Source organism: Vigna umbellata, chromosome 8 (assembly GCF_029865625.1).
Source record: "Vigna umbellata cultivar VRB3 chromosome 8, Vumbellata_1.0, whole genome shotgun sequence".
Classification (NCBI taxonomy): Eukaryota; Viridiplantae; Streptophyta; class Magnoliopsida; order Fabales; family Fabaceae; genus Vigna; species Vigna umbellata.
In genome coordinates, this window is record NC_142172.1 from 42,480,238 (window position 1) to 42,624,416 (window position 144,179).

At 31.1% G+C, this 144,179-nt stretch overlaps 11 protein-coding genes across 23 annotated transcripts; 4 read left to right on the plus strand and 7 right to left on the minus strand.

Annotated features, from left to right (window-relative positions):
• Positions 1-976: 976 nt before the first annotated feature.
• On the minus strand, positions 977-6,281 carry LOC124837494 (large ribosomal subunit protein uL3m-like). 3 transcript variants are annotated; one of them, XM_047312867.2, is made up of 7 exons: positions 6,088-6,281; positions 5,762-5,775; positions 3,543-3,843; positions 2,693-2,902; positions 2,324-2,428; positions 1,658-1,771; positions 977-1,356 (listed from the first exon to the last, which is right to left on the minus strand). In XM_047312867.2, exons 3-7 carry the CDS (start codon positions 3,834-3,836, stop codon positions 1,183-1,185), a joined length of 897 nt encoding a protein of 298 aa, XP_047168823.2. In that variant the 5' UTR covers positions 3,837-3,843; positions 5,762-5,775; positions 6,088-6,281; the 3' UTR covers positions 977-1,182. The 3 variants fall into 3 exon arrangements, with proteins under 3 accessions (XP_047168823.2, XP_087953603.1, XP_047168825.2); XM_088097477.1 differs by having other exon boundaries at positions 5,708-5,775; XM_047312869.2 differs by lacking the exon at positions 5,762-5,775.
• Positions 6,282-8,507: 2,226 nt separating this feature from the next.
• Positions 8,508-12,570, minus strand: SPPL1 (SIGNAL PEPTIDE PEPTIDASE-LIKE 1). Of its 2 annotated transcripts, none has more exons than XM_047312847.2 (4): positions 12,414-12,570; positions 10,968-11,893; positions 10,133-10,333; positions 8,508-8,722 (listed from the first exon to the last, which is right to left on the minus strand). In XM_047312847.2, exons 2-4 carry the CDS (start codon positions 11,763-11,765, stop codon positions 8,606-8,608), a joined length of 1,116 nt encoding a protein of 371 aa, XP_047168803.1. In that variant the 5' UTR covers positions 11,766-11,893; positions 12,414-12,570; the 3' UTR covers positions 8,508-8,605. The 2 variants fall into 2 exon arrangements, with proteins under 2 accessions (XP_047168803.1, XP_087953987.1); XM_088097861.1 differs by lacking the exon at positions 12,414-12,570 and adding an exon at positions 12,114-12,380.
• Positions 12,571-20,252: 7,682 nt separating this feature from the next.
• LOC124837473 (Pectinacetylesterase family protein) lies at positions 20,253-41,790 on the plus strand. 2 transcript variants are annotated; one of them, XM_047312840.2, is made up of 14 exons: positions 20,256-20,663; positions 20,745-20,871; positions 20,966-21,048; positions 25,688-25,817; positions 38,595-38,674; positions 39,147-39,233; positions 39,360-39,484; positions 39,576-39,636; positions 40,275-40,331; positions 40,410-40,487; positions 40,581-40,686; positions 40,871-41,019; positions 41,311-41,426; positions 41,519-41,790. In XM_047312840.2, the coding sequence occupies exons 2-14, from the start codon at positions 20,745-20,747 to the stop codon at positions 41,520-41,522; spliced, it is 1,203 nt and encodes a 400-aa protein (XP_047168796.1). In that variant the 5' UTR covers positions 20,256-20,663; the 3' UTR covers positions 41,523-41,790. The 2 variants fall into 2 exon arrangements, with proteins under 2 accessions (XP_087952253.1, XP_047168796.1); XM_088096127.1 differs by lacking the exon at positions 41,519-41,790 and having other exon boundaries at positions 20,253-20,663; positions 41,311-41,430.
• Positions 41,791-44,141: 2,351 nt separating this feature from the next.
• On the plus strand, positions 44,142-65,649 carry LOC124837489 (tripeptidyl-peptidase 2-like). 8 transcript variants are annotated; one of them, XM_088096018.1, is made up of 36 exons: positions 44,142-44,908; positions 45,380-45,592; positions 45,993-46,153; positions 46,652-46,730; positions 46,817-46,890; positions 47,343-47,452; positions 47,561-47,641; positions 48,191-48,277; positions 50,810-50,952; positions 52,213-52,363; positions 52,442-52,564; positions 52,717-52,800; positions 52,900-53,087; positions 53,206-53,380; positions 53,475-53,596; positions 53,693-53,772; positions 54,740-54,798; positions 55,289-55,443; positions 57,850-58,028; positions 58,164-58,276; positions 58,347-58,517; positions 59,634-59,762; positions 59,870-59,970; positions 60,052-60,169; positions 60,827-60,906; positions 61,363-61,435; positions 61,987-62,072; positions 62,159-62,210; positions 62,291-62,425; positions 62,601-62,672; positions 63,408-63,500; positions 63,626-63,721; positions 63,881-63,979; positions 64,329-64,421; positions 64,897-65,055; positions 65,245-65,649. In XM_088096018.1, exons 2-36 carry the CDS (start codon positions 45,546-45,548, stop codon positions 65,401-65,403), a joined length of 3,927 nt encoding a protein of 1,308 aa, XP_087952144.1. In that variant the 5' UTR covers positions 44,142-44,908; positions 45,380-45,545; the 3' UTR covers positions 65,404-65,649. The 8 variants fall into 8 exon arrangements, with proteins under 8 accessions (XP_087952144.1, XP_087952145.1, XP_087952146.1 ...); XM_088096019.1 differs by having other exon boundaries at positions 45,385-45,592; XM_088096016.1 differs by lacking the exons at positions 44,142-44,908; positions 45,380-45,592 and having other exon boundaries at positions 45,632-46,153; positions 64,900-65,055.
• Positions 65,650-72,306: 6,657 nt separating this feature from the next.
• Positions 72,307-75,137, minus strand: LOC124837468 (cytokinin hydroxylase-like). Its single transcript, XM_047312834.2, has 4 exons — positions 74,775-75,137; positions 74,454-74,683; positions 73,581-74,195; positions 72,307-73,105 (listed from the first exon to the last, which is right to left on the minus strand). Exons 1-4 carry the CDS (start codon positions 75,055-75,057, stop codon positions 72,680-72,682), a joined length of 1,554 nt encoding a protein of 517 aa, XP_047168790.1. The 5' UTR covers positions 75,058-75,137; the 3' UTR covers positions 72,307-72,679.
• Positions 75,138-87,407: 12,270 nt separating this feature from the next.
• Positions 87,408-89,686, minus strand: LOC124837469 (cytokinin hydroxylase-like). The gene is made up of 4 exons (XM_047312836.2): positions 89,366-89,686; positions 89,027-89,256; positions 88,189-88,803; positions 87,408-88,076 (listed from the first exon to the last, which is right to left on the minus strand). Exons 1-4 carry the CDS (start codon positions 89,646-89,648, stop codon positions 87,651-87,653), a joined length of 1,554 nt encoding a protein of 517 aa, XP_047168792.1. The 5' UTR covers positions 89,649-89,686; the 3' UTR covers positions 87,408-87,650.
• A 7,651-nt stretch (positions 89,687-97,337) lies between these two features.
• Positions 97,338-104,786, minus strand: LOC124837482 (RNA polymerase III subunit RPC82 family protein). Of its 2 annotated transcripts, none has more exons than XM_088095815.1 (14): positions 104,562-104,786; positions 104,336-104,489; positions 103,989-104,107; positions 103,826-103,907; positions 103,160-103,308; positions 102,570-102,726; positions 102,398-102,462; positions 101,477-101,588; positions 100,645-100,785; positions 100,457-100,494; positions 100,262-100,354; positions 98,928-99,011; positions 98,683-98,832; positions 97,338-97,573 (listed from the first exon to the last, which is right to left on the minus strand). In XM_088095815.1, exons 1-14 carry the CDS (start codon positions 104,628-104,630, stop codon positions 97,412-97,414), a joined length of 1,575 nt encoding a protein of 524 aa, XP_087951941.1. In that variant the 5' UTR covers positions 104,631-104,786; the 3' UTR covers positions 97,338-97,411. The 2 variants fall into 2 exon arrangements, with proteins under 2 accessions (XP_087951941.1, XP_047168805.1); XM_047312849.2 differs by having other exon boundaries at positions 97,338-97,552; positions 104,562-104,783.
• Positions 104,787-122,184: 17,398 nt separating this feature from the next.
• LOC124837485 (PAR1 protein) lies at positions 122,185-123,258 on the plus strand. Its single transcript, XM_047312853.2, has 3 exons — positions 122,185-122,335; positions 122,422-122,748; positions 122,846-123,258. Exons 1-3 carry the CDS (start codon positions 122,260-122,262, stop codon positions 122,995-122,997), a joined length of 555 nt encoding a protein of 184 aa, XP_047168809.1. The 5' UTR covers positions 122,185-122,259; the 3' UTR covers positions 122,998-123,258.
• A 3,677-nt stretch (positions 123,259-126,935) lies between these two features.
• On the plus strand, positions 126,936-129,635 carry LOC124837499 (oxalate--CoA ligase-like). The gene is made up of 4 exons (XM_047312873.2): positions 126,936-127,221; positions 127,330-128,380; positions 128,936-129,039; positions 129,304-129,635. The coding sequence occupies exons 1-4, from the start codon at positions 127,018-127,020 to the stop codon at positions 129,490-129,492; spliced, it is 1,548 nt and encodes a 515-aa protein (XP_047168829.1). The 5' UTR covers positions 126,936-127,017; the 3' UTR covers positions 129,493-129,635.
• Positions 129,636-131,916: 2,281 nt separating this feature from the next.
• Positions 131,917-138,373, minus strand: LOC124837479 (pescadillo-like protein). Its single transcript, XM_047312845.2, has 13 exons — positions 138,245-138,373; positions 137,565-137,650; positions 137,061-137,309; positions 136,851-136,976; positions 136,566-136,650; positions 136,381-136,491; positions 136,021-136,114; positions 135,656-135,942; positions 134,391-134,498; positions 134,171-134,292; positions 132,812-133,034; positions 132,492-132,692; positions 131,917-132,291 (listed from the first exon to the last, which is right to left on the minus strand). The coding sequence occupies exons 1-13, from the start codon at positions 138,266-138,268 to the stop codon at positions 132,214-132,216; spliced, it is 1,794 nt and encodes a 597-aa protein (XP_047168801.2). The 5' UTR covers positions 138,269-138,373; the 3' UTR covers positions 131,917-132,213.
• Positions 138,374-140,857: 2,484 nt separating this feature from the next.
• Positions 140,858-143,181, minus strand: TUB8 (tubulin beta 8). Its single transcript, XM_047312830.2, has 3 exons — positions 142,682-143,181; positions 141,908-142,177; positions 140,858-141,790 (listed from the first exon to the last, which is right to left on the minus strand). The coding sequence occupies exons 1-3, from the start codon at positions 143,073-143,075 to the stop codon at positions 141,105-141,107; spliced, it is 1,350 nt and encodes a 449-aa protein (XP_047168786.1). The 5' UTR covers positions 143,076-143,181; the 3' UTR covers positions 140,858-141,104.
• Positions 143,182-144,179: the final 998 nt, after the last annotated feature.

Genomic DNA, 144,179 nt, shown 5'->3' on the forward strand with positions numbered 1-144,179 from the left:
CAAAATATATGAGATGCAGAAGGGACAAAAGCAATAGGTTCTAAGTAGAGTTTAACTCAATTTTTTATTCAACACATTAAGTATTTGGTTGGAAGAAAATAAAAGTATTTGTTTCCTCTTCACTAAAAGAATTATTCTTAGCCCACTGATTTTATTTAATCCTTTAGGTACATATAGCAGTAGGTTCATTTTTTCTTTCACCCTTTTTTGCTTGTAACGAAAAAAGTTTACCTCTCCGGTTTCTGTTAACATATTCTCTCTTTTAACTAGAGTGATAGGCCCTGACCGGGACTCCTGCACTTCCTAATTATTTTTTTTTATTCCAAAAATACTCTACATCTTTCCATTATTTTCTTCTATTCTAAAAATACCCTACACCTTCCCACTATATTCAACAATCTTTATCTATCTTTCCACTATTTTCTTTTATTCTAAAAATACCCTACACCTTCCCACTATATTCAACAATCTTTATCTTTCTCTCTCAACATTAATCGAGCATTCACATGACTCAGATTTAAACTTGTGATATATTGTAAAATTTTATTTACACTTTTCTTTAAATAAGTTTGATTCAATTTTATTTTCACTGTTGAATATATTTTTTTTCTTCAAATTACTTAATAAATGGTAAAATTTTGTTTTAAATTTCTAGAAAAATGTTTATATATATGTGTGCTTTTTTTTATATTTAATATCTATAATTTTTAACATTATATTATGTTTTAACTTATCGATTTGACCCAAGAAAATCTTAAATGTGTGGGATGATTTCATAATTCTCCAAATTCTAACTAGGCCCATGATATAAATTTTATACAATAGATTGTACAAAGTGTATTCTATGATCACCTATAAACTCTGGGCTCTTTTCATCGAATGTATTGATCATGGACCTAGGAGAAAATGAGTAGGGAATTTACCATCAAGTAGACTACATTTAAATCTAGAAAAACGGGTTAGAAGTTGTGTTCGCTGCATGAATAATGTCAATTATATTACCTAAAAAAGGAAACGATTCAATTAGAATAAATCCTATGATACATTAATTCCAAAACTCCACACTTATTTGTAGCATTGCCGTAAAAGACAGGTAAAAAGGTTCCTCAAAAATCTCATTTTACCATCTATACTCAGAAAACATGAATGCAGAAGTGAACGTATCATGAAAACCAGCTCTTTTTAATCAGTAACGATAAACGGATCCACATCCCCTAGCTCCGCAACCAATGGTTTCAAATCATCAGTATCTTCGTCTTCTGGGGCAAAGTAAGTTGGGAAAGGAAGCAGGGATATGTCAGGTTTTTTGTATACAGCATCTTTTATAAAAACAAAGTTCCCTGTAGCTCCTGGGACCTGTTGTGCACATCATACAAAGAGAAATAAGTCATCGCTAATGAAGCCAAAATCCAATTTTTTTAGTGACTTAATAGACAACTGTGAACCATAAAGCTGCAAACCACCACAAACTTTGCGTAAGTAATTTAGCTTAAACATCAAATTAAAATTTCTGTAGCAGTATTACTATGTGAATTGATTCTGATTTGAATTTTCAGGAAAAAATTTAGACATCAACGCTATGTCTGATGTTACGAGCAGATATTTTTTACCCTTAGGCTCCAATCTGAATGTCATAAAAATAGAAAAAAGAATTTACCTGGCCTTTCACCCACATCAAATTCCTTGCTGGATCAATTTTATAGACCCATACACTTTTAACAGTTCTTTGTTCTCCACCCATTCGCCCAGCCATCTTTTTACCTTTAAAAACCTGAAGGGTAATATAAAGCGTGTTTAAATCAATCATCGAGCAAAAATTATTGTAACCGAATTACTAACTTAAGATTAAAAACAAAGAAATATATTTTCAAGGGCTTTAAGAGACTCCTCTCATAATCTTATTTATAATGAAAAACTGATTCAATAGTACATGAAAGATTAACAGACTGTATTAGATACTTAGGTACAGAACTAGGTACGGCTATAAGTACAATTAAAAACTAGGTTTAAAAACCTGAAGGATAATATAAAGCATGTTTTAATCAATCTTCGAGCAAAAATTATTGTAACCGAATTACTAACTTAAAATTAAAAACAGAGAAATATATTTTCAAGGGCTTTAAGAGACTCCTCTCGTAATCTTCTATTTATAATGAAAAACTGAGTCAATAGTACATAGAAGATTAAATTAGGTACTGCTATAAGTACAATTGATAGATTGTCTAACACACTACACCCTACTTAGGCTTAATGATGATAATTATTCTAACAAATTTATTCAAGGAACTAAACAAACATATCGATCTAAAAGAGCACAACTTACCCTTCCCGGACCAGTTATATGACCAACAGAACCAGCGCTTCGATGGGACAATGAAGCACCATGGGATGCTGGACCTCCCTTAAATCCATGCCGCTTCATCACACCCTGGAAACAAAAATGATATTTAAAATTGACACTTACGATTTGAAGAGATCCACAAAACTGGAGGACCATTTTAGTGCCTTTTTTACTCACATTGAAGGATTCTCCGCAAGTACACAGAAAATATAAATAAAAGGAAAACAACATGATAATACACAGAAACAAAGCGCAGATACATCTATAAACTTCCATACATGCACAAAGTAATATACTTCTAAAGAAAAAAAGATAAAAACAATATTTAACATGAAGGAAAGGGAAAAACACCTGAAAACCTTTTCCTTTGGTTATTCCAGTGACATCAACATACTGGCCGGGAACAAAATGGCGAACATTAAGTGATGCTCCAACAGGAAGAAGTGCATCCTCTGTCACTGGAAACTCCTTAAGCTTTCTCTTCATTGGAACTCCTTGCGCCCTAAAATGACCAACTTCAGGCTTGGTCAAATGTTTTTCCTTCTTATGTCCACAACCAATCTAACTAGAAACAAAACAGCAAAAAAAGTCTATAATTAGATACACTCAAACGCTTAAAAACATCACTGTAAAAACCAAGGCATAGCTAAATGGACCACACCACAAAATATTCAAACTGCTTAAACAGTTTAATAACCCAAACCCGTTTTCTTAAACAAGTTCATTAAATTGAGCCAGCTTTCAATCCAATTTGTTTATTTGGTTCTAAGCTGCAAACAGACCCAAAACAATCTAACGATCTTTAATGAACAGTAGTACAACTGTCAGTAATGACTGCACCAACTTGAATATTGGCTTATTTTAATTATTATTTCTGTCCATCCTAGTGCATTAAACTGCAGTTGTTCATGTACATCTATTCATAGAACTCCACCAAGAATGTACACTATCTAAAAAATTGAGACTTAGACTGGCTATTAATTTTCCTATCATTTCTTTGAGATTATAAGGCACCACAAGTCCATAAAGTTGTTGCTAATGCAAATCCGGGGAAAAGTGAACCACAGACATATGGTTGTTACCATTCTGTACAAACTTAATGTTACTCAGGTGAACCTTAAATTCCAAATACAGACAACAAATACACTAGAAGAAAAAAACAGGTTTTAGAATGAGTAACTAGAAGGGAAGAGAGGTGTACCTGGAGAGAACAAAAACCTTCTTTCTCTGGGGTCTTAACCTGAGACACAATGTTATCATCCACCCAAAGCACAGTGATTGGGATTCTAGCACCCCATTTATCCCAAAGCGCACTCATTCCACATTTTACCGCTATAAGCCCAGTTCGCTTGGAATCAGGGGTCATCAAACCAGGTTTTGGATCAATAATCCGAGTCTGAATCTCTGCATCAGAACTAAGAAATCGGAGCGATGAGGGTGAATTGACGGCAAAGCGCTGCAAACGGGAAACAAAGCCTCTCGAAAATGCAAGCATGGCAGAGCTACAAAAACAGAAAGAGAAACAGATCTGCGTAAAACAAAGTGAATCAACATGCTAAGAACACATGTTATTAATCGTGTCACAACCACTTGTTGATGTATAGAAATTTCAATTATCGCAAACATATCCATGTATAGAAATTACACTGAGGAAAACAGATGTAAAAGGAGATAATTTACTCTCTTTACCCTTGCACTGTTTAACATTACTGTATCACGTCTGCGTGTAGTAAAGAAAATATTTGGTCAAGGAAACTGTATATGACATTATACAACTCAAAATTCCAGGGGGTGTAGGAAAGGACTCTGACCAGATACACCAAAAACTGAAGTCTAAATAGGACACTACTTTCCTTTTCAAAGTTACCAAACCACTCCCAACTTACAACATAGTGTTATCTTACATATTCGATGAACAAACAGTCAAGTAGAAGGTCAGGTGTTCACTTATGCACATATAAACCCCAAAGAAAGATGCAGCAATTCTCAGCTTATTGGAAACTTCATAAGGTGGGACTGTATTGGGTGGTTTATTGTCCAAGTCCTAGAAAAGCTCCACCCTATTTAACTTCTCGTTTGAATTCAATTTCTGATTTTTACCCCATTCTGATCAAAATTATAATATCTCAAGCACTTATGGACGAAGCTCCGAGAAGAGGACCGAACGAAAAACACAGTAAAATCACGTTCCATTATTAAACTACATATGAACAAAAAGGCCAGGACATCATGCGCATGACCTCATAATCCAACTAAGCTTCCACTCCTAGAAAAAGAAATATAATTCAACTAAGCACTAATTGCTAGAGCTAACAAATGCATAGGGACAAAGTCAAAAGGGAGTGAGAGAAAAAGGTTTTAAAAAGTGAAGCTCATGAAATATAAGAAAACAAAGATTTTTCATTTTTCTAAATCAGTACTTTCTAAATATATTTCTATAAATCACTTTGCTAAATGCATGTGTTTGTGCATGTACAGGACAAAATATATTTCTAACATAAGAGTTTCAATGCTATATTCGTAACAGAGAAACAATGCTATATATGAATAAATCTATTCCATATAGAATAAAATCCCAAAGGAGTTTAATAGCTTGAAAAGTTAGAATTGGAGTGAAATTATTTGTTTAATATATAAAGTTTTTGTACTTGGTTTTTAACATACTGTGTTGCCTATCATATTAGCATTGATGATTATCTGCTGCATTTTTCTAGTACCTTTCTTTGTTTTTAAAATTAGTTTAATTTCTGCATAGGCAAAGGGAATGAAAACTTCACTGTTTCATATCCATGGGAAACTTATAAGCTTTATATAAAAGTAACTGTTGCCTTATGACTAATCACTGAAATCATGGTTTAAAACTATACCAAAATAGTAAGAACAACAAATAAAAAGTAAACATCACAAAATAACAGGTATATAAAAACATTTTATTTAGTAACAACTACTCCACACCAGCAGTCCTAAACACATCATTAATATGCCAATTTTTGTATGATACGTTGCTATCCTATTTCTCCTATAATGTAGGATATTATACAGAGAAAACATGTAAAAGGGATTGAAAGTGGCACAAATATAACAAGAGCCTACATCAGTCAGTAAGCCTATATCATGCTAGATAATTGACCCTCCTAAACCGAGAATAAGAATATCTACAATATTCCTATGTTGAAGAAAAAACCGTTACAACTACAAAAAAACACTGTTAAATCTATTTTCAATTCATGTCAAAACTGCTGATAAATTTTTACTTGTTATATACATCAAATAGCAATTTCTGTGTCAGCGACAGATATAGAATAAGCTGAAAGATTGATGTTGACATGAAAAAGGGTTTCAAAATTAAGAGGAAGAAGGCCAAACAGAGCACTGGCAGTGAAAATTGAAGAGAAATATCTGTTTTCATGGACTAGGCACCTTGATCTTCAGTCCTGAAATTTATAACATTATAAAATTTATAAGCAAGGTTGAGTCAGCGCAGCATCTTAAAGTAAAAAAGCAGCCTTTTACATTTCACAAACATTTCAGCTTTTACCCTCTTATGCCTCACATAACCCTTAACTTTTCACGGGTTAAGGGTTCATATATAGAGATGTCTTTTGTCCAAAAAATTATATCATTATCACCATTTCCCACCCTTTGAATCCTTTTTGTCAAACAGTACATAAACCACACAGGAAAACTGAAAACTGGGTCACAACAATCCTTAGAAAAAACACGGAAAGTATTTGAAAGAAGCTAACCTTGATTCTTCTTCGCTGCCTGTACCACCGCCGTCAAGCCGTTGAATCCACTTTATGCTGTCGTCCACCGTGCGCCGCCGTCTGTCGTCAACTCTGTGTTGCCGTCTGCCGTTGCTGTTCAGCGCTTAAGCAAATGTTTCTTCATCGATGAGAATAGTTCAGATGATGTTGTGGGACTACGGGGCTAACCCGACCCTAATTCAATCAGATCCCATTCATTGGGGTTTTTGGGCTAGAGGCTTTAGAAAAGCCCCATCAGGATGGGTCAAAGAAAATGGGTCTACCTATAGAAAAGGTCATGGCTGGCCTTAGGACTAAAAGAAGCATCTACACCTCTAACATCTCATCCCAATCTTCTAAAAATTTTATTTTTAATTTTTTAACCTCTCATTTTACACCTTCAACTTTTTCTAAAATTTCATTTTTAATTTTAATAAATATATTTTTATTTTATTCTTTTATTAAAATCACTTTAATAAATATCTTTCTATTTACTTCTCTTTCTTATTGAAAATATTCTACACCACGTTAATAATAATCTAATTTAATTTAAAATTTAAATATTAATTAATATAATTTTATATTTTAATAATTATTAAAATATGATATATATTATAATAATAATTATATTCAAAAATAAAAATAAATTATTTAAATAAAAATAATAAAAAAATAACAATAATAATAATATAAAATTTCATTTAATATATTCAAATATATTAAATTATATTAAAATATTAAAATAAATTAAATAATTATTAAATTTTAAATAAATAAAAAAATTTAAAAGACTTGTTTTTTGGATATCTAGAAAATATGCTAACAGTTTTGTTTTTATTTAAAATTTAATAAATATTTAATTTAATTGAAAAATATAATATTATTTATTATACTTTTATAATTTAATAATTATTAAAATATAATTTATATTTTTATAATAGTTTTATTAATAAAACTAAAAATAATAATATGAGTAAAATAAATGTAATAACAATAAAAATAAAAGTAATGTTTGAAATTACATTTAATATATTTAAATATATTACATTATATTAAAATATTAAATCAAATTAAATAATTATTAAAACTTAAACAAAAAACAAAATCGGATTTTGTTAATCAAGAAATCCGATAATTCATGATACTGATATGATATCCCATTAACAAATCTTTCTAAAATTTATATTTTATTTAAATTTTAATAATTATATAATTTAATTTAATATTTTAATATAGTGTAATATATTTAAATATATTAAATGTGATTTTAAATATTATTTTTATTTTAGTTATTTTTACTTTTATTTTTTTAATAAAATTATTATAAAAATATAAAATATATTTTAATAATTATTAAAATATAAAAAATAATATTATAATTTTTAATTAAATTAAATATTTATTAAATTTTAAATATAAACAAAACTGTTAGTATATTTTATTTTTATATCTGATTAATAAGCTTTTTAAAAATTTTGTTTTTATTTAAAATTTAATAACTGTTTAGTTTATTTTAATATTTTAATATAATTTAATATATTTGAATATAGTAAATCAAATTTTATATTATTATTATTATTATTTTATTTTTATTTTTTTTATTATTTTTTTTATTTTAATTTTTTTAATATAAATCATATTTTAATAATTATTAAAATATAAATTTATATTAAATAATATTTAAATTTTAAATTAAATTATTATTAAGGTGGTGCAAAATCTTTAATAAGAGAGAAAAAAAAGATAATTATTAAATTGTTTTTAATAAAAATGAGAAGAAAAAGAAAAAAGTATTTATTAAAGTTAAAAATAAAATTTTTAAAGAAATTAAGGATTCATAAAATGTTAAAAGATTAAAATTGAAATTTTTGGATGAAAGTGTGGGATGAGAAAAAATAAAAGTTGGCGGCTCTACTTTTAAATAAACAGTACACACACTATAAAATACACATAATTATGGGAATAAGGAGAATGTTTTTCATTGATGATGGCCACTGCTCATCTTTCAAAAATTGAAGAGACAATTATGTCCCTCCTTTAGAGAGTGATTGGAAAAGAAAATTACAACAAGAATTTGAAATTATTGCAAAACAAACCCAGCAGTTATATCAGTTACCAATATATCAACCTTTCTCTAGCTAAGACACCAGACAATCCACAATGTCTTAATGACAATAAAAACATTACAAACAGTTTTTTATTTTATTTATGCTAATAATAAAATCACTAACATTATTGTTGTACTTTTATTATTAGAAAATGCATCTTTTGGTATTATCATTATCCCTGAGTACTAGAGATTTAAGGCAAGTCTTACATTAAGTCTTATGCTTGTTTGTTTAGCATAGAGGAGTTCTTATGAACTTGTTTCGCTCAATTTATGTATGGTGTATCAATAGAAACATCAAGACATAGCAAGATGAAGATTATAAATTTTGCTGACGAGTCTGACGATTAAAGGTTCTCAGTAAATTTACAACTTTGTGTTTAGCTATTATAATCCAGCGGGGTTACTAGACTAAACTTCTATTTCGCGATCCTTATCATTGAAATTCGGCATGTTTCCTTCCCACAGCTCAAGTAATTCTCTTTTCATCCAAGAGATCACAATCACAGGTCCCAAAGTAGAAGGCACCTACACAAACCAACAAAAGGAACATTATAAGAGGAACCAAACACATCATAAAATCACCAAAACATGAAATCAGCAGCCCCAAGGTTAACGCAATTACTGTAAAATTTAACATTAATATGTAAAAGCTCAAGATTATCCTAGATTAAGCTTACTTTTCATTTTCGGTATGTATCAGACCAAAGGATCTCCTTCTATATTATGGTGAGAGGATATTAATGTTTATTCCATATTATGATCACAGGAAACAAGAATGAAAATGAGACAGGTTCCTGTTTAAATATTATTCATTTATATAATTCCAACAGATATGAGTTTGTATGCTCTTAAGAATGGAGCACCATTGACAACCATGAGAATAAGAACTATGGATCAGGAATGGCATTGTTTCAAATTCTACCAAGCAAATTAACTTCGAAAAAATAATAGACATGATCGAATGTGCAGTGCAACTTATGCACTGGGCCAATAGAAAGTAGTCATTATGACACTTAGACTTTGATCCTAGAAAACAGATGACAAAGTGACAAACAAATAGCACGCTACTAACATTGCAATTTACAAACTCACTATATACATCGTGAAAAAAATGTTCAACAATTTCAGTTTACAGCTGCGGTACAAATCTAGCAACCGTAACTTCTATTGATAAGTCCACCGAGGAACATAGAACCAACTTTTATAAGGGAAGTAAGGGTTACACAATGGAAACTGTAGCTTCTACTGTTAGTGCACCTGGGAGGAACATAGAACCCACTTTTACAAGAGAAGCTAGGGATATACCCAATGGCTACTGTAACCTCTATTGTTAAGTGCACCTAGGAGGAACATAGAACCAACTTTTACATATGCTGATAACAGAAGAGATGGGGAAATTAAGGAGTCAACTTTTGTGATCCATCATAAGGCCAATAATTGCATCACATAGATAATGGATTGATGAACAATCTCCTGTTTTGATCTATTTAGTTTAACCCCAAAAAATCTGGCAAAATCATCTTCAGATTGAATTTCAAGATGGCAATTCTTCAAGTTGGTATGCCATACTAATAGACTGGATAGAGAAATAACAAAGCTAAAATGAGTAATAACTGTGACAACTTTCTTTTATTAGTCATACAACCTAAAACCTCCCAATATATAAATAGATAAAGGAATTCCAGTTGTGTACCCATGACCACAAAAAACTTTTATTATATCAAAAAGGCAAAAGTCATTCTATGCCAGCGATCTACGTAACTTAAAGTGTTTTAATAAGTTGAATTCAATGTCTTCCCTGCTTATGAGCACACAAACAGAAAAATCTATATAGAAAATATGATAACAACAAAAGTTCTAGAATAAATGATGTAAAAAGTAAAGGTAGCTATGAAATCAGTATAATGACAAGAATAAAAAGAAAAACAGAAATACCAGATAAAGAAGTGCAGGTTGAGGTGAGTGAGTCAAGACACCAGCAGCCAAAGCAGTAATCAAACCAATGGCATACCCAGGTAGTGCATACCATATGTACTTGTGCCCCTTTGAGGAATGTAACTCAAAGAGATTTACAATGTCCCTGCTCTTGCGATAATCAAAGCAGAGGACTAAAGCCAGGAGCATTCCTGGGATAGCCTATAAAAAGAAGAGCAAAATCTATAAGACATGGTCAACATGCGTTGATATTGTAAACAAATAATTGATAGTTTAACAATACAAACACCGGAGCACAAAGAAAGCATAAGCATTTAACTTATCACATTCAATGCAATCTTACAACATAAATTTCAATGAAATCAAACCACCTTGTAGCATGAGAAATTAAAAACCCTTTCAAATTTCAGTCCAATATAAAATGGTTCAGGGGAAGGAGGTTACAGCAACATGTACAATATAACAAAGTGAACTTTAACCATTTTGTTTTTCAATTTTAGTGCTCTTGCTCTTGCATATTATGACATAATATTTCCCCAAAAAGGGGTTCAAAATCATAATGATAATAAATGTTAATCCACATAACATACATAAAACCTAGCGAGGCATGATCCATGAAGAAAACATGAGAAAGAAGTGAACGGCATATAAACTTGGCACAACCGATTTAAATCAAACAACATGAAGCTTTCTATAGTTCAATATTTTGCGCAGTAAATCCAAAACAACACAGTCCTTCATATGACAGTAAACAATTGAAAAGACAGTCTAAAACTCAGAAACAGTTGCGAAAAAATCCACATAACGTCAGAGATAGAGGGTAAGAATGTCATACCATGTCTCCTAAACCAAGCATCATGAAGTCTGTCGCATTCTCTCCAGGAACAACACCGCCCAGCAAATTTCTTGGAAAAACAATCTTTACAGGCAACTCTAACTTCTTAGTTATTAGTTGCAACCCAGGAAGGCTTAAACTATTAGCAACTGTGTGCACGGGATTTGATGCTTGCTGCGTTGCTACTGATACCATGACATTTGCACCAAAAAATCTTTCGGAGAAGAAAACCCAAAAAATGTCATATACGAATAGACAAAGAAGGAGCATTGCACAAATCTTGATGTTTGGGAGACGCACATGGCTTACAAATGCAATGCATATAGATATGCCCAATAAATTATTCAGTATCCAATGACCAGAAACAAGCCAAGACGCGACTATGAAAGAGCAAACTACCAACAGTATAGCTTGGAGTCGTGTAAAAGATTTTGAGCAACAACGTGAAACAAATGGATCAGCTAAACCAAACTGTGTCTTTAGATAGGCAACATAAGGAGACAAACAGAAGAAAAGGGAAGAAGCGGACGCAACGGCAGTGAATGCAGTGAGAAGCTGCGAGACAGATGAGAACAAGTAGAACATCAAAAGCAAGCTAAAAGAGCTCATGACAGGGATCATCAGGGCTTGTGACCTATCCAATGTAATGGATGCTTCGGATAAGTCACGATTACGCTCCATTTCCTTGCCATAATTTAGAGCTCGAAACGCAGATCCGAATGTCACAGCCACTGCTGTAGTGATAAGTGTCACAGGTGCAGGCTCGAGCAAATACAAGAGTTTCCAAAGGGATTCCATCTTACAAGAGGCACAATTATCTCAAGCCCACTTTCATGCATACACAACTCAACACCTGTAACTTTACAACCAAAGTTGCACAGTTTTAATTTTGAAGACAAAATCCTAAGTAGTTAAGACCGTGCAACCTGCATAAAGCAAATGAACCATGTAACCCATGTAAGTATTTCATTGAAAAACAAATGTGCAACAAAAACACTTTCAGAATCAGAAGCTATATTTCCATTTATACTACATACACACACAAAAAAAAAGGTCTCCTCTAAGGTCTACCCACTACAACAACAGTGTCATCCCTCTAAAGCAAACATACACATCAGGATATGTTCACATTATGTTTTTATTTACCCCAAATCGAAGTTCGACAGATTTCTTTATTGATTTCAACCAAGCAATTAAATTGAGTAATGCCCCAAAATTCTCATCATCCCTTTATTCTTCTTTCTCACGATCACATCTATTAACCACAAAAAAGCACACTACGACCGACCCGCATCGCAAAAGTTGAAGATTTTGAATCGGAGATTACAAACTTAGCACATCCGCGATTATCAAAACCCACCGGGGATATTGAAGCGCAGTGTGTTATGAAAAATGGAAGAAAAGGAAATTGGGGAATTAGAATTAGGGTTTAGGGGAAAGACTGACCTTGGACTTTTGCAGAGGTTAGAGAGACCCTTTGCTTTCTTGCGCTAATCAAAACCCATTTCTCCCAAAGTGATGTGAATGTCAACCTATCCATATTTTCATTTTTAACCCACCACTCTCACTTATTTCCCACTTTTTCCCCCTACTTTTTTTTTTTTATAGGATCAATAACATTTTTCAAACAAATTAGTAAATTGATTATAATTTAGTTTTTGAAAAAAATAGGGATTTAATATAAAAGGTATGATGACTAAGCTTTACGATATGGTGTTGTTACTTGTCAGAACCCATTTAAAACCCGCTAAAAATCCTGCATAGTGGATTACAAGTGTGAAAGAATGGATGTCTGAAAATCAGATAGTGGAAGACAGGTGTGCAATGCAGATTGGACGTTCGGTTTTGACGGTAGAAGTAAAACTCAAAGTTTCAAAATTTACACCACTCTCTGCATGCAACCATCTTCTTCCACCTCCTGAAAACCATTTTCTCCTCCTTCTCTCTACATCTCCTTCATCTTCTCTCTAAGAAATTCTCACATTTTTTCCTCTGATCACCATTCAGACACCGTTTCTACTCCTCCGGTGTCAAGGGCTTCCGTTTGAGCTGATCGGTTTTGGGTTCTGACTTGGTAAGTTCTCTCTTCCCTCAGTCGTGTGGTTTTTCTTGAACATGCAAACCAAGTTTATGGGTGCATGGGTTTCTTTTCACACTCTGTTTTGGTATTTGGGTAGTTTCTTAAATCGTGAACCGTAGTCTTCAAAGGAATCTGGTGGTGAGCCTTTATCTGCAGAACTGTGAGCGTTCTGCTAGCTTAGAGGTAAGGGAAGCTTATATAATTTGATTTAGATTCTTGCTTTGTATGGATGCATGTTCGTTGATTTTTGAATGAATATGAAAAATGGTTGTTACTGCATTGTTTACTGTATGAGGAACTGGAATGATATTGTGTTTGACGATTTGGTTGATGATGAAATATGGTATGTCGTTTAAAAGTATTGATGATTAATGAAAGCCATGAAATGGGTAGGGATGTTGTCGAGAGTCAGTATTGATCATTCAATTATACCAACGTTCGTTCTCAGTAGCGTTCGTTCTTAATAAGTGTTTGGTATTAGACCATGTTGTCGAGAGTCAGTATTGACCATTCAATTATACAGGCTTTCATTCTCAGTAGCGTTCGTTCTTAATAAGTGTTTGGTATTAGACCCTGTTGTCGAGAGTCAGTATTGACCATTCAATTATACAAGCGTTCGTTCTCAGTAGCGTTCGTTCTTAATAAGTGTTTGGTATTAGACCATGTTGTCGAGAGTCAGTATTGATCATTCAATTATACCAACGTTCGTTCTCAGTAGCGTTCGTTCTTAATAAGTGTTTGGTATTAGACCAGCGCTCATTCGATATAGTGTTCGGTTTTCTTGTGGACTCGGTTGGAATTGAATTCTTTCATTTAGAGAGAATTCTAGTTGAAGACTAGCATCTTCGTTTCGTTTTGTAATATTTGTACTTAAGCATTCAACCAAGGATGTTCGTTCCTTGGTATTTGATTATAAACTTCAGTATATCTATATGTATTTGTATATTTCGTTCATTCTTGAACATTAGTTAAATAATATCTTATATTTATCAAGCCTTTATTCTATAAGTTAAGTAGTGTTCGGTCTTACACAAAGCGCTCGTACTAAGTAAGTGTTCGGTCTTACACCAGGCGCTAGTTCTAATTTTCGTAATCTATCTTTATAATAAGAGTGTTCGTCCAAACTCAATAGCGTTCGCTCTCTACAATGTCCGGTCTTCGACTGACATTCGATTTCCTTGATGTTTAACTCATTAAGAAGCTAAGTATTTATTGGCGTTCGGTTTCTTCATATGATTCCATCAAGTGCTATTATTTGATGTCTTACAATATCTGTCTTAATTGGTTTCGGCCTGGAGTCTTAGTACTCGGCCTAGGCTTTACGGTGTTCGGTTTGAAATCTCAAGAGTCATTTCATTAAATTGGCTCACTTGGAAAATAACGTTCGATTCTATTGGTCTCTGAGAAGTATTATTGTATTCGGTCTCTTTCACAACAAGTGAGTAACTCTTTCGATTTGATTAGTTTTGAGTTGGAGACATCTTGGTTTCACTCCAAGTTTCCAGTTTCGTTTTGGGTTAAAAACTAACGTTCGATATTTGCTATCCTACGGGATCTTTATTCAAATTGGTTAAGTTGAAGTTTTAATGATGAAAGATGATGGAATATGATATAGATGAAATGACTTTGATTATGAAAGAGTATTCCGGGGAGGAATATCTCATGAATGGATATTGGAATTGGTAAAGCATGAATGTGGGCACGCTAAGTTGGCGGATCATCCTGATATTCCGTGATTACTCGTTCTCGCGTAGAGAAGGGTAAGTCATGTGTGGGAATGACAGGAGGTCCTAGTCCTTATGGTTAATTTGGACAGATAGGACTAACCTCGGGTGACACCTGTTGAGGGTATCCCAGTTACTACATCACCCGGGTGCACGAATATCGTAGCTACACATTCATAAAGTCCAGATAGTCAGAGTCTAGTATTAGGCTTTGCATGAAAGAGTTAATGATTTATCTTGTTTAGTTGATTTGTGAAATATATGTTGATACTTCAATTAAATTACATAAGCTTACCCTATTTCCTGTCTTTTCATGTATTCCCGTTCTTTCGTCCTTGTCATTGCGATGATCACCCTATGGGTGGGAGCAGAAGGAGAAGAGTTGTTGGAAGAAGCATTGGAAGAGACAGACGTGATGGTCGAACCTTAGGACGCCCGGTCAGTTGTTGGCCTACTCTTTTGTAAGAATGTTCGGTCATGCGTGTACTTTATCTTTTGATTTGACCGTTCAACATATGAAGGATTATAAGTCGTTCGTCCTATATTTGTAGCCATTTGTGCAGTTTTAACTCTCTGCTATTTTTGTAAGACCGTTCGGCCATAACCGTACGTCCTATCTTTTGTAAAAATTGAGCTGTAATATTATTATATGTGATCTTCCTATTATATGGTTTTACACTGTATTTTTGGATGTTACAATATATTTAAAGATAAATTTGACATTAGGTTTTATCATTGAAGGATAATTTAATATTTAACTGTAAAAAGTTATGTATTTAATTATTATTTTTAGATTTATGTTTTGTCAAAAATATTAAGTTGGTCATTTATTTTTACTTTTTGTTTTAATTTGATATTGATTTTTTTAAAAGTTACTAAATGAAATGTTTTTAAATTAACTTTAAAATTTATATATAAATATATTTAAAATCATGTTAATTGAAATTTGGTTAAGTATGAATTTTTTTCCTTAATTTCAAAATTCGAGTAAATATCAATGTTTTAGTTTATTAAATTTTGAAAGTTGGTGTGAATTTTTCTTATCGAATTCTAAAAATCGATTAAGTACAAATTTTTATGTTTACAAAATTTTGAAATCTGATTATATGTGTTTTTTTTTCATCAAATTTTCAAAATTTAAACTGGTGTCGATTTCTTTTTTACCGATTTTCAAAATCTTTTTAAGTATTAATTTATTTTGTTTACCTGATTTTTACATTCGATTAATGTCACAATTTTTGTTTATTTTATTTATCAAATTTTAAAATTTGGTTATATAAAAAAATTTCCGTCAGCTACATTCGATTTCAGAACCTTGGGTTTCATCCACCTCATAAAACACATATAATAATAATTTATTGATTTAATAAATATTTTGTAGGGGTAAAATGAGAACTGAAGCAAGTGGGTGCGGGAAGAAAACAATGGATTACGGGAAGAAATCCCGATCATCTATTCTCAGAACGTAATTCTTTCAGGGGTGTTTCATCTGTATCTCCAAGAGTCTCATCTGCACCTAAGTTTCATATTTGTCCTCGTGATTAATGAAGTTTTGTGAAAACTAAATGCTTTGAATAAAGTTATTGACCAAATTATATAATGAGTTGAGCGTGTGGAAATTTATATACTTCATTCTCTTCCGGTTCCTTTCATTTCTCTGTTATCTTCCACTCCTTTCCTTTTCTCCTTTCTTGTATGTGGTCCTTCAAAGAGTTTTGTGAAAGATTTAAGAGAGATTTTTCATTGGATAAATATGGTGGAGGTATTGAGTTACTGTAATGGTGTGGTTAACATTGGAGTCAAAGAAGTGATTTTTTTAAGTTTTTCACGTATATTACAAAGCTCTCAGGTCTTAATATCAAAATCTAATAAATATTCACTTAAATATCGAAATCCAGATAAAAATCATATATCTGATATGAAAATTTTAAATTTAAAAACCTGTATATCAAATGTTGAAATCCGAATTTTCCTTTATCAGATTATAACATTTGATGTACAAGTTTTCGGACTTCCGTATCCGATATACATTAATGCTGAAATCTAACGGTATTAAAGCAAGCAGAAATCCTACGGTATTAAAACTCAAGAAAGATTTAAGAGAGTTTGATTTATAATAAATTGCATCTATATCAACTTAATTTTTATAGTTATTTAACTTTTTGATATAAAAAATGCATTTTAAATGTTTAATTTTTATAATATAAAAAATGCATTTTTATAATTATTTAATTTTTTTAAAATTTATTAGATTATTTATAACTGTTTAATTTATTCTATTAGTTAATGATTTTATAATTTAATTATAAATGTTTAATTTAGGTTGTTAGTTTTTTATTTTATTAGATTTTTTTTGTATAAAATAAATTGTATGATTTTTTTAATTTATTAAAAAACATTCGTATTTAAAATTCATATAAAAAATTTTAAATAATTTTTTAAGTAGTTTTAAGTATTATTATTTTGGTGATTATTTTAACTTTATTAGATTATTTAAAATGTTTAATTTATTTCATTAGTTTATGATTTTATAATTTAATTATAAATTTTTAATTTATTGTATTAGTTTTTTAATTTATTTTTTGTATGATGTAAAAAAATTAAAAATATTTCCTTTTAAAGTTGATTAGATTATTTAAATAATGTTATATGTTTTTAGATGATTACAAATGAATTTTGAAGGAAGAGAAAACTGTTAAAAGAAGAAAGTTGTTAAAAGAGTCTGATTAAAATTCTTCTTGTTTCATTGAAAATTAATAATGTTTTAATTGGTTTTAATGGAGACATTACCGTGATTTAAAAAAAATGGGAGGTACAGGATGAAACTTGAAGGTGAAACACATTTTTTTTTTGAAAAGTTCAGTCCAAAAATAAATTGGACTAAAATCTATGGTATAGGATTGAGATTACCAGACCGGTCCATATAACCTTTATATTTTATAATATCCTACAATCTCATTTCTTTTCTTCAATGGATGTCGATATTTATTGAAGAAAAAATTCTTCAATGAATGTGTTACATCCGTTGAATTTTTTTTTAGTTTTTAGTTTATTAATTTATTGTATTTTAAATTGATATATAAATATTATTTATTTGTTTTAAAATTTATTACGTAATTATATATAAATTAATTTTATTTTTATTTAATAAAATAATTATTATTAATTTAATTTATGTATTATTATTTAAATAATTATTTAAATATTTTTTATAAATCTATTTAAACAGATGAGGCGACATCCGTTTAGTTTTTTTTTTAGTTTTTAGTTTATTAATTTATTATATTTTAAATTAATATATAAATATTATTTACTCTTTTTTTAAATTTCTTACTTAATTATATATAAATTAATTTTTTTATTTAATAAAATAATTATTATTAATTTAATTTATGTATTATTATTTAATAAATTATTTAAATATTTTTTATAAAATTACTTAAATGAATGTGCTACATCTGTTAAGTTTTTTTTTCCAAATAAAAACAACAAACTAAAATATAAAATATGTAAACGGATGTCAAGATCCTTAAAGATGAAACGGAGGTTGATATCCATTTTATAACAAGGACAAATTAAATATGTAGTAATACATAGAGCATTTAGTGACCATGAAGGGAGCAACACTCATGATTGTTTCATGAGTCAAGTGGCTATCTCTCTCTACAACTCCGGGGTAAATATATTAGAGTTTATCCTTTTTTCTTAAATCTGGAAACAATTTTGAAACAATAAAAACCACGCCCAATTTCTAAAAAAAAAGTGAAAGTGTGTAAATTCTGAAGGATAAGTGATTGTTTTAATTTTTAAACGATAATGCAATGTTAGTTTACTCTGCAAAAGGATGTAATAATTATTTTATTTCTTGAATGTTTGAAGAATTTTTTAATTACGTTAAGTTTTGTATCATTATTTTGATATTAAAACATATTTCGAAAGATAAATGTAACTGTAAATCAGATATTATTATGTTATGAAGTTGTAATACAATGATCAGTTTGAAATTTTTATATAATACTAAATCGAAATTCGGCAATACCTTAACATGCATAAATCAAATTAGTATTCTTTACAAATTCTAAACGTTTCTGATAAAAAAAAAATTCGTAAACATTGATCCAGACATATTTTTTCTTTCTTAAACCACACGAATTGTATGTTCTGACTTTTCTCTTCTGAGGTTTTTACTGTTCCTAAACTACTGTTTGTCCATTATTCTCTGCTTGAAGAACCCGGTTCAGACTTCAGCCACAAAGAGTAACATGCCCAAAAAAATGCAAACAAAACTGGATCTCGCAGAAAGATGCTCTTTTACAATTTCAGATATTTGTCAGGAAGGCATTGAAAAAACTCGTTTGATTAATAGATTAACATTAAATAATTTGTATGCACTTGCTGCTGTCGGATTTAGAAGATAAAAGGATAAACAATAATGTTTGTATGGATAGAGGATAAAAAAAAATCATTTTTCATGTAAATAATGTTGATATGGCATGTTCTCCTTAACGCGTTCATGTTGACAACTTTTTATATAGATGAAGTTGGTGGATTGAGTTTTTGGTTATGCATGTGTCTTAATTAAGAACTTTAAATATCAGGATCAGTATAGATGACGTGCATAAGATGCAGATTATAATTTTATTATTAGTATATATATATAAACACATATTGATAGAATTACATTATTATAAGCATCGAGAAAAAAATTTAAATAACTAATAAAAAAGAAAAAAAAAATCATAAACTATACAAACATTATAATGTGTGCTCTTAGTCTGAACCGAGGTGAGTTATAGCACAAGTTGGCGAACAAAATGGACCTACCACGTTTACTTCCCACACTACACAACTCTATAGCTCCTTTCTTTTTCCATCAATCACAACCTAGCTGTACAACTCTACACTTAAAACAAACTCCCATTAAACCCAAATCAACATTCATATATGTCCAAAATTCATTACACATGTCATGTGATCATGTGATAATAACCTGTTTAAGAGATTATCTACACTCATCATGTGATAGGTTTAATCTAAAAGTATATGTTATATAATTTTTTCAACTCTAATTGATATTAATTCAACATAATTGTAATTAAAATATAAAACACTTATTTTGTGTCAATTGATAAAATAAACTCTCCCAACTTGTACGACTCATTTAAAAGTATATTGAAAATAGAAGAATTAAGTATTTTGGTTTTTGGTTTTTCAAAGGAACATTTAACAACTCTATGAACAAATGGAGATAGTGTTAATGAATTGGAATGAAGTTGTGTGTGGTGTAGAAAAAGATGAGTGGGGGAAGGAAAGCAACAAAAAGTGAACTATAGCTTGAAGACTCAATTACACCAAATACTAAACCCCACGGCAGCAACAAAAACAAACATAGTTTGGTTGCCATATTGGTTCATTTCTGTTATTGGTGGGTCCATATTGCGCACAATTTCAACCTCAAGCCTTCCGTCCATTCCCTTCCTTCTCATCCATTTTCCAATACTAATTCCCTTCATCTCCACCCCACCTTCTCCTTCTCTCTTTCCACCACTCAACAACAACACTCACCAAAACGACGCCGTTTCCCAAAGCGTCCAAAAACCGCAACTTCTAACTCCACAGACACACATTCTCCACCTTCTAATCTTTTCCTTTATGGTTATCTTTTCTCCTCGCATGCGCCATGTTGTTATTATTATTATTATTGTAACGCTTCGATGGCGACGCGAGTTTTAATCTATATCCGTTTCGTTTAAGCAATTAATGAGGCGTCAATTTCACCTACGTGGATTTCCAATCCCGCTTCGTTCCTCACACTGCATCGTGAAAACCCTATTAATCTCAACGAATGTTGATTATTGTTAATTTTCCTTCAATTCCAGACAAAGAGCAAAGGTACGCACTGTTTTTTAGATCCTGCTTTCTCACCTATCGTTTTCCCAGGTAAACAACGCCATTCCTTTCTACTCTATCTAGATGAATATCCTCGTGGCGCTCGCATTCTTGTGCCTGGCAACATTGGCGCCATGGCGCGTTCGCTCGCAACAACAGAGGCTTCTCGTGAACATGACGCTCGTTACCAAGGCCAAAGCTAGCGGCGCTCGTAAGTTCGTTTTAATTTTCATTTTCGTAGATTCACTATTAATTAATTTTGCATTGTTATTCGTTGAAATTTGGAGGGAAAAAAATGTTTGTAGTGTGTTTGGACGGAAGTTTACCGGCGTATCACTTGGACAGAGGATTCGGTGCTGGTGAAAACAACTGGCTTCTTCAATTTGAGGTACTGTGCACTCAACTTTCTCTAAATTATTTAAGACATGCGCACTTGTATGGTAAAGATGTAGTGATATATACTGCTATCTTTTTTATGCTTACGAGTTGTTTGAGTCTCGCGAGTTTTATCTATTTTCTTGAAAAATGGGAAGAGTATGCTGGTTTTGTGGTTTGAAAAAGTGGCGGTGGTGTCTTTGTTGTTTTGGGGAGGTGAAGGGGTCGATGATTGCGTGATTCATTGGTTGGTTTCAAAATGCGACATGACGATGGCTTTTTTTGTCGTGCACCTAGAATTTTGCGCGCGCAGCTTTAGGGAACTGGAATTCACTGTTTTACCACTCAAAGCAAATTCCAAAATGAGCCCATCCACGAGATTTTTTATCGAAACCATCCCCTCGCCGGAGTATTTACATTACGAGTTCAATTCAGCGGCTCAGCCGAATTCTAAATGTGATTCATGGTGACGGAGATGGGGATGGAGACTGTGGCTGGTCAAGAGATCAAAATTCGGCTCTGATATCTGACCTGTTTTTTGTTTTTTTTTTTTCAAACCGTTTTTTAGAAATATTAAAATATTTTTAAAAGTATAAATATAAATTACTACGTAAATTAATTAATATTATTTAAAAAACTGCATTTAATTTAAAATTATATTATTTTTATCAGCTGAAATAAAAAGTCAATTCAAATGACGTTATCAAAATTAATAAATTTATACATTAATATTAGTTTTTTATTTTAATAACTTATATGACTAATTAATGATTTACTGTTAATGTCGGATAATAAATAATAAATGAATGATTAATTGTATAAATATAAAATAAATAATAAATGAATGACTTAAAAGTATAAATATAAATTACTAACGTAAATTAATTAATATTATTTTAAAAACTGCATTTAATTTAAAGTTAAATTATTTTTATCCACTTAAATAAACTTTAAAAGTTAATCCAAATGACCTTACACAAATTAATAAATTTATGCATTAATATTATTTTTTGATTTAATAACTTATATGACTAACATTAATGATTTACTGTTAATGTCAGATTATAAATAATAAATGAATGATTTAATTGATATTCATTGAAATGAGTGTGTTGACTATTATTATTAGTTTATATTTAATAAATTTAGTATTATTGAATGTCTTTATCTATTATATATAAATAAAATCAATATATAATACAAAAGTATAAATTTTTGTTATTAATTTAAATTAACTACTATTAATATTTCTGCAAAATAATTTATCTTACAGATTATATTTATGATTCTTAATTTGAACTTTTTTTATTAATAATGATTAATTATATTTTTTATATCCTTTTTAAAAGATTTTTTCATTTAAGTTATATTAAATTAATTGATTAAAAAATGAGTATTTAATGTATAGGTAACTTTTTTCTCCTTACCTTTGATATTTTAAATTTATGCGCCAAAAAAGTTAGTATTCAATAAACTTTCAGATTCATTGATCTTTTAACACAATATGATAAGAAAAATAAATAATGGAGAAGGTAAAAAGGTTATAAAATTAGAACATTGTATTTATTCGAAATTTCAAACTCGTCTGAATATCTCTTAAAATAAAGATGGATGACGTTTTAATAAATTTGAAAATAAATATATTAATATATTTTCAAAATGGTTCATTTGAGTGTAAAGAATTCACTTCTCTCCAGCTTGAATGGGTGGCCTGGCCACCCTCAACCCGTTATAAAGAAAAAACATACAGGGCGAATTGAATATATAAATCAGTTAACCTGCATAGAGTTTGGATTGTACTACTTACATATATATTTTTTAAATTATATTGTCATATAGAATTATTTATATATTGAAAGTAATTAAATATTTTATTCATCATTTCCTTAATTACGTTCTATTTTATATTCTTCTGTATTATATTTATTTATTTATAAGAAATAACAATTTGAGATATTTAAATCTAAAACTAAAAAGATTTCTATAGTTGATTTTATTCTAATCTTTTGAAAGTTATATGAGATTCTCATTATCTCAAATCCGCCTATTTTATTAATGAGATCTTAGGTTAAAGTAATAATAACAAAATTATTAATTTTATTTATTATAAAAGGTTATTTAAATATTTTACATTTTACTTTTTTACAGTGATTTATTTTCATTGAAGTTTCTTAATTAATTGTCCTGAATATTTTCTATAACATTTAAAAATTTCTTATTATCTAGAATGGTATCTCCTTAATTACTAATACTCCAAATTACTAGTATTTCGTTTCAAATTATGATTTAAATTTCAGAGAGAAAAAACATTAATTAATTTTCTCAATGAAATTTAAGTGCTCTATTTTATGCAGACACATATTGCAATAACTCAAATTCACATATTTTTTATAGATGACAAAAAATTATAGGAAACAAAGTAGAAAAAAAAATCATAATTATTCTGAAAAATAAAAATGATCAAAAAAAAGGATTCTTAACATTTTTTTTATTAATTCGTATAAAATATTTTACTAACTGTTGATTAAACATGATATCTTTTTTAATTTTTTTTTCTTGTTAGCAACGTTTAAATCCAATTTTATCCTTACATTTAGTCCTACTTTAATTTGCAATATTAAATGAAGTCATAATAAAAACCATAACATAATTGTTTAATTAAATGATATATTTCATAATGACATATTTAGTAATATTTGTTTGTTAAATTTCTTTATCTATTTTTAAGCATAAATATAAAGATGGGCAATTAAGTTGTTTTAGTAGGTAGTATGTTGAATTTGTCTATGTTTATGATATAATTTCTTTAATGATTAAGTATAAATATGAATAAAATTTCTAGAATAATTAAGTTTAAATATGAGTAAAATTTTTATAATGATTAAATATAGGCATGAATAATATTTAAATTATTAATTGAATATGAATACAGAAATCAATATTTGTATGTTTATATATATTAATTTTGTAACTTTTTTTTCTTTTGCACTTTTTTTTATTTGTATGTTTAATAATTTTTATAATTATATTTTTTTAACCTGAAATTTTATTATTTACAATAATATAAAAAAATCAATGTCATTATCATTAAATTATAAAATCAAAATATTTATTTTTAAATTTAAATTATTATTAATTTATATTTGTATATGTAATTTAATTTAAATAACATGTTATAATATTTATTAATGTATAAAAAAAATCATTATAATATAGAAAAATAATAAAGGTAGGCATTTGAAGTATTTATTTTTAAACTTTAATATCTGTTCTTTTCATAATTTTTAAAAATATTTATAGCTTTATAAATTTTGTTTCATTAACCTTTTAAAATCAATGATTGTTTTGGTTGTTACAAGTATATGCAAGTTAATAATATTTTATATAAATTATTTACTTTTATTTAATTATTATTTGATTTTTTATTTAAATTTTATAAAACTATCTTTTTTTAAAAATATTTGACATTAAATATCTTATTTTGATATTAAATATTTGATAATATTATATTTATTTTTTTATAAAATTAATTAATTAATATTAAAACAATAAAATAAATAAATATAAAAATGTATATCCATGATTCAGCTGTTGCCAACTTGTCATCCTTACATAAGTATTAGTTTATTTTGTATACATGATTTGATCATTATCTAGTATTTATGTGGGTTTTAATAAATATTTAAATCATTGATGATTTTTTAATTTTATTTATATTAAAAAGTTCTTTTATATTTTAACCTTTTAATTTTCGTATCAACATTAATTATTTTTAAAATTACTTTGTATTTCAAATCTTCAATTTTTGTATTTTCTTAAAATATTTTTCTGATTTAAAATTTACTATTTATTCTACTTATATTTTCAATTACGTTAACATGAGTTTAAAAATAGTTTCCAGTTCAAAGATATATCTTATCATGAAATATATATAAAAAAAAAAACTATGGTTTTTATGTTATAAATTTGATTCATCAATTTGAAGCTTTTTCTTTATTAACGTGTGTGTGTGTGTGTGTGTATATATATATATATATATATATATGAATAAAATCTTAAAACATTTTTTAAAGTTAGTTAAATTATCTATAATAGTTTTATGTTTTTTGGTATTAAATTATGTTCAAATTGTAGTATTAAAAATTCTTATATTTTCATATAATATATTCTTTACTTAAACTTGTATTATTAATATTTTTCTTTAACTTCTGTACAATGTCTTTCGTGTGTATATAGGTTAGATGATGAAAGTTTCAAAATTAGATAAAAGTTTATCAGAATAACAGTGTATTTTATTAATCTTAATAACTTATTTTACTTTTAATTCTTTATTCATTAATATAAAATATTGGGTAGCATTTTGAAAAAAGAAAAAATAGAAAGAAAAAGACAATGGACATTCCCCGGTAACACTTTTATAACCAGTGTCGGAAGTGTGGAGTTATTGTCGGAATAAAGTTTTGTATATACAAACTTTGAATCTAAGCAAAAGCAATGAAAACATGAAATGATTGAATGAAATGACAAAGTATTACGTACAGTTAGTTTGGTGGAGCCTAAATTAAATTCCAGTTAAAGAAACCCCTTTTGATCTACCTTCATAAATCATCAATGATGATCATTATCTATTTATTAATTATGGTTCCTTACAGGGAGGTGGATGGTGCAATGACTTAAAATCATGCTTCGAGAGAGCCAAAACTCGGAGGGGTTCATCAAATTATATGGTCAAATTGGAGGTGTTTTCTGGTATTTTAAGCAACAATGCCACCCTTAATCCTGGTAACTTAACTAACTTTTTCTCTGTTTTATTTTAGTTGAGAAATATCAAAATTTAACTAAATATATTTTTAAGATACTCAATACAAATCAAATTTATTTTGATTATAATGTTTACTGTGAGAGAAAATTGTTCTTATCAAATTTCTAAATTTATTTGTGTTTGATGACATCTAAACAAATAAAGAGAAAACATATATTTCCTTTGATAGACACTGTTGATGGTAAATAATAATAATAGTTTGGGTCATAACTTTTGAATCCACATCTTGCTGGGTTCTGCTATACCAAGTAAGGGAGGTTCCGTGATGTGCAACTATTGGTGCATTAGAAGCCGGTAACAACTGCATTTATATGAAATAATGCAGAGCAATTAAGTCAGATTAGGTGAATATAACTGTGTTTGGTACGTGATAGAGAAGTTGTTTTTTACATGTTAGGTTGGGTCTGGGAGCACAGTTTTAAGCTTTTCCACATTTTTACATAAATCTGACATCTAAATGAATATCCAAACACATAATATGACAAAATTCTTAAAGGTCAAGTACACAATGAACGCGGTGTGCCTCAAGGCAGTGTTGAGGGTACTTAAAACCAGCATTATCATGGATTTTAATTTTTTTTATATATATATATATTGAAATATTTATTCTTTTGTCCTATTTTTGTTGTAATTTATTTTTAATTTCTATTCTCTCTCATTTTTAATCATTTCATATTTTACAAATTGCTGTGAAAAAAAATAATCATTGTCTCGATTTAATAGTTTATAAAAAAAGTCATTATTTAATATAATTTTTTAATCTGTAAATTTTTCTTAGACTTGAATAAATACAACATATATTCGTAATATGAATTTTATCATTAATCGTATTGCTTTAACTGTTTTATAATTTACTTAATACTAATAAAGATTTTGTGCATTGTAGAAATGTTTTTGGTATTAAATAAATTTTAGAAATATAATAAAAATAGTCTATGAAGCCAAAATAAAAGCAAAAACGCGTAATGAAATTATCTAGAATACTGGAAATGTGTGGTAGAAGAGAAAAAATGTTTAGGATTATAAAATGCTTAATCAATAATGAATCATTTTAGAAATATAGTATTCTTATGCAAGTCATTTTAAAATGCATTCAATACATTATAATTTAATATATAAACATAGATGGTTGTTGATGAGCATTCATATATTTTTATTTTTTAATCTATTTCAATTGTTTAACAGTACACAACACTTGATTGTTCTAGAGAAAAACGCACCACATACTTCATTTAAAAAAATTGAAATCCACACAATGATAAACGATTAATTGTTATAATATCATCAAAGAAAGTTGTCACAAATGTTTTTTTGCCAACATATTTTTGTGAGAAGTGTTCCTACTCTTTTCATCACTTGCTTTTAAAATAAGAGTATATGAGAGCCAATTTAAATTTTGGTGACTGTTACACTGATGTCAGTTTTTTATACTCTAAAATTTCTATTTAGAAATTTAAAGTAAATATTTACTTTATAGCATACTAGCTACCTTCAACTTTCCTTGAACTTTAAAAAACATTTTATTTGTATATTATATTGCATCATATGTAACCTTCTCACTCTTATTCCTATGCTATATCCCTTTTTAATTACATCCAGATCCATTATTTTTCTCGTAGTTCTTTTGGTTTATTACATAAAATAATATAATGATTGGTGATTAATATAAAGTAGTTACTATTATTATAATTGTCAATATCATATTTTTATGATCTCTTTTAATATACCAGTATTGACACCGTGCAATGTAAGGACTACTAGCAGTTTTGTAATTGGTAACATCTTAATATAGGTATTGAATTTGGGGATATCAATTTAGTTCATCCTTCACTTTACACCTTTTGTGTCCGAGTGGTCCTTAAAACACAGCTGTCATCTGAGTTTAAAAACGATAGTCATACAAATAGGCAATCCAGTTGTGTATACTGTAGACTGTAAACTATAGCTCCTGGGTCATGATTCCCTTTCACGGACTCCTGTCTCCTATCGTGTCGTTTGACCTTCCATTTTTACTTCGGAGTGTTTATTATGAAATATATTCACTATTTTTTTTAAAGAATTCTTTTAATAAATTATACATTAACTATATAAATATATCAAAGCCATTATAAAGAAGATTCTAGAAGTCAAATAGGATTGGTGGAAAGAGCTTATGACAAAATAATAAATATGAAGTTTTATGTACATGCATTTTAATTTTAATACATGTTTTTTAAATATTAAAACTATTTTATTTTATTTTATAATAATAAATAAAAATTCTCTATATGATTTTAATGTAAATATAATAAAAAGATTTTCATTTAGGATAACACAACCAACAATTATGTTACACCCTTTCCAGACAAATACCAAGACACTTTACCTTTCTCTCAGAACCGGTGAAGGTTGGCTTCATCCTCTGGTATTATAACTTAGAGTGGGTGTTGTTCCATCGGTCCGTTTCACATTACTTTAATTAACTCATTTTCTAGTAAGTTTCAATTCAATTTCCCCCTCGTATTTGCAACCATATATTACTAGACTACTTAGTTGGCCTTCGGAGGAGGAGGGTATAGTCTTCTCCAGAAGTTCCTTGATAGACTTAACCAACCGATGGAAGTGTTGGTACGCAAAGATGAAAATGCAGAATGTGTTCTGTCTCTTGTTAAAAATAAAATAAACTTGACTACTTTATAGCCTTACATACTAGAAACAAAAAAAAAAAACTGCTGCGCGCATAAAGCGAATAACTCCTATATTTACGTTTGACTTATTTAAAAGTAACTGAACTTTTTAAAACACTAACAAATCCTCTCTTAAACTGAATACTAGCAATCAGTTTATATCAGATTCAGCACATTCTCCTAGTGAATTTCGTAATGTACATAAAGTATAATTTGAGTGCTTTAGTCATAATATCAGCAACTTGTTCTTGTGTTACACAATGTATTATCTTGATAGTTCATGTCTTTGTAAGATTATGAAGGAAATGGAAGCGGACATCAATATGTTTATAACGACCATGCATTACCGGATTCTTTGTCAGCTATTGCCAAATGTCTTGACAAACACATGATATTGCACCTATAAATCTAATTGGTTATTTCTTTGTATTAGAAAGTGGATTTAAGCCTAACTCAATCCCACAAAACCGGCTTGTAAGGTGAGGTTTGCACCTCACTTATATATTATATTTTGGCCTTATCTCTAGTCGATGTGAAACTTCCAACACTTTGATGACCAAGAAAAAATAGCTGAACAATTGTTCCTTTTAAATATCTCAACACCCTTTTAGCTGCCAATAAATGTAGCTTAGTAAGATTCTCCATGTATATGTTAATTAAGCTTATCACAAACATCATATTAGGTTGACTGGAGGTTAAATACACAAGACTTCCCACAATTTATTTGTAATAAGTCTTGTCCACCTTTACACCAGTATCTTCCTTTGTGAGTTTAGTACTTGGAACAATTGGGTTTTGAGCTGAATTGCTTTTATCCATTCCAAACCGTTGTAGTATTGCTAATGCATATTTCTTTTGACTTAAGAAAATGCCATTTGTTCGTTGCATAACTTCAAGACCCAAAAAAATCTCATTTTACCAAGGTTTGTCATAACAAGTTCATGTTTCATGGAGTTTTTGAAATTTGCAAACATCAACTCATCATTGCTAGTAAAGATAAGGCCATCAACATACAAACTAACAATTAATATTGTACCTTTTTTTCTCAAAACCATCCTTCAAGAAATATGCTTCTATGCGACTATACTAAGCACGTGGTGCTTGCTTAAGTCCATAAATAACTTTCTTCAATTTGTACACCAACTTTCCTGGCACCATCAAGTAATTCCACCAATTCCCATGTGTCATTTCTGTTTATTGCTTCCATCTCCACATCCATGACTTTCCTCCATTTTGGAATCTGTTCGGAAACAACAAAGTGTATGGGATCATTGTCACCTGCTGCAGATAGAGCCATATTTGCTTCTGGACTATCTTCAAAAAATTCTGCACCAGTTTCGTAGTCTGTCATCTAGAGAGGTTGATAGGTTTCCGAAAGAGAAACCTAATCAAGAACCTCCAACACCACACGTAACAGGCACACAATAGAGACAAAGGAATTAAACTGAGTATTATTCATAAAAGAATGGTCTGTGCAACTACATATACAAAGGGCTTAACCCCCTTCACATGACAAAGCCTGTCAACAATCTAACTGCCAAAAGTCCCCTCTCCACCAAACTCAGCCCCTATTTATACAATACTATCCTAAATGTCTTGACAACAGTTAGGCTAACTAACTTCTAATGTTTCCTCCTCCTCTCATATACAATTAGCCTCCTATCATTACCCCCTTCTCCTTCAACAACCTTGTCCCCAAGGTTGAATTCAGGATATTGCTCCTACATAGTTGCCACATCTTCCCAAGTGGCCCCATCTCTACCACCCTCCTGCCACTCTACTAACACTTGTGGAACTCTCTCTTCCCCCTGCTACTTGTGCCTCCTTTCTAGAATTTGCATTGGCAAATATGTGGGCCCTTCGGCCTGCAACTCAGCTAGCAGGTCTCCCTCGATTCTCTTCTTCCCCATCGCCTTCTTTAATTGGGATACGTGAAAAACTGGACGTATCCTGGATGTTTCTGGCAATTGTAATCTATAAGCAACCCTTCCCACCTATTGTACCACCTGAAATGGCTCGAAATAATGAGCCGATAATTTGGAATGCAGACGCACAGGCATTGAAGCTTGCCGATGGGGTCTAATCTTCAAATATACCCATTCTACCACCTTGATCTCCACTTCTCTCCTCTTTTTGTTAGCTTGTTGAACCATTAAGTCCTGGGCACGACTTAAATGAAATTTTAATTGCTTCAGCGCCTCATCCCTCGTCATCAGATCTTGTGCCACCATTTCCACCGCAGTTTCCCCAGGTACAAATCTACTCAGTGAAAGTGGAGCTCAGCCATAAATAATTTTGAAGGGAGAACACCTTGCCGCCCCTTGATAACTAATATTGTACCAGTATTCGGCCCATGACAACATCATCTTCCAGCTGTTGGGTTGCTCAGAGCAGAAACATCTCAAGTACTCCTCCACCACTCGATTCAGAACTTCTGTATGGCCATCGATTTCAGGGTGGTAGGCCGTGGTCATCCTGAGCTGCGTTCCCTGCATCCTAAAGAGCTCTTTCCAAAAGAGACTAAGAAACAGAGGATCTCTATCGCTCACAGTTGACATAAGAATACCATGCAACCGTACAATTTCCCTGGTGAAGACCTCCGCCACGGTTCTCGCTGAATAGGGGTGCTTTAACACTATAAAGTGAGCATATTTACTTAGTCTATCGACCACGACTAATATCGTGTCGTAGCCTTGGGACTTGGGTAATTTCACAATGAAATTCATGCTCACCTCCTCCCAAACAGCTTGGGGAATAGGCAGGAGCTGTAGTAAGCCTTGGGGCGACGCGACCATATACTTATGCTGCTGACAGATCACACACCCCGCCACAAACTCCGTGATCGTTCTCTTCATGCCTATCCAGTAGAAGGATTGACCTATCCTTCTGTAAGTGCGGAACACCCCTGAATGCCCTCATGTACTGGTCATATGAAATTCCGGTAATAACTTTGGAATCCAAATCGATTTTGCCGCTAGCACCATCCGCCCCTTGTAATGGAGTTTGTCGTTCTCCAGAGTGTATGCGACATGGCTGTTTGGGTCCCTCTTGATATCATAAATGACCTTCCTCAGCGATTCATCCTCCTCCATCTCTTTCAGCGCTTCCTGAAAATCGTGCCAATAAGGTCGGGAAATTGCCTGTAGTTCCACGTCCTCCACGCCCCTTTCTCTCTTTCTTGATAGCGCGTCTGCCAACTTATTCGAGCTTCCAGTTTTGTACACAATATCGAAATCATAGCCCATGAGTTTGACTATACAGTTTTGCTGGCTGTAAGTCGTGATCCTCTGTTCTAGCAGATACTTCAGACTGCGTTGATCCGTGTACACGACAAACCGTCTCCCCAACAGATATGGTCTCCAATGCTGGATGGCCATCACCAGAGCCATCATCTCCTTTTGTAAATCGATTTGATTAAGGAGCCCTCCGACAGGGCCTTGCTGTAAAAGGCGATGAGCCACCTGTTTTGCATTAGCACCGCTCCCACACCGCCTCCCAACGCATCACATTCCACGTGGAATTCCTGGTTGAAGTCGGGTAGGGCCAAGACTGGTGCGGATGTAATGGCTGTCTTGAGCACTACCATAGCCTTTCCCGCTGCTTCCGTCCACACAAACCTCCCCTTTTTAAGCAGCTCAGTTAAAGGCTTAGCCAATTTCCCGTATCCCTTCACAAACCGCCTGTAGTATCCTGTTAACCCCAAGAACCCCCTTAAAGCTTTCACACTCTTCGGTTCATCCCAGTCCAACACTGCTTGGGTTTTATCTGTATCCATCTCAACACGCCTTGCTGAAATTATGTGGCCCATATAGCGGATCTGCTGCTTCCCAAACTCGCACTTGCTACGGTTGGCCACCCAGCTTTGTTGCTCCAACAATCGCAATACAATTTTTAGCTGTGCCATATGAGCGTCCCACGTAGGGATATAGACTAAAATGTCATAAAAAAAACAAGCACACATTTGCTGAGGTAGGGCTGCATCAAGTTATTCATAGCACTTTGAGAGGTGGCCGGCGCATTGGTGAGGCCAAAGGGCATCACCAAAAATTCAAAGTGGCCCTGATGCGTTCTGAATGTCGTCTTAGGGATATTGTCTTCACCCATCTTTATCTAGTGATATTCCGTCTTTAAATCAATTTTCGAGAAGTATTTAGCTCCACTCAGTTCGTCCAATAGTTCCTCTATCACGAGTATGGGATACTTGTCCGGGATGGTTGCCTTGTTCAAAGCCCGATAATCAACATAGAAGTGCCAGCTGCCATCCTTCTTCTTCACCAAAATCACCAGACTGGAGTAGGGGATTTTACTTGGCCGGATGATCCCCGCTTTTAACATGTCTGATACTTGTTTTTCAATTTCCCCCTTCAAAAGATGGGGGTACCTATAAGGCCAGACGTTTATAGGATTCACTCCTTCCTTCAGCACAATGTGATGCTCCATATCTCGAGGTGGAGGTAAGTTTTCTCTCTCCCGGAATACAAGATGGTGCGCCTGCAACACTGAACCCAATTCAGATTTCTGCTCCGCTGTCAAATCACCCATCCACTCACCGTTTCCCTCCTGCTCCACTCGGCCCAAGTCCCAAACAAGCACCCATGACTCAGCGTCCACCAACTTCAGCAGCACCTTGGGTTCCACCAGCTGTTTGGACAATGCCGGATCCCCTTGCACGCGGACCTTCTTACCCCCCAACACGTAAGCCATGGACATTTCCCTCCAATTTATTACCACTTCGCCTAGTGTCGCCAGGCATGCAATCCCCAATATAATATTCACTCCTCCCAGCTCGAAAACGTACAAATCTTTCTCCACCGTAGCTTCCCCCAAGCTTATTCGCACCTTCTCGCAACGTCCCCTCGACATTCTCCTGTACCCATCGCCAAGGCTCACCGCGTACGATTGTGTATCGGTTATCGGCAACTGCAATTCATCCGCCACCCTTCGACTAACAAAGTTATGACTGACCCCACTATCTATAAGAACCACCACTCTTCGATCTCCAATCCGCCTAGTCAGTTTCATGGTTTTGGGAGAGGTCAACCCCTCCGCCCAACAAGCCGATAGCTCCATGGGCTTCTCCTCCTGGTTCACGCCTTCAGTCGTTTCGTCCTCCTCGTCTTCCGCCAGGAGCAATACCCTCAAACTATTCTCCGAACACCTGTGACCGGAAAGCAAAAGGGCCTCCGCACCGAAAGCACCACCCTTCTTCTCGCCTTTTAAGAAATTCGGGATAAGGCAAATTCCTTACCATTCTCCCTCGATTGTCGCCTCCTCCGCCGACTCCTCCTTGTATGCTGTTCGTCGACAATAGAACTTCTCTTCGGTTTGACCCGCTCGCCTCCGCCCTGCCTCCCAAACGGTTTGCGGGCTGTCATTCCATCTCTCCCCGAACTACTGTGGTCGAGGCTCGCGAACCCCCTGAGTTCCACTTTATGTCGTTCCAACCTCCTCCCGGCGCTCTGGATATAGCATCTTCTATGTCCCGCGCTATCCTTATGGTAACCTCCAATTCTTTTGGGTCCTGGATGCGGACTTGCCCTTTGATTTCTTCCCTTAACCCAGCCAAGAAAAATCCCAGTGCCAGTTCTTCCGACAAGCCCTGCGTTGGTCCCAATAACATCTCGAAGTTCCAGGTAAACTCCTCCACCGACCCCTCTTGTCGCAGCGTCGCTAACTGCTCGTACACCGTCCCCCGAAATCCCCCTCCAAAACGGTTTATCAGCGCCGCTTTTAATCCTGACCAAGAACGATTCTTGGTTTTATCTTTCCAAATCTTGAACCAATAGCTCGCACTACCTTCCATACTCATGTAAGCGAGCTCTATCTTATCTTCCTCCGCTACCTTCTGTATGTCGAAGAAGCGCTCCGCCCTGTTAATCCAAATGTGTGGTTCTTGGCCTTCAAACTCGGGTAAGTCAACGCTTTTCCTCCAGTTCTGTTGTATTCCCCCATTATCGTGTCTCTCATGGTTATCATTCACTGAGCTATTACCCCATTCGGAGCCTTCCTCTTGATTATTTGTGCCTCTGCCCATCGACCTCATCATTTGCTGCAGGTCGCGTCTTATCGTTGTCGTCTCCTCCTTAATTCCCTCTACCATGATCTCCAGATTATCTATTCTCCCCTCCGTGTTGCTCTCCGTCGCCGATTATCTCCCCTCTTGATCCGACAGGTCGGATCAATTGATAGGTTTCCGAAAGAGAAACCTAATCAAGAACCTCCAACACCACAAGTAACAGGCACACAATAGAGACAAAGGAATTAAACTGAGTATTATTCATAAAAGAATGGTCTGTGCAACTACAGATACAAAGGGCTTAACCCCCTCCACAGGACAAAGCCGGTCAACAATCTAATTGCCAAAAGTCCCCTCTCCACCATACTCAGCCCCTATTTATACAATACTATCCTAACTGTCTTGACAACAGTTAGGCTAACTAACTTCTAACGTTTCCTCCTCCTCTCATATACAATTAGCCTCCTATCAGAGGTGGTCTTCGAGATCGTTGCAGAAATGGACTATGTTCTGTTGTCAAAGGATCATAGGAAATATTATGTTCATCTTCTCCTATATCAAGATCATGACATACCTATTGTTGCTCTATATCTGTTGTTGTGTTTCATTTGGCGTTGTGTTTTCAACCTCATGTTCTTCATCTTTAATAGCATCTTATTTATCTCCCCATTCTAAATCACACGCGATGGTTGCAACATGTTGCTTATCCCAATCCCAACTTTTATTTTCATCAAAGACAACGTCTCTACTGATGATAAGTTTTTAAAATTGGATGATACAGTTTATAAGCTTTTGAGACTTCACTGACTCCCCAAAAAAACACAATTTTGACTTTTATCATCTAACTCGGTTCGCATAGCATCTCACACATGAAAATGTGAAAGGCAACCAAAAATGCGAAAATACTTAACTGAAGGTTTGACTCCACTCCAAGCTTCTTCGGGAGTTTGATTTTTCACGACTAATGTGGGACTTCGATTTAAAATATGCACTAACCAAGTGGCAGCTTTAACCCAAAAGGTTTTGGGCATCTTCTTCTCTAAGAGCATGCTTCGAACATAATGGTCTGATTCTTGCGTTCTGCAATCCCATTTTGTTGTGGAATATATGCGGTTGTCAGTTGTCTACGAATACCATTGTCAGAACAAAATCTGGTGAAGTCTTGAGAGGTAAATTCTCCCCCACAATCAGTGTGCAGTCCTTTGATAGAGGACTCAACTTCTTTTTCAACATGAACTTTAAAATTCTTGAAGACAGAAAAAGCTTCTGACTTTTCAGTCAAGTATATCCAAGTTTTCCTGGTAAAGTCATCAATAAAAGTGAGCAAATACCTCTTTTTATTATTGAAGATAGGTGTAATTGGTTCGCAAATATCTGTGTAAATTAGTTGTAGAATTTATGTAGCCCGCCAAGAAAATGCTTTTGGAAATGAATAATGTGACTGCTTCCCAATTAAACAGTGCTTGCATAGTTTGGTAGAGGTCTTGATGAATGGTATATGTTGGGTGCAAAGAGTGGGTACAAACAAAGTCCCACATCGGATAAAATAACACATAAGATATCTCCATTGGTAAGAGGCCTTTTGGAGTGGTACCAAAAGCAAATTCGTGAGGGCTTGACCCAAAGCGGACAATATTTTTGGCCCAAACCATGCCAAAGATGCATGTTGTCCTCTACAAGCAAGTGGTTTTGGTAGGTGAAGAAATGACATGCAATAGGAACATTCGATTGGAAGACATGTGGGTTTCCATGAGTAAACCATTTTGTGGATGATACACTTTGCACTTGCAATGTTGGAAGAGAATACTAAGGCCCTTTTCTTGTATTTGCCCGATACTATGTAGGTTGTTTCTTAAGTTTGGCACGAAAAAGACGCCAATAACTAAATAGGTGTTGCCATGCCTGTGAAGTCGAATGCTGCCTTTTCCTTGACAGCCATATTGGAGTTATTGCCCAGTTTTACTGTGTCTTTGTAATGTTCATCAAGATCTGAGAAGTACTCTTTCCTCTCGCACATGTGATTGCTACATCCAGAATTAAGGAACCACACAATATCTTCATTTGTCTTGGTTATCTCTGTGTGAGCCATCAACAACATTTCTTCATCATTCTTAACATAGTTAGCTTCTCTTTGTTGGGATGGACATTCCGAGCTGAAATATCCAAGGTGATGACAGGTGTAACATTCCACAGAGATTTGTCAAAACTTTGTCGACCTCGTCCACGGCCGCGTCCTCTTCCGCGCCATCCAAAGTTTCCCCTACGCCTTCCATGTCCTCGGCCGTGGGCTGTGTTGTAACCTACATGGGAAACTTGCAGGGCTTGTTCTTGTTCCACATGAGATGACAATCGAAGCTCATGTTAAAGGAGACTACTTCGTAGTTTATCAACCGTCAGTGTCTCGATATCCTTAGGCTCCTCAATGGAACACACAATATAATCAAATTTTGGAGTCATGGATCTTAGAATTTTTTCAACAACCGCAACATCACATTTGTTTTCGCCATTAGCTTTCATCTTGTTGGCGATGGTGAGTGTCCAAGCAAAATAATCATTAACGAATTCCCCCTGCTTCATGTGGATAATTTCAAATTCTCTTCGGAGAGTTTGTAATTGTGCTCGCTTAACCTTTGAAGTGCCGTGGTACTTTTCCTTAAACGGATGTTGACATCCGTTGAAGGATGTCACCTCCGTTTAAAGGTTACGTTTTTTATTTTAGGGTTTTATTTCAAGGTTTATTTGAATACGCACATGGAGGAAGCACGACAAGCACAATACGACTCCACGCACTGCACCACGAGAGGGAGACTGCTTGATAATTCTTTCCACCACCACCAACATTTTGCAACTTCTAGTATTTCACAACGACGAAAGAAAGAGAGAAAGAAATATAATGTTAAAATGAAAGAAAAGTATTTTACTCATGTACGAGACTAGAATAAGTTATTAGTGAAATAGGTTGTGAAAGAGTAAAATTAAAAAATAATAATTTTAAAAATAAAATTTTAGTGAAAGGCAAAATAGTAAAAGGAAGATGAAGGAAGAAAGGTGTGGTGATGGAGAGAGCAACACCCAAATGCAGAATGTGATATGTCTCTTATTAAAAATGAAATAAACTTGACTACTTTATAGCCTTACATACCAAAAACAATAAAACTAATGTGAGGCATAAGATGCATAACTCCTATATTTACGTTTGACTTATTCAAAAGTAACTGAAAGTTTTAAAACACTTCCGTACTCTTCAATTGGGGTTCTCATAGAACATATTTTTATTTACGATTTCATTTTCTTTCATCCTGCATCACCATTTTCTAATCACCATCTCCAGCTGAGCCGTCGGTGGACATACTAATCTAAATTATTTGGGATGATGTGTATGAGCATCATGTGTTACGCTTAGATCCGCTACACCCACCTGTTAATTTCTTTTCATTTCTTGCATGAAAAAGAAAAATGTATTTCCCTTTCTGTATGATGAAAAGGAACATCATTTTTGTTAAAAGTTGATTGTCTTAAATTGAAGAATAAAAATAAGGTCAATTATCCAACTCAAAGTTAATAACTTAAAGTAAAAATAGTTTTATCCTTTATTCATAAAAATTAATATTTTTTTATAAATGAAACAGTCAAAATCGTAACAATAAAAAAATATTTCACCTATAAAATATAATAATAATAAAATATTATTTTTTTCTTTACAATAATATTTTTAATAAAATCTTAACTGGTCACAATATCAATTTAGACTTAATTTCGGATTCATAAACGTTGACCGGTAAATAAACAAATAGGTTAATTATGTTTATACAAGTTATTTAATTTAATACTAGCATTTTAGTAGTATATAATTGGTTAAATTTTATTAAACTAATTTAGTTTCGAAATCGCTGTTGCGATAGTAAAATCTAACTAACTATAATAACTTTTTTTGTCGAATTATGTACTAAAGGAAGTATTTTTTTTTTAAATCTTTTTTTTACCTCTTAGACTTTGTCTATGAATGTTTACAAATTATTAAATCATTGCGTTTGTCCATGAATGTACTGTATCAGATTTTTACAACTGGAACCGTGTAAAGCTGAGATACTGTGATGGAGCCTCGTTTACAGGAGACGCTGTGTTCTCTAACAAGGTAAGCGACTCCTCGTTTACGCGAGTCTTGCATTCATTCCTCTATCATAAATAATATCTTTCACATTGGCTAAACCATTTCTCTAACCCAAAATTACTGTAAAACAGTGAAGGTAGTTCACCGGTTCAGGCTAAATCAGAAAGAAAGCCGAATATAAAAAGGGAAAACAAGAGCAATGTTTCTTTTGAATTTTTAATAACTGATATTACATTTAACACTGTACCTAATTATTATTTTTATTCATTTACTCTTTATTTTACACACTAAACTTGTATCTTGAAAATACCCTTCTACTGTTAGAAGGTCTAACTTTAAGTCATTTAAAAAACAGTTTCCAAGGAAAGTTACACTAGATCAGGAGGATATTGGGTCAATTAACTTTACGGGCATTAAGTTTCATCAGCATATGTAACATGTCTAAACCAATTTTGTTGCATTGAGTAACTCTTGGTGTTTGTGAGATGAATATCAGACAACAACTCTTCATTTCAAAGGGCAAAAGATTTGGGAAGCCATTATTGACGACCTTCTACCACAAGGTTTGGGAAAGGCACGGAAGGTATACTTCAATTCTGTAGAGTTCGCTTTTGTTCATTCTCGCAACTCTGAACTGAACATGAGTGTAAGTCAACAAATTTTGTTATAAGATGAACGGAATTTATAATACACACTATCTTGTGTGTAGGCTTTGCTTTCAGGTTGCTCAGCAGGAGGTTTAGCAACCTTTCACCATTGTGACGACTTCGCCAAGCGTTTGCCAACGGATGCTAGTGTTAAATGCTTGAGTGATGCCGGTTTTTTTCTTGACGAGTATGTTTAGTCTATCTTGAGCCATTCCAACATAATTTTCGCCTGTATTTGTTCAAAATCTAAGTATTGCAGTTACTTTCCCCCTTTACAGAAGAGACATCAGTTTGAACCACACCATGAGGTTTCTCGTTAAAAGTCTAGTTCGGTTACAGGTAACATTCCATAAATGCGACACATGTACGGTACTTGTCTTTTATAAATAATATCAAAAGAGAATTGAAGGCCCAAGTGGTTTGTGGGTATGTGCAGTTGGTTTATATGTTATACGATTTTCATCTTCTTAGCTGAAAGAGATTTTTAGACAGTACAACTGCTATATTGCTTCACTTTTAGACAGCACTGCAATTTCTATATTACTTCATTTCGTTCTCCATTTGTTCATTTTTCATATATTGAAGTTGAAACTTAACAAACCGCTTTTAGGATTTCTACACATTGCTGAATGGTTCAATTTCGTAGTAGATATCACATGGCATAACACGCTTTGGTTACTTTTGTCATTAAAATTGAGCTTAGGTAGAGGGAATTGTTTATATCCCGTATTTTATAGGCAGGATAGCGGAGCAATCGGTCATGTAAATAAGTCTTAATGAAAAGAAAATTTTAGTGCTCAAGCATACCAAAGAAGACGAAGATATTTCTTATTCATTGCTTGTAATCCATCACAGCAATATCTTACAAAATAGACAAAAGAGCCCGCATGTTTTTACTCTCTACATTCAGTTTTGAAATTGCATAACAGGAAGCATAGCATTCAACAGTTATAACATGCCAAAGTCTTGTGCAACAGGGGATAGAGCAGAACCTGAATAGAAATTGCACCAGAGAACAGTACTTTCCAGCCTTGGTATGATTTCCCATGAACTTGCATCGTTAGCTCAGGCAAATTATATACAATTTTGACGTTTTTCGTGTTTATATGCAGTGCTTCTTTCCACAATATGCGTTGAAATACATATCAACACCATATTTTATTTTGAACTCTGCCTATGATGTATTCCAAGTAATATTTTTTTATGACATATTTTGTTTTTTTAACATCCTATATGGCACAATTGTCCAATTATGAGATAATTACAACTTAAAATGTCAACAGTTCCATCATATATTGGCGCCACCCTCTGCGGATTTGCACGGACACTGGAACAAGTGCAGGCTGAACCCGGCTGCATGTACAGCAGACCAAATTGCTATATTGCAAGGTTCCTATTTCAAACTTTTATTGCTCAGCAGTTTATGAAATTCTATGTATTGAGAAGTCTCCAGTGTTTACAATACAAAAATGTTTTTATTTTGTGAATGATTATATATATAGTTCGCACTTGTTGAAAACTCTCCCATCATGATGTAAATAGAACTAATTTTCCTTAATCCACGTCTATTCAGGTTTTAGGCTCGACATGCTTGGAGCTTTGAAACCATTCTATATGAATTCAAGAAGAGGGGGGGTGTTCATAAATTCATGTTTTGCTCATTGCCAAAGTGAACAACAGGATACATGGTTTAGAGATGATTCTCCAAGAATAAACAACAAGGTATGGATCTTACTCATTGACAGTGATATGATGATAATAAACCTCTATATAGTGTGTGGAATTTCAAGTTTGTCCGGAGAAAATTTATATTGCATGAAAATAATTAACTGACTTTTATTCATCAATTATATCTAACGTATATGGAGAAGTTTGCTAAATAAAAGATAACAATATAAGATCTTTGAACTGTGTCACTATTGTAGTATTTCGTTATTTGATGTTTCCTCCTTCGAACTTTTGGCACTACGAATTTTAGTCTGCGATATGGTTAAGGTAAACTATCTTTTACAGACTATTGCAGAAGCGGTTGGTGATTGGTATTTTAGTAGAAACATAAGCAAGGAAATAGACTGTCCATATCCATGCGATGGAACTTGTCATAATACTATACCCGAACCTAAGCTCAGGTAAATGACTTGCATAATATTATGTATTTGTTCTCTTGCGTATCTGGGTGGCTTTTAAGTTCCATTGTCTGACTCGATTTGAAATGTTGCAGGTGAGATGGAAGATTAAACTGAACATTTTTCCTCAAGATTCTCTATTTTTCACATACAAGCCCCGATGGTCCACTAAAACAGAATTAAAAGGCAGTTTTTGTAGAAGAGTAGAAAACCATACACATATAGTGAATGCTAGGCAGATAGAAAATTCCTTGATAGGAAGTGATAAAGAAACCAATAAAGAAAATGTCGTTTGAATGATTTCAGTTATTTTCCATTCATTATAAAATATTTTTACTCAATAAAATTAATTTGAAGTTTTATTTTCTTTTTTTTCTTACGTCTCATCATATCATATGCACTTGAAACAGTGAATAATTTGTAACTATAAGAACATAATGTCCCGGTGATTGAATCAAACAGATAAAAGGCGACTATATATAACACCAGGAACTTCATGATTCTTCGGTAGCAACCGATAGAACAAGAAGCTTCATATCAGTAGCTAAGAGTTCCCGGGAGATAGCATAAGAAAATACAGAGGAAAATTGAATACCACAAGCCTATCTTTTCATTGTTCTTACTCCTTCAATTTGATGCTTCTCTCTCATATCCAACTTTTCAACATTTTTCGTGTCGCATTTTGATTTAATTCTTCTCCCTCTAAGGTTCTTTCTTGACAGCATGTTACAATACCCTTATATAAAAAAGTCACCTAGTCTTCTAGGTTGAAATGAGGGTAAGAGTTGGGAATATCCTCCTAGTCTTCCCAGATGGCTTCTTAATGACAATATGCCATTGCATGAGAACCTGTGGTACATTACAGATAATAGTACAAGTTAAAGTATTAAATTGCTGAACAATGGGAACCAACTCTTGTAGTAAGAGGCAATGGACCTTAAGGCTGAGAGGGAGTTCTTTTAATCTTCTTCAGCAAATAAATATGAAATACAGATGAATCCTGACATTATCAGGTAGCTGAAGCTTATGCTACTATCCCAGCGCCTGCCAAGACTGGAACAGGACCACCAAAAATATTCTCAATTTAGGACTTTCGAACCTTAAGTAAATTAGCTTACAAGTGTTGTAACAACTTATTTCTTGTATGCAAATTTTCTTGGACAACAAGATCCCTATATTGAACTTCACAGCGTACCAAAACTACACAAAGAAGAATTGTAGTAAAACTGAATCCAGGAAACACAGAATGCCAAGCTTCCAATTATCATAAACAAAACAATGAGGTTCATTTCAATTGTCTTATTCAATGTTTTAGTTCATCTATTCCATGCTTTTAAACTATGAAGCACTTGGGTTACGTATAATATTTTAGTTATTAATAAAGTATCAAATAGTGATATTTTTATAATGATAATAATTTAACATTTTTTTATATTGACAACTTTAATATATATTAACTTTAATATATATTATTTATTATATTATTATAATTTAAATTCACACTATAATAATCATATATTTATTATGTTTTTAAGAATTATTATATATATATATTTTTTAATATATATATATATATATATATCACGTATAATATTTTATTATTTTTAAAATAAATATATTGTTAGATAAAATAAATATATTGTATTCGTGCATCATAACAAGAGGTGTTGGAAAAAAAATTAGAAAAATGTACTTTATTTGTAAAACTCATTGGTTAGATATTTTGCCCTCTATCTCAGGAGTATTAAAATATGTTAAGATGTTCAAAGAGTTAAAGAATAATATCATAATCTTATACAAAAATAAATAAATTTTAAAGAATTTTTTTAGAGAAATAAAGATTTTAATAAAATGAAACTTATTTTAATATAACTCTATAACTTAATTTTTTAATAATAAAATATTTGAGTATCATTTAAAAAATTTCTTTATACTCTTAAATATTTTCTAAATTTCAACTTAAGTTGTATGTTGTGAATTTCCATTATGAGTTCAAGAATCCTTTGGTTGGAATGTTATATTTGTTTAATTTTAGAAGATTCAAGAACATGAATGCTTTATTGTGTACATGTTTGAAAAAACATTATTTTGTTGGAAAATTTGTGAAAGCTATATTTAATGAATGTGAGAAATCACATTTTAAATGCTCTGAGTAAAGACACTAACCAATCCACCTTAAAGCAACCGAGTAATGTTCACCTAAATACTATGTAATTTTAAAAGAGACTGATGTGAAAAAAAAATAAAATTAAAACACAATCTTGTTTGGAGTTGAAAAGCTCATTTACCCTTTTTTAAAAACAGTTTATTTTGTATAATTTTTTTAAAAAATATCATTTTTATTAATTATATTTAATTTTTTTTTAAAAACCAATTTATTTTTTATAATTTTTAAAATATATTTTAATTATATTTTGAATAAAACAATAATAAGCAAGATGAGTCATAGAAATAAAAAATTTAAAAAATTCAATTATATGGTTCATAATTTGTTTAATTTAAATTTTAGTAATAAATAGCCTTTATAGTTTAAATTATTTAGTTATTATAATTAATGTACTTTAAATGATCTAGTTAAATATACTCTTAATTCTGTTAAAGGAGGAAAATGATAGTGTAAAATTAATGCTAAGATAATCTGTAACCGCCCTAGGAATGGATATAAATATAACACTCCACCCTAAGCTATTTCTCCATTCTCACAACACAAGTGATTATTTCTGTCCACATATTCTTCTACGAAACACTGACTTTCTTGTCAAGAAAAATGGGCAATGGTTTCATTCAGTTAACTTTGTAATAACGGTATTTTTTATATTAGAATTTTAGAAAGTCTTAGTCTTTTGGGGATGTTTTCAAAGACACGTTCATTCTTTGATTGACTGTAGGCTTCTCTGATCATGCTTACCTCAATGTGCAAGTTAAATTTTTATTCTTTCTGGTGCCCTATAAGTTCTAAAGACAAGAAAGATTGTAGAAAGGTCCAAGAAGGAGCAGGGGAGTGAAGAAAGAAAATCAAAAAGCAGTTAGGGTTTGTTAAAGTGGTTAATGCACTGTGACGTTCTTGATTTAATGTGTGTTTTGACAGTTTTGGAAAGGTTAAAGCTTTCTACACAGTGCTTGTGGCTCTGTGTTCTTGACCTTGTCAGAAAGATGCTGAATTACATATATTGATGCTGATATCGAGTTATGTTTTTGTATTTGTAGTTAATTGTATTCTTTATAAGACTTTTCTGGTATCTGAACTTTAAGAAGTAAGAGATCTGTTTGCATATTTTCTTTCAGCCAAGCATGGACTGTCTTTAATTGGAAAATTATTCATACCCAGCAAAAGATGACACAAATTTTTACAGTAAGAAAGAAAGGCAGATAGAGAGAAACAGAGGAGAAAGATAAATAAATTAATGACATGTTTGTCATACAAAGAAGACTATAATATTGTCGTTGGAATAACTCTGAGCAAGAACTGGGTGAAAAGAAATCAGGTAAAGGTTTTCTACACCCTAACTCTAACTAGTCTCCTTGAAAAATGTGGCTAAAAGCCTACTCATCATGATCCATTTGATTCAACCAATTTAACACGTAAAGCACTAAAGAAGTGACTAGATAACAGGAGCCTTACCATTAACTGCAGTAGTAATAATTCAAAGAAAATTATGGAATGATAATATCATGTTCGATAACACTTGATAAAGAAACAGAAGTATAGGTAGAAAGATAAAATGAAGTATGATGAGTGTTAAAACTTAGGACAGTGTTTATCATATTTTGATATCATATATGAATACTTAAAACTTTAATATCATTTTCAAAAGAATTTAATATTATTCTCAAATTAAAATTGAAATTTTGCTATAATAATTATGATGATATCCAATGTAAATGTTGTGAAATTATAAATTTAATTGAAAATAACAGAAAAGTTATTGAAATCTTGTCCTAATTATACCATGTAGCGAAGTTATGCAAGGAGTTGATTGTTACTGTGACAAAGGTTTGGAATGTTATGCTTTTTTCACTGGTGGATTTGTCGAACAGAAGAGTCATGCAATGCCCCATGTAGCTGCTGCTGCGGTTTCATTGAGGATTTTTGCATCGAGTTGCACTTAGTATGGATATAAAATGTGCTTGGCTCAACAAAAACATAGTACTCAGCTAAGGGAGTTAAGGTATTTCTTATGCCATTTGTGAATTGTAAAACAGTAGTTATAAACATTAATCAAGAGACAAAGCTATGTAATTTTCCAAAAACATATAAAATGGTACCAATCAAACACATCTACCAATCCTATCTAAGATGAGTCCGTAAATACCACAGCCCCAACGTCATCACCATTCAATTCATTCACTGCCACCCTTTCTCCACTATCACGTTATGCATAACCAACACACACTCTTACTCAGACTCCCCTCGTTGCCCTCTCACTCTCTCACCACCACTCATCACCCCACAACAAACACAAAGGTAAGCAGAACGATAAGGAAACGCAATCGCAGTTCCTCCTTCAGAAGAAGCAATTGGGTTGTCCCCAATGCATTGACAATGCATTGTACTTCTCGCTCTGGCAGCGATGATAACAACAACCACAACGGTGCCACTTTCCGCAACGCCAAGCTGAACGAGTCAACCTTCCTGGCTTCTCTCATGCCCAAGACGGAGATTGGCGCTGATCGTTTCCTTCATGCTCACCCACATTACGACGGGCGCGGTGCTCTCATTGCTATCTTCGGTGGGTACCCATTTTTCAAAAAGGTCCTCCTTTTTTGTTCATGTTGTGGGTTTTGGACATGAGTTGATGTTGGTGTTCTAATTTGAGTACTGGGTGTCTATGTATTTGGTTGAAGAACGTTTTAGAACTTTGAGGGGACAGTTTTGTTGGGAGACAGAGATACGAGTTTTAGGCATTATTTTCAGGCTGAATTGAGAGGAGTCACAATGCGTCTCTTTGATGACTAAATTATTTATAAAATTTGGTGTGGTATATCGGGTCCGGAGGGGAAGTATTGCAGTTCTTTAGGGTCTTCAATAGAATCGACCTTGCATGATTATAATTTTTCATAGATGCAATTTTCACCACGTAGTACTGTCACTGGCATAGTGCTGATCTAATTTTTTTCTTTTATAAAATTTGATCGACTAATATCTATTATGTTTGTATTTTGATGATCAAATGATGTACTTGTTTATATGATAAATTAGTTTAATCATAATAACTGCTTGTTTGCAGATTCTGGTGTAGACCCGGCTGCAGCTGGATTACAGGTGACCTCAGATGGGAAACCAAAAATCGTCGATATTCTTGATTGGTAGGAATTAGCTAATAGATATTGAAGTTTTATCTGCTTTGTATTACTTTACCAATAAGCAATGATATACTTATTTCCCCCTCCAGCACTGGGAGCGGAGACGTTGATACCTCAAAGGTGGTCAAGGCTGATGCGGATGGTTGTATTTTGGGGGCTTCTGGTTAGTGCTAGCTAAGGAAAAATATGAGAAAATTCTTCTATATATTGTTCTATTTCAACTGTCTAGTGCCTTCATTTTTACATGAATCGCTTGTGATAGCTGCTTATCAGTTTTAAATTCTATTGAATTTGAAGTGACAACCGTGAGTTTTTCACACTTCTCATTTTTAATGACTAATATAAAATTGAAGTAGTTGATTGAAGTCAAATCATAAATACATGTGCACAGTGAGCGACTACTTGATTTCTAATACTTAAATGAAGTGGCGAAGTTACGAGTTTAATCCTACTTCAACTATTCTGTTTTATTTTTTAGCTTTGTTTTGTGCTCCGTTACTAAGAAAGTATCTATAATATTTAATCATTCTTTCCTGTTTCTTTCTTCCTGGTCAACGAATATGAACCACATTAAGTTCTTGTCTGTGTTTAAACCTTCATGCAAAATCTGTACAGGGGCATCTTTGGTCATCAATACTGCCTGGAAAAATCCCTCTGGTGACTGGCATGTGGGTTATAAATTGGTTTATGAGCTTTTTACAGAAAATTTGACTTCTCGTTTGAAGGTAGCATTGGACATTTTCAGAATATTATTATAGTTGCAATTTGTACTTAATACCTATGGCTAATTGATTTGATTTTCCCATTTCTTCTCCTAATTTAATAATTGGCAGAAAGAAAGAAAGAAAAAATGGGATGAGAAAAACCAGGAGGAAATTGCAAAGGCTATAAAGCAGCTTACTGATTTTGATCAGGTTTTTGTAAAATTTGCTTCATTCGTCTTATATATGCCATTATTTTTGTTCTACATATGATCTACTCATATCAGTTGAACATTTTATTTAGTAGGCACTAGCCTTAAATATTTCAGAAGCAAGCTGCTGCAAGCGCTGAGTTAATTTTTTAACGTGCATTTATTTTTTTCTTGTTTCTCTTTTATATGCATGCATATAACATGAATAAGGTTTCTGGAAAGACAAAGGGTACTCTCCTTCCTTTTAGTGACAGATGTACATTTTCTATTATATTTCAGTTTGTTACATTTTTTCTAGTTTCTTCTCTCTATGATTGATAGAGAAATTGCTTCATAGCCTTAAAAGGAGAAGTGAATAAAAGGTGGAAAGAAATTATTGCATTTATATTAGCATTGTAGGAAGCGTGATTATTTCTATGATTATCACTTTATATTTCTAATAACGTTGCGAATAGATAAAAGCATTCTCTTGTTATAATATTCCTCTTTGCATTCCATTATATATTTCTATTCCATGTAACTCAAAATCTGATGTATCTTTTTTTTCTAGGAAAACGTGAAGGTGGAGGAAGCTAATCTTAAAAGGGTTCGTGAAGACATTCAGAATAAACTTGATCTTCTGAGGAAGCAGTCTGAGGTCGGCTGAACTTGTTATTAACTTCTGTTGTTCTGTATATTGCTGCCTTTTCGACTCCTTGAAAGCAGTATTTTATTCCAATATCCATTTAATTATATGACATTCTGAATTTCTGTATTGCTGAACATACTTTTGATGTGGGAAATATGGTGTCATTTTCGTGGTGAATGATGTATTATTGTACCCTGAACTTTTGATTGGATGCAGTTGTTTTGTTTCCTTTACTTTGGGCATTGGTCTATATCTTCTTCATGAGGGCATCTATAACGGTTATGGAAAGGAATTGAGGAGTTGTGAAGAAGTTTATATGAGATTCTGTGTTATGCTGTGAACAGTGATATCTTTTTATAGTGAGATTATAACCAAGTAAATTATAAAGTAATACATTATTAACATGGACTCTAAATTTAACAGAACTAATGTTTTCTTTTTTTTTCTCTTCGATTTGATGATTTTGGGTTGTTTAAGAGAAATATCATCTGCTCCTCCTATTTCTACATTTGATACTTTTGTCACAATGATTTTGAAGTCTGTGTAGTCACACTGTCGGGTTCTGCAATGCTAGTCACGTAGTTGGGATGCAAATATCTGGGGGTTTTATTGTTAAATACTGCTTTAACAAAAAGAAAATGGGGTTTTTATAGTGGAATACTCTTTCCTTCATAGAATGAACTTGAATAACTCAATTCCAAAAACAACATAAATCAATACGAACACATAAAGGAACTAGAAACAACTAGAAATTGTAATAAGAACACATGACTGAATGTATTAGAAGAGATGGCGTGATAGGAATAAGAACTGGAGCTAGAACATGAATATAAGGTCAAAATAAAAAATATAAAGGTGGAGAAGACTTAGATGGTGGAAATAAGGTCTCTCCACTTGCAAATATGCCACATCTTTATCTCCAACATAAGTATTTGAGAAAGAATCACCACTTCTCCTAGGAAATCAAGGATAAGATTCAAAGAAGATCACTTTCACAAGTGCTTTAAACTGTCTAAAATTTTCATATATGTCAAAAGTGATTTATAATGAGAAGGAATGACTATATATAGCCATTCAAGTTTTCTTTGGTTGAACCATGTTGCAAAAAAAAAAAAGGAGGTAAATTCAAAAATCGAAAATTAAATTTCCTAGTTCTAGATCAATGACCAAGATTTACCACATGCTTTCCATGTTTATGTCACACCTTCCATGCTTATGTCACACATGTCATGCTTTTCCTACTTGGTCAAACTTGAAGCTCTTCATTTGGGCTTCATTGAATTTCCAATAAATCCCAATTATTACCTAAATTACAATTACTACTTGTACCTAAAATTACTGAGAAATTAAAGGAAATAAATCCTACAATTTAGAAGTCCAAGAAATAGAAATTAAAGAACTATTTTTTTGAGCAAACATATTTTTACTTTATGTATTGCTCTTTTTCATTCACGCACTTGTCAATACTGCTTCCAATAAACCGAGGATGGAAATTGCTATGATGGTTGTGATAGTACTAATGGTCTTGCCTGTGATATTTGTAGTGTGAATTGGTGATTTTGTATAAACATTAGTGATTATGCCAGGGGGTAAGGTTGTTATGTGGTTACTTAGTAAGGACTATGGTTCATTTAGGTTTCGATATTGTATGCCAAATGTTGACCTCACCCACATATTTGTATTTACTGCAGTAGGTGTGCAAAGATACCCCTAATAAATGCAATTCTTAATCAAATTAGAAAGATATTAACATATGCTAAAACAAATATTCACATGAGCTGCATGTGCTATATTTAAAAGGCTCTTTCAAGTTTACATCCTCGGGGAACCATGAACCACTGTATCCTTTGTAAGAACCATAAATTTATGATGGTTTATAGGGGTGAAGGTTTCTAACACATGGTTTGTAAAGTGAGGACTGTCCAAGCCATATAAGAACTGGAGTACATTGTTCATACTTCTAGTTGTTTATGAGACTAAAAGCGCTCCCCGAGTTGCAATTAAGGTAGCCCTCAAAGGTGTTGCATTAAAGATGGTTGGCGGAGATTGCAATTAAGGTTTTCCAGCACACTCCCTTGTGTTTAGAGCTATGGGCCTAACACATGGCATCTTACATTTGGACTTTGGACTTGGCTTTACTCCACAAAATGGCTTTGAAGGTGAGGATTTCTCAAGCCTTATCAGGATTACATTGATCATATTTTAGTCAATGTGAGACTACTCTCCCACTCTCTCGAGGCTGCAACCATGGTGGATCAATGAGACCATAGTTAAGATGACTTTTCAATAGTAGCTCTACTGCTGTTAGTGATGCTCATAACTAGCTAGTAGCAATGATAATATTTTTATAAAGCATTTGTTCTTATGTTAGACAATGTTGAAAGAGCTGCATTCTTCACATATTTCTGCTTCTTCTCTATCTTTTGTAAAAAAATTCTTCTATACTTGTGTTTTTTGTGCTTTTACTTACCTTCTGATCTCATTCATGTTTTAGTCAGTTTAGTTTTCTTACCAAAATGGCAATGCTGTTATGTGTTTTAGAGTTATGATGATAAAGGGCCTGCCATAGATGCTGTTGTTTGGTATGATGGAGAGGTTTGGAGGGTTGCAATTGACACACAGAGTCTTGAGGAAGATCCAGACTGTGGGAAACTTGCTAATTTTGTACCCTTAACTAATTATAGGTACATTTGGTTGCTTATGTTATTTACCTAAAGTTTTAATCTCAGTTGATTGTTTTCGTGGAAATTGGTAGATACTCATTTTTGGCTGAATGAATTTATTGCTTAAGGCCCCATGCCCTATATAATTACACATTACAAGTTAATTAAATCTCGTTCTGTTTGTCACGAACTCATGATGTGACTCTTTGTTCCCCTGCCCCCTTTCTACTCTTTTTCTTTACATTGAAAATAAAGTGTGTTGTCCTTTGAATTATTTATGAATTTTGTTTTCTTGTCTTGTTGCTTTGGCTTCAAAACAACTTTTCAGGATTTAAAGGGTATATGTGTTGCATAATGATGTATATGTTTTAAAAGGAAAATGTAAGATGATTGTCATGTCATCCATTGATTTATAGTTTTTAAAGGACTAAAAGCATCTTCTGAAGCTCAATACATGTTGAGCACGACTTGCATGCTATACATGGAATTCTTATGTTATTTTCAAATCATATCTTGCTTTTAAGACAATTGAACCTTTTTTTTTTAATGTGAACATTACATAATATTTTGAACTGTTTTTAATGATATTCTGGCACATCAGCTCTGTTTATTTATTTATTTTTTAAATGGATTCTAAGGTGTCTTGCAAATTTATGTATCAGTGAAGAAAAATTTAACAAGAATAACAACCACGCCATGATATACTATACAACTACTTGAACAATGTGCTATTGGTCTCTATCAAAAATAATTTTTAACTTAGTTTTATTATTTTTTTGGTAACTTTTTCTAGAATGGTTTATTAATACTTTCTCCTAATGTTGTATGAGATCTTCCTTTAGTCTCATATATACTCTCAATTTTATTAATATTTCTGAGTTTTCTCACTGGAGCAGAGCTATTGGTCTTCTCACATTACTAAACCTATTCAATCCCGAATTTCTTATTTCCATCAATTGCCTCTTCAATAGGCGCTGTTCCAAAGCACCTCACACTTTCATCTCTACATCACAAATAATTCTGGGAAAATTTAAAGAAAGGAAATATTATTTTCCAGAAATAAGTAACATGACAGTTAAAAAGGAAAAATGCAGTGGTTTCTCCCATCTTTAATGTAGTAGTTAATACTTGATAGATGTTTCTGAAGTAGGTAGTCAATTGTCACTGTACAAAGGAATGCAGTTTAGCTATTCGAGCAATCAACATTTTAGTTCTAATCAGCGTGGTGGGTATTAAAAGTTAAAATGATTTGAATAATAACTGTTACTGCCTACTTTTCAGGACTGAGAAGAAGTATGGTATCTTCAGCAAATTAGATGCTTGTACATATGTTGTGAATGTCTATAATGATGGAAATGTCTTAAGCATGGTAACAGATAGCTCGCCTCATGGCACCCATGTTGCTGGTATAGCTGCTGCATTCCACCCAGAGGTACGGATATAGTTTTATCCATATATTGCAATTCCTATGGAAAGTATTATACATTATGATATAAAGTATTGTTGGCAGGAACCTTTATTGAATGGAGTTGCACCTGGAGCACAATTAATATCTTGTAAAATTGGGGACTCTCGCTTAGGTTCAATGGAAACTGGAACTGGTCTGACTAGGGCTCTGATAGCTGCTGTTGAGGTGGTTCAATTATTTTTTTTCTTCATTGCATAACTAGCATTCAGATTTCAATAATTGAGTGTTTTATAAAACTAATTTTGTTTTATAATTTTTCAATGCTTGACATGGATTATTACGTTGTAGTGATGTGCCTTGTCTCATTTATGTTGTAGCATAAATGTGATCTTATCAATATGAGTTATGGTGAGCCTACTTCACTGCCAGACTATGGACGGTTCGTTGACCTTGTGAATGAAGTATCTTCTAAGACTTCCTTTTTAACTGGGCCAGTTATATCTTTCCTTTGTTATTTACTGTTCTCTAAGCTATGGGTATCGTGTATCATTTATATCTAGGCAGTAAACAAGCATCGACTGATATTTGTGAGCAGTGCTGGTAATAGTGGGCCGGCATTGAGCACTGTTGGAGCACCTGGTGGTACATCTTCAAATATTATAGGTGTTGGAGCTTATGTTTCTCCTGCAATGGCAGCTGGTGCTCATTCTGTTGTTGCACCTCCTTCCGATGGGCTTGAATACACATGGTATATTTTATTCTATGTGAATTTAAAATTGGATTGCTTCTTATATCCTTTTAACTTTTACTTGGTTCTTTTGGATTTGCATGAGTTTTCATTTCATGATTTATGGAAATATTTACAGGTCTAGCCGTGGACCAACAACTGATGGAGATCTTGGTGTCTCTGTAAGTGCTCCTGGTTGTGCAGTTGCACCTGTTCCTACATGGACTCTTCAAAGGCGTATGCTCATGAATGGGACATCAATGGCATCACCATCAGCCTGTGGTGGAATTGCATTGCTCATAAGTGCAATGAAGGTTCTTGGACATTATTCTTATTTAGACTGTATGTTTCAGTTGGTTTTATTATGCAGTTTTATCGGTAATCTGTGATGTGAATTTCCACATGCAGGCTGAGGGGATTCCTGTGAGTCCATATAGTGTGAGGAAGGCCCTTGAAAATACATCTCTTCCCATAGGTGGTTCACCTGAGGATAAGTTGTCCACTGGGCAAGGGCTTATGCAAGTTGACAAGTATGATATTTTTAGAAGTCTTTGCTTTCATGGAAGTTTTAGTAAATAGTATTTATTAAGATTTGTTTTTGACTTAAATCAAATAATCGATGACAGGTGTTATGAATATATAAAGCAGTCTCAAAATATTCCAAATGTTCGGTATCAAATAATGGTCAAGAATTCTGGAAAAACAAGTGAGTTTTACATTGTCGTGGACTTTCCATTATGCGTTTAGTCATGTACAACTATGATGGTTGCTAACATTCTGATATTTTTTATTGCTGTAACGTGTGTAAAATATGAAGCATGTGCAGTATTTGTAAGTTCTGAAACTTTTTTCGTTTCAATGGGGCACATGGGGAAAAATATTGGAAAGTATCTTACTGTGCTAAAAGGGCTGTTAATATAGTAGGAGATCATCTTCCTACACCTCTTACTATCGTCATCACACCCATAAAGTTAAATTTGTTTGGGTGCAGTGGGGACATTGCTGTCCATATACTGGTGTGATTGGTGTCACTGCAAGCTTTATCTTAAGAATAATTTCTCATAATAAAAAGACCCAACTATTGTTTTAATTTATGGATATTTCATAAAACAATATAGATGTAAATATATTGATTATATGATGGCTCATATGTCTATTTCAGCTTTTGGGCATGTGTACATTATCCACTTGACTGTTTGGTTGATTAGTTTCTTTAATCCCCTACTTATTTGATGCATGATCAAAACTTTTTCTTAATCCATATATTACCTGCAATTCTTTATAGATCACAGTAAGGTCTAGTTTGCTTCTATATTGCTAACAAATTAAAATTCATATTATAACTCAGGGGCAGAACTCATGTCAATCTAACTTATAATTCAGAGGAATAGAATAATAGGCCAAAAAGAAACTGGTGTAACCAAGCACCCTCAATAAATGCTACATGGCTACATATTTCTTGCAGTGACTTGTAAATAGAACAGGACGTCTTTCACCTTTTTGCAAGTGCTGTATTAATCATGCTTTAGTAATCCAATAAAACTGATAAGTTACAGTGTCAGTAGTGCTTAATTACTGTTGGAGTGAGAAAAGTAAAGTGAAGATGATTTACTCGGAAGAGCATATACTTTAAATGTCCAAATTATATCCCTTTATATGATTGCTGATGGCAGATGCTTGGTCACGGGGCATCTACTTGAGGGAGGCTAATGATTGCAGACAACCTATGGAGGTAAGATCATTCTTACATTTAGTGTGCATTGATAATTGTAGCATGTTTCAAGTCTTGTAAAATGGAATAAAGATAGGATTGTGATAAAACAAATAATGAATGACTGATAGTTGGATGTACCTAATTTTTATGCTGCTGAAGAACTATAAGAATTTGTTGATTTGATAAACACTATTTACCTTGCTTTATATAGAGTACAATAAAAGTAAAAAAGTAGTGTTTGCTGATATTTTGTTAAGAAATTGTTGGAGGAGTGTTACAAAAGTGATGAGTCTTGAATTTTTTTCTTATGCTGGTAATTGTGCTTTGATATTTCTGCTTACATATTTCGTGTTTATCAAATCTGTGTATCTGAATCTCCTCATCAAGTGGGGTAAGACTTTTTCTGTTGTTGCATTTGTTATCAATTAACGGAAAAGTTATTTATAATATAGTTCTTTTGTGCTTTGAAGGGGTAGTTTTTTCTATAATGTGTTGCACTTATTGACAGTGGACGGTGCAAGTTGATCCAAAATTTCATGAAGATGCCAAGAAGCTTGAGGAATTGGCTATGTTTGAGGAGTTCATTGAATTGCGCTCATCAGATCAGACAGTTGTGAAAGCCCCCGAGTATCTTCTTCTCACTCATAATGGCCGTACCTTCAAGTTAGTAAGCTATCTTTTATCATATCCTTTCATTCTGAGTGTACGTTTAGTTTTTTAATTAGGTCATAATGTTATATTTATCGAACATTTCTGATTTATGGATAGAAATACATTAATGTTTGACTGATAGATATCTGAAGAATGAATAAACAATTGAATTTTTAAGACACATCCATTATTAGGCCATTTCTTTCGTCACCTCCATGCTTTTCATGTGCACCCCACCATCTGGGTGATTAAAAGACCAAACTGCCCCCGTACTGCAGTCACCCTTTGCCACCACCACCTCTTTGTCGTCGCTGTTGTGCCCCCTTGCCATTGCTGCCCTTGCTTCACTGTACCCTGGTCTATGTGTGGTGTCATAGATGGACTTAAGGAAGAAAGTGTTTTGGATTACATAATCTGGAAGTCATTTTTCACAAAAGCTTCCAGATTGTGTAATGGAAGCTTTTCTTATGAAAAAATGACTTTCGGATTGTGCAATTTGGAGGTTTTCTTCATGGGAAAGGTGACTTTTGGATTGCACAATTCAAAAGTAAAAAAAAAAAAAAAACTTCTAGATTACATAATCCAAAAGTAAAAAATGACTTATGAATTATGCAATTTGGAAGTTGTTTTTCATTCAGAAAATGAATTCTGAATTGTGCAATCTAGAATTTTGGATTGCACAATTGGAAAATAAAAAATAACTTAGATTACACAATCCGAAAGTTTTTTCTTATGTAAAAAAATGATTTCTGGATTATACAATCTCTAAGTCATTTTTTAAGGACAAAGTGGGGATTTTTGTGCTGTGGAAGGACATTATGGCAGTACAAAATGAAATCACCGTATTTGTATCTTCCCAGATAGCAAGGCTCAATGACCTAGTTATCAGGACCAATTAACACATGTGAACTAAGACTAATTAACTAACAACTGTAAACGAAATTTTAGTTATGTATTTATAACTTAGTCATATTGTTTGTAGGAATTATCTTAGATCTCTAGAGTCAAATTAACCTAAGTTATGATAAAAAAGTAGAAAATTTGGGAATATAGTTGGATAATTTGGAATCAGTTACATATACATATTGTGTATGTGTAATATACACTCTTCTCTATGGAAATTGAGAGGAAGTAAACCAAAAGGAGAAGATAGGATAAAATACCAAATTTCCATTGTTTGTTTGAGAGAAGTAAGGAGGGAATATTTTATGGGATCCACATGAAGAAACTCAACCCAAATGTGGACCTGAAAAGAAGAGGAAATGGGTTAATGGACACCATTCTTTACCCAAAACCTTAAGGCAATGGGTTAATGGGTCTTTCATATTTATATACTGCTCTACTTTCTCATTTCTATCCAATGTGGGACTTAGACTCACACTTGGATTCCCAACATTTGGATGGTCGAAATTTGTTTTTTACATTCTAATGCATATGTTTTAAGTAATTTAAAAGTGAATTCTTCCTTTGCTACCACATTTTTTAATAAACAAAGTTGTACATAGGGTTAATATTCTTAATGTTTAGGGTTAAAGATGTTAAGTATATGGCATTGGCATTTTATTTTCCATAAAAGCATTGTTCATGAACATATCTCTTTGTCTGAAATATTTGTGTTTTGTTTATTACAAGCTATTGTAACTTTTGTTTTAAATGACTATTAGGGGTATGTTTAGTTGAGCTTTTTCGAAAGGGCTTTCAAAGGAGAAAAATATGAAGAAAAAAAAATCTCCGTAAGTTTAAATTAACTTAACATCAACTAATTTGTTAAAATTCTCTCATGTAGTTTCTCCAATGCTTTTTTTTTTTTTTTAACTTTGTATATGAGCTGATTTTAATTTATAGACAAGTCAGTTTCATTTTTTTCTTCACATATTTTTCTCTCCTAATAGTGCTTTTAAGGAAGCTCGTCCAAACAGGTTCTAGGTAACATGAACTTCCCGTTTACAGTAACAAAACTGGGTAGTTATGTGAGAAAAAAGTCTTCTACGGTTAATATACATAATCCCAACTTATTTTCCTTGAAATTGTTATACTGTAATCCCTAATCTTTTATATGCATTATGTTTAAGCTTTTATGCTAAAATATACTTTTCCTATTAAATAGTCTTCTTTCTTTTCTTCATTTATTTCAAGTAAGAGAAAGAAAACTGATAATGTGTTATGAGATTTGGAGGTTTCTGATTCTTATTTGTTAAGGATAAGCTTTTTCAGCTAGCTTCTAATTATCTTACAGCTGCAGCACTACTAACAGGTATTCTAGCAAAACCTAGGAACATTCTAAATTACAATGAAGTGAATGAACAACAACTTGTAACAGAAACATGAACATAAGCCGAGTCATGTACTATATAGCAAAGTTGCTAATTTTTTTGGTTTTGTTTTCTTAGTGACAGATGAATTATACTCTTGTTTCAGCATAATTGTGGATCCTACCAATTTAAATGATGGTCTGCATTACTATGAGCTTTATGGTATTGACTACAAAGCACCATGGCGTGGTCCTATTTTCAGAATTCCAATTACTGTAACCAAGCCCATGGCTGTAACTGACAGAAATCCTCTAGTTTCATTTTCAAATATGTTATTCCTGCCAGGTGACCTTTTAAAAATGTTTCCAGAAATCTCAGTGCATTTAAATAATTTTTCACAGTGCTTTTGCAATTTTTGTCTAGTTTACATTCTTTAGTCCTAAAACCAATTCTTCATGTCTTAATTTTCTGCTTCACTAGGCCATGTCGAGAGGAAGTATATAGAAGTGCCAAATGGTGCATCTTGGATTGAAGCAACTATGAATGCATCAAGTTTTGATACAGTTCGAAGATTTTTTGTGCACACAGTTCAGGTTCAAGCTGCAGTTTGAAACTATTGTAGATTAAGTATGGAACTTCTTTTGACATGCTCTCTATGTGTAGATATGTCCATTGCGAAGACCTATTGCACGGAGGAATGTGATAACTTTTTCCTCTCCTGCTGCCAAAAGCTTTACCTTTAGCGTAGTAGGTGGTCAGACATTGGAACTAGTCATAGCTCAGTTTTGGTCAAGTGGCATTGGCAGTCATGAGACCACCAGGGTGGATCTTGAGGTAACAGGATTCATGTCTATATCTCATTCTTTTCGAATTGGTCAAACTAAGTTATGATTGTTTCCCATTCATTCTGTTGGTGGTCTTGAGAATTTATCTAAACTCCTTTGTTACGCCATCTTATTAATTTGATAACGGCTACCAAGAGCTTTTGGCTATGTGTGGCACTAATGTGGAGGAGATTTTATCTTCTTTTTTTTCTGTTGTATAATAAGAAGAAATTTAATTCCACCATAAACAATAGAAGATGCTAAAAATAATGCTTCTAAAAACATTATTAGAAGAGAGCTCTTCAATCCCTTTGTGCATAATAACTAGGAGATTCTTGAAGTACCTGTGTGCTCAGAACACTGAAAGTTTGAAGAGATGCCAACAAAACAACCACCTTGCAAAGCATTCCTCTTCAATCAGGTAGTAACCAACTATTTGTAATCCACATTAATAACCCTGAAGAAATCTTTCATGGTAACAGATGGGATCAAGATGTCTGGGATTTGATTGGCATTGTCAACTGAAATTGAATCTCGATTGAAATCCAAGATTGTTAGTTATGTTCCTTAGATTAATAATTGAAGAAAATAACACGGCCCAGGACAGACAATAAATGCCTAAGTTAATTATAAATGTTTTCCTTTGTCCAAAGGGAGTTTTGATATGATGGTATGAAAAGAACCGATGACCTAAAACATTAATTAATTTTCAAGCAGGGCATAATTTTCCATGATTTTGAACCCAATGATGTTTATGGTTTTCAAATTTTCCCCATTTTCTTTGGCTTGTGCAGTTTAAGTAGAATTTTATTAATTAGTGGAAAAATCAAGCATGTTTTTATACAGCATACAAATGAACTTTCTTTGTAATTCACATTTAAAGAAATTGTGTGTTAGAATTTAGATGTGCAAATATATGTGTTTATGTATGTATACAGTCATATCCTTCAAGTTCAGCACCTTTTGTAACTAGGCCTTGCATATTGTTGGATGCTTTGAAGAGAAAGGTGCCTTGTTTTCTTCTGTGACTGTAACTTTTCTCATAACTTCTGGTCAAAGAATTGAATGGGAAATTACATTGATTTTTCATTGAGATACAATGTTGTTTAGTTATATAAAATTCCAGGTTATGTTTCATGGTATAAAAGTCAATCAAGAGGAAATTGTACTTGATGGGAGTGAAGCACCAATCAGAATTGATGCTGAAGCGCTATTGGCATCTGAGAAACTTGCACCAGTAGGAATTCTGAACAAGGTTATCTTGTAAAATTAAACTTCTTTTTGTGCTATTCCATTGTGCTTCTGATGTGGGACAGTAATGAGCTTTAACTTATTGTCCTAATTTATGTTTAAAAATTGCAGATAAGGGTGCCCTATCGACCAATAGATGCTACAATTAGCTCACTTTCAAGTGATCGTGACAAACTCTCCTCTGGAAAGCAGATACTAGCATTGACGTTAACGTGTGTAGTTATAAATTTCTTTGTGTGCTTAATTTATCTTTGCAATGTTTAGCCGACCTGTTCTCATTATTCTGATTTCAGATACAAGATCAAATTGGAAGATGGAGCTGAAATAAAACCTCAAATACCGTTTCTAAATGATCGGATATATGATACTAAATTTGAATCTCAATTTTATATCATTTCCGATTCAAACAAGGTATATTCATTCTGATATTTAATTTCGTTTTTCTTTTGAAGATTGAAGTTTGAGGGATGGTGGAATGATTTATCATTTATGAAACTTTTCTGAGGCATGTGGATAGCAAGATTTGAAAAGAAGACTGAAATTGTATATTGTTTTCTTAGGATATACTAGTCTGGACCTAGTGATCACCGGGAATAATCTTGTTATCATAATTACTGGAAATAAAATTGGAAACAAAAATTGCTTTAAAATATCCTCTGTACACATGATACACAAATAACACTTTAGAACTTGCAATTTAATTTTAAACAATTGACTCATTTAAAGATGGGTCAAACTAATCCAAATCCAGGAAAAATAGTGTTTGAACTAATGTTTATTCTTTTTACCTTTAATTTTAGTCTAGAACATTTTAAAGATAAATTGGGTGGGTGCTGTAAACAAATTTGAAAATGGACTAAAAAACTTAGTTATTTTTTTATCCGTTGTGTACAAAATTACATTATACTAGTTCTAAACTAGTATTTACCGGAAATGACCTTGCCATTATTAACATGGAAATACAAATGACACATGTTGAATGTCCTATGCATATTTAGAATATGCTAAATATGTTCGAACAGAAACCTCCTCGTAATATGTTTTCATATTTATCAATTCTGATTGTAGAAAGTATATTCAATTGGAGATGCCTATCCGAACTCTACAAAACTTCCCAAGGGAGAATACAATTTACAACTGTATTTAAGGTACAACTCTTTCTTAGCCATGTACTGGGATAACCAATTATGTTTGTTTCTTATGGTGTTTGATCTTTAGTTGGCCATAAATAAACTTTGAATAGTCCAATTGTGTTGTTTTCTAAGGACCTGAAGGTTTAGTTGTTAATGCTTACAAAAAAGAGATGGCGTATTTATTACAAGTGTAATAGCTTTAGGGTTTAAAAATTTGAGATACATCAAAAATGGTCCTTAGACTTGTTGGAAAATCGCCTTATCGAGGAAATCTCTATCCTGCTTTTGTTGTGTGGTCTCTTTGTGGGTTGTCTTAGTTACAGCCTCAAGGATAGTAGTTTAGTCTTACATTCACTAGAGACACTTAAAGAGAACTTCTGAAGTTTGGCTTCACCTTATAATTTGGTTTATGGGTTAGTTTACATTCTAAGTCCATATTTTAAGAATACTCAATATAATTTATTGTTTCAGGCATGACAATGTGCAGATTTTGGAAAAGATGAAGCAGCTGGTGTTATTCATCCAGCGGAATTTAGAAGAGAAGGTAGTACATGAAATTTTGAACGACTTTGTGCATCCCATGTATCTTTTGCTTTAACAACAGTCTCATTTTCTTTACATGATTGTAAGTTTTTCCAATGGTTTTCCAAAAGCACCCCCCAAAAGCTGACCGAAAACAAGAAAAAGTATTTTCTCACCATAAGCTAATACAAACTTGCAGTAGAAGAATTACTATACAAATTCTATTCCGATGAGAGGTATCCATGAACCCCCACTATAACATTCGAGTATCACTCATTTCTTATAAAAATTCAAAGTATATTTATATTCTTCCTGCATGGTAAGATTGTTATTTCCTTGAACAAATCAACTTCCTCAAAACCTAAATTGTTCATTCAATTCTATAGATGAGTTTGCTATTTCCTTGAATAAATCAACCTCAACAAAACCTAAACATTTCATCAATTCTACTTTCTTCGCAACAACACATACACTCATACCCAGGAACCCCAAATTCACATCACCCGTTGTCCTCTTTGTTGAAGATCCCACATTTAGAATAAGAATAAGGCTGAACTCAACTAATCTTTCCAGGAGATCATTCGCTTATGCTTTTTCTCTGAACCTGATGGTCCAGTGATGGGAGATAGTTCCTTTAAGTCCTCAACGTTAGTTCCAGGGTATGTAACTGGTTTATAGTCCCTACCTTGCTCTTAAGGTTTAAATGTTAAATTGTGCTGTGGTACTGATGTTTGCTCATTGATAGTATAAAAGAAGGATTTTATCTTGGTCCTCCACCAAAAGACAAACTTCCGAAGGTATATTGTCCTCCTTGCTTTGTGTATCGCCATTGGAGTATTGTTAAAATTTAGTAACTTTTGTTATATTATTTTGACAGAACTGTCTACAAGGATCTGTGTTGGTGGGATCAATATCATATGGTAAACTATCATTTGCTGGTCTACAGGATGGTAAAAGTCCAGAAAAGCATCCTGTGTCACATCGGGTTTCTTATATCATTCCCCCAAATAAGGTTATCATTTACCTATGCAGTTACCCACCTTAAGGTCTTCCTTTGTGCTCTGTAGTTGTACATACCAACACGTTCTGATTTGGACAAGCACGAAGCTTGCTGATGTATCAGTTGTTATAAGCGTATGCTATACATTAATGTCTAATCATATTTTCCTATTACCTTCTGCTGGAAGGTTGACGAAGACACGGGAAAAAGTTCTTCCTTATCTTCCAAAAAGACAGTTTCTGAACGCTTAGAACAAGAGGTATTCAAATATTTGGCAGAACAGCTTCCTTGTTTTATATCCCATCAGATATTTCACTTATACGAGTCTTAGCTTTTTTGGCCTGACTGAGAATGCGATCTTTTATATTTATTTTTGTTCAATAATGTTATATAAAAACATGGGTGAGCCTAAGCATTTGTATTGTTATAAAACAGTTAATGCCTTGTGAAACACAAAGCTCCTAGTATTTTCCTTCATTAAATTCTAGTAATTTTATAAAAATATATTTATAATTTAATTGAAGAGTGATAGACAAGCCTTGACTTTAGCTATATTAAGTAGAAGATGCGAACTTTTGTTTTTATCTGTAACAGTTTAAAAATATATGTAAACTAAATATAATAAGTTATTGTAAGAATATCTTGTGCGGGAAGGTCATAATTGTTTTTACTTTTCTATCTTTCCAAATCCAGAAAACATTCTTACAGTTCTGATTTATCACCAAGTAGATATGAAAGATTTCAGATCATATGTCTTTTGCCTTAATTGGTAAAACTCCAAGGGTAAGTTTGAGTCACATATTAAGTAAAAATAATAAAGCTGAGCAATATATGAGATGAAGAAAACTAAAACCCATATCTTAAGGTTTTGGGTGGAAGGTAGTGTTGTAGTCTCTTATATGGGTTGACTCATTGGTGTCAACTCTCCCTATTGAATTTCCCTTCATAAGACTCAGCAATGGTATTATTAAGTTGGCCTTGACTTGTCCTTCAGGTACGAGATGCAAAAATGAAAGTGTTTGGTGGTCTAAAACAAGGAAGCAATGAAGAGTGCCTTGAATGGAAGGAGTTGTCTGCCTCACTCAAAGTCAGTATACAATTCTTCCTCTCTCCCTTTATATATATATAGATATAGATATAGATATATATATTGTTTTATTGTTATTTTCTAGGTTGAAATTAAATCATTGCAAAATTTATGTTTCCTTCAAGACTGAATATCCAAAGCACACACCGTTGCTTGCAAAGATTTTAGAAGGTTTAGTTTCCAGAAGTTATATCAAAGACAAAGTTCTTCATCATGAAGAGGTACATATTGTTCGAGTCAATGTTTTACTATTATTTCCCCCCTTCCCTCTCTCTCCGATTTTGATGAAATTTTGTGTTGATAAAAGTATTGTCCAATTTAGTAATGCGTGAACGATATGAAAAGGCTAGTTCTTTTACAATTTTGAGTACACTTTGCAGATAATTGATGCAGCAAATGAGGTTATTGACAGTGTTGATAAACAAGAGTTAGCAAAATTTTTAGCACTAAAACATGATCCAGGAGATGAGGAAGTAGAGGTGCTTATCCATGTTCCCTATCCTTTTAGTTATCCCTGCCACTGACATGGCATGTGAGTGTTATTTGTTCAGAGCATTTTTCAATATTACATGATTAGTTGTATTTTGGCACTTGGATTTTTATAATTATAGAAGTTGGCTGTGCGGTTGTTTGTCTGAAAATGATAGGAAATTGAAAACGAACATTTATACCCTGTAATGTATAAAATGTTAGAACAATCATTGTCAGCTAAAATTACTTCTTCGGAAGTTCCTTCCACTAGACAATGAATTTTGGCACTACATTAATATCACGATGGACTTTCACTTTTCGATTGTTGGCACTCAATGATATTTAATCCCACTGTAGAAAACCAAGAAAGAGATGGACTTAGCCCGTGATCAGTTGGCAGAAGCACTTTACCAAAAGGGGCTTGCACTGGCAGAGATTGCGTCTTTAAAGGTTAGAGCTTTTATGTTCTTGAAAGCAATGAGCGTACACTATTAACAGTTACAGTATTCACATATGCAAAACGAGGAAATACCATGTAGATGACATTGAAAAAGGCCAAAAAACATAGATCAATTTCTTTATATCCTTACCATCACTGGTCTAATGAAGTAAGGACACGTGGATGTTGTTTTTAAAATCTCAAGCACATTTTAATGCAGGTTTTTTAATATTAGAAAGATCATCCACATATTATTTTTTTATTGGAGGACTTGATGAAAAGATGCAAGGAACTTGATCTAAGTTTTGTCCATTGACAAATATGTTCTGCCTGCTTCATTTTCCATGTTAGTTTATCTTGAAAACTTGTTTAACCTAGTAGCTGTTTAGGTCTGTTATAGTCTCTCATTGGCTAGGTATATAGCCAATAGTATCTCTTAATTATTGTTTATCAAATAAAAGTTGACTTACTTGTATATTGTCAAAGGAGGTAGATGAGCAATCAAAGGATGATGACGTTCATCCAGACTTGTTCAAAGAGAACTTCAATGAACTGAAGAAATTGGTTGATGTCAAGTGCAGAAAATATGGAATCCTGTTGGTCACAAACGAGAGGCGTAATCAAAGGCTTGGGACAGCATTAAAGGTATTTTCCTTTTCCTAAGATATTGTACGGGAAAGGTTATCATTATTGATCCATTTCTGTTTGACGGGTTAGTTCGGACTAACTTGTTTTTTTACGAGCCATTAATGGTCTGATTAAAACGGGTGAGATTAGTCTGTTTTGTCACCCTTACAATAAACTTTACTAATCATGTATGTGAAACTTATTCAGGTAGTGAATGACATCATTGAAGATGATGCCGAGCCTGCTCCGAAGAAATTCTATGATCTAAAGCTCTCTTTGCTTGAGGAAATTGGATGGACTCATTTTTGTTCATATGAGAGGGAATGGATGCTTGTGCGTTTCCCCCCAAGCTTGCCCCTTTTCTAGGCTCTTCCCGTTTGAAGTTTTTAAAGGAAATATCCTTTTACTTACTTATTTATTGCCATAGCAATCATTCATGCAACATAACTACCTTTATCCCATCATTGTCCAGGTGTTTCTATGTCAAAATAAAAGAAAACAAAATATTACTATTTTTGTTTTATACATCTTGTAATTCCATTCGAGTGCCTCACAATCCTTGGGTGTGGATCATCCCTTTTGACATTAGCAATGTTTATAGTTCTTTCTTGATACATTAGCAACTATTGAGATCTTACTATTAAGCTCTTTATTGTTTGGAATATTTAATGTTGGATTTAGTGGTATCTATTGAGTGAAAAATGTTAAGGAAATAGAAGTAAAAAAATTTACAAAAACTGTGTTATTACTGAAAGTTATTAATGGCAAAAAGTTCACCCTTTCTTATTTTCTTGCTGCTTGGTCAAGAAAGTTTGGATTAAAAGGACGAATTTTACATTTTCACAGGTGTAACACAAAAAGTGAACACAGATACTTGGGCACATGTATCTTTTATACCCTTGAGCTTATCAAAATGTCTACTCTACCCCTTTTTATTTCTATAATAGCAATAACCTTTGGTGATAGGATACTAGTAAAGAGTGTTAATAAAAAGGTGAAAGTTAGTTGTGTGGTAACTCTTAGAATATATTTTAAAAGGCACTAATAATGAAGATCTCTCTACATTAGTTTTCGTATTTTTTTTTTTTAAATTGGATCATTCAAGATACAAAGCCACGATTTAGTATTTTTTTTAAAATGAAAATCACATGCTAGACATTATTATGATTAAGATTTATTCTTAAGAATTCTATCATAAGCATCAAACATCAAAATTAAAGGTTGATCTTAATAAAAAAAATCATATTTTCACAACTTGTGGGAATCGAATACCTCTCTATAAGAGCCTACAAAAGAAAACCTAAAACTTAGCCATTGTTTGGTATGGGTTATTTACTATTTGTAAATATTTGTGATGATTGATTTGAGATAATTAGTAAGCATTGTGTATATTTGTTTTAGCTGATTTGTGATGATTTGTAGTGAAAGCTTAGAAAGAGGAAATAAAGTGTGAAATGAGAATAGAATAATTGATTCGTAGGAATGATTTGGTAAATTATCAATTTGCCCTTATATTTATTTATTTTTCTAAATAATTCTATTTGTTGGACTTTTCTTTTTTGTAATTACTATTGAAAATTAATGAATAATATTTTTAAATCATTTATATTTTAAAAAATATTTTATTTTCATTTTTTCAACCAATATTTTTTTTAACTAAAAACGTTTATATATGAAAATATGCATTTAGAAAAATGTTGACATTAGCTACTACAAAATATTTAACTGAATTTGTCACCACGAATTATATTGAAAGACATACATTGTCTTTTATATTTTGTTTTCTTTCTCTACTATCATCATATTTCTTAGTGGAAAAATGGAGACCCTTTCCAACTTAGAATTTTGTAAATATAAATATTTTCAATTTTTTTATCACGTTAACATAAATTATATTTAGTCAATATGTATTTTATATATTTTTACCGTTTAATTAATGTTAATGCCAATTAACTTTAATCCTATCATTATAGGTTTGTTTTTGTTTGTTATCGTACAATATCTTTAAGCTAAATAATACAATTGTCTAGTTAATATAAACTTTTATTAATAAATTATATCAACTAATATAGACACCTTCTTTTAAAAAAAATAAAAAATTTTAGGACTATTATTATTTTATATGTTCTTTCAAATAAAATTAATGTAATATCTTCATAAAACCATATTAGAAGTAATCACGAGTTAGTAAAAATCCTTTTGTTCTTCTTTTATATCTTTTCCTCCAATGACACAATCTCACCACTCATCCCAACGAGTCATAAACATTTTATATATAAAAAAATCAATATATTATATTCAATCAAAAATATTAAAATAATAAATATATAAGTTTTTTATATATATTATTTTTTGAACTTATTCCCAGCAAACCTCAAGAAAATCTCATCCTAAAACCTAGAAGGAAGATTATATTCTGAAAGCATGCACTAAATTTTTCTTTATCTTATCTCTACGTGTTTGTTTTCACTCCTATAAACCTAAAGTAGGACTAAGTTTATTTATTTTTCCCATTCTACAACTCGACGTGAAGCGAATCTGATGACCCTTCTCTCAAAAACAACATTTGAGTGCTCCTTAGCCAAACTAGGTATCCAATATTCCTTTCTTTTCATTCATACGAAACAAAAAACTAGTGGACGTCCATTTTATTGAAAATGACATTTGGTTTTCTCAAAGGTTTTTATCGAAGTCCAAGATACAATAAAATAAACCAAACCCTAAACGACGTAAGCGTATCAGAATGTACGAAATCACTTCACAACTATACAGTGACAATTATTGCACACTTTAACGTTAGCCTATCAAAACGTGGCTTCTAGTTCATTCCCATACTTTTGTCTTCATTTTTCACTCTCTATATCAATACTCGTTGACAAGGACTAAAACACACCCACACACACCACGCATATACACATTATTTTACACATTTCATTATTTGAATTTTTACAACATTTTACTTTTTGTGGATTGGATAACATTCCACTTAAGAATACATGTACATGATCATCAACTTTCAACACGGAAATCAGAACACTCTCTGTGACCTTTTTCACTAACATTATATTGCATGCGTGAATCTTGTTTTAAATTTTTCACGATTCCTTCTTTATTTTATGCGCACTCTTTTTTTCTTCTTTTTCTGTGGACGGGGGACAGACTTTGTTCTTTAATAAAGTGTTTGCTATTTTTTTAAATAAATCCTTCATAGTTTCTCTTTAATATGATGAGTTCAATCTTTGCTGCTAATATTTCTTTCTTAATTCATAGTTTAATTAAATTAGTAAGACGTAAAACGACATATCCTACTTCAAAGTCAAAAAACTTCAAAAGAAAAATAAAAAAGCTGCAATTAAATATAAAATAATTTTTAAACCTCCAATCAGAACGATAACAAAGCTAATTCTAAAAGTGACTGTGGGAAGATAGTCTCTGTTCAAACAGTTGAAATTAGGTCCACAAGGATGGGCTTTAGTCAACCACACGGTTTATTAGAAACTATGAAAATAACAAGTGTGAAGCATAAGGTGATAAGCAGCTGCGTAAACAATAACTCTACCTTTCACAGCAGATAATCTCTTACTTCTTTCATGTTCCAGCTCTCTAATCAAAATTGTTCAAAGGATCAAAGGGAATTAAAAAGAAACATAATTATTAATTGTTTATGCGATATTTGTTACTAATATAAGTATAAGTCGAAAATTTTACATTAAATGAAAATGAAAACGTTTAATGTTATATAATAAAACACAAATTAACTCTAATGAAAGTGAATTTTAAACCTAATTTAATCTCACAAAACTAATTTGTAAGATGAAGTTTGCACCACTTATGTATTCTAAAGTGACATTATCTCTAATGGATGTAGGACTTCCAACATATATTTCATGTCAAGATATATATATCTGAAACGTGAGATTAGACATTAATGGATAATGTACGGTCCATAGCGAGTGAAACAATAAGTTCAATCAACAATAAATATCGTTATGGATAGGTTGTAACTCATAATTCTTATATTATATATTAAGAGGTGACTTTTTAGTTTAACTCAACTCTACAAAACCGACTTGTAAGATGAAGTTTGTACACAAGTTAGAAATGGTACTATATCTCATATATGGATAATCCATATCTCAAAAGTGATCAATCTCCTAACCTATACTACTAAAAAAATTCTAACAATTTTAAATTTTGATTTTATTTTGTTTATTGTTAAATACTTTTTTTCTAATTCATTTTACAGATATTTACATGTAACATATACATATAAATATTAAATATTATATATAATTTAGCTTTATATGTTCAATTATTTGAATTTTCAACCCTTTAAAAAAGTTTTTATGACTCCATTAGCACTAAATTAATTATTATTGGATTGAATGAATTTAAGGAGTCTAGGCACATTTCCGGGCCTAATTTAACTTGCACCAATATTTTTTCTGATAATGTAGAGAAGGCAACTTATTTTTAGCATAAGGTTCTAAATTCAAAGATTAAGAATATAAATATTTTTATTTTCTTATCAGCAGGAAAATATATATATATATAAGTGACGGGTGAATGGGGTTCTTAGGGCATTATTTAGAGCCTCTACTTTTTCACAAAAGAACAAAAAAATGGGCACTGAGAAGATATAGCATTGGATGTTTGATATGAGGTTGGTATGAGTTTGTACTGATGATCGATCCTACTCATGCATTCATTGCTTTGCTGGTTACGTTGTCCAATCACTTCATCAAATTTATTCCTTGATTTTCATTTTTTTTATAAAATTATATAATTTAGATTTTGTTTATTCTTTATACAATTTATTTTACTTTATATATATATATATATATATATATATATATATATATATATATATATATTTTCATATATGTATATTTATCTATTTATATTTTAATACATTTTCGATATATATCTTACTCAATTTTCTTAGTTGAAATTCCCTGACAAGTTATATAATCAATATATTGAGATGATTTATTATAATTTTTATTAATATATTTTAAAGTAATGATAGAAATTTTTTTAGAAACACTTACTAGTAACATTTTTTAAAATTTCAGCATATTAAAAAGTTATATTTTTAAATAATTAAATAAATTTGTATTTTCATATCTAGCTAATAGTTTGTTTTATACATTATAAGTAATTTTTATTTTTATTTTCTTCTATGGTGTATCAATTATGTTCTTAAAAAATATTGATTAAGTAAATAGTCTTAGAACAAGGTTATAAGTTAATGGTTTGGATAAAAATGTTATTTTTGTCAATATGATTATATTAAAAAATAATGATCATTATATTTGTTCTAATAATAAATTTGGTTCTTTTTAACTTATAAGTTGCTTTTCAAATTTTACAAAACACAATTTACAAAATATCTACGTTTTATCACGAGAGTCGAGATCAATCTCTTTCGAAAGTTAGATGGTATCTTTCACAACTACATGGTGTTATTTATAGAATGAAAATTAAAAAATTGAAAACAATTATCTGGGATAAAAAGGAAAATGTAACCAATACTATACTTAGAAAAGTGTTGTAAATTTTTTTTTTAAATCTTAAAAAAAAAGAACCTATAACATTCAACATATATCGGGTGTATAATTCAACTTATATCAGGTGTAATTGTTATTCTACTTGAAAAATATTTATTTGTTATTTATCTCTTTCTCAAATCTAACTTTTTTATTGTTTATCGAATAAAATGTTATAATTGATAAATTTCATGAATATTTACAAACTATTCGTAAGCGCTTTCAATACCAATTATGCAATAATAAGTTTCAATAAAATAGTTTAATATTTAAACTTTACTACTCATTACATTTATTTTTATATTTATTTTTATTTGTTCCTATCGGTTGAATTTATTTAAAAATATTGAGTTATTTCATCACATTATGTTATGTGAAATCATTATGAAAAAATTCCAATATAATATTTTTAGTGATTTTTCATTATTTATTACTTTAATGATTGTTGTTATAATTATTATTATTCTAATTTAAAATATAATATAAAAAAACTAATCAATTTTTTGTATACCATAAAATTATAATATGAAACTTTTTTTTCTCAGAAGAACTAACAATAGCTGAATGGTGACTAATGCTTCTTAATTGTAATATTTTTGTAACATAAATAATGTTTATTTAGTTCATTTTTAAATTATTAATCATGATTAACAAATCATCAAACACAAATTCATAATTATGTATGAATTATTGACACGGGTACCCGAAAAAATATAAGTACAGTACATTAACAAATATATTAAAGAATTTGTTCTTTTTAATAGATTCATTAAACCTATTGCAATATTAACCCTGTATGGAAAATTTTATACAAATTGGACATTTGTCAATTTATTATCCTATAATATACATTTACATTTTAAATAGTAATTACTTCAGTGTAATGAATCAACAACTAACCTTTTATTTTGGACGTTACAAGAACATTAAGTAATAGTTTATTTGATTAATTTTATACTTTATATAACTTTTGATGCCGTAAGCGTAAAAGTTTGGCATTTGGTATCAACTATAATATAGAAAGTGACGGACGGGAAATGATGAAATTACTCAAAAATTTACTCAGTATTTTTGAATTTAATAGTTTTAAAATTATTTTAAGGTTAAATGCTTGACATTAAATTTTTTACACATTGATTTTTATACGCACATTTTAAAATTATTTTACAAACTATAATGCAAATATTCACTTTTGTAAGACAGGTCGCAGTTCTGAACCAATGCTACATGGATAATTATCAAAATATGAATTTTATTTTATGGTGAACATGATTATTAATATAGGACCGAATCCACCGGTTCAATTGAGTACTATTACTCCAATCATTAGCTAGAAAGTGAAACATCATCCGTACCGATTAGGAACCAGAAATTCATATATTTAACTATTCATTATAATTTTTGTCGTGTGAGATATATACTTTGATATTTTTAATCAAATCAAAAGTATATTTAAGCTTTTCATAATTTACATTAATTTATTATCAATATATAAATTAATATTAAAAACAGATTTATCATATATTACGGATTTATAAAAGGTTATAAAGTTTGGTTTATTGGTAAAGTTAGAAAGTGAGAGAGAGAGAGAGAGAGAGAGAGAGAGAGAGAGAGAGAGAGAGAGAGAGAGAGAGAGAGAGAGAGAGAGAGAGAGTGAGTTAAACTCATCATCTAGAAAGTTACTATAATGAATAAGTTAGAAATAAGATTAAAAGATATGAGAAGTTGAATTCTCCCACTAATACTAATTTGATTCTTTTTGAAAACATTGATGTTACATCGGAAGTGCTTACAATGACTGGAAGAATTTAAAAACAAGTTTGAGCACGTGCTGGATAAACGCAGCTAGGGATGTATATCTAACGAGCTAGATTCCATGCATACAAATATATATTGATAGAGAAATGAGGAGTGCAAAGGAGCGACAGTATAGAGATGTTATGAGAGATATTTGAGGTTGTAAAGTCAAAATCGTGAATACATTTAGATGGATGATAGGAAGCATAGCTGGGCGGTGGTGAGGGAATTAATCCAGATTCCTGGAAACAATGATGGTAGAATTGGGTTAAATTATGTAAAATGAGTTGAAATATTTAAAGTGGATGAACAATGAGTGGAAGACCATAGCTAGGCCTTAGGGAGAGCATAATAGACGGTGAGTGATTGTAAGCAGGTGAAGTCTTGAAAGTGAACCTAGAGAGAAGAAGGGTTAAAACGATCTTGTACTCCATAAAGGTAAGATTTCTACCAACACACATTCTCCCTCCAAACCCAAAAGGCAAATAACCCATCTTGTGCTTGCATCCACCGTTCACATCATTCATGAACCTCTCTGGCCTGAACTCGTTCGCATCCTCTCCCCATAGTTCAGGGTCATGGTGCATGGCCACCACATCTATCCACATGTTCGTTCCATCGGCCACCGTTACATCATCCACTTTTATGTCTTCTCTTGCTTGCCTCTGCACGTTTGGTGCTGGTGGGTACAGTCTTAGAACTTCATTCATAACCCATTTCATCTGCATGCAACATTTTTCAATTAATTCATCAGAAAAGTCATCCTTGTAAAATCAAAACACGTGTTGCGTCAACATAGATATTCTGTTCCTTTTCTAATGACCACGTGCTGAATTTAATTAATTGCTTATATATTAAATATGAAAAGGAAAGAGACCCTACTTATATGTAAAGTCAATGTTGTAATCAAGTGCCAATTATAAAGACAAACCACGTCAGAATTGGAAAGGCTTCCACTTCACTCTATAAACCAAATAAAGTTATAAAGAAAGTGACACTTTGTTGTGTGTGTGAAGCTAAGCCGTGTTTTGTGGCATCTAAATTCTCACGAGTTAATAGTGCGATAATGACCCAGGGATGGATAAGGAGGTACACATGATACCTGCATCCCAATTATTCAAACAACAAATAATAAATGGAAACTATTTTTTTTTTATAATACAAGATAATTTATATGTATGTCAGCAGTTAATTTACCTTTTTTAAACCAGAGAGCATAGAAATATCAAGTTGTTCAGAGTTCCCCACCACCTCTCGTATCTCGTCTCTCAACTGGGTTTGCCAATCTGGGTGCATGGCCAGAAGCAGCAAGGTCCACGTGATGGCAAGTGCTGTGGTTTCATGCCCTCCGAAGAAGAAGGTCTTGCATTCGTCAACAACTTCTCGCGATGTTAACGTCTTACCCGACCTTCCATCGACCTCGTGATTTTCTTGCAGCAACAGACCTAACAGATCTTGCTGACCATTTTTCGTCCCCGACTTCTTCCGAGATTCTATGATCGACAACAACAGTTCGTCGATTTCTTTCCCGAGTTTCTTCGCCTCTAATGTTTTCTTTACGTTGAAATACTTCCCAAAGGGAACACCTACGTATCGATTGGTCTTAAAAAGGGTCATTTGCAAGGCTCTTAATTTGTCGAAAACATCTCTCGCATTCTCATCTTTCATGCCAAAACTTGTTCTTGCTATGATCTCTCCAGCCGTTGCTATAATCTCTCTCTCCACGTCGATTTCGGGGTTCCCAGAGTTTATTCGGGTAAACCATCTGTCTATCATTTGATTCGTGGAATCAACCATCATGTTCGCCATGTCCTGTGGATAAAATGCAACAACGAGTCAGAATATATGCTTTTTGCCAAAGCAGACATCAAACGTTTGACTTCAAAGGAACAATAGAATATTGATTGAACAACAGTCATTGATTTCGGAGTAGTTTCCTGTAGGATAATGTATCCCTACATGGTTATATTTTATGTTTCAAACGTGAAAAACATATTAACTGTATCTAGCAAAAGAGAAAAACTGAACATTGAGTAGAATTGAATGAGTAGTCTCGAAATTTTACGGTACCTTCAAGTTAATGGGATTGAAGGCAGGGGCAACAATGTGCCTGTGACGAACCCATTCGTTGCCCTCAACCATGACCAAACCACTCCCAAACATGGGGTCTCTGTCAGTTCTAAACACACTTGGTTTTCCCCATCGCTTGGCCACCACCACTGTCGACATTTTCTTCAAGAACTCTGGCTCTGCAACGTACAGGAATGGCTCCGTGCCCAACCAGTACACAAAAACTTTACCTACACAAACAAAACCTAAGAGGGGTGTTTGCGGGAAAACAAAAGAATTAAACAAAAAAAAATTGCAATGATATTGACACGGTAGGCTTACCATGTGATTTCTGCCAGCTAGAAAAGTAGGGGAAAACGTTAGAGTGTATATCATGAGTGAGATTTGAGGATGCAACTGAAGATTGAATGTTATTCTTTGTTTTCATCTCTTTAATGTTTCCAAGAGGAAAACTTGGGATTGGACCTCCCAACCCACATTTCTTAAGCTTCTTAAGTGTTTGGTTAGGGAGAACCCACCAAGAAAAAGTTAGTATGAAGAGCAAGAAGAGGCAAAGTGCAGCCGAGAAGGCAACAAGAACCCCAGCTAGCCCTAGAGACTCCATCTCTTCCTATCTCTCTCTTGTATGTATTTCTGTATTTTGTAGCACTATATCTCTTATTTCTGTGTATCAGATCTATCTGGTTCAATGTAGTGTTTGGTTGTGTTGTTGGTATTTATAGGAGGCTCATTGAGTAGTAGAATTCGTGGATTGACTTCTTAAACGAGTAGAGTAGGACATTTGTGATTACTATCCTTTGAGACACTTTGAACATTTTGACCCTTTCATTATATTTGAATATTTTCTTCCCGTTTCGGTCCAACTTTCGTTTTCGTGTCAAACGCATATGTATTGGTCGCATTTTTTGTTTTTGAACATTTTTCAGCTGGACCTCTAAGACTGGACCACATTGGAATTGAGATAAAAACTGAAAAACAAAGTTCTTGCCACAGCTTTTTTTTTCTTTTTTTCTTCAAACATGAAATATGTTACCTCATCAATCCTTCGAATTATAAAAAATGTCATTTTAATATTTAAAGTCAGTCCTTTTGAGTCTTTATTTTATCATAAATAATAATTTTCATACCAGTCCGTTGAACGGTAATATGTGAACATTTTTCATTACAGCATTTCATAACACGGTATTCTTTTAAAAAAATATTAATAACCAAAAAGGTTTACAACACCTAATATGCACTGAGAGGGAAAATAAATATAATAACTTTATATGATATATGATATAAAAAAAGAAAAAAAAAACGTGTAATGCATGTAAAATCAAAGCTTAAACATCCCTTTGATATCTGTTTTGTTCAGTTTTTAATATGGTCTCGATCTTTTTTAATCAAGTCTTAATCTTTTTTAATGTTGTTCAATTAAGTAATTTTTTATAATGAATAGTTAACAAAGTGACAATAATATATGTCACTTATCCATTCCTGATTTTTTATTACTTTTATAGTTTTTTATATTTTTATTATTTTAAAAAAATTGTTTACGTGGTAAGGTAATATCACGTGATAATGTAATTGTCGATATCATACTTTATATTCAATTCAGTTTCTATATTTATTATTTTTATTCAATTTCATTTTAATTTTTTTAAACAATTTTACTTTTCTTTTTAAATTAATACTAAGTTTGATTTTTATATAAAGGTTATATTGATATTATTGATAAAATTCACATTTTTATTAACTAATATTTATGGAATTATTTTTAAATCAATTCTAAAAATTATATTATAAGAATATAGTTAGAATTAATTTAAAAATAATTTAATAAATATTTCAAATCAAGTGAGAATATTAAATTTATCTTTTATTTTTAAATGTTCATCCAACTTATGTGTGAAGTTTGGAAGAAAAAAAAAGTGAAGCATTGTGTTTCACTTATTACAGTTTTTTTTTTTAAGTTGAATTTGTTCTATTTCTTAAATTTGAATGTGTATATTAAAAAAAGTTTAACCGCGATTTATTTTTTAAAATTTAGTTATATTATCACTCCATTATTTTTGTCATTTTAAATTTTCTATTATTTTAGTTTATTTTTATCATATTTTAAATTAATTCTAACTATATTTTGGAATATACTAATGAAAATGTTAATTTTAATAAAAACTTCAATATAAAACTTTCATAATAATTAAATTTGATCTTGAGACAAAATTACTTAATTTAAAAAGAAAAACTGAATAAAATAAAAATAACAAATATAGAAATTAAATAGAATATAAAATATGACATGGCACTGAAATACATAAAATCAAAAAATTATTTTTAAATAAAAAATAAAAATAATTTAAAAAATAAAAAATAAAAATAAAAAATAAAAATAATTATAAAAAAATAGAAAAACAATTACAAAATGAGATGTAGTTATTATTAACTATTTAACAATATTACCAGAAATGAAATAATTGAGAAAAATTAATAAAAATTAAAACTGAATTTAAAAAGACTGTGGTGAAATTGAAAATACTGAAATAAATATATAGCCTAAAATTAAAATACATTAATCACTACTATATTTTATTTATATATTTTTAACACATATGGAGTGCACACCCACAGACACATACGCGTACCCCACACACACATGTTATATACTATTTTAGTCTAGTCTCTTTCTCAATCCAATTTCTTTTAAATATGGATTGAATTATTTAGAATTCTTTCTTTTAATAAAGCTAAGAAACATACACCACGAACTTGAAAATTATAAGTGAGTTTAATTTAAGCTTTTTAGATACAATTTAGTTTAAAATTCTGCTAATAAAAAATATATAACGCCTATTTTATATATTAAAATTTTTATTTTTTTTATTTCAACTTTTACTACAAGAAAATTAAATAAAAACTAAATTTAAAAATTAAAAATAATTAATAATGATATTAATTAAATTAAAGAATATTTTATAAACTAAAAGATATCGGTATCTAAATTAGTTTATAATTAATTTATAAATTAGAGTCTAAATTAATTATTATTATTAATAAAAATTTTAACTACTTATAATTATTATATTGTATTAGTTTTATTTGAACTAATTAGAGTATCTCTTCTTTTCCTTATGTCTTTAACTCCGTGTTCATCAAAACTAATGATGTAGTCTTGGTATATCATATGAGAAATTAAAATATTTCAGAAGATTCAGACAATATTGAAAAAATAATATTTAAATAAAAGTACATAATATGCATGTTATTAGTGATAAATATTTATTTTTGTAACTTTAGGAATTAAAGTAAGATTTATAGTTTCAGGACTTATATTACTTTAAAAAAAGTTGATTACATATTTCCTAAAATGGAAAAAAATGTTCACATATACGCGGTATGTTTTTGTAGGAAAGTTGAGGAAACAAAAAGAATATAGAAAAATTAGATGAGGTGTGAAGTATGGGCGGTGGAGGAGCCACCACCTTTTGCATCACTGTCATACACTTTATGTATAAATTAAAGATATGTATGAAAAAATATTCTACAAAAATATCGAAATTGAATTATGTTGTGTAGGATGAAATTATTGTTTTGGAGTGGTCCTGCTAATAATGTGTATGTGGTTCTTTAAGGTTAAGTTTACAATAGAAACAACATTAAACTGTCTTTTAAGTTTTCCTCACATGTGAATAAAATTTCATTGTGGATAAAATATATTTAAGTAAATTATATGTATAATTGATAAATAAAAATGAATGTTTTTAGTAGGTATGGTGATAGAATAGTAACTTAAGGTCATAATGTGGTCGGCCAAATCACCTATTTTACCGGAGTGGAGTGGAAACGTTTTTATTTGGGAACTACTTCTCATCTTTTACAAAACATTACAAACGTTTTAAACGCTTGTATATATAGACAAAATCAAAAGCTGCATCTTCAATAATATATATTCTTTTTTAATATTATTTTTTTCCCTCACCACCATATTTCAAATATTATATTCGCATCGTTCGGTTTTCTAATTGGTATATTTCAAAACATAAATCAATTTGTATTTTCTATTTAACAAATAAGACATAAACTAATTTAGCTGATAATAATTAAGTTCCTTTACTTTGTTGTTATTATCATTTAGAGAGCACTTCTATATTTGGCAACAGATAAATTTGTTGAAGCAAAAACTTACGTACTACAATAAACTTTTTGCCGAGTTTTCTTAGGAGCAATTATTCGAAAATCTGATACCAATGAATCATAGTATAAGAAAGTTAAAACATTACTTTCAATTTCAAATTTTAAAATAAAAAATATGTAAATTTTCTTTCTTATATACGAGTCTTAGGACTCATATTCTTACTTCTAATAAAGTAAACTCACATTTAAAATCATAACATTTTCGTTCTTCATCAAGCTAATTATATTTCTTCATACACTCACTCTGATTGAATCTTCTAGTGAAAAACATCAAACCAAAATTAAAATCAATCATAATGAAAACATGATAATTTAATATTAAATATAAGGGTGTCTATGATTTATGAATTCCAACATTTAAGTGAAATTTAATTTAATTTTGAAATAAAGTTTTAAATTCAAATTTTGTGAATGGAAAAATATAAGGAAGAAAAAATTAACAGATAATCCGTCAAATTTTTAGAAACATTAATTATATTGAAAAATTAATTAATAGATATTTCACACTAATAATCCAATGATAAAAAAAAAGTCTATTTATGAATCAATATTTGATTAAACAGATCAAACCGCGACTAAAACGTGTGCGTATATAGTTTTCTAAAAACTTGCTGCCAAAACTACAGTTAATTTGGTTGGTTTTTTTCCATTTTAGGTGACTTTGATTTATATTTTTTAACTAGAGAGAAATTTTGGTTAATTAGTTCCGATCACTTTCTATTTTGTTGAAATAAATGTGTGGTGCATATTAAAAAAATTAAATTAATTCAAAAACCAGTAGATATTATTACCATTTTTAGTAATACTTTCTTATCAGAATCTAAATAGGATGGATGACACTACAAGTTATTGTTATTCTGTATTAATCTATACAATTAGTTTTTAACCACCCACCAATTTAAAAAATAGGTTTAAAAAATAATTATTCTTCATAAATTTGAAGATTTTATGTGATGATCGATTTGCAAGTCACTTTTTTGTTCTTAATAAAAATTTTATTTCTATTTAGATTCATGGATATGATAAGATGATCGTGTTGAATGTTAAGTAGGATTGCCACATATTCTTTTGTTTTTTTATTTCTAATGAATTTTTACATTTTAATTTTGACCCTCTATAAAAAGATTTTTACAAGTATTTTTGATTTTCTTTTTTTTTTTTAGTTTTGAGAATGAAAATTATTAAAATACATTTAACCTTAAAACTTAGAATCCATGATATATAAAGATATTTTTGTCTACTAAAACCCGGTACACATTGCTAAAACATACCAACTGAAAAACAGGCGTACGCGCGTTAGCAAACCCAATATATATATATATATATATATATATATATATATATATGTGTCTTCGTTATGATTTCTATCTCTTATTCTTTTTAACATTCCCTTTTTCAGGGTTAAACATAAAAAAGTTGAAGAATTTGAGAAAAAAAAACATCCTCTACAAATCAGATTCTTCAACAAGGAAGATTGAAAGATACTCTAAAAAAACAACATTGTTTTCCTCGTATTGAATACTTTTTTTCCTTTAAAAATTACAACGCCATCCTATTTATACGACACAAAAATGCCAATAAATGGTAAAAATTAAAAAAATATATAAAATTTTTGTAAGTAACCAAAATAAGAAAAAAAAACTATTGAGAACCAAAAATAAATGTAAAAAAAATTGAAACTAAAAATAATAATATTCCACCGTTGGTGTACCGACTTTTAAAAATATAAACATTGAGTCCTAAAGTTATTAAAATTGTATGATTGAAGTCCTCTCTATTAAATTGACAGCAACGACATTAACTTCATCTGACGTGGGGGACTTTTTCCCTCTCTCTCCTATGCTTTTCCAGTAACACCCACTTTTTTTCTCTTCTCTCTCTTCTGCCATCATATGATAATTATGATTGCTTTGCATGATTGAATGATTTTGTGCGATAGATGAGAGGTCAAGACCGGGGGAGCACAAGCTCCATTAATGGGTGTAAATGACATGGTATAATAAATTGTGTCCACCCCTGTTTTAAAAGCACATAGTTATAATTTATTGTGATATATGTATTTGTATAAAAAGATTTTAAAGAACACATCTGGTGATAATTCACTTTTCCTACTCTTGAATATAAGTAAACAAATACAAGTATCTTAGTCTGACGTATAATTTTTTTAATTGATTCCATTCTCAATATACTCTTCAATTAAAATTCTATTTTTAATGATTTTTCTATTCTTGATATTAAGTTACAATGAATGACATCAAAATAAATTTTATTTATTTTTATGTTAAAAATCATTTTATGAATAAAAGTAATATAATTAAATGATTTTAAACAATATTTTTAATTAGCACTAGTTAGTTTATATTTAAGATAAAAAAGAGAGTATAAGTTATTAATAAACTATTTTCTGATGTAAAAGGATTCCTCAAATGAAAATAACCCTTATTCGTTTCAAAAAGTATTATCCAGTATGGGTGACTAAAGACATAATTTATTATGTATTAAATATTATAAGATTTTATTTTCATCAATTGATGTGCGTCTGTTGGTGGTCGAGTGTGATATATTTACTCCTTCCGGAAAATATTTCCCGTAATAAAAGAGGCTCCGAAAAAAAAAATCCTTCCTTATGCATATTTAGAGAAAACTGTTAGACTTGGTTTGACACCATGATTTGTTGAAGAAAATGAGTGAAAGAGAAAGTACACCAATTTCACTAATTTATTTCATGATAATTAAAGATTGAATTTTTAAAATCAGTGCAGGATCCACATAAAATTACAATATAAGTTCTTCCAATTTCATTTTTTTATTTTCATCTTATTTCTCTCAAAACCAAACACTTTCATATAAACACAAATTTAATGTTGAGAATTATGTGTATCATTATTTAATTTTAAAATTTAGTGAGGAAGATAATCTTTGGCGCACTTGAGAAATATCACAGACATGTGAGCTGTGTTGTCAGATTGCAATGGTCACATAAATTAGAAAAACAAATTAATTGCCTTGGTGGCACAAGAATTCTGGAAAGCAGTCATAATTATCATATGATGAGAGAGGAGAGACAAGAGAGAAAAAGCTGGATGTCACAGAAAAAGCAGAGGAAAAAGAGAAGAAAAATGTTTCAGACGAAATTAATGTCGTTGTTGTCAATTTAATGACTTCGTTCATACAATTTTAACAATTTTAGTATTCATTATCTACATTTTTAAAACCGGTTACTCAACAGAAATTCACCTCTTAACATGACTACAAAGTAAGCATTTAAGCCAATTATTATTTAAGAGATGTTAATAAACAGGGATAAATAAAGCTAAATTTTTTTTTTAAAGAATCATAACTTTTTTTATTGGAATCATATTAAAATTCTGAAGTAATAAAGTTATTTAAACCTGAAAAATAGTTTCATAACGTGATATTTAACAACAATATAAATATAATTTATATAATTAGAATATTTCTTTATAATAAATTTAACTATACTGAATTTTATAAAATTTAAAAATATTTATTATTAAGAATAATATTCATAATTATTTAAAAATAAATATTTATTTATATCATACACAAATTAAAATTCTAGTATATATTATCAAAAGTTAGACCATAAAAGCAAATACTTAATAAATAACTAATATTAATTTGATTCAATTTAAAATCGACGTATAAATTGAACAGAATTAATTTAATTTATAAAATCAAATTATTCTACATCGATAGATTCACTGTTCAAACGTACACCCTCCCTAATCTCTCTCTTTTTCTTGTAACGAGAACCTAAATTAAAAAGTAATACAATTATTTATAAAACGACTCACTTAATAATTACTTTATTTTATTGCTTTGAAAATAAAATACTATATTAAATCTCTAAGAAGCCTGTTTTAAAATAAGAAGGGCAATTAACTCTTTTTTTTATTAAATATAATTTTATTATTTAAGTTTGGAGATAAAATTAAATTTCGTTTTTACCTTATATTTAATACATTCTCATCCTAAACTTTAAAAATAAATTAATAATATTTTTTTAAACTTATTTAATATCAATCACAAATAAATTTAAAATGTTAAAACATTTAATATAATTAAATAAAAAATAATACATTTTCATTCATTTTTAAAGGTTGAAAACACAAATATATTAAAATTTAAAATATTAACCAATAAAGATTCAGGAATTGAAATTATATTTAATATATTTTTTTAATTATTAATATTATTTAAATAAAATATTACTGTTTTTTATTTTAGTTTTGGAGATATTCATATAAAAATACTAAAGCAATATGTTGGCATTTCTGTGTAATTTTTTCAAAACAAAATGAACAATACGCGAAATTTTGTTAATAAAAAATAAAAATTGAAACTAATGAAGCATGGTCTAAAACTCTCATGTATATTTGTTAATTTGTAATCGATCACGTTGATCATGTTTAATGACATAATTATTTATTACGCAATAAACCCTTTAAATAAACAAGAAGCTTTCATTACCAACACAAGTGCTCCAACTTTATCCAATGGATCTTTATTTTACGAACTCTGAATAGAATAGGTCGTGTTTGTCATCATTAAAATTCCATAATCAACTTTGAGCAGACCCAAAAATCATAAACTTAAATTATCATATTCAAACAATTATTTTAATTATAAATAATGATATTAATAACCCACCATATGATGGTTGGCCAATATTCTATTTGAAGGGACAATATTTTTGGCTCCCAATTTTAATTTTGACTTTGACCTCCAATATAAGTCTTTTTAATGATTACATTTAGTAAAATCATTTAAATATTTTCATCTTTCATAAACCTTCTTTTGTATAAGGTGCTCCTTCATCAATGTAATTATGTGTATGCAAGCATTTATTTTAATGTCTTTCTAAATAAAAATGTAAAATTTTAGTATTTTGAAGACTTTGTATATGAATATTTCACACTATTACATTTTTTTCTTTTTTAAATAAAGGTTGCTAAGTCTTGTTATATATATATATATATATATATATATATATATATATATATATATATATATATATATATATATGGGTTTGCTAACGCGCATAAGTCTGTTTTTCAGTTGGTACATTTTAGCAATGTGTACCGGGTTTTAGTAGACAAAAATATTCCTATATATCATGGATTCTAAGTTTTAAGGTTAAGGGTAAAAAAAAAAAAAAAACCCAAACCTTTACTCAGCTCTCTCATTCCTCTCAACCCTTTCTTTTTCATCTTTCTCACTCCAATCTTTTCTCTGTCATCCCTACTGTAGCCCCAATTGAAAAAATCAGAAACACTTGCCGTTAAATAATCTTACGTTTTCATCTTATAATTTTTGTTTTATCTAATTTTATCTAATTTTCACAAGCATAAAGGAATTGGTAATTGACCTGGAAAAAAATCAGAAATACTCGCTATTAAACAATCTCTAACAAAAAAATGATTTTATAATGAGTTTTTATTTTATAATTTTTGTCTTATCTAATTTTCACAAGCATAATGACATCAAAGGAATTGGTAATTGGCCTGGAAAAAAATCAGAAACACTCGTTGTTAAACAATTTCTTACAAAAAATGACTTTATAATGAGTTTTCATTTTATAATTTTTGTCGTATATAATTTTATCTAATTTTCACAAGCATAATGACATCCGAAAGAATTGGTAATTGGCCTGAAGGGTTTTTTGTAGAGATGATGATTCGACCTATGCAGATAAAATTAGAGAGGTTAGTGAAGATGGTGAAATTGAAGAGATCTTGAATGAACATTTTGCCTGAAGGTGAATATGTCAATGACTCAACTCTTTACAAAGACAAATTTTTTAAAGACAAGTGTTTCTGATTTTTTCAATTGGGGTACACTATGATGACAGAGAAAAGGTTGGAGTGAGAGAGATGAAAGAGAAATGATTGAGAAGAATGAGAGAAGTGAATAAGGGTTACCATTGCTAAAATCCGATACACATTTATAAGACTGCGTTACCAAACCCATATATATATATATATATATTAAGTTTGGGAAGCAGTCTTATATATTTATTGAACAAGTTGAATTAAAGTGAAATTTAATATGATACGAGGAATTATTATTGATGTTAACAAACAAGTGTCTCGTTCCCCAAAGAATATGCAAGTTAGCCATTAATCACACATATATTAATTGAGTAATTCCGTGGTCAATATTGTTGACCAGACTCCAAAATATTGCCTTTGAGAAGGGAAAATGTGAAAACTTTCTCAACAATGGACAAATCGTATTTATGATTAATAAATAATTCAATGGTCAAAACTGATGACCAGTAAAAATGTAAATGTTTTAAGAATTTTTATATTACATATAAGGTATGCGTGAATTCTATATTTAAAGTATTTTTAATAAATTATAACCAAAATATATGTTTTCATTTATTTTGGTTTAATATATGCTGCATACGTATAAAATGTATATTAATTGAGTTTGAATTATTTCAAAAAAAGTAAAGTTCAAAATATTTTCTAAATTTAGTAAATTTGGAAGGGCTTTGCAATTTCCATTTCCACGCGTATCTCCACGTGTGTCGCGACATACACCATGAACTCTTTGGTTTATAGTATCCGTACGACTATTCGTGATTGTAAAAGTATTTAAACCTTAATATATATATAATAAGACTGGTATAATGTCCTATCCTACTATTTAGGTTTTTGCACTAAAGTAGGCAAATATGCCCTCTTTATTACCAAAATAGACAAAAAGTGAAGTCGTGGGGACCAAAACGACTTCAAAGGAAGAAATCGTGCTCCTCCTGCACGACTTCACACCGTGCATAGCTACAGTGTTGAAGTCGTGCACCCCAAAAACGACTTTAGAGTATGGTAATCGATTACCACATGTGTAATCGATTACCATACCGTTTTTAATAAAAAAATATAAAAAAAATTGAAATCGTAGGGGGGGTTCACGACTTCAATAAGAGAAGTCGTGCACCCCCAACACAACTTTACTTTTTTTTTTTAATTTTTAACTTTTATTAATTAAAATCATTTATAATTTCTAAAAAATATTTTTAAATTTATTTAAAATAATTAAAATTATATCTAATTAATAATTAAAGTTTTTTTAATATTATTAAATAAATAAATTTTATACTTTTAATTATTTTTGTAATTAAATTAAATTTTTTATAAAAGAATTTCAATTAAATAATTTATAACTATAATTATTATAATTATCTAATTAAAAATTCAAAAAAAGTTATATTTCATTATAATTTATTTTTTTTAATTTTAATTATTATAGTATATTTTTTAAAAATTATAATTAATTAATAATAATTTTTTTCATTATAATTATTTAAATCATTATAATTAAAATAATTTTAAAAAATGTGATTAATTTTAAAAAATAATTAGTATAATTTAATTTTAATTATTATAGTATAAATTATTTAATTAAAATAATTTTAAAAAATGTGATTAATTTAATAACAAAAATAAGTTTATTTATTTAATAATATTTAGAAACTTTAAATATTAATTATGTATAATTTTTAATATTTTAAATACATTTAAATATATAATTTAAAAATTATAAATCATTTTAAATAAAAAAAATAATAAAGTGAAAGTGTACGGGGAGAGCACGACTTCAATACAAGAAGTCGTTAACCCCCTCCACAATTTTAGTTATTTAATTTTTTTTTATTAATTTAATTAGTTTATATTTAATAATATTATTAATTTAAATAGTTTATAATGAAAAAAATTATTATTAATTAATTATAATTTGTAAAAAAGTATACTATAATAATAAAAAGTAAAAAAAATAAATTATAATAAAATATAATTTTTTTTGAATTTTTAATTAGATAATTATAATAATTATAGTTATAAATTATTTAATTGAAATTCTTTTATAAAAAATTTAATTTAATTACAAAAATAATTAAAAGTATGAAATTTATTTATTTAATAATATTGAAAAACTTTAATTATTAATTAGATATAATTTTAATTATTTTAAATATATTTAAAAATATTTTTTAAAAATTATAAATGATTTTAATTAATAAAAGTTAAAAATTTAAAAAAAGTAAAGTTGTGTTGGGGGTGCACGACTTCTCTTATTGAAGTCGTGAACCCCCCTACGATTTCAATTTTTTTTATATTTTTTTATTAAAAATGGTATGGTAATCGATTACAATACGTGATAATCGATTACCATACCCTAAAGTCGTTTTTGGGGTGCACGACTTCAATCCTGGTCAAATGAACAGGGTGAAGTCGTGCAGGGGGGACACGACTTCTTCGTTAGAAGTCGTGTGGGTCCCCCACGACTTGTCTATTTTCGTATTTTAAAATTTTTTTGCCTATTTTCGTAATATCCGAGGCAAATTTACCTAGTTTGGTAACTTTGCCTACTATTTAGCATACTAAAAATATATAATTTTTTCACTTTCTATTGTATGGCTTTAATGCAATATGTTCTTTTTTATTAATTATAACAAGATGTTATGTTAAAAGGTGATATAATAAAATAATCAAATTTTGTTTACGATGGATATTTTTTTATTACAACTATTTTCATAAGTTAATTTTGTTTTTACATGAAAAGATAAAAAAATGAATTTGTCATATAATTTTTACTTATATAAATGACATAAACATCAATCAAATTCTTAATGAGCTCACAAATATAATTGATTTCTTAAAGAAATGATTTGAGACGAAGGATTTTGAAAGGACAAAGTTTTGTTTAGATTACAAATTATGCATTTAAATAAATGTGTTTTTTACATCAAAAGGCTTATATAATAATACTTTGTTACCTTAAAGGTAATAAGAATATGCATTTATGAAAACATATCTTACAGTGTTTTCCAACATGACAAACCCAGACAGATAACTAAGAATGTCTACACATCTCATCTCTGTAAAATTGAGCTGATCTACAATCCCCTAATCCTGAACTTAATATCTACGAGGCTGAATAAGTAAAGAACTGTGACTGGGAAAGTAAAAAAAAATTGGGTTAAATTGTCTAAAGGGGCTCAACTATGAGTGGAAGTCCACGACTAGGCCTCAGGGAGAGCATAATAGATGGTGAATGTTTGTAATCAGGGGAAACCTTAAAACTAAACCTAGAGAGAACAAGAGTTAAAACAATCTTGTACTCCATAAAGGTCAAATTTCTACCAACACACATTCTCCCTCCAAACCCAAAAGGCAAATAACCCATCTTGTGCTTGCATCCACCGTTCACATCATCCATGAACCTCTCTGGCCTGAACTCATTCACATCCTTTCCCCATAACTCAGCCTCATGGTGCATGCCCACCACATCTATCCACATGTTCGTTCCATTTGGAACTGTTACATCATCAACTTTTATGTCTTCTCTTGCTTGCCTTTGCACATTCGGTGATGGAGGGTACAGTCTTAGAACTTCACTCATTACGCACTTCATCTGCATGTTCGTCAAACAGATCTTTAATTTACTAATCTACGGAGACCGTATGTAGGATCATACAACAACAAATATCAATGGACAAATCTTATAAAAACATCAAAGAACGTACCTTTTTTAAACCAGAGAGCATAGAAATATCAAGTTCTTCAGAGTTCCCCACCACCTCTCGTATCTCATCTCTCAACTGGGTTTGCCAATCTGGGTGCATGGCCAGAAGCAGCAAGGTCCACGTGATGGCAAGTGCTGTGGTTTCATGCCCTCCGAAGAAGAAGGTCTTGCATTCGTCAACAACTTCTCGCGATGTTAACGTCTTACCCGACCTTCCATCGACCTCGTGATTTTCTTGCAGCAACAGACCTAACAGATCTTGCTGACCATTTTTCGTCCCCGACTTCTTCCGAGATTCTATGATCGACAACAACAGTTCGTCGATTTCTTTCCCGAGTTTCTTCGCCTCTAATGTTTTCTTTACGTTGAAATACTTCCCAAAGGGAACACCTACGTATCGATTGGTCTTAAAAAGGGTCATTTGCAAGGCTCTTAATTTGTCGAAAACATCTCTTGCATTCTCATCTTTCATGCCAAAACTTGTTCTTGCTATGATCTCCCCAGCCGTTGCTATAATCTCACTTTCCACGTCGATTTCGGGGTTCCCAGAGTTTATTCTGGTAAACCATCTGTCTATCATTTGATTCGTGGATTCAACCATCATGTTCGCCATTCCCTAGATATCACATAACACAAGATAATGCAAAACTAATCAGACGTATGCTTATGATCAGTAACTATTGACATCAAAAGAATAGTAGAATCATCAAAACCACTCCAATGTGAACGGGATTCAATGTAATTGTTTTTTTCATACATGCACCACGTTTGTCATGGTAGATGCAGATCGAAGAACATCCAAAATCAAATAAAATGTAATGTAATTAATGGAGAGATACCTTCAAGTTAATGGGATTGAATGCGGGAGCAACAATGTGCCTGTGACGAACCCATTCGTTGCCCTCAACCATGACCAAACCACTCCCAAACATGGGGTCTCTGTCATTTCTAAACACACTTGGCTTGCCCCATCTTTTGGCCAACACCACTGTTGACATTTTCTTCAAAAACTCTGGCTCTGCAATGTACAAAAACGGCTCCGTGCCCAACCAATACAAGAACACCTTACCTACACAAACACAAAATAAAATGCATACTTAACAACACCTCCATGTACATCATGACTTATGTCCTGTACAATAATATGAACATGAATATACATGAGATGGGAAACCTACCATGTGACTTCTGCCAGGTAGAGAAGTAAGGGAAAACGTAAGAGTGTATATCGTGTGGGAGATTCGAGGAAACAACTGAAGATTTAATGATACTCTTTCTTTTCATCTCTTCAATGTTCCCAAGTGGAAAACTTGGGGTTGGCCCTTCTAACCCACATTTCTTGAGCATCTTAAGTTTTTGGTTAGGGAAAACCCACCAAGAAAAAGTTAGTACGAAGAACAAGAAGAGACAAAGTATGACATAGAAGGCAACAAGAACTCCATATAGCCCTAAAAACTCCATCTCTCTCTTTGTATCGTTTTAATACTCGAACTTCTAAGATTATGGTTGTGTTGTGGGTATAAGATAGTAATATAAGTCTGTATTTATATAAGAAGGTTTTGAATGGGAGAACTAATTGGTGGCTTTTGACTACGATAAGGAACGAGTTGTTGTTATGCTTTTGCTTTTATTATTATTATTTTTGTCCACGGATTGACTTTTTGACCCTCGCGACATGTTTGAATATTTTCCCTTTTTGGGTCCATCTGTGTGTCAAAGTTTTTGGTCGGTTTTTTTTTTTTTTTTTTGCAGTTTTGTCCACACAGCTTAATTATGTTTAGAAGTGAAATTTTGTGACTAAGAAAAAAACAAAAAAGGTGTGAGAAAAACAGAATCTTTGTCGTTCTTGTTTGTAGTCAACGCGATATGCAAAAGCAACAAAGATCAGGTCTACACCGTCACCGTGTTTGGCCATAAAGAAGCCAAACGTAGTTCATGTTTTGCGAATCCGCGGTTAACATAATAAGTTAAAATGTATACAGTACAGCCATCAAGAGCATCACACTTTATTTTTTTTCAGTTCATTTTTTTCTCGCTACTAAGACACAAGAACTAGAAAAATAATGCCAACTTATTATTTATTTATTTTAAAGTGATTTTTAAATTTGTTAATTTATTTTACTTGCAATATATTTATTAACATTATTAAATTTTAATAGTAAAATTAATATTCTTTAATTTTCCAATAATTTACACTACTACATTTAAGGTAATGGTTTAAAAAAAATACTTTTATAAGACTCTTTTGAAGCAATTTTTAATATATTTATTTTAAAACAATTTTTTAATTTGTTAATAATTTATTTTACTTGTAATATATTTATTAACACGATTAAATTTTAATAGTAAAATTAATATTCTTTAATTTTTCAATAATTTACACTACCACATGTAATTGTTTTAAAACAAATATTTTAAGAGTCTTTTTGAAGCTTTTACTTCATGTAAAGTTATTTTACACAAAAAAAAAAAGAAGAGGGACTTTCTAAATTTTCATAGAAAAATAAAATATAAAAGAAATAATGGTTAGTGATTTGGAATAAATTGATGAACATTTTACCTTGAAAGTAAAAGTCTCTAATGAAATTGAAACAAACCTATACATATATAAATTATTTAAGCTTAATTAAATTTTGTTCACGTAAAATAAGAAAATTAAAATCTTGTGAATAAAGAATAATGAATATGAAATTAAGTGAAAAATACTAATAGTATTTACAAAATTGTCATGAATTACGTACCGATATTATAATATCAAATAATATTATTAAAATAATATTATCTCAAATAAATAAGTTATATCTTATCATAGATAATAACTATAATATTGATAATTGTAATTAAAATGTAAATATTTGAATATTTTTTTAATAAATGAATTTGGACAGTTACAATATAAAAAACTTAATGAATTTTATTAAACCGCGTTCTTAATATAATATTTTTATTATGTCGAGTAATTATAAATTTTAATTATTAATTTTATAAATTTAGAATACTTTTAAGTGAAATTTTGTTTTGTTGAATGTAAATAATAAAAATTATTTAAATACTTATTATTTGATTTTGTTATAAATGGGATAACGTTTTTCCATCTTGAATGACTATTATTGAAAAATAAAATAATGAATTGACTGATCAATTAAAAGAAAATAGGAAAATAACTAATCAACGAGTTAAAATTAAAAATGAAAAAGAAATTAATAATTATATTATTTCATTAACAACAAAAATTAAATAAAAAGAACTTGAGTAAAAGAAATATTTTAAATAATAAATTAAAAATATGTAAATGTATAAGTAATTAAATTTTAATTAATCGGTTTATTTAAATAAAATTAGATTAAAAAATAAATTTTTTTAATAGACGACAAAAGAGGGATAACGGCAAAGTACAAAACGATAATCCAAAAGATATGGATGAGATTTAAAACACGTTAGGTAAGATGGGCGGAGGAGAAAGTCGTAGTTTATTTTAAATTAAAGAAAATATTATTGTAGCAAATAATGAACACTTGTATATAGTGTTGTGTGATAATTTTGTAATAATAAATTTCTTATGTATGTATTATTGGACAACTAAATGACTTTGTTCTTTTCCAAAAACAAAAGTATTTTTTAATTGATGAACTAGACAAAACATTGTGGATGTTCTTAATAATTTGTTGCAAAAGGAAGCGAAAATTAAATTCAATGAAATTGCAAATAAAAAATATAAACAAACAAGATATAATTAAATTAAAATATATATACCACTTTATTTTTGGCTCTCTTGTATCAGATCAACTAAATATTATTATAATAAATTTAGAATATTTGGGTTTAATAATTGCTCCAAGTTTAAGTTATGCATGTATTAAATATTTTGCTGAAAATAAAGATATTGTTTTTTTTTTCACAATAATTTGGTTTAGGTGAATTAAAATTATCTAAATCAGAAAAGAAATAGACGCGATATAAACGTTTTCAACGGAAATTATAATCAGTGCCTATTTCAAAACATTTTAAACGTGCATCATCCCATCCTTCATATCTTTTTCTTTAAAAAAAACAACCTATCGATGTACACGAATTAATGCATCTGTTAAAATTATAAATTTATTATGATATTCTATTTTAAAAAAACTAAAAACTTCAATTATGGAATAAATTATAATGTAATAGAGAAATAAAAATTAATTTAAAGTATCAAAAAAATGTCTGAATTAGATAAGACGGTATATTACATAATGTGATAGAATAGTGGTTTGTTAACAGATCACTATATCTTCTTGTTTGTTTGACTATCAATTTATCATTATCATTGATTTTGTGTGTCTGTTTGTGAAGTGATAGAGGAAGTAATTGCATTAAATGAATTATTTTATAATATAATTATCTTTTAGTTTTGACATTTTCATTTTAAAATTTATCATTAAATCTATATAAAAATTATTTTGATTAAATATTTAACGAATAATTTATTTTAACTTCAGCATATAATTTGTTTTGAAAATTCTTTGATGGATATATTTAATAAAATAAATAAGTACAACTTTCTTAAAAAAGATATACGTAAACAGGTAAAAGAAACATAAATTTAAAATATTTTGAAAGATTGCATGATACTTCTTGTTTCAGTGGATACTTTTAGGGACCGAGAGACTAACCTGCTGACGCGTCTGGGCCGCTCGCTCGCTTCCAAACTCCTCCTGTTGGCCGATCGGTGTTGGCGCAAACCGATCGGTCTCCTTCTTGACGAGGGGGATGTACCTGCAAAAGGTACTCCGACGCCCAAGTTACGCGTGTGATTTGAAGAGCCTCGGCTCTTGGATGAATATTTAGTGAATGGTTCTCACTATTGAGTATTTGAGAGTCATGTAAAGTAAGTGGAACGTACCTGGCTCTTGGCCCTAGCTTTGTATTTATTATTTTCCTCATGGATCTTGAGCTAATATAAGCCCAATAAAATATAAACAGAATAAGATATAAACAGATTACCTAAATATCCGGTTGGTTGTTTGTAACCGCTCGGTTAATATTTCATACTATACATTATGCCCCCCCAAGTCCGAGTTAAGCGTTTGGCTTTAGCCGTGGTTAACTATAGGACTTATGAGTTTGAGGGAGGGTATGTTTGTTGTATTGGTGAGCTTCTGCCGCTCTTGTCGGTGGTTGAAGAGAGTTCTTTTTAGAACTTTTTCCATGTAAAGACAAATCGATGGCGTTTTACCGCTCGTCCTTCAACATGAACCGAGAGGAATTTACCTCTCGCCCTTCAACAGGAACCGAGAGGAATTTTACCTCTCGGTCTTCGACAATAAGCGAGCGGATTTTACCGCTCGACGATCGACACTAACCGAGCTGGATTTACAGCTCGTCCTTCAACAGGTACCGAGAGGAGTTTACCTCTCGGTCTTCGACAATAAGCGAGCGGGTTTTACCGCTCGACGATCGACGCTCGACGATCGACACTAACCGAGCTGGATTTACAGCTCGTCCTTCAACAGGAACCGAGAGGAGGTTACCTCTCGGTCTTCGACAATAAGCGAGCGGGTTTTACCGCTCGACGATCGACGCTCTATGATCAACGATCGACACTAACCGAGCTGGATTTACAGCTCGTCCTTCAACAGGAACCGAGAGGAGTTTACCTCTCGATCTTCGACATTAACCGAGAGGGCTTTACCTCTCGACCTTCTACTTTAACCGAGAGGGATTTACCTCTCGACCTTCGACTTTAATCGAGAGGGGTTTACCTCTCGACCTTCGACTTTAACCGAGAGGGGTTTACCTCTCGACCTTCGACTTTAACCGAGAGGGGTTTACCTCTCGACCTTCGACTTTAATCGAGAGGGGTTTACCTCTCGACCTTCGACTTTAACCGAGAGGGGTTTACCTCTCGACCTTCGACTTTAACCGAGAGGGGTTTACCTCTCGACCTTCGACTTTAACCGAGAGGGGTTTACCTCTCGACCTTCGACATTAACCGAGAGGGATTTACCTCTCGACCTTCCACATTAACCGAGAGGGATTTACCTCTCGACCTTCAACATCAACCGAGAGGGATTTACCTCTCGACCTTCGACTTTAACCGAGAGGGGTTTACCTCTCGACCTTCGACTTTAACCGAGAGGGGTTTACCTCTCGACCTTCGACTTTAACCGAGAGGGGTTTACCTCTCGACCTTCGACATTAACCGAGAGGGATTTACCTCTCGACCTTCAACATTAACCGAGAGGGATTTACCCCTCGACCTTCAACATTAACCGAGAGGGATTTACCTCTCGACCTTCGACTTTAACCGAGAGGGGTTTACCTCTCGACCTTCGACTTTAACCGAGAGGGGTTTACCTCTCGACCTTCGACTTTAACCGAGAGGGGTTTACCTCTCGACCTTCGACATTAACCGAGAGGGATTTACCTCTCGACCTTCAACATTAACCGAGAGGGATTTACCCCTCGACCTTCAACATTAACCGAGAGGGATTTACCTCTACTTTGAGCTAGGAGTGTTGCCTAGTGAACGAGATTTACCGTTCGTCGTTGAGAGGGCTTTACCTCTCTCCCGAGGGGGATTTACCGCTCGGTCTTCGACCTAGGAGTGCTTCCTAGGGAACGGGCTTTACCGTTCGGCTTGGAGAGGGTTTTACCTCTGCTTTGAGCTAGGAGTGTTGCCTAGTGAACGGGATTTACCGTTCGTCGTTGAGAGGGCTTTACCTCTCTCCCGAGGGGGATTTACCGCTCGGTCTTCGACCTAGGAGTGCTTCCTAGGGAACGGGCTTTACCGTTCGGCTTGGAGAGGGTTTTACCTCTGCTTTGAGCTAGGAGTGCTTCCTAGTGAACGGAATTTACCGTTCGTCGTTGAGAGGGCTTTACCTCTCTCCCGAGGGGGATTTACCGCTCGGTCTTCGACCTAGGAGTGCTTCCTAGAGAACGGGCTTTACCGTTCGCTCGGTCTTCGACCTAGGAGTGCTTCCTAGGGAACGGGCTTTACCGTTCGGCTTTGAGAGGGTTTTACCTCTGTTTTGAGCTAGGAGTGTTTCCTAGTGGACGGGCTTTACCGTTCGGCTTTGAGAGGGCTTTACCTCTCTCCCGAGATGGATTTACCGCTCGGTCTTGGACTTGATCGTTAATTATGAACTTTGCTGACAAAATTGGCAATCAGTGCTTGCAATAGGAGACTTCCCCTTCGTTAATTGAATTCCATGATACTTTAAGCATGAAGTCCGTTTATGACTAGATCTTAGTCTGCACTTGCCTAGTGGATGGCGTGGATTTTGATATATATTTGTTCAAGATGTTCATTGCTGAAATTCTCATGATGATATATATTATGGTATATAACCGTATAATAAATGATTCGGTTACCAGATATTATGAATTGCACCGAATAAAAAACATAGATAATAAACAAGGTATCAAAACCGTTTCGAGATTTTATAATATTGTTGTTGATAGTTATCTCTAATACAATAATTTATTTGACTATTTGAATCATGCCAGAAAATGTTTCGGTTATAATAATTAGATAACTATATTTATAGTTATGTACTATATTATATATCATATATCATATAATATATTATGGATTATACTATATATTTAACATAAAAATAGTTGTTATAATATCTATTATCAATTAGATATTTTATGAAATATTCATATTTCAAAAAATACTTATCTTGTGGATGACGTCTCACGTAGAGATGATGATTCACGTAGAGTGCTTCATAGGGAACGGGCTTTACCGTTCAGCTTGTTGTTCCTCCATGCTCCTCGTGGTCGCCGTTGGGTTTGCCGCTCGGCCCCACGGTGGGTGCCAAAATGTTTCAGTGGATACTTTTAGGGACCGAGAGACTAACCTGCTGACGCGTCTGGGCCGCTCGCTCGCTTCCAAACTCCTCCTGTTGGCCGATCGGTGTTGGCGCAAACCGATCGGTCTCCTTCTTGACGAGGGGGATGTACCTGCAAAAGGTACTCCGACGCCCAAGTTAGGCGTGTGATTTGAAGAGCCTCGGCTCTTGGTTGAATATTTAGTGAATGGTTCTCACTATTGAGTATTTGAGAGTCATGTAGAGTAAGTGGAACGTACCTAGCTCTTGGCCCTAGCTTTGTATTTATTATTTTCCTCATGGATCTTGAGCTAATATAAGCCCAATAAAATATAAACAGAATAAGATATAAACAGATTACCTAAATATCCGGTTGGTTGTTTGTAACCGCTCGGTTAATATTTCATACTATACACTTCTCATAACAATACATGCTATAATTCAAAACTAACATGCTTTGGTTTTAATTGGAAAACAAAAAATCAACGTAGTAGGAAATATCCGTATGTATGTATCTCTCTATATGTTACAAGGGCCACAAAAAATTATTCATACTTCTGTACATATTATCAAAAGAAGTGTCATGCAGATTGTTTTGGATTGCAAAAAAAATTCAAATGAACCGTAAATTTGAATACTTGTATACTTAATTTGTACGATGTTACCGTCTAATACGTGTTGATTAAAATAACAAAGTTGATTAAATTCCCAAAGGAATTCCTATAATAAAAAGTTTGTTTTCCTTTCAATTAAGTGCCTCCTCTTTAGCAAATAATGAAGATTTATTCAATTCAATGTACATTTTTATGTATAAAATTAGATGGTTATTATTTTCCCCTTCATTATAAAAGTGATTTAAAATATAAAAGAGTTAATATAAATTATGTTTAAATATTTATTTTTATTGTTATTTAATTGATAATTAATATTATTATTATAATTATAATAATTGTTATCCATTTTATTATAAAGTTGAGTTATAATTGTATGTTAGGTCTCTAACAGGGCAAGATTACGAAGAGCCACAGTTAAAATTCTAAAAGAAATACGTAATTTGACCACGGTGACCTGTCTTTCACAGCAATTCTTCTCTCCACTGGACATCATCAGAAACAAACAGCATTAGAATTGGTTACGTTTTCCTCCCAACTTTTTCTTCTATGTAACATTTCTCATTTGTAGCTTGCCAAGTAGTTTTGTATTAAAATATATACTGTGGTTTGAGAAAAGAATACCAACATGGTAAGTGGTATTTTAATTCGCGTGACTTCGTTTTGTTTTCTATATGCAAGTTATCTGCCAGTTTGTTAACGGCAGTGAAAGTGAAGTTTCTGGCTGTCAGGAACAGTTAAAATTTGTCATTCTTTTGATAAAAAAATAAAATATTATAATTATCCCAAAATTTTGTATTCAGAAATCATGGAAAAGCATGAGAGCTTCATCGAGCTTCGTCAATGATGACCCCAGGAGTAACCAGACATTTAGTAGCCGTTTGTATTTCTTCTGCAGTGGCCCTGGCTCCTTAAGCTTGTCTTTAGGAACATTCAAAAGCTGAAACAAGTAGCAAGAACACTTCAGTGCAAACCAAGCAACATATATATATATATATATATATATATATATATATATATATATATATATATATATATATATATATATATATATATATATATATATATATTAAACTTAACGCAGTAAATGTAGTAAAAATGCAAAGCATTGCTTGTTGTACAACAACATGCCATTAACACCAAAAAGTACCAACTACATTATATATTTTGTTTCCGAGTATCAGACCAGGTCAAAATTGAGGGAACCCTATTCTCAGTTGACAACTGTCATTATGCCAAGAAGTCCATGGAAATTGGCAACAGCTCAGATAATGAATTATAGCACCTAGAACTACTTACTGAAAACTGCCCTTTTCTAATAGTAATAGAAGGTAGACTCCCACAACTATTACTTCAGACTGGAATATTTGATAATCGGCAAAAACAATGTACAATGCAAACTTTATAGCCATTTGCACCTAAAAGATTTACAAAGACATGATTATTAGTTAAGTTGTAATATATGTATGCTTTAAAATACACGACAAATCCGTATAGTCTACATATCAGAAACTTGTTGGGAATAATTTAAATTGTTGATTTTTTAGCTGGTGTTGGAGGAAAGAAATTGTTTTTGGAGAGTTATTGATAGTTTTGGGGGACATTTGTTTAAATTTAAAAAAGAAAATTAAAAAGCTGATTTTATCTATCTAACAATTTAACTTATGATAATTTTTCAATGTTTATTATATGTTAATTTTCACAGCTATCTCACACGTCCTTAATGTATCCCTTTTAGCAGATAATAGGATCATTATCGTTACTTGAATATAACATTTTATTAATTCAGCTATGATTTCTTTTTTTCAATAATTTTGCAAGACATTGATGACCGAAAAAAATACAGTGATGATGGTAAATCAATACAAGTATCAACAATATTTAGGAATAAAAATAAAGAGATGAAAGACTCCTTAAAAAAATCTATGGAGGATGGGAAACTACAACAACCACATTCGTCTCACAACAAGGTTTACACAAAAACAACACTTGCTTAAGATATTATAACCTAATCTTATAAACATTTTTATTTAATGGAGGTCAATCAATTTATGAACAAGATGTACTAACCTCTTCATCCTTTTCCTGCTCAAAAGCCATTCTTAGGCTCAAATTTAAGGCAGCGTGGTACATCTCATCCAGTACATGTTCCCAAAGCAGAGGTTTACTGACTTTCCACATCAAAATAGTTGTTTGCTTCACTCCCGTCGCAACTACTTTCTGTAAGAACGATTAAGTTGTGAAAAGATGAAATATCCAGACACAAAGGTAAACTGATTTCTAAAATGTTTATAAATATTGAATAGATAGACCACCTCCATATACAAGTAATTGTCCTTCCATAACCTATATAGCAACTTTGGAGCCTCCTTTTTCTCAACCAGAGTAGATGCTGCTATCTACAAATTAAACAGAAGCACTTAAAGGTCACAACAACACTACAGAATGAGTCCATTGAATTTCTTTATAATTAGAATTGAAAAAAAGAAGGATTATGCAATTACTGGCAGAAAACATCAGTTTATAAATATTTCATTGGATTTCCGTATATGCGAAGCATCATGGAAGACTGTCAACGTGGATGAAGTTATTACAGATCCTAATCTAACAGCTTTGGCATTAGATAATTGGTTATTTGTGTCAATAATGGTATCTCTTTTATTTTAATGAATATTTGCTTATTCATTGTAGAATTTTAGCTTTCCCGATTTTGATTAAATAAATTAGGAAATAGAATTAGAGTCTTAATTAATGTCAATGGGTATGTAATATATATAGACATAGAATGAAGGAAATCATCAAAGAGAAAATTTTTGACATGGAATCATCCCCGGTTTCCTTCAGCGAGATAGTCACTCTTGTCTTCTTGGTGGCTCCTAGTTCCTGTGGGTTTCATGCTCGATGATTCTAGTTCATGGAGTTTCTCTCTTTTTTCTCGGTTTATTGTCTTGTGGCTACTGAAAATTTTATGGTTCGCTTTAACAGGAAAAATGATCCCGCCTGGTCATTTTAATTCCAAATGTTTGTGAAAGGGAAAAGATTCTTGGGTCATCTTGATGAGTCTTCTACTTTACCCGAGGCCCAACCTGAGCTGATTACATAACTTATATAGCAACTTTTTATGGTGACTTGGACGAAGATATTTACATGCCTTCTCCTTTGGGTTTGTTCTCAATTTCATCTTTATTACTATCAATGGGTATGTATTATTTAAAGAAATGAGCGGAATAAATGAAATAACCAAAGGGAGAAATTCTGACACTAGGTGCAAAATGTTGACGTAGGAAGTTTAATCCTCCATCCATATTGCATTAATATGGGTACAGTACCATAATCCATTACATAATACAGCAATTTTTAAAACTAAAGGTATGTGTGTACACTAATATAATTTTTAAATAACACAAATGAAGATATAAAATATTTAGAGATTGCTGGGAGAACATTTATAATATTTCAAACAGCCCTAAATGTCATTACTCAGTTCAAACTTTAAAACCTCACATGGGGTTACTGCAGTGAACTATAATCCAAAGCATCAAGTTAATTGGACTAAAATCTCAAACTGTCAACATCAATGAAAGAAGACTGACAGAATCACTACATTTATTAGCAAATTTAATTTTAACTTCATTAATGAGTAAATCACCTGATCTGTGTCATGAAAACAACCATCCTTTGACAGTAGCCTGAACATTCTGTACGCATCCCTTCCATACCTTTTCAACACAATTGACTCAACCTACAACACGGAACATAAAATTAGACAGTTTAACACAATCAAAATATGTATGTGTCTGCATGTGTGTGTAGTGCAATTACTAAACAACACAAAGATTAAAACCTCTTCATTTTGAGCCCGTTCAATAATTTTCTTCAAATCTGAAAAGTGAAGAATTCTGAATTACAAACCACTAAAGGAATCATAAACCAGGACATTGAAAGAGTTCTTCAACATTACCAATTAAGAAAATAAAATGATACATGTTTTATATCAGAAGTAGTCCTCCATGAGGAAAATATCAACTTTACCAATACTATATGCATCATCTACAATCATCCTCTGTGAACAGCCCAACTGGCTAAGAGAAGCTCTGATACGATCTATAGTCATCGTTCGTCCTGTATCAGTCTTCATCACCTCTGCGGTAATTGTATCCAGTGACAGGGGAACTGAAACATAGGATGACACAGCATAAATCAATACATAACCATGAGATAACAGTGGTCCCATGGACGTCTTTCTTTTCTCTATATGGTGAAACAAAAATCCGTTATAACAGAAAAGTTACAAAAGTGAAGCGAAGTATGGAATCCTTCTTAACAAAAGAATAAAACAGAGAACAAGGGAGAGAGAATCAACGGAACAAGCTACATGATCCAACATATCTACTAGGGAAACCCATTTAAAGAGGCCGTATGCCTCCACCTATCTACAACAGAACAATTAAAAAAGAGAAGGAAGGATAGGGAATCCTTAATAAAAGAACAAAATAGAGGACTAGATGGAGGGAGCAAGCAGAACAAGATGCACCATACAACAAAACTACTACAGAAACCCCTTTAAAGAGGCTAGGCCATATGCCTCTATCCATCAGTTCATCCATCCATCTATCTATGGCCTCGTTACTTCCACCAAAATCCTAGAAACACGAATTAGTTGCTGAGAGACAGTTCACGCAGAACAGCAACCTTGTCACACTGGGTCAGCTACATAGATTCGGTTAAGTTAAAAAATTAAATTATCAAGTATATTTCACCATGAGATCCCTTTTAATAATTTCCTCAAAGATCTTGTGTTTTCCCTCTATTCTTTCTCAACAGTGAAAAAAAAAACAATCATAAAGCAAGGAATTTGGTATACCTGAATTCTCCATTTTCACTTTTTTCTCAACAGTTTTTGTTGCCTCCAATACTGCACTTAAGACAGTAGCAGTTCCATCATCATACTGAGTTCTTATATTCTCAATCAATGCCTACAATATGCATGACAAAAGATTAAAAAAACTATCTCAATCAATTCAACACAATAGCTTATAAATATGATATCCATGAAACCTTTACAATCATTAATTGGAACAATTAAAAAGAAAACAAAGAGCACATAAACAATATAACAAAACCTCTGTTGTCACATTTATCACAAAGGAAACAGTAAATATAGTAGCATCAACAAGGAAAAATAAGTAAATGTCAAACTGCTTTACAGGAAACAATACGTAATGATTCATTCATGTAAATATAGCCCCCACCCAAAACAATGAGTTTCTTCCTTTAGCTGATTCCATAAATTCATAAGTACAAAAGGTAACGTGATACAGATTGATGCCAACTTATGGCAAAGATGACCATTGAACATAGCTTCAAAAATATTGTCAACTTAAATTTGACCAAGCCAAATGTTAAAGAGCAGTGTCAATAACAAGCAATTTGTGTGATTTCATGCTTTGTTTATCCAGATTGACATTTATTATTACTAGTTTTCATTTGACTAATTTTAAACAGAAGTTTTGCTCTTTGAAAGACAAAGGAATTTCAAATTTAACTTTGATCACTTATATACTCTAGAAAATAGCTTTTCTGCAAATAAAATATCTGTGATTCTTATTCAAAACGTTTGACTATCACTGACCATCTAGTATGCTTTTATAACTCCGAAGCTCAATACCCTTTCACAGTAAGTTAAATAAAATAAATGCACAAAAAAGGTCAAAATTCAAGGAAAAAAAGGTAGACTGGGTAGTGATAGCACCATGTTAGATAAGAAATATATTGTAATATCTACCTTATGTCTAAGATGACGAATAAACTCCTCAAAATTGGCACGCCAAAGAATTTCCTCCTCTTTTTCTGCACCAAATTTTGTATGATTTAAAAAAATTATACTTGTATGCAAAAATTTTGTTAACTGAAAACTACTAAGTTGATCTGACCACAAAAGATGACAGTAGTCCTACCATCATTCTGTTGAACGCTACCAATTTCATCATCATCTGAATTTGTTTCCCTGTCAACATTAGATTTCATATCCGCAGTGAATGAAAATCTGATTGCATCCCCAGGCACTGCTGCTTCTACAACACGTTGCTGTAATGTCTCAGGTGCTTCAAATATCTGAAAGGCATAAATTACAAAGTTTGAAGTGATTTTAGAAAACTCTATTATCCAGCTTCAGAAAGTGAACACATTGCTGTTGCAACTTCAATAAAATGGTAACAAAGAATATTTGAGAATTTTCAACTTAATAGCACTTATTTGACCAAGCATCTTAAACAACAAGCAATAAATGAAGGATCATAGTGCATACAAAAATCAACAATTAATTGTAAATTGATCTCACTATATGTTAGAGATCTCATATCAACTAGGATATAACTAAATCAAACGGAAAAAAGCTTTACTATTCCTCAACAAAGCTGTTAGTGGAACCCCATTAGAAATCTCACCTGCTCACACCCAATAGACAGCAAATGCCTCTCACCCCAAACCATTAACCAAAGATCACCCAACTTCCTAAGGAAATTGACCTGAGTGAGCAGTTATTTACCTTGGCAGACTTAGCACCCCGCTTCCTAGTAGTAGTTTCTTTAAATGAGGTAGAAACAACTGGCTCAGGGACAGGGCAGCGTTCGACAAGTCGAGCTGTTAAAAGCTTACTCAGTATCTCTCGTACAACTTTTGTATCCACGGCATTTTCTGCAAGTATATCATTTAAAATAAAATAATTTGAAAGGATTCATGATTTTGCGAGATCCAGGTGAGCTCAACCATGTTTTAAATACAGTAATTTCAACATATTATTCAGAGTCAATTGTATGTTTGATTAAAATGAATATCCTGCTCAATTATAGGCCTAGTAATATATCACCCTTTAACATAATTTAGAAAGACTCGTATAGTTCTTTATGTATCATTACCTCTTCATGGACAACAAATTTAGTAAGTTGTGTAAGATGTACCACACTTATAACCCAACCCAAATCAGACCATAATGCTAGTACATGTACCTTGATCCACTCCAAACATACCTTTTGTTTTCATAGTTTTAAAAAGGAATTATGACTAAACCAAATATGATTTAGTCGTTAGGTTACACAAATCTTAAAAAGAAAATATGTGCGGATTTGTGTAAAAAATACCTTTTGTTATAATAAAATCAACAAATATAAGCAAAACAGCACTCGACCTATCAACTGCATCATAAAACACTTGCCTTTCCCTTGACTTGCTCTGTCAACCATTTGTTTCAGGGTAAGCCTACCATCGCGAAGCAAACCATCAAGAAGTTCCACACACTGCAAAACAAGTGGACAATACTGAGCATTTTAAGTCATAAAAGGAAAAGCTTCAAAGAAACCAATAAGGATCAAACCGACTTCTTCATCAAGCTTCCGCGACACAGTCTCCAAGAATTTGGAAAATCTCAATCGGTGGATTATGTTATCAAACAACACCAAGTACTGAGTCCTAACTCTCAATCTGTCTACATCATCATCTGCATTCATAATAATTCAGAACATCATAATTAGCCAATCACGCCCTAATGAAGAAGTATTCGTTGCAAACATTACCACTAAAGCTAGGAAGTCCGTTTTTTAAAAACTATTTTACTCCAACATGTTTATTGCAAGTAGACAATGATAATTAAAAAGAAAAAGAAAAGCAAAAAAAAAAAAAGAATACAACAAAGGAATTAAACAAAAAAAAAATAGTGTTATGATACCGTCATCTTCAGGAGCAGAAACAAATGCTTGGCAACAATTGTGTTGAACTAAGACGAGTAGGGAGTTCTTAACTTGGTCCTTAGTAAGCTCCGAGTAGCGAACCAATTGATCCAAAGTGAGGGCTCCATGACTAAATAGATTTTCGCATACTTTCTGCACACACAAAACTTCAATATCAATGCCCATGCAAAATAAATCAGAGAGACGCGAAAGTGAGAGAATTACAGCGACGAGATTGCCGAAGTGGTTGGTGATGAGGTGGACGGCCAATTTGATGCCGAACTGTGTAGCCATTTTCTTGAGAGAAAACGGCGAAGAACCAAGAAATTTGAGAATAATACGGAAGAGAAAGGCGCGGGAAGAAGGGGGTTTAGGGATTTTTAGAGTTCAGTATTCTACAATGCATCAATTGTTTTCAGGGTAGACAATGTTTTATCAATTTTAGGTAGTTCTGTGGTTAAAATCTCCGGCATTTGATCAAGGAGATCACGCCTTCGAATCTTCTCCAAAGAGGTTAATTGAAAGTTTTTTAATTTATTAATTAAAAAATTAATGAAGTTTATTTTAATTACATTTTTATTTATTATTATTTTAAAGAAATAAATAAACACTAGTATTAACTATAATAATTACTAATTAATGCATTTTTATACACTAACGAGTATTACAATGATAAAATTTATTGATAATATTTAAATTTGACGGTCTACTAGACAACTAAAAATTTATTGATAAATTTTATCAACAAAATAATAAGAATTTTATTTATAATTATTAACAAAAAAAAATCTATTAATAAAATTTATCAGCATATAAAAAATTTTGTTAATAAATATTGTAATCTAGTTTACTTTTTTCTTTTTTTCCACTTATTTTTTATCTTTTCATTTTTCTTCTCCCAATACTTCTTCCCTCTCCTAAAAGTATATTAACTCTACTAAATTTTTGTATAACTGTGTAATCAAAGTATTCACCATTTTTTTCAAACATTGTTATAAAATGATAGTTGTGTATTAAATGCATAATTTGGTAAATAAGTAAAGTAAACATCCAAATTCAAACATTACTTAACAACATCAACATCTTAGATTAAATGGTTAACTTAGGTAATTACAAGCTGTAAATAATTATAAAGAATGATATCCCACTATAAAGAGGCAATAGTGGTTGAATTTTGATTACATAAAGCAATACCCAATTAAAGAATTAAAGAAATACCATGAGAATCGTGAGACTCACGTGAAGAAAAGTGTATATCACTTTACTCAGAAGAGGAAAACAATATATTATGTATCAGCTGACAAAGAGGCCATAGCCTATATACATCAGCCGAAGGGAAAGGTGTATATCGTTGGTTGGTTGGTTGTAACTTTGAATAGAGATGCTTGGATTTCTTGTAGAATGCCATGTTAGCAATATTTTAAATATTTATTGCATTTTCAGTTCTATTTTTAAGGATCGTGATTTATTAATTGAATAAGTTTTTATTTTTTTCAACTATAGAATTATGAAACAATTACTAATTTTTTTTAAACATCAGTAACAAACCCATTCATTTTGAACTCCAGACTTTATAAAAGAAAAGAACGTTTCCTCTACACCTTCTCATTTTCGTCTTGCATCTCTAAATTCTCAAAAATAACCTTATCCGTGTTTAAAAACTGGTTAAATTTTTTTAATTGTTTACTTTTTTATTTTTAAATAATAACAATAAATAATTAATTAATTTAATATTTTTCATATAAATAAATATATATTAATATTTTAATTTACAAAATATTAATTAAAATAAACAAATAATATTATAAAACTAAAAAAATTAAAAAGTATATGCTAACCGTATTTAAAAATACGAATTAACAAATTTGTTTGAATTATTTTATAAGAACCATATTTCCAATTACGTTTTTTTAGTTTACTTTTTCGTTTTTATTTTATAAGAGAACACATGGTCAAAGAACCATATTTTATAAGAACCATATTTATTTGTTAAGAGAACACACGGTCAAATTTTGAAGTTTCAGAAAAATAAAGTTGTGTTTGAATTTCAAAACTGCAATGGCAGGAGATATATATATATATATATATATATTTGTCTTTCGGCTGTGTTGATATGTATATATGTCATTATAATGTTTATACAGAGGTCAATTTTTACAATGCCATACTATTTTCTGTGGGGTTTTGAATGTATTTAGAAAGTTAGTTTTGCATTGAGACAATAAATATTTGGAGTTTGTTTTGATGGCTATTCCTTTGCCGAGTTTGTAGTCTCAAAGTGTAAGATGTTGAGGTGTGATTCCATTTGAAGCAGTGTAAATGTTGCAGAAGAGGTGTAGACTGAAGAGGGAAAAGACAAGTCACATGACCTTAATTATATTTCTTTAACGAGAGGGGTCAAGTTGTAATTGTAACGAAGAATTTGTGACATGTTCAAAGAGTTTCAACAACCAATCTTACTAATATTTTAAGGCCTAATTGTAAAGCCTTGCTCCGTGCCGTGCTTTTTCTTTCTTTGTCTTTGGATTGGTAAAAAGCTGCAACAGTTTTCCCTTCATTAAATAAAAACTCCTGATAAGACCAATTAAGGTTTGAGCAACAACGGTGCCAAAGGCTATGCTCGTTAATTGTGTGCCTAAGTTATTGCTTTTTTGAAGGTAGAAAGGCAACATTAAGTTAGTGATTAGAGTTTGAAAGTGGTGGTTCATAATTTCTTTGTATCTGCATAGTTTGGAAGAGAAGAAATAGTAAGGGATTGAGAGATGGTGTTGGTAGCCAATTAGTAGTGTCTAATGAGTAGCAGACAGTACTTTTTTAGAGGGAGACTTTAAAGGGTAAGTTGTAAGGGAAATCTCCGGAATTGCGCCAAGGGTAGGTTAAGTGGGTCATGGCAAAAATAGACCTCAGAAAATAGTTATTTTAATTTTCATTCACAGACCCTAAACTTTGTTTTAACTTGTCTTATTCAGTTTTCTTTTCTCTTAACACGAATCAAATGACTAATAGTGTATAAACTGACAGAAAATATGGATGAGAGAAACGATGTGTTATATATGGTGGAACCAAATCTTGTGTAGTACTAGTATCTGAAGCTATTTGTGTAGGGTCCTGATCCCTAGGATTCCCGATTTTGACCAAACGTCCTATGTACTTTGAAAAAGGTACCTACCTGCTATGTGATGCAGTTCTTTATTTTGAGGCAATATCAGTGCAGTGCTCCCTTTGGTCACTCTAGCACTATCCACTTCGTAAACATTTACACCTCTCTGTTTTGTTCACTTTGCCAGGCTTCAACTTTCAAGTCATGTGATTCACCTTTGATCACAACAAATTATCGACTTTCTTACGTCTGCCATTCAAATTATCTAGGAAAAACACCTTCTTTTGTTGCACTGAGGATTTTTTTTTATCCTTAGTCAAAAACCAATCACCATATCTAAGTGGTTGTTAAAACTAGTCTATGTTATTAATTTAGCGTCAACTTGATATGATTTAATAATATAAACAACTACAGGTTTATAGAAAGAAACGATCAAACTTTGCGTGGACATGATCACTTGATTGCGTTGTAGGACGAAGAATTGTTGATGATTTTGGTTCGATGATCGGTAAGTTGTTTGAGTATTCACCACAAAAATTGAAGAAAAAGTCATTAAAACAATGAATAAATAATTTTAATAGTTGACCCAAAAGAAAAAGTAATGACATGTGCATGAGTAATAATCATGCATGCATCAAACATAAAAAAATAATAATAAAATAATTACATACAACAGGTAATATATTGAATTCCGATTATTTCAACACAGTGGGAACTGAACTTGATAAAAATAATTTTTACCTTATGTTTTCATTGAGTCAAATTATTTTTTGACGAAACCTTAAAACACTTACGATGATGTTGATAAAAAAAATAATATCAATGAAAGAAAAAGAAAGATAATATTATTATAATTTGGAAATAGGTAAAATGAATAGAGAAATCGTAAAATAGTAGCTACCATTTTCCTTTCTTCCTACCTTATTAATAATAATGATAAATAAATGTCTTTGCTTTTTCTTGTCCTCCATTCCCACTCATCTAATAATTTATTGTTTTTCAACTCTTATGGTTTTGGGAAATACAAACCTCTTTTTCATGTCCATGACCATGATCATTAGTATGACTTTTCAAAAAAGAAAAATATATATATTGGCAAACAGTTCTTAAGTATAGGGTGGTGTATATCTATAGGTTAATTCAGAAACATTGAGTCCATTTAATGAGCAGTGAATTGTGTTAATAATTACAGGACCGACAATATAATGCAAGATTATTTGGCTTTTAAGGATGGTGAAGGTTGCTATCAAACAGCTAATGCTGTTGGGAAGAAGCTAGGCATAGTCTTTTTTGATAATGACACACATTAGAATTTTCCTTCATTATGTGTGCTTTTGCTTTATGTCCCCAATGTTTCATCCAAAACCTAATGCAATATTTAATCAATGACATACACGCATTGGAAACTCAGTCATATTGTCTTCACTTCATTCACCTAAGATAGGTTAAGAGATATTAATGTTTACTTACTGTAATTATTAAAAAGGTGGTTGAGTAATTCGATTGTTTGAAGCATTGATTTGAGGTGAGTCGAAGTGCATGTGAGAATCGAAACAAGTAGAGAATGCATGGAAGGCATGAAAAGCCCCACACCATCATTTTACTTTCCATTTACCGTCATGAATCATGAAGGAGCCCACAGTTTCAGCATATATAGAGATATGGTGTGAGCCTCTTTGGATGAACGACGACAGCAAAAACCTTATTGTTGGTGGACACTTCCAAAGGGATCGCATTGATCTAAATCTTGCATTCCCATGCAGCTCTGGTTTTTCACTGATTTCGATCATGCGATCCCTTCGGAATTTTCCATCGCCCTTAAATCATTTTTTCCCCATCCAATCTCTGCATGCATGTTTCAGGTAATTTCTTCATCTCACTTCGGTTTTTCTTCAGACCTACTTTTTAAGGTTGCTGTGCTTCAAAGATACACTTTCATCTTATCTTTGTCATTTAATTTCAAACACTTTTCACTTTGTTTCATAAGATTATAGTTTTCTGGTCAGTGAAAGGAGCACTGAACTCGAATTAGTTTACATTAACTATCAATATTTTTTATCTGTAAAACAAGTCAATTAACATCTCGTTTTCGTTGTGACCGGTTAATTTGATTTATGAAAATTAAATAGAAGAACAGTGTTGGCTTTGTTGATTTGAAGAAATGTAAAGATTTGCAAAGAAAGCATTGAAAGTAAAGTTTGCAGAAACGTAATGAGCTGAATGTTGTGGGGAATGTAAATGGGAAACTTGTAAATATGCAGTAAAGTCAAAAGCAATTGAAAAGTAAAATACAAAAAGTGAATGCTTAAATCGTAAATCAAAAGTAAGTAAATGGGAGTCAATGTATGTGGAACTAGTAATTAAAGTGTGTAAAATGTAGATTGTTGAATCAAAATTAAAGAAAAGATGTAGAAAGATAATTGTTGGAATTTAAGAGAAAAAAGGAGCAATAAAATCTGAAACATTTGAAGGAAAGTAATTCAAAAGAAATCTGTAAATTAATCACTAGAATTTAGTATTATTTTTTATAAAGTTGAGTGACTATGCATCACAATATTATAAGATATGCAAGATTTATTCTTAGATTGAACCTATAAAGAATGAAAAATTATTGGGTATAAGAGAGTAAAGAAATTACATGTTCAGTGTGCAGAGGAAATACAACAGTAGCTCTACAAAGTATGGCTAATAAGACAGGTTGATAAAGTGAAAAAAAAAAAGTTGTTCTCCTCTCCAAACCAAAATCACAAGCTTAAATTATCTATTTTGTCTTTTCAATTCACATTTTGGTTTTGGTGGTTTCAGATTAGGATTTATTTATCAATCTCTTCAATTTCATTAATATGTATGTTCTTCGTTATTTTAGTTAAGGTTTGAGATTTGAGATAGACTCGAATAAACTTTCATAAAACGCATTCAGATGTTTCTCAATACGTTTTGGTAGGTCACTGTTTTGATTATTTCAAAATGTTATATCATCATTTTAATGTGTCAGAGACTATTGTATTTGGATAGAAAATTTTATAATTTTTAAGATATTTAAATATATTAAATTTCAATTTATTCAATTTTAAATTATTTTTTTAATATTCTGTTTAATAAAACGATTCAAATCTAATAAATTTTATTTTATTTATTTAGATAAACTGTTTTAATTTATTATTACTAAATGCAAAAAAAAAGCAAATATTTTGTTAAAAAGTATAAATTATCAAATGTTATTTTTTTATTGAAGTTTGTCAAGATTTTTTTAATTGATATTTGTAAAAAAATCTCAATTAACATTAACTAATATTTTTTTAATTGATGTTAAACATGATTATTTAGGTTGATTTCAATCAAAGCTATTTTACATTGATAGCTACGAGTTTTTTCCAACTTTGTTCTATCGATTTTGACCAAAAAAATTTCCTGATTGACATTGGTAAAATAATTCCTAATTAATCTTGACTAAAAAAATCAAAATTATTGCAAAAAATCCAACATAAAAAACAAAAATATATATTGATTGTAAAAAAATTATTGCAAAATATCACAAGATAATCATGGCAGACATCAATTAAAAAAATGTAATGCAAAACAGTAAGAAAACTCTAACTAATGTTGAGCAAGAAATGGTATTGGTTTACAAAAAATATTCTATCAACTTAAATTACAAAATACTCCTATTGATATTAATATAAATATTGAGTCATTAATTAAAAAATAATTATTGCGACAATATCTCCATTTTAATCCCATTATAATGTCCTCCAAAATCAAAATACAAAGGGAAAAAAATATGAACTTTGATAATATGTTCTAACTTATCCGCGTTTTGAAAGGTGATGGTTTTGCCTTTTGAAAGAGTTTTAAGTAGGGAATCGATTTTGGCATTTTTGCTTTTGCTTCGCTTGGTCCTCTCTTGGAGTGTTTACAATAATATTGTTTGAATTACTAATCAATTTAATAATGACAAAATTAATTAATTGATGATATTAATAATTTCTTAAATTTAATATTTAAAAAGAAATTATTTTAAACCAATGATGTATTGTTTTAAATTAATTAAGCATACTAAAATGTTTATTTTAAAAAATAATTCATATTTTCTATTAACTAAAAATTAATTTCAACTAAATTTAATTTTTTTTCACATTATTTTTAATACAGAAACAAATGAGTAATTTTTTTGAATTTATTAATACAATTTTTTTAAGTGTTCATATCTCGAATCATTCCCAAACTCTTATAAATTTTTTCTTAAAAAATTTCATTCATCTCCTCAAATTTATTAATTTAAATAATATTACAATCCTCTTTTCATTCCTTCATATCCTTTCATTCATTTTTTTTCTCTAATCTTTTTCCCAATCCAAACTTTGTTTTCTTATGTCATGTTAAGTCCTAAAAGAATTTACTATTTGAGACTATGGAAAGGAAAATGGCCTTTATGTTCATTTCAGTGAACTTGAGAGTGTTTTTGAAGAATTATTAAAGAGACAAAGGGAAATGAGAATTTTCTGTACAGAGAAAAGATCGAAAGGGATTTAGTGTTTGCTTTGATATTTTTATGAAAATGCCCTCACATTTTTTTTTTTTGGAAATTCCATGCTGCTGTTTGTATTTTTTTCAATGCTTTTATTGTGCATGTTCCTAAATTAATTTTCTTATAATTTTATCAATCAATACATTCACATTTTATAGCTAAAATTTCATCAATAATATTTAATATTTAGTTTAATAATAATATTAACTATAGCGCTGGTAAAAAAAATAATCTTACATCTGAATTTATTAGAAAAAAAATTATTCTATCATAATTATCAAAACTTTCATAAATATTTACAAACTTCACCTTCAAATACATCAATTTTCACTTCAAAATCCCTTAAAATTGTTAGAATCGCTGCAACGGAATTATTAGCGTGGAACAAACCAAGAGGGGATGAATTGGTTATATACTTTTATTGTGCCTTTTATTATTTTTCTCTTAATTTTTCTTACTGAGCGAATGATTAAATATAAATGACAGAGTAAGAGAAAGAGAAAAATTACACAGGTGATTTTATCCTGGTTCAGATCACTAGGATCCTACGTCCAGTCGCTTATCTCAAACAAGATAAACCTTTTTCACTAACACAAAACACTTACAAATATTAGTCACAAAGAAAAACAATTTGTAAGAGTTTAGAAATACCACCTCTCTTGAAACCACAAGAGACGAACTTACACTTCCTTTGAATCTTCACAAAGGATGACCCCCTCCTTCGAATGCTTCACGAAGGATGATTCTCTTCCAGGCACTTCCTCGGACACACCAAGGATGAACAAGCTATTCCTCTATCACCGCAAAAGCACTTCAGGACTTTGCAGACAAGAGTTTTCTTAGCTTCAACAATCTCACAGAGTTCTCAAAGAGTTCAGAGATCTTTTGCACAAGGGAAGAGTTATTTTTGAGATAAAGAGTGAGTCATTTTATAGACTCAGCCTAATACCCTTCCATTCTTCGAAAACGGGCCATCTAACACATTTAATCGATTAACATAAATATTAATCGATTAATAATGAGTACAACGGCTAGTTTTTCAAATCTGAAACCTCCAACGGCTAGTTTTTCAAATCTGAAACCCCCAACGGCTAGTGTTAATTGATTATTGAGAATAATGGATTAACTAATCGATTATTATTAGCTTTAATTGATTATTACAGGGGCAATTGGGTTTTCAGTGCCAGCCTCGTTTTAATCGATTAAAACTGGGTTTAATCGATTAAAACAGCTTGTGGATGATTCTCAACAGTAAATAAATCAAATATAAATTACAAGAATCAACACCCTAATACATATTTGAGCACTATTACATCAACTTTGATTATTATAAAAGCTTTATAAAATACAGAGATCTTCAATTTGTTTTTATGGATCTTGACTTGTGCAAATCTGTTCATCATCAAAACTTCATCTTTGATTTTTGCTAACAAAAATAAACACAAATATTTTATTATCAAATACATTCAAAGTTATCTATTTGTTTTCTCTCAAACTCACATGCACAGATGAACATATCTTTAATCAAATTTTGATATGAAAAGTTAAGTATGATAAACTTATCCTATTTGAGCAAAATAGGTTAAAAAAATGAACAAACATAAAGAAAAAGTTTACACATACACAAATATACAAATATCTATTTTGAAGTTTGTCATAGTCACTTGAAAAATTGGATAAAATCAAATAAATTGACAAAAAAATAAGCACTAAAACTTAATGTATATTTGTTATAATGTTACACATAATTATACCTTAGAATAAAAACAAATAAAGGAAGTTCAACCTAAACAAAATAAATAAAATACACAAGATAGAGAAATGATGAATACATCTACATATATTATAAACATTTATATACGAATGATATGTTTAATCACATACTAACTCAATTGACTTAAATGTAGTAATGTTATTATATCTCTTAATTTGTAACATATATAATCAACAAAAATAGTTCGAAAGACATTATAATAACATAACATATCATTCATCGTCGCACATCTTAATATATATTTTTTCATACACACAATGTTTACGTGGTATTATCTTATACTTTTTTATTATCATTTAAATAGGTATTTAAACATATACTATTCATATAAATTTGATTTTTATTTTGTTTGAAAATTAATATAGTTATTTATAATTTTTATGTTTACATTAATATTTCGTTGACTTATTTAATATACTTAAAGGAAAGAATGTAAATGTTTCCTTTCATGATGAAAATTGGACATTTACTCACTAATATAATCACAACTTAAATTCTAATCACTGCTTTTTTAAAATAAAATTAAGTCATCAGTAATATAACATCAAGCATAACTTGGTATAAAACTTGTTATAAAATCAATCTAACTAACTTGGTATAAAATCATGCATATATAAATTGATTATAATCTCTACAGATAAAATATACTTTTTAACTGTGTGTTTATCGCATACTTATTTCTTATATCAAACTCTTATACTCTTGATGGCTCGCTTCAAATATATTCATGGATAACTAACTATACCATTTTACATATAATAAAATTATTATTATTATTAAAATATAATTTAGTCTTGAATCTAATATAATTTTACAAATATCTCAATAAATAATTTTCAAACTCTAAAATTCTAAACCAACACAGTTTATATAAAATGATTCTTGCACTACATTACATGTTTATAAAGTAATAAAAAATTATATAAAAAACAAAAATAATATTTGGACACGCATAAATGATATGATCGGTTTCATTTTTTTAATATTTATTAAATTGAAAGAATAATTTGAAAAAAAAAATTATAAAATAACATATTTTTTCGTCACATAAACGTGTTAATGCATCAGTGCCTCATTAAAAATAACAAGACAGTGGAATACTCATAATAATCCTAAAAACATATAAAACATAATTTTAGCTTAACATCCATCTAATAATAACTATTATATAAAAAACTTAATTAATAGTGTGATATATTATAAATTAAGATGATATAAATTCATTATTTTAACAATTTATACCGAAAAAAAATTCATTGATAATGATTTGGATGGGTTTAAAAGAGAAAGAGTGGAAGAGAGAAAAAGACATTGATATATTGTGATAAAGATGAAAAAGATATTTTTTTTATATTTTACATTATCTTTTATCTATTCATACGTAGGAAGTGTGTATGTCATATCAGTTTTGAACATGGGTGCCCCATATGACAATGGTAAACCCATCAATCAAACATGTCGGTTAATCAGATTTTTGTTCGCACGGTTCTGTTCTGTTCATAGTTCATTATTATCCTGTCTCCACTCTGTAGTTCACACTTGTAACTTTCAACCACAGAGACCATGCACGTGTGGTGCTGCCACTTAATTACATGCCCCATAATTTTCACAACAAAAAAATTGGAGAGAACAAATATAAAAAACCAGCTCAAGAATGAATGTCTCAATAATATAGGTTCTCCTGTTTATTTCCTTATTATGGTTAGCCAAATATCCTAAATATAAAATAAATTAGATAATTTTAAATATTAAAGTAATTTAATTAATTATTTTAATGATTAAGATAATATATTTATGAAATGTTAATTGTGTGAATATCATATATAATATTCTAATTTAATGAAGGGTTAAATTAAGAATATTAATTTTTTAAGAAAATAATATATGTTACATAAAATTATATAAAATAAATACATATTATTGTTGTTTTTTTCCTTGTATTTTTATAAAAAAAAAGAAAATTTAAGAAAAAACCTAAAGTATTTTATGGTTGAAATATCAAATATTTTTTCATTATATTATTTTTAATGAGTAATAAGATAATTTTTGTTGTTTTATTAATATTAAACATTACTTGATCAATTGTATGATTTATTGTTTTTTTACTCGTTTAATTTAATTGTATGATTTAAAGTTTTTGTTACTCGTTTGTTTTTTTATTATCTTACAGTTATTATATTATTAAATATCTATCAATTAAAACATTTTTGTATTTATTACATTAATTAAATCCTATTCAAACTTTCAAAAACTATATTCTTAAACCCACTCTTAATCTCTTCAAAATCCTTTTAAAAAAACACTTTAAAATTTCTTTAAATTAATTTATTTTCTCTTTCTCATATCCATTTTCTGGATAAACATACCCTAGATTTTTCTTTAGTTGTTTTTTCGTGAATACACCTGATACATTATCGTATTCTGATCTCAGTGATGGGTAGGTGTTAAAAGTTACGTGCATGATGTGTTGGAACAGACATTGCATAGTCACAAGAAAAAAAGCGGAGTACAGGGCTCTGTGTGTGTGCAGTAACTTGAAAATCTACTTCATCTTTTCCTCCCTTGTCATCTCTCTTTTGTTTTCTTCAGTCTTGTCAGGTTAAATTCAACTCTAGCTAAATTTACCTTTCAACTTTTTTTTTCAGTTGTATGTTTAGTTAACTTTTGCAAATGTATGTATGGATTGAGGTTTTAAAAAATCAAAATTGATTTTACAAAATTACTTTCTCAAGTAAAATTTTCTATGTGTAAAGTTAAAGTATTCTTCAACTCAAATTTACAACACATCAGTAGAAAAATATGGTCAAAATTTATAGCGACTTAACTAAAACATTCTATGGTATATGGTAGGTAGTTCAAGGTTTATGATTTTACGAAAAAAAAAAAGTGTTACCATTGAGTATTCATACTTTTATGACGTGTTGGATTTGTAATTTTCAAATAACTAGATATATTTGTTCTAACGGTTAGTCAGTTATTAAATAAGGAATGATAGCATGATTTTTCAAAGAAATGGTTAATAGATATGTTTTAGAAATCTGTCACAAATGTCAAACATAATTAGTTACCATAGACTTGCTTCTAAAAGCCCAAAGTTGAAAGTCTTTATTGTGGTATGTGAATGGTAAGGATTCGTTTGCTCAGGTCAGCCCACAAGTACATCTGGCGGTGTTGAAATTATTTGGGCATGCATATTAAATTTAATTCTTTTGAATATATAAGAAAGTTTATTTATTTAATCATAATTTTTTTATTTTATAATAAGTAGGGTTTTTGGTTGTTGTTTCTTGTTTGTTGTTAGTAAATACTTTATAAACCGAATATGTAGTTTAGAATAAATATCAAGGACAAAATTTAAATTTGAAATCAAATAGAATAAGAAAAGACGGGTGAGAAAAATTCACAAGATAATTATATATGATTTGATGTTGGTGAAAATATTAAGTGGAGATGAGTGAAATAAATAATTTATAATGAGAAATATTTATAAATATAATATTTTAAGGTTGTTTTTATTGGGGATGGTGTCAATTTTATTATAAATAGGTTGATTTATTATTAATATTTGTTAGATTTATAAGGTTATATATTTATTCAAAATATATAATAACCAGTGTTGACGGTGAAAACTTAAAGTAAAACATACTTTTAAGACAGAAATATGTGTAACAAATTTGTAATTGAGATTGATCCGTTGAAGAATTTATTATCAAAATCAATTCTACATCTTATATTCTTCAATCAGATAAATAAATAGGGAGAATTTCTACAGAAAAATAAATAATTCTAAAAAAATAGTTTATAAAAAATTATATGTTTTAAAATATTAAACTCATTAATATTACAATAATCGAGTTTTATAATTCTTTAACCACTAACAATTCTAAAAAACTATTTTCTAAATCTCTATAAATATAGTATTTTTTTCATGGACAAATGTTTTATAAAAAATAGTACGTGTGTGTGTGTATATATATATATAATTTAGTATATTTTAAAATATTTTTTATGGGTATTTGACCCTTAGTAAATGATTAGAGGGACAAATTTGTTTGCCCCTTCCGATTGTCATTCTTACTAATATTTATCTTTATTAAAAAAACGAAATAACATAATAATTAACTAAAATTGGAAACAAAATAAAAACATAAATAAAAATGTGAATAGTAGGATTCCCAAATAAGTAAACCAGATGATATATACAAAATTATTTCAATTAATTAGTAAGAATGTACTGAAGTTTTTGAAGTATGACTCTTAAACATTCATAGACAAATTTATCATGTTACTATAAATATAAAGAAGACTGTTTCCACCAAAGAAATAGTAAAATCATCTAAAAAAAGTGAATAGTCCCACGTGTTGAGATTTGAGAGCATGAAGAAAGAGGAAGTTTGAATAAGGTAGAACCTTCCACCCACCCTGCCGAAGTTAGGTTTCGCCAACATCATCTCCCTAATCGTGGGAAACATGCACACTAATTTTCCTCTTATTCCCCTCCCATGTCTTCCAAATTCTTCCGGACATCGCTGCCAAATTCAAATTTTAAATTTTCAACTTTTTTTCATAATAGCATATAAACTCATATGTATATTATTTGTTTAAATATTATATATATATAAACAAAATGTTAAAACGAGTTATCTAATTCTATTCACATTCAATTTAACACTTAGTAAATCAATTCAATTTAATTTCTCTATTAATTAGTCTAAAAGATTTGAATCTAATTTAACGGATTGATGTACTAAATAGATTAACTTAACTAAATAGATTGTCCGAGTTTTAGAAGTAACAATCGAGAAAAGAATTATGGTTGGAGGAGTATAAAAAAAACACAATTTACTTAGAGAACACAATATGCATTCTTTTAAATCAACTCAGTGAGAGTATTTAGTTTTAGAGTTTTTATTTTTTTAATATAATTTCATATATTGGTTTATAGGTGGATTATAAATCGATTCATACCAGTTTATCATAAAAAAAAATCAAATTCCGTAATAAACTAAATTTATTTTTAACTCATGTTAAAATTTGTAATTTTTTAAAATTCAATCCGGTTCGTACCATGATGAATCATATTAACTTACATATATATTTTTTTAATGTATATTAACTTACATATATATTTTAATGTATATTAACATACATATATTTTAATGTATTTTGACATTCTAAACAAAATAAATGCATTAAAACATCAACAATATTCACATCTTCATTTCAAAATTACATTGTGTTTCAACATATAGACACAAAATACATGAATTATCACCTTCGCAAAGCATTAAAGTTAAACCGGTTGGATGAGTTGTGATCCACTCTAACAACTTTAATTAGGCCTCCCTAATTACAGATAAAAAAATGTAACATATCTTGTGATTTTAGGTTTGTATCATAACTTTTGAGACACGCATAATAAGATGCTAAGGATTATATTGTAAGTATAATTAGTTTTTCTTCGTGATGGAAAAACACTTGTACCAGGCAAATTTAAAAGAAGAAAAATGAATAATAACCATGAAAATGTTTATGAGAAATTTGAAATTTAATTACTAAGATAGAGAAGATTGAAGAAGTCAAGAACAAACCAATTGATAGAATGATTTTATTTTTTTTATTTTGCTTCGAAAAAATTCTTTGGTTTTTAAATGTATAAATAATTTTTTTTATGTTTAAAATTTCAATTAAACCATTTATATTTTTTGTATGGAATATGTCAAAGTGTTACTCCACCTAACCACATTAATTATGTAACTTAGACTAGTACCACCACTTGTCACTAAAACATAAGACAAAGTAGCATACATAAGTAGGTTTCACACTATTCCAAATAGTCAATACAAATAAAATTCTACTACAAGTACTATAAAATATGCATTGATTATTAATGGTGTATTTATTGAATCATATGTCATGTTGATATGGAAAATTAATAAGACTATATTTTTATGGACAATCCGATAATAGATAATTCGGTGTACCAAAACATTTAGCTAGAATTTGTTACCATATTAAATAATTCATTAACTCATTCTTACAAAAATCCATTATTAACTTGTAAATTATTCCCACCAGTATTATATATAACTGACACTAGAGTTGTGAAAATGGGTAATCCGGTTCGACCCGGTCCGGCTTACTACGGGTTGGTCACTTAGTGAGTCAACTCAACCCGACTCACTTATTAGCGAGCTGAAAAAATTTGAACCCGATCCGACCCACCATCGGTTGGTGGATTAAACGGGTTGGCTCACTAGCTCATTTAATTATAAGTTTTTTTAAAATAAAAAGATTATAATTTTTTTAATTTAAATCGTCACTAAAATAATGTTAAACTCCAAAGACAATTAAAAAAAAGTATCATACAATCCAAGCGTAATCCAAAACATGTACAAAAGTTGCACAAATAAGTCTTTAACATTGATAACTTTTGTATCACTTGTCTATTTATAATATGAGAGTCTTGAATAAATAAATTTATAATATTTTTCTCTCTTGAAACATCTTCTTCTTTATCTTCATCTACAATATAATAAAAAAAATGTTAACTAGTAATATTGAAACACAAAATAATAAATAATTAAATTAAATTAAATTAGGTGGGTTGGTGAGCCAATCCGGCTCACCACGGGTTCAATCAAATAAGCCGGATTGACTCGCGGGTTACAGTCTATTTTGACAGCACTACCTGACAAGTAATTTCGAACATATTGCTTGATACGAGGTTTTTGCACATTCTCAAATATATGTTTATATTAGAAGTTACTAAGAAGGAAAAATAAGTACATAATGTGAGTTTAAATTTATGTGTTTTTTAATTTAGTATATATAATTAAAGCTTTCTTAATTTATTGTATTTTTTATAATTATATTAATATTATAAATTATATCAATGATATACTTTTATAATACTTAAATTAAAAACATAACGGAGAGACAGTGAATTAAAAGTTAATTATCTACACAGTCATTAAATATATAATATCAATAACAAAATGTTAACAAAATATTTTAAATTTTAATTTCTGTAAAATTAAATTAAGAAAACAATAGCAATATTCAACATTTTTCGATTAAGAAATAATACTTCTTTTAGTGATGTGACCATGAATTCATTATTTTTGGCATCAGTATTTCATATGCATACACACGATTTTTTTTTTTAATTTTAAAAATAATCTTTTGATACTAAAACCATTACTTAATACATATGGTAGTTAATTTATTTTTTTTGTAATTATAAAGAGAACTAAAAGAAGAATAAAAGTGGGTATATTATCTGGTTGTATGAATTTATTGAAGTTTGAATTCAACTTATTTACCACTCTTCTAATTTTGGGGAATTTGGTTATGAAGTTACCAAACAAAAATACGTAAAGTGATTAATTTTTTTTATGTTGCTTGACATTTAGGTTACGGTTGGTCACTTTCATTCTAATTATAAATTAAGTTAACAAATTACAGATGATATTATTTACTTCGATTTAATATGATTTTTTAAAATTATTTTTCCAACACGTCTAATAATCTCAGTCGAATCGAGATTAAGAACAATTTAAGTTTATTTTTAACTCTCTGAAACATTTTTTAAAAACATAATCGAGCTCCTAAATTTAAAACAAATAATATGTAGTTATTATAAAAAACCTTATTCCTTTATCCTTCAACCCAAAGTGAAAAATAATTTCAAAGAAAAATGTACCAGAACAATTATATTTTTAATACAAATTATTTTTCAATTTTATTTGTTAATCTTTTCAAAAGTGATATATTATAACATATTAGTAGTTAAACAATGTGAACTATTTTTAAATCATATATATAGTGTCCGAATCAACATTCTAGTAATATATTTTTTTAATCAAGTGATATTGAAAGAATAATTCGGTTAAAAAGTTGTTAAAAAATAGTGTGAATATAAGTAGTTGAAAATTGTAATTTTGAGGATGATAGCGTTGGTAGTTGGAAGGAAGTTGCAGGTTAGCGGTGATGTGACAGACGATGGTGGAAGAGTAAAATGTGAAAGCTCCGCCACTGATGGCGCTATTACTTGACTCTTCATCAAACTTATTTCCTTCACAATGAATCATCAATCAAGCAATATTATTGATTTTTCATCGATAAACACTTGAAAACAAACTACTTTTCAAATAACAGACATATTGCTTAAATTGATATGCATCTATTTTGATAGATTTTAATTTTAATTAATATAAAAGAAGAATGAAAGAAAAAGTATAGAAAACATATAGATGCATTAGTGGTTGAAAAGTTTGAAAACAGTTAAAGTAGTCTTCTTTTGATGATCCCCCAACTCGTAATTCACGTTGAGAATTCCACGTACTACTTTCCGTCAAAACCCACAATTCCTATTAAAAAAATCCGATAATTCCGGCACAAAACCCACTATAAAATGCACCACCCATAAACCCTCACAATAACATTCCTCCAATCCGACCACATAGATATTTTCAATTTTCCCGACACAGTTTTCGCCACGCTTCTGCCTTAACCCATAATGGCCTCTAACTTCACCTTCTCGACTTTCATGATATTTGCCCTTGCATTTTCTCTCACCCTGCAAGCCACTCTTGGTAAGTAAGACAAACTTTAAAAACCGATAATTATATTATATTGTTCTTGAGCTGAGAATCCATGATGTTGTAATTGAAAAATGCAGGTGAGATAGAATGCGAGAATCTGAGCCACGAGACGTGCTCGTTCGCTGTGTCATCTGCTGGGAAACGGTGTGTGCTGGAGAAGCGCGTGAAGAGGAGTGGTGAGGAGGCATACACGTGCAAGACATCAGAGATTGAAGCTGAGAATGTGAAGGATCACATCGAAACAGAGCAATGCGTAAAGGCTTGTGGATTGGACAGAAAATCCCTTGGAATCTCATCAGATTCTCTTCTCGAGTCTACCTTCACACACAAGCTCTGTTCCCCTCACTGCTACCAAAGCTGCCCCAACGTTGTTGACTTATACTTCAATCTTGCAGCCGGTGAAGGTACACAAACACTTATGCATTATGTAACATTGTTTTATAAGTTCCATTGTTATGGTCAGAAAATTAATGTCTGAGGTTGAGGAAATTCATGTTGCAGGTGTGTTTCTTCCCAAGTTGTGCGAGGTACAAGGTGTGAATGCTCGTCGAGGAATGGCTGAACTCAGAAGCTCTGGCATTGTGGCACCAGGACCTGTGCACTCTCTGCAGTTCGGTAGTATTGAACCTGCGGTTTCCCCATCATCAAACTAAAAACTGTAATTTCTTGGAACACGCAGAGAAATTGAGAGTAGCAATTAAGCATCTCAGCATACTGTTGTAGCATATGAATTGAGAATGTCACACTATGTTTTGGTTGTAATAAGGAATTTGCACCTAAATATGTACTCTAATGTAAGACGCTCCCTACATGGTTGGTTCCTGGTAACCACGTGTGGTTGGAAGCGGACATGGATCTCTGTATTAATAAGGTGTAACTTTCACTATATTATATATTATTCACATAAATTATAACGATTTCTAAATAAGAATTAGATAGAAAGGGGTTTTTGAAACGATTATAAATAGAAAAAGGATGTGATTATGTCATGTTGTGTTTTTTGCAATTTTCAAACTCAATGACTGTTACTTTTTCAATACCCTATTATTTTTTAAATTTAATTTTCGGAATACAATAAACAATTTTGGAAATTCTTTTTCGAAAAACAATCACCTCTTCCATTACAGAAAAAAAAAATCTTTTTTATGAGGTGGAGAAAGAAATTTGATTGGGTGTAAGAAGTAACAACCTTAAAGAATTGAAGGTTACAGCTTATGATTTTTGAAGGAGTTTTTGAAAAGGTCACACATAAATCTCCCTGCATCCAATTGGGCATTTCATTTGTTTCAGGCCCGTCAGTAAAAGCCCTAATTAATCGAACTCATATATACATGACTAGTTCATTATCATTATCGTATTTTCTTATGTTGACCGTTGTATAACTTTTAATATTCTTATAAAAAATTCTTATAATTACTTGTTTAAAAATGCTACTAGTACGATTTTTTCTGCTACGACGACTATTTTTTTATATTTCAAGTTATTAAAAAAATTAAGAAGCATTTTTAACAAATTTTAAAAGATATTGAGTTGATGCGTTTGATTGAAATGAAAAAGGTGATAAAACTAATATAACTTGTTTATTTGATGAAAAAATAAAGAATGTGTAGTTTCCTTTTCAAATGGTAAAGTTGCATCTCAGATGTTTTTTATTTCTTTATTTTTTTAAACTTATTTTCAGCCAACTAATGATTCATCTTTTATACTGAAAAGAGTAGGCAAACGAATTTCTTCGTATTTTTAGTTTTATTTAGGGAGGAATTTCGTACGTGTGGATTCTTTTTAAATTTTAAAAAAATTGTTTCTCTTTTCTTTGAAACATATGGTAAAAATAAGGTAATTCCTCTCTCTTTCCTTGTTCCTGGTTCTGTTCTTTTCCTTTATATTCATTCCAACCATGTCTAGATTCCTTCCTAGCCGAACCAATCATATTAGAGCCCAAAAGCTAATATTCATATTCATTTATATCTTCTACTTCTTTATTTTCTTTATCCTTCAATAATTACAGAGAAGAAGGAAAAAAAATTAATATTCCCTTTTGATATATCGCATTATCAAACAGAAAGATGTAATAGATACTACTCCAAAGAGACATTTCAGGATGAAACACAGTTTTCTATGTAATTAGTATTTGTTATTATGTAATGTTAGTATACCTTTAAAAGTCACTCTGACACTGATTAATGATGTTTTTTTTACTATAAATTATCAAAACTCAATCAGACTTATTCATCTAGTTTAACCTTCTATTTATAAGTATATTAAAGTAGCATGGGTCCAATAAAACGAACTTACTTTTGAATTTACTCATATCCTTGCAAATCAGTTATCAATATCTTTAATCAATATATTTAATTATTCTGTTAATAATTTATTAATCGTTTATTGCTCAAGCCATTGGCCCAATAACAATATCTTGAATGCTGGTCCAATTACGGCCCAACAACAATAACTTAAGCGTTTACCTAACATTTGAATATGTTTGACCATTTACAAAAGAAATAGACAGAAGGACGGTTGACTATTCGGCCTATGGATAACAAAAAAATATGCAGGCACGGGTATACGTGGATAAAATGTGCGGCGAATAGTTACTATTCACGGATATTTACTATCCGCGGGTAACGGGTATTTTAATACCCGCTTCTAAACGAGTCGGGTACGGGTAGTATACTACCCGCCCCGCAGGTACCCGTTATCCGCAAAAAAAATAACCTATATATTTTTTAATTAAATTTAATTAAAAATAAAATAAAAGTATATTGTATTAGGTTAAATTTAATTAAAATTAAATTTTAATTTATATTATATTATATTATATTTTTTTTGTAATTTTATTTAAATTTTATTTTAAAAATGTATAACATATTTTTTTTTGCAAATATTCGCAGGCACCCGTGGATTTTAAAATACCTGCAATTATTTTCTAAACGGGTACCTGTGCAGGTAGCAGGTCGGATAGCAAATACAATTTTATCCGGCGGGTCAGGTTGAGAATAGACACTGCCTGTGTCCAACCTGACCTGTTGTCATCCCTATTTTGGCCCATATATCACACCATAAATATGTTATGTTTTAAATTAGAATATTAGTAATAATAATTAAAGTAATAAATAATAATAAATCGTCAAAATATTGTGTATATATTAATTTAAATTATAATTAAATATTTTTTTTATAATGATTAGATATGATAAATGTATTAAGTTTGAAATAGATTAAATAAATAACTACTTTTGTGTAAAAAGAATTATAATAAATAATTAAACTTTTATTCTTATAAATGATTTAATTTCTTAAATCAATAGTAAGAAATAACGATTAAAAACTAATATAATAAATGATAATTTTAAATGTTTTATTTGAATTATATAACTGAGATTTAAATCAATTGTGGATAACTTGTAAATATTTATAAAGTTTAAGAATTTATACATTCATAAATCATTGCAGATTTAGATTTTAAAAAAGAGGAACGATAAATAAATAAATAATTCATAAATACAACAACAGTTATACTGAATATGTGTTACCATATGTTACATATTTTTGTTTTTAAATATTTTTTTAAATAACTTATGTCTATAATTTTAGATTAATGATGAAATAAATATTAATACATAAATGGAATTTGTTATAGATCCGTTAACTAATATACTTTAATTCATTCAAACCATAAAAAGAACTTGTACGATTCAGTAAACATTATTACTCCAATTATTTTTTTTCAATTCTTGCATAAATTTAGCATTTCTTTTAAAAACATTATACTTACACATTTTTTTTATATTACACATAAAAATCTCACAAATCTTATGTGTTGTAAAAATAATAATTACACAGCATTCCAAAAGTAAAATAAAATACAAATAGTGTATTTACTCCATTTCACATTTACCAATTATTTTAATAACTAATAATTCAATCAAACATTTTTAATTGAACATGTTTAAATACATCTATTTATAAGTAATAAAATAGTATTACTTCAAACAGAATATTTCATGACAAATAGAAAGGATTTATTATAACATGACATTCGTGTAATAGTTGTGACTATTATGAAAAATGCACTTTTCTATGATGTCAGACAAAATCAAAATATTGTACTCTTTCAATCTTAAAATTTAATCAAATTTTCATATATAGATCTAGGGTTAGGAGAGTAGTGACCTCTTCAAGATACAATAAGAGAGGAAGACAATCAATAGATTGTGAACTGTTGTTGAGAGAATGAAGAACGAATGAAGGCACACAAACGAATGATTAAATAATGATTCCTCCAATAACCATGCTATCTTTGATATTTTTATTGGTTATGATTGTTATGTATCATTAATACTATGCATGCATAGTATCATATAATAATTACAATAAACATAATTAAAATATATAATAATATATTAATTTATAATAATACAATAATATCAATTTACGAAGATAATGAGCAATAAAAGAGCATTATGTAAAAATTACTTTTTTTGTGTAACAGAATAAAAGAGTTATTTTCTAGAATAGAATATTTGTCCTATAATAAACTAAGTATGGAACAAGAACACTTCATGTTTACGCAACAGTAACCTCTTCCTACCACATGGCACCATCAGTTATATACATATGTATCACACTCTCACATTTCCAATGCTTATCTGTCCTATCATAACCACACCACAATGCAGGCTCCAACAACACTCACGGGATTGCTCCACCGCGTCGCCGGAATATTCCCTTCCCACCATGCCGTCTCTGTCTCAGGCAAATTCCAACTCACACACTCCCGCCTCCACCACCTTGTCGAACGCGCTGCCGTACGCCTCCTCTCCGCCGGCATCAAACCCGGCGATGTCATCGCACTCACCTTCCCCAACACCGTCGAGGTCCTCTCCTCCCTCACTGTTTCATTGCGAACACAAAGAAAACAACAACTATTTGATCTTTCATTTATTTACTATTATTATTTCGATATCCTTTTTTAATATTTTCAGTTTATTATAACGTTTCTGGCCGTTATTCGAGCGCGAGCCACGGCGGCGCCGTTGAACGCGGCTTACACGGCGGAAGAGTTCGAGTTTTATTTATCCGACTCGGAGTCAAAGCTGTTAATAACATCAAAAGAAGGGAACGAGCCGGCTCAAGCCGCGGCTTCCAAGCTTAGCATTCCGGTATCAACAGCCTCACTCGACGAAGCAGAAGCCGAAGAGCTCAGTCTCTCTCTGAGTTACACCGAGTCATCGACCGCCTCGATTTCCGAACTCGTTAACGACGAGGCCGACGTGGCATTGTTCCTCCACACTTCCGGCACCACGAGCCGCCCCAAGGGCGTGCCGTTGACGCAGAACAACCTGGCCTCGTCGGTGGAGAACATCAAGTCCGTGTACAAACTCACTGAGTCTGACTCGACCGTCATCGTTCTCCCATTGTTCCACGTCCACGGGTTAATCGCCGCGTTGCTGAGTTCACTAGCCGCCGGAGCCTCCGTGACGCTCCCGGCGGCGGGGAGGTTCTCCGCCTCCTCGTTTTGGAGCGACATGTTGACGTACAACGCCACGTGGTACACCGCGGTTCCTACGGTACACCAAATATTGTTGGAGCGTCATTTGAAAACCCCGGAACCGGTTTACCCGAAGCTCCGGTTTATTCGGAGCTGTAGTGCCTCGCTTGCACCGGTTATATTGGAGCGGTTGGAGGAGGCGTTTGAGGCACCGGTTTTGGAGGCTTATGCTATGACGGAAGCGTCGCATTTAATGTCGACGAATCCATTACCCGAAGATGGGCCTCATCGGGCCGGGTCCGTTGGAAAGCCCGTGGGCCAGGAAATGGCAATATTAGGCGAGAAGGGTGAGATTCTAAAGAATGATGTGAACGGTGAGGTTTGTATTAGGGGACCCAACGTTACCAAAGGGTATAAAAATAACCCTGATGCGAATATTTCTGCCTTTGAATACGGGTGGTTCCACACTGGTGATACCGGGTTTTTTGATTCGGATGGGTATTTGCATCTGGTGGGTCGGATCAAGGAGCTTATTAACCGTGGAGGTATATATTTATACTTTTATCAACCGCTCACTTATCATGCCACCCACATATTTATGCATCTTAAACAGCATTACATACTTGCAATGTTAGAGGGTTTAAAATTTTAACCCAAAAATTACAAGTTTATATGATGATGGTGAGATTAAAAAAGTTACATGGTCATAAGAAAGATCGACATGATATTTGATGTTTTTTTGAAGAAGAAAGAATACATTTGTGGTGTTTAATTTGTATTGGAACGTAAAAAGGTTGCAAATTAATGTTTATGAGTCATAAGGCAACAACTTTCGGAGTGGCCGTGGAATATTTCCTCGTGGCATTACTCCGTGGGTTTCGTATTTAAGTGTAATTTGTCAGGTAATAAATAAAATTGGAGCATAAGTTAAATGGTTTATTTTATGTTGGCATGCCATATTTTTAAATGTGATTGAAATTAGAGCTTTTTTTTTGGTAGGCATGCATATTGGAAAGTGAAATACAACAAATGAATATGGAAATGTATGAGTAATATTAGAGTTTTATGCATTTTTTACATGGAAATGATTTGTTTTGAAGGGGAGAAAATATCACCAATAGAGGTGGATGCCGTCCTTCTATCTCATCCAGAAATCGCCCAAGCAGTTGCATTCGGAGTTCCAGATGATAAATATGGCGAAGAGGTATGTGTTTTTAGAAAGATAGAAAGAAAAAACTTTTATAAAAAGAGTACTTTTGTTTTAATGAGGTTATGATATATTTATCAACATTAAGCTCCTTGGTTAATTTGAATTTATAGAACTTGTATTCATTTTTTATTTTCTTCTGGTGTCACTCAAAACTAAGTTGATAGAAGATAAGTGACACGATGCAGTAGCATTAGCGTAACTGCTGTCTGAAAGCTAAGTGGAAGACTTATATATATAGTGAATGTAACATTTGAACAGATAAAGTGTGCGATAATCCGAAAAGAAGGATCAAAGATAGATGAGGCAGAGGTGCAGAGATTTAGCAAGAAGAATCTTGCAAGCTTCAAAGTCCCTAAAAAGGTATTCATCACTGATTCTTTACCCAAGACCGCCACTGGCAAGATTCTGAGACGTCTTGTAGCACAACACTTCTTTTCTCAAACTTGAGCTGTGGAGCCCAAATACCAACTTTCCCAATAAACTTTCATTGTATTAGCTTATGCCCAACTTCCACCTTCCTTCCAAATTTGCTTTCGTATTTCTTCTGTTTCGTTTGGCCTTTCTCTTAATAGGGTGATGGATTGATTCGATGGGTTATTTGCTAAATGCTCTTAATCGCAAACTGTCACATTCACTGAAAAAATAATCAATTAAACAAACTATGACATTTTTAAATTCTACCTTCTTTTAAGTAAAGCATGTATACAAATCCAATTACTGAACCACACCAGCACTCAGAAAATATTTATGGGTGACTCATATAAGTAGACAATTTTTTATTCAAAACTTTAAATTCATATATTTAAGCGATTTGTTCATTTAAACTACAATAGTATAATCGGAATAATCGTTACGTCTCTAACTATCTCTTCATAAGCGACAAAGTAAACCAGAATTTAAAGGAAATGGATTTATATATTTTGAACCTAATTTTCTTTCTGCCAAATTTTACTAAAAGTTTGAAAGAAAAAACAACGAAAACTTAAACTTATCGTGTTTTCTTTTACAATTTCTTTTTATGTTTTAAAAATAAATTATATATTAAAGTATTGATTATATTTTAAGTAAACTGGTTTATACAAATCAAGACGCAATCACATTTCAAGCATTCATTGTTTAAAGTTAATCATGAAAGTTTTCACAAAATATATAAATTTTATTGAACTGATAAATTTTGTAGGGTTGTCAAAATACTATTTGTTCACACTGTAATTCATTGTACATTCTTTGTTCACAGAGCTCTTATGAATCTTATGACTTCTTTTATGATATGAGATGTCTTACTGTAGTTTTTTTTTAATTAAGAAATATGTCAATAAATTCTGAGCTATTAAGGATTAATGAAAAAGTAAAGAATTTTATTTATCTTTTGAACCTTTATTTAATTCATTTTAGTATTGACCTATTCCTATACAGGAATAGTAAAAATCATTCATATCTTTATATTTAATGGGTATAATTTTTATTTATTTATTTTCATCTATATTGAGTAACGGATATATTGTACTCATGTTTATACTTATTTTTTTAATATTTCAATATTAATTAATTATTTGTAAAAGAAAATAAAAGTTACATAAAAATAGGCTAAAAAACAATGCAATAGATGAATTTGCAGTTAATTATTTGATTGCTTACATTATAGAAACTATTGTTAAAAGGGATTGAAAAATTTCGTCTTCTCTCTCTCACTTTATATATATATAAACAACAACCTAAAATGCCAGTCTGAACTGTGGTTAAATTTATCCACACAAAAGTTATAATCTTTAAGACCATAGGCACTAAAAACTCCATTCTTAAATTGATCAAGAAAATAACTCCATAGAAGAAAATGTAATGTTCTAGCTATTTTAATAAGAAAAGTTAATATGCATGAATTCTCGTCAAATTAAGTTAAATATAGTTAATCTATTTCCAAGTTAAGTTATTTTTCTGTATTTACATCTGAAATAAGCATTGAAACTTCAAATATTGAACTAAACATGTGGCTATGTTACATCAATTATAGTCAATAATAGAATATTAACACAGTAGTAAACAGTATATATACCCGTGATAACTAGCTGTTTGGGTGACTACGAGAATATGTGCCAACATTTTGTCTCAGCCCCCGAATAAAAATTGTTGGTACATGAAATCGTTTGTCCACATTTATATAACAAAACCTAATCGAGGACAAACATTACGCGTAGAACTTAATTTCACTTAAGAGTTTTATATTATTTATTAGAATTTAAAATATTTTAAATTTAGGATTTATGTTCATGTGGCACAAAATGAAAAGCCACTCTCATTTTAACGTGTTACAACCAATTAACTCATATTTTGAGCAGTTTCAACTCAAACGTGGAAACTAAGTCCTCTCACTTGAAATGGATGCTACAGTATGTGTGGAGAAATGATGTTTGGTTTGGACATTTCATGTATCAAAATGTTTTTGGGAAATGATGAGACACTAAAGAAAGAGTAGAGTTTGGATTGGAAACCAATTTTGATGTAGAAGTAGAAATTCACTTCTATGTTTTCTTAAAGTTGGTATGGATCTTCATAAATAATATTAAAAAATAATATTTTTCACCAAGACAGTTAATATTAAATAGCTATTTAGACAAAAGTGTGTAGACTACCAGCATAATTCACAAAAATGTTCTACATTTGGTTTTTAGTTTACTGTTGTTGGGGTGACTTTCAGGTTCTTCGAACGAAAAATTTGCGACATTTTTCATTGTTTTATTCCTATATGCATCTAACTTCTACGTTTTATTGTCTCTATCATCTTCAAATTTTAAAAGAGGTTTTTCAATCTACTATATTAATTCTAACATTTGAAACCTCTTTTATTGCCCCAACACTTGGAACCACGCACAATAGCCAAAATCCAAAGCAAACTATATTTAAGAAATGCAAATTTTAAATCTTTTAATTAACATCTTGATTGATGTTAAAGTTAAAAGACTTTTTGACAATTTAAAAGACTTTATAAATAGTCCCGGTGGCTTAACCTTGTTAATAATCTAAGTTACAAAAACCGAGATATCAGTTACAAAAACATACGAGACTAGAATGAATTCAACTACATATACTGCAAACAAAAATGAGCTACCCTTGTAAACCAGCGGAAGCTATGACACACAATGAAGAGAATGCAGCATCTCTTCAACCCCTTTAACTCTGAGCTTCATCTATTTTCTTTTTCCGGTGTTTAATGAGATCAATCTGAGCTTGCTTGCGTTTATTAGATATCTGAATGACATTTTTCATAAAAAAAAAAGGGTGAGAAAACATAACTGAAAAGACAGACCTTCCAAGTTTACAGATTAAGTTTTTAAACACAATATATATGTCACTTTGCAATCAGGACGTTACATAAGACATTAATATTATTATAGTTGCAAATAAGAACAGAAATAAATTTCACATGTACGAGGGAAAAAGAAAATCACCTGCATGGCTTCCAAGAGCTTCCTCTTTTTACGGGACATCATAATTTTACCCATGTCATCACCAGGATTTTCTTCAACATTGGTAGCTGATTCTCCAGTCTGCACCGCTCCAGAAGTTTCTTTAGAACCTGCTGAAGTGTATGTAACACCTTTAAGTTCTTTTTTCAAATCATCGTGGTATTGCTGCTCCAGAATCATCATCTGCATTGCATTCATTCAAATTTGAAATACTTCAGTGTCAGTAAACTAAAAAGGACCACCTCCACTCATGCCATTGTTATGATACCATGCAACCTTTTTCTTTCGCAGAACATGCATACCTTTTGCTTTCTTTGAGCTGCTTCGTTGGCCTCCGCTCGGCCAATAATACCTTCAACAAGAAGATTTTGAGGATCTTCCAGATCTTCGTTCCCAACACCCGGAAGTGGAAGGACTTCCTTTCTGGCAGCAGCTTGCAAGTGTTTAATGGTTTTTGCATAATCTGGAATGTATGCTCCTTCTTCATCATAATTAATAAAAGGTGACAAATGTGGTGGAGGAATCCTGTTAACAAAAGAAACATATTAGCCATGAATGTTAAAAAAACAAAATAGGCTTTCTTTAGCATACATATAGTTTTCTTTAAATTTAACACACGTTTGTAGAAGTGTGTGAAATTTTCTAAACTGTTCCGTTTGGTTAATGTGTGGAACTAATTTTATATTTTGCATAAACCCAGCAGATATGGTCTTGCGGCTTCATTACTAATTAATTTGGGCTCATATATCAAATGAAAATTAGTTTTACAAAACTACAAAAAACAGCCCTACCGTTTTAATACAACTCACTCTTTCATTGAATACAATAAATTATTTATCCAAGTTCCGACATCACATCAAATAAGAATTAACATGATAGATCAAAGCTTGATCGGACAATTCTGGCTAAAATGATCCCATATCTGATTTGTAGACACCCACCCAGGAAGAACATCAGTCAGAGAGTTATCATCCTGAGAAATATGCATCAAAGGACAACTCTGGTCTCTAAACATGAGATCTTCGACAGTATAATTTTCTACTTTAGCAAAATATAAGTCAAATAATAAACATAATACTAGCAGACAGACACTCCAACAAGCTAGTAAATTCATTTTTCATTATATTCCTAATAAATAAAGGCTAAATTGCAATCCTACCCATAATTTCTTCTAGCAGAAGAGTAATTTTGAAACTTCAATGTAACTATTCACTCCTAATTATGTTGGGACTCATCTATCTAAAGGGTAAAACACTAAAATTTGCATGAAGCACGAGGTTTATGGCAGAACATAGGGAGTGTGCCTGCACATTAGAAAGATGCCTATGTGGTTTCTATCTTTTTCAAATTTAGATAATAAACATTTTAATCAGTATCAAATTCATCAGACAAAATTAATAAACGAATGCCTTATAGATAGACATTCCGCAGAAAGATATCATGAGCCCTTGCAGACAAACTTAATTTACGGAAACTGATAAAATAGCACATTTCTACCAAGACCACTACTACAAACCAATAAGGGTTCTACAATGGACCCAAAAACAATACGATGCATAGATTATTCAACTTGTATTACTGAAGCATAAAGACACATAAACTAGTTTTCTGATGGGTAATAATAGTTTTATAAGAAACAAATATGGATTAGAAGAAATTACCTTCCCACCAAATAATTATCAGTTGGCAAAATAATCCGTGCATTCACACAGTCAAATACCCACTGTGGTTGAACGTAATCTCTTGAGAGGAACCTATGTCCTTGTGCTTCCCTGTCAACAATCTAAACATATGAAAGTAGTAGCTTAGCAAACCTAAAAAGAGGAAGGCAAGAAATATAAAATAAACGGACACCTAAAGATATCATGCTTAATCCCAAACCTGATGAGTGATACTCTGATCGGATTCCCCAAAGGGTGCCCCTTCTCCCTCCCAAGAAACTATGCCCCCAAAAGCAGGAATAACAAAAAGCAATGATTCCCTTGGTACCTGAATAATTAGACCAAAAAAATGCACGCAACGTCAAAACTAAACAACCACAAGGAAACTTCCAAAAACTCAAACCAAAAGTTAAAAAACAAGCCATCTCGAACCAAAGTTGAATAAGATGTATTGTGCTATATGCATATACACGGATCATATGAGATCAATCTAAACAACATCACAATAAGCAGAAATATTATATAAATTGTCCGAGAAGCAACACAGCACACAAATTCACAATTTAAATCATAACATATGCCGAAGTATTTGAGAAATAGCTCCTTTGTTTCCTGCAAAAGTAAAGCCACTAATTTAAGAGAACTTTTCCTTTGGTAAGTTTAGGAGACAGGAAACGCTTTAACAAGGGTTTACAATGGGTACCAACATAAAACTTTCCACCACCGGAAGTCCACCAGTAAGAACCAAACCAAAGACCTTGAGAACAATATTTCAATCTTAAGGATTGAAGCAGTTTGAGCCAACAACCTTACTATCCTATTAAATACGATATTTACCCATCATCATCCACTAGCATCTAAAAAAAAAAATATCCATTTTATGACAAACTTCTACATAATCAGGCAATATTATTCCCCAACTGTTTTACTCAAAAGTGAATATATGCATGCGTGTGTTCGTGTAGGATTACTTAAGGGAGAAACTTGGTTTTCGCAAGAAAAGAGAATAATGGATATATATCATAGGATTTTTTATGATTATCAAATATTAAAAGGTAAAATAAATGGCATAGACTTTTTTAAATGATCATGTTATTACAAACCTTCAATATGATTTTATCATATGGATTCCTAACTCTAGACAAAAACACATCAATAGTTCTTACGTTCTTAAAATGAGAATGGATTATCTGTTATAGACATACACACACACACATACATACATACATATATATATATACACACACACACAAATATATATATATATATATATGTGTGTGTGTGTGTGTGTATGTGTTATTAGCTTAATTTAACTCCTCAAGACATGCTCCCAATTATTACCATCACTAATTTCTATCTCTTTGGGACTATTTCTTTTATGGGGAAAAAATTAAATGTGATTCAGTAGTACTATGAGCACAAATTCCCAGCTATTGACCGAATGTATATTTAAATAGTGGTGCAAAAACCATCAAAAGATCTTACCTCCCTGCTTAGGAAGAATTTCACATTTTTAAAGAGATTTTTACATTCTTTTGTATCTAGATCATCGTCATCTTCACCAGTTTCCTCAACAAGGTGCATTAGTGCACCAGGTTCATTAGAAGGAAGTTGATGCTGAAGTTGTGCAAGTCTTAGTTCAGATGTTTCATTTCCAGACTCTGCCTCTCTTTGCTTGGTCTCCAATTGCTCTGATTCAACTTGAGAAGCTTCAGAATTCACTACAGAAAGTCCAGTATTGGAACTGACATACCTTGACAGAGCATATAGATCTGCATGATTTGAAGAGAAATGTAATTACCAGATACAAGTAATTTCCATAATTCCATTTAAGTTGAGAAAAATGGTACCTGCAGCCAGAGCTTCCAGCCGAGGATCAAGTATTGGCGGATACTTCAAATTTATGGAATGATAGAGGCGAAAATTGACAAAACTAAGAAGAGGCTGCATCAATATATAAGATTAAGAAATTAATCAAAGCCAGTATACCAAATATAAGGATAAATATAAAGGATTAGGAGCTTGTCCAGATAGCTAAATTAAATTTTGGTTAGGGCATGATCCTGACTGGCACAACACCAGAACTTATCTAAATTAAACATTATATGATTAAATATACATCTACAGACCTTTAATCCTGTTAATCAGGATGACTAAGGCCGACAACTTGGAAGAAAAAAGAAATAAGTAAACAAGAATATATAACCAACCTCGTATAATTGCAGAAAGTTTAGCATGGTAACGATGTCAACATCATCAGATACAACCTGTTGTAGTGAATGAGGAGTTAACCATGTTATCATCTGACCCTCGACCTCAGCCTGCACAAACAACAAAATTAATCCATAACATACAATTAAGATTACCGAACATTAATAAATGCCAAAATCGGTACCTGGTAGTATATGCCTTTCACAGATACAAATGTCTTTCTTATCTTATGAGTCCGAGATATGAATGCTTGCCATTCATGTGCCAATCTGCAAAAACAGTAAGCAATGAGAATAAACACAAAAGATAAACATCACATTATAAGCATCAAATGCAAGAAAACACCAATGGCCTTTAGTGAATACTATTCCTCGTATTTTAACTGCCTATTTTCAAAGGAAAAATAAATCCACAGGTCGATTTCCTCATTACGTATTAATCCCATGCTTTCAATATTCCAGGTATGTACCTTCGACATTTATGGACACACTCCACATCTATTTTTTTACTCTCAGACGCAGGTAATGCTGCAAAAAGGTGCACCATTGTAAGGCAGTCATCCAATTCTCCAAGTGCATCCACAAACCTCGGGTACCTAAAATTCAAACAAAAATTAATTAAGTAGGACATTCATCACCAGTTACAATACACAAATTGAAATTAACAAAATCAAACAAACCTCTGTCGTATAATCCTATCTATCTTGGGTTTGGGTGTTTTCTCCCGAAGCCTGTTTGCACGTTCATGGTTTTTCTTTGCCTCTGCTTTCTTTATTTTTCTCTCATGCACTCTTATAGCTCTATGTATTTCAACCAAAGGCTCGTGATGGAGGAAGGAAATATCCTTCACATGGTAATAAGTCTGATGAGTTCCCTTGAACTTTTTCTTAGGTTCGCGGGGAGTTACACCTTTCAAAATACATAGTTTCCTAAAATTCACAAAAAGCCAGTATTAGAATCAAAGTCTTAATCAAATCTTCTTTTGCAAAATGTTTCAGTCCCTAAAGATGCAAATTCCAATGATATCAGATCGGTAACGATAGAAGATATAAATGATTCAGCCGTGTAATTTTCATCCCAAAGGCACCCTCCTTCTCCTCTAAACCATTAAAGGATAAAGTTGATCAAACAATAGTACCTTAAACTAATATAGACATGAGCGTGTTTTCCTTTCTGTATAGTACCTGAAAAGGGGTAGACTGATTTGAAGCTGCTTGAGTGCCTGTGACCTAATGACAAACTTAGCAGCATTTCCTTCCTTTTTCTTCCCCTGCAACAAAACAACAGCAATAAGCTCTTAAAATAATAACAAGGATGTTAATTTCAAGGTATCTGAAAGGATTCGCGGGGAAGAAAACTTGGGAATATCACATCCTTGAGTTAGGTTTTGAATAACATTTTCATGAATTGTTGACTACTGAAAATATCAAATGTTCATGCTTCTCTTCTTATTCTTATGGAAAAATGGTACATATATTATATTTTTCAGGGAATGAAAGTTATTCTGTACAGAAACTATATATTACCACTCATTTGTAGAAATACAATTCCTTATATTACACCATGAAACAAAGGTCCCTCTTAACCAGAAAAAAATTACTTTTTTACACAAATCACTCACACCCAACCAACAATCACTACATCGAGACCACCGAAAAAGAAGACAAAAACACAAGCCATGAATCAAATTACCAAAACCAACAATCACTAGGTCGAGACCACCGAAAAAGAAGACAAAAACAAGTCATGAATCAAATTACTAAACCGGAAGCAAACTAGAAAAAGTTTACATAAAAGGAAAAAGAACGCATTTGATGAAGGTGCAAACAAAAAGAGAAGGCGAAAAGCGCCAAGCACTACTCACCGGGGGTCTGTAGTGCTTCACCATTGTTGCAGCTGCTGCGGTTGTGTTGGGGGAGCTGACGGAACAAAGCAACAAATCGCGCACACAATCTCAAGAGTTAGGGTTTAACGAATAAATATATGAAATATACAAATATAATATAATTATAATTATAAATAAATGTTTCTCATATACATTTTATTATAATTAAATTCTATAAAAATATCTATTACATGTAAAATATATTTTAGGTTTATGAATAAAGATTTATATTTTGATACTAGATTCCTTTAATTGTTAATAAATTAATTAAATTTTAATTAGGAGGGTAAAAATTATTTTAAGAGATAAACCTAAACAATTTTAAAAAAAAAAAAATATATATATATATATATATATATATATATATATATAAGTCAAGATAAAAAAGGTGATTTGTCATTATTATTTTTTTAATATTATTATTTATAAACTTTTTTTATAGAATCTTTTATGAAGAAAAAAATAAAAGAGTAAACGAATTAAAATTAGAAAAATTACACAGAACTTTTTACAAATTAAATTTATTTACTTTTTTTCTCTCTGCCAAAGTTTGTATGTACAAGCGACTAAATCAGGTATTAAGCCATGGACAAAATACTGTGTTTACGGAATAAAATTGCAGTTAAAAATTAGTTAACGAAAATTAGGTAAATTCTATATTAAATTTGAGTAATATACCGGTTTTTAATCAAAGTGAACTTCTTGTTTTTTAAATAAATTTTAAAATTATCTAACTTTAATCATTAGAATTATTTTAATAAATTTTTAAAAACTCAATTTATTATTCAACCAATATTTGGTAATACAAATATTTCAAATCCTTTTTTAAAAAAATATATTCTTTATATTATTTATCCAACCAAAATATAAATTTACTTTTTACAAATTTTAATTTAATATCAATTAACTTCAAGAATAATTGTTATACTACATAAAAACATAGTTGAAATCAAATAAATATAAAAACAAATGTTTGATATAAGATAGCTTAAAAGTTATTTGGTAGCTAGTAATATTTATGTAGTTGACAAACTAATTAATATCTAACAACTTTTAAATTGTAAGTTTTGAACCAATAAATTAATTTGTTAAATTAGAAGTTTTTGATAAATTTAATTTACAAACTAGATCATAAACGAAAAATGATATAAGTATATAATTTTTATTGCATAAGTAAAATAGTACTTTCTTAAAATAAAATTATATCATTGTATAATTGTAATTTTAGATATTTTAAATATTAATTTACTTATTATTAAAAAGTTTAGTGTTTCTATTTCTTTTTAAATATTTTTGTTTTTATATATTTTATTTCGTGACAAGTAATTTTATTTAAATTATTTGAACTACTAATTATAAATTAAATTCAATTTTTATTTTAAGTTAATATTACATTAAGTTTGTATTGTAATTTTTATTATATATTTTTTCCAGCTAATAAAATATCAGTTACTTACCTTTTTTAATTTAAACCATATAACTATTTCAAAAGTAAACGAATAAATGTTATAAATAATGTAACAATTAAAATAAATATTTAATATTTTTAATTATATTTTTAAAGTAACTATAAAAAGTAATAGGTATAAAATAATAATAATAATAATAATAATAATAATAATAAATTAAATAACTTACAAACTATTTATAATAGGTTATATTTTATAAGTTATTATTTTTATGTTATTTTAAGTTATCTTAGGAAACACATTTTGTTAATGATGAAACTAACTTAAATTAGTTAATAAATATGTTATAAAATATAAATAAATTATTATAAAGTTTTAAAACTGATTTATATGTTAACCATATTTGTTTATCATAATTTGTATATAAAATTTAATATTTACTATTGTATATTACTTAATCATCTAGGTTGCCTAGCTTGAATACAATTTATAACTAAAAAATAATGGATTAAATGAAAGGGAAATAAATCGAAATAAAATATAAGTTTGAGGACGGCAGTGGGACTAAGTAGAAAAAAGAGAAAAAAAATATTTAATTTTTTTAATCTTTTTCTACGATTATAAACTACTAAATAAAAAATATTTAAAAAACATAACTAAATGAAAAAATTTGAATTTATCATCAACATAATTTTCCAACAACGTCTTAAAACATACTGTCCTGTCTAAATACTACTTTTACATAAATACGTTTTTCTTAGTTTTCATCATTCGACTCTGACCTTGTTTCATTTCTTCAACCATCACACACAACTCCTGCACATTTGGCTTTCTTGTACATAAAAAATATCTTTAATGAAAAATATGTTTCTAAAACCTTTTTCTTTTGACAGCGTAATGACTTGATTCGTGTCAAATATTTTTTAAAAAATAATTCAAACGCTATTGTCAACAAATTGTTAATATATACAGATACTATTCAATATTATAAGTGAATTGTTTGATAAATTACAAACTTCTGGAGTTATCATAACTCTGAATTAACACAACGTTCTTAAATTATGTTTGCTAAGTAACTTGGATAATCAGACATCATAAAACAACCAACGCAATGTTTCACCCTTCACACAACTTGACAAGTGAAACATTGACAAGTGAAACATTAGCAGAAGAGCAAGAGCAATATCCAAATATTTGAAGAATATATATCATCTAAGTTTCAATCTTCCAGAAATTAAAGGGGGATCAATGTTAATAATGAGAAAACATGCAGACATAAAATTCCTAAACTACCATAACCACAAAGAAGCGAGCGCCCCCAAAACAAGCCAAAACCCCGAAAAAGGTATTCAGGACAAAGGGATAAAATCATAACATCGACACAATATCACAACAAACACAAACAAGAACACCCCTCCAACAGCCACTACTCAAGATTCGTCCTCTTCCTGAATATCCTCTTCGTCTTCATATTCATAACCATCATCATCCGCAGTTGCATCTTGGTATTGCTGGTACTCCGAGACAAGGTCATTCATGTTGCTCTCAGCCTCAGTAAACTCCATTTCATCCATACCCTCGCCGGTGTACCAGTGCAAGAAAGCCTTTCTGCGGAACATAGCCGTGAATTGCTCACTCACCCTCCTGAACATTTCCTGGATAGATGTAGAATTCCCAATAAAGGTTGATGCCATCTTGAGCCCAGTTGGGGGGATATCACAAACAGTAGACTTCACATTGTTGGGGATCCATTCCACAAAGTAGGATGAGTTCTTGTTCTGGACATTAATCATTTGCTCGTCGACCTCCTTGGTGCTCATCTTACCACGGAACATTGCAGAAGCTGTCAAGTAACGACCATGGCGAGGATCAGCTGCACACATCATGTTCTTGGCATCCCACATTTGTTGGGTCAATTCGGGTACGGTGAGAGCCCTGTACTGTTGGGATCCACGGGAAGTGAGAGGGGCAAACCCTACCATGAAGAAGTGCAGACGAGGAAAGGGAATGAGATTCACGGCGAGTTTGCGAAGATCTGAGTTGAGTTGACCAGGGAATCGAAGACAACACGTTACACCACTCATGGTGGCAGAAATTAGGTGATTCAGATCTCCAACTGTTACGAAACAATGACGAATACAAAATGTCAATCATAAAAATCAGAGAACTGCGATAATCTTTATGTAACACAACACAAAATAACCACAGCAAATAGAATATGAAATCAACTCACAGCTTGGAGTGGTGAGCTTAAGGGTACGGAAGCAGATGTCATAGAGAGCTTCGTTGTCCAAAACCATGCATTCGTCTGCATTCTCAACGAGTTGGTGTACTGATAGAGTTGCATTGTATGGCTCAACAACAGTGTCAGAAACCTTAGGGGATGGGAACACCGAAAATGTGAGCATCATTCGATCAGGGTACTCTTCCCTGATCTTCGAGATCAAAAGTGTTCCCATTCCAGAACCAGTTCCACCACCGAGAGAGTGGCAAACCTGAAATCCTGAAAATACACGCAACATACACTTAGCAACATAATCACCGAAAAATTGACAATCGACAAATTCTGCGCAAGAAAAATACTTCCAAAAAATAGCTTAATTCTCAACTTACAATAGCCTAGGCATTACTTAACAACAAATAATAACAAACAGCTAAATGAACTATACAGAGAACAACATCCACAGGTCACAATTTACACTAACTTTACTTTCAAAATATATGAAACAGAGGAAACAAAACGCTGTCAATATCTCCAACAATACGGGCAGTCAATTAAGCTAAGGTTTATTATACTTACAAATCATCAAAACAAAAACGAGTTATCAGATCAAGATTCGTTCAACATACACAGTAGCTTCACTCCTCAGTTTGAAATCAGAAACCACCGATTTTAACTCCGAAGCATACAACAGCACTCAGACAAACACGAATCAAGAAATCAACAACAAAACATGAGAATAGTTTCAACTACACAAAACCCTAAAAGAAGTTTGAGTAAGAATACCTTGAAGGCAGTCACAGTTTTCCGCCTCCTTCCTAACAACATCAAGAACGGAGTCAATTAACTCAGCCCCCTCAGTATAGTGACCCTTGGCCCAGTTGTTTCCGGCGCCGGACTGTCCGAAGACGAAGTTATCCGGGCGGAAAATCTGGCCGTAGGGTCCAGATCTGACGCTGTCCATGGTCCCTGGCTCCAGATCCATGAGCACCGCCCTTGGGACAAATCTCCCGCAACTCGCCTCATTGTAGTACACGTTCACTCGCTCCAGTTGCAACTCATTGTTCCCCTGGTACCTTCCCGTCGAATCAATCCCGTGCTCCGCGCACACCACCTCCCAGAACTTCGCTCCGATCTGGTTCCCGCATTGGCCACCCTGGATATGAAGAATCTCACGCATCTTCGCTGAAAACACGAGTTCAAGAAAACACCAACGAGGAGAAATAGAGAAGTGAAGCGCAGAAAGTAGTGAACGTGAACCCTTCTCTGTGATGGAGAAGAAGACGAAGAGCCTTTTATAGGACAGATCCGTAACGCCGTTAAGTGGGCCTGAGAAGTTAACGGGAGAATTGACGAGGCCGTTGGATTTAAGGGGGAATTTAAAATTTGAAAAGCGGACAGAAAATTTTGAATCTTCTGAACAAAGGTTCCTCCGTGGTGAGGCTTATTTGTTCTTTGTATTTATCACCGTCCGATGGCGTTTGATTCATTTCCATCCGGCCACGTGGCGAATTTTTGATTCTGTGATGCTCTTCCGGCCGTTAATGCGTGGAGGAGTGTGCCTGCTCTGACACGCTTCGATTCGAGACAGTGAGGTTTTAAACAGAAGCGTTACGCTCTTGGTTTGCGCGTGATATAACGCGCAGTGTGCATGTGGGAGCAAGTGGGGTACTGTTTTGGGTTTTTCGGCTTTGAGCCAGAGTGGCACGTGATTGCGGGCTGGTTCATGTGAGTTGCTCCTCTTTCTTTCAATTCTGTCTAGGTCAGGTAAACATTTATTCTCAATTTAAATAAAAATATTTAAAGTGGCTTCAATTGAAATATAAAACATAGATTCACATCTAATTTGTATCGTCTATCTGCCGTGTGAGTGCTTCTTCACCTTCCAGGCTTCACTGGTTTATCTATAACAGTAACTTTTTTTTCTTTTTGTCGTTTTTAAATTGCTTGCTTTGTCATGAAGCAAATAATCTTTTTCGCTTTCAAGATGCTTTGTATTATCTATAAATATAAATTACCACATTCAAGAAAAAATTGTACTTAATTCCCAAGTTTGTATTTCCTGTATCTAATTGTATCAATCAATTATAGTTTTATCAGCTGTCTATCACGAAAACTTCTTCTGAAATTAATATTAAAAAATCAATGGTTGGTTTCAAAATTCTTATTTCTGTCAAACGTAAACCTGACTTGTTTCAGGTTAATTAGGAAGGGGTTTGACTTAATAATTAATTAGTTATGTTTAACTGCTAAAGAATTAAAGATAAAACTTAAATTTATTACA

Coding starts and splice junctions, on each gene's coding strand:
- LOC124837469 (XM_047312836.2), bottom strand. CDS start 89,648: ATGGAGTTTTTAGGGCTATATGGAGTTCTTGTTGCCTTCTATGTCATA. Junction 89,257..89,365: donor TACCTGGCAGAAGTCACATG/GTAGGTTTCCCA, acceptor GTGTTTGTGTAG/GTAAGGTGTTCTTGTATTGG. Junction 88,077..88,188: donor TGCTCTCTGGTTTAAAAAAG/GTACGTTCTTTG, acceptor ACGAACATGCAG/ATGAAGTGCGTAATGAGTGA.
- LOC124837489 (XM_047312858.2), top strand. CDS start 45,799: ATGCATAACCAACACACACTCTTACTCAGACTCCCCTCGTTGCCCTCT. Junction 47,453..47,560: donor ATTTGACTTCTCGTTTGAAG/GTAGCATTGGAC, acceptor AATAATTGGCAG/AAAGAAAGAAAGAAAAAATG. Junction 61,436..61,986: donor AGCGGAATTTAGAAGAGAAG/GTAGTACATGAA, acceptor TAATCTTTCCAG/GAGATCATTCGCTTATGCTT.
- LOC124837468 (XM_047312834.2), bottom strand. CDS start 75,057: ATGGAGTCTCTAGGGCTAGCTGGGGTTCTTGTTGCCTTCTCGGCTGCA. Junction 74,196..74,453: donor TCAATCCCATTAACTTGAAG/GTACCGTAAAAT, acceptor TTTTATCCACAG/GACATGGCGAACATGATGGT. Junction 73,106..73,580: donor TGCTCTCTGGTTTAAAAAAG/GTAAATTAACTG, acceptor TGTTGCATGCAG/ATGAAATGGGTTATGAATGA.
- SPPL1 (XM_047312847.2), bottom strand. CDS start 11,765: ATGGAATCCCTTTGGAAACTCTTGTATTTGCTCGAGCCTGCACCTGTG. Junction 10,334..10,967: donor TGCTTGGTTTAGGAGACATG/GTATGACATTCT, acceptor TTCTTTTTATAG/GCTATCCCAGGAATGCTCCT. Junction 8,723..10,132: donor AACCTGCACTTCTTTATCTG/GTATTTCTGTTT, acceptor TGGTTTGTGTAG/GTGCCTTCTACTTTGGGACC.
- LOC124837485 (XM_047312853.2), top strand. CDS start 122,260: ATGGCCTCTAACTTCACCTTCTCGACTTTCATGATATTTGCCCTTGCA. Junction 122,336..122,421: donor CACCCTGCAAGCCACTCTTG/GTAAGTAAGACA, acceptor TGAAAAATGCAG/GTGAGATAGAATGCGAGAAT. Junction 122,749..122,845: donor CAATCTTGCAGCCGGTGAAG/GTACACAAACAC, acceptor TTCATGTTGCAG/GTGTGTTTCTTCCCAAGTTG.
- LOC124837479 (XM_047312845.2), bottom strand. CDS start 138,268: ATGGTGAAGCACTACAGACCCCCG. Junction 136,977..137,060: donor GATAGGATTATACGACAGAG/GTTTGTTTGATT, acceptor TTTGAATTTTAG/GTACCCGAGGTTTGTGGATG. Junction 136,651..136,850: donor TGTGTCCATAAATGTCGAAG/GTACATACCTGG, acceptor CTGTTTTTGCAG/ATTGGCACATGAATGGCAAG.
- LOC124837473 (XM_088096127.1), top strand. CDS start 20,745: ATGAATATCCTCGTGGCGCTCGCATTCTTGTGCCTGGCAACATTGGCG. Junction 40,488..40,580: donor CTGCCTATGATGTATTCCAA/GTAATATTTTTT, acceptor AAATGTCAACAG/TTCCATCATATATTGGCGCC. Junction 40,687..40,870: donor CCAAATTGCTATATTGCAAG/GTTCCTATTTCA, acceptor ACGTCTATTCAG/GTTTTAGGCTCGACATGCTT.
- LOC124837494 (XM_047312869.2), bottom strand. CDS start 3,836: ATGCTTGCATTTTCGAGAGGCTTTGTTTCCCGTTTGCAGCGCTTTGCC. Junction 2,429..2,692: donor CCAAAGGAAAAGGTTTTCAG/GTGTTTTTCCCT, acceptor TTTTGTTTCCAG/GGTGTGATGAAGCGGCATGG. Junction 1,357..1,657: donor TGATGTGGGTGAAAGGCCAG/GTAAATTCTTTT, acceptor TGTGCACAACAG/GTCCCAGGAGCTACAGGGAA.
- LOC124837499 (XM_047312873.2), top strand. CDS start 127,018: ATGCAGGCTCCAACAACACTCACGGGATTGCTCCACCGCGTCGCCGGA. Junction 128,381..128,935: donor GGAGCTTATTAACCGTGGAG/GTATATATTTAT, acceptor TTTGTTTTGAAG/GGGAGAAAATATCACCAATA. Junction 129,040..129,303: donor ATGATAAATATGGCGAAGAG/GTATGTGTTTTT, acceptor ACATTTGAACAG/ATAAAGTGTGCGATAATCCG.
- TUB8 (XM_047312830.2), bottom strand. CDS start 143,075: ATGCGTGAGATTCTTCATATCCAGGGTGGCCAATGCGGGAACCAGATC. Junction 142,178..142,681: donor AAACTGTGACTGCCTTCAAG/GTATTCTTACTC, acceptor GTGTATTTTCAG/GATTTCAGGTTTGCCACTCT. Junction 141,791..141,907: donor TAAGCTCACCACTCCAAGCT/GTGAGTTGATTT, acceptor GTTTCGTAACAG/TTGGAGATCTGAATCACCTA.
- LOC124837482 (XM_088095815.1), bottom strand. CDS start 104,630: ATGGCTACACAGTTCGGCATCAAATTGGCCGTCCACCTCATCACCAAC. Junction 103,908..103,988: donor CGCGGAAGCTTGATGAAGAA/GTCGGTTTGATC, acceptor CTTGTTTTGCAG/TGTGTGGAACTTCTTGATGG. Junction 97,574..98,682: donor AGCAGGAAAAGGATGAAGAG/GTTAGTACATCT, acceptor TTTGCACTGAAG/TGTTCTTGCTACTTGTTTCA.